The 144179-nt window shown below is 36.7% G+C and overlaps 8 protein-coding genes across 10 annotated transcripts in view; 2 read left to right on the forward strand and 6 right to left on the reverse strand.

Annotated features, from left to right (window-relative positions):
* LOC763813 (WD repeat-containing protein 11) overlaps window positions 1-11096 on the reverse strand; it is a 31522-nt gene extending 20426 nt beyond the window's left edge. Inside the window, exons 1-7 of the mRNA XM_030985285.1 lie at window positions 10902-11096; window positions 6774-6843; window positions 5281-5476; window positions 4031-4204; window positions 3175-3391; window positions 1922-2131; window positions 1007-1134 (exon numbers count right to left, since the gene is read on the reverse strand). Coding sequence (XP_030841145.1) covers window positions 1007-1134; window positions 1922-2131; window positions 3175-3391; window positions 4031-4204; window positions 5281-5476; window positions 6774-6843; window positions 10902-10966 — 1060 coding nt within the window. The 5' untranslated portion in view covers window positions 10967-11096. The remainder of the gene's footprint in view (window positions 1-1006; window positions 1135-1921; window positions 2132-3174; window positions 3392-4030; window positions 4205-5280; window positions 5477-6773; window positions 6844-10901) is intronic.
* Window positions 11097-13766: 2670 nt separating this feature from the next.
* LOC584262 lies at window positions 13767-48118 on the reverse strand. 2 transcript variants are annotated; one of them, XM_030985284.1, is made up of 17 exons: window positions 47644-48118; window positions 42080-42141; window positions 37668-37854; window positions 34036-37053; window positions 32830-33288; window positions 32108-32258; window positions 30131-31583; window positions 29367-29605; window positions 28893-29015; window positions 26156-26266; window positions 23038-23191; window positions 22513-22653; window positions 21290-21496; window positions 20488-20748; window positions 18779-18901; window positions 17491-17702; window positions 13767-17315 (listed from the first exon to the last, which is right to left on the reverse strand). In XM_030985284.1, the coding sequence occupies exons 1-17, from the start codon at window positions 47891-47893 to the stop codon at window positions 17087-17089; spliced, it is 7380 nt and encodes a 2459-aa protein (XP_030841144.1). In that variant the 5' UTR covers window positions 47894-48118; the 3' UTR covers window positions 13767-17086. The 2 variants fall into 2 exon arrangements, with proteins under 2 accessions (XP_030841144.1, XP_030841143.1); XM_030985283.1 differs by having other exon boundaries at window positions 21290-21499.
* A 4832-nt stretch (window positions 48119-52950) lies between these two features.
* Window positions 52951-75369, reverse strand: LOC584303 (poly [ADP-ribose] polymerase tankyrase-2). Its single transcript, XM_784167.5, has 22 exons — window positions 75100-75369; window positions 73550-73774; window positions 72891-73099; window positions 72165-72259; window positions 71345-71482; window positions 70893-71008; window positions 67619-67740; window positions 67308-67399; window positions 66726-66804; window positions 66043-66214; window positions 65307-65389; window positions 64987-65138; window positions 63110-63275; window positions 62434-62653; window positions 61803-61912; window positions 60069-60191; window positions 59013-59561; window positions 58547-58762; window positions 58056-58236; window positions 57278-57464; window positions 56565-56721; window positions 52951-56043 (listed from the first exon to the last, which is right to left on the reverse strand). The coding sequence occupies exons 1-22, from the start codon at window positions 75317-75319 to the stop codon at window positions 55984-55986; spliced, it is 3672 nt and encodes a 1223-aa protein (XP_789260.4). The 5' UTR covers window positions 75320-75369; the 3' UTR covers window positions 52951-55983.
* A 4928-nt stretch (window positions 75370-80297) lies between these two features.
* LOC593397 lies at window positions 80298-86945 on the forward strand. The gene is made up of 2 exons (XM_792873.5): window positions 80298-81806; window positions 85072-86945. Exons 1-2 carry the CDS (start codon window positions 80402-80404, stop codon window positions 85995-85997), a joined length of 2331 nt encoding a protein of 776 aa, XP_797966.3. The 5' UTR covers window positions 80298-80401; the 3' UTR covers window positions 85998-86945.
* A 4059-nt stretch (window positions 86946-91004) lies between these two features.
* Window positions 91005-103037, reverse strand: LOC105437646. The gene is made up of 8 exons (XM_011664486.2): window positions 102763-103037; window positions 100849-101039; window positions 100328-100438; window positions 99891-100040; window positions 98192-98795; window positions 97589-97809; window positions 96933-97108; window positions 91005-92058 (listed from the first exon to the last, which is right to left on the reverse strand). The coding sequence occupies exons 1-8, from the start codon at window positions 102878-102880 to the stop codon at window positions 91452-91454; spliced, it is 2178 nt and encodes a 725-aa protein (XP_011662788.2). The 5' UTR covers window positions 102881-103037; the 3' UTR covers window positions 91005-91451.
* Window positions 103038-103999: 962 nt separating this feature from the next.
* LOC577815 (max-interacting protein 1) lies at window positions 104000-115344 on the reverse strand. 2 transcript variants are annotated; one of them, XM_011664478.2, is made up of 6 exons: window positions 115085-115344; window positions 114551-114629; window positions 113691-113723; window positions 109472-109586; window positions 108416-108575; window positions 104000-107860 (listed from the first exon to the last, which is right to left on the reverse strand). In XM_011664478.2, exons 1-6 carry the CDS (start codon window positions 115155-115157, stop codon window positions 107745-107747), a joined length of 576 nt encoding a protein of 191 aa, XP_011662780.1. In that variant the 5' UTR covers window positions 115158-115344; the 3' UTR covers window positions 104000-107744. The 2 variants fall into 2 exon arrangements, with proteins under 2 accessions (XP_011662780.1, XP_783115.3); XM_778022.5 differs by having other exon boundaries at window positions 113691-113726; window positions 115085-115342.
* A 12768-nt stretch (window positions 115345-128112) lies between these two features.
* LOC577750 (sepiapterin reductase) lies at window positions 128113-129692 on the forward strand. The gene is made up of 2 exons (XM_777963.4): window positions 128113-128723; window positions 129054-129692. Exons 1-2 carry the CDS (start codon window positions 128209-128211, stop codon window positions 129364-129366), a joined length of 828 nt encoding a protein of 275 aa, XP_783056.1. The 5' UTR covers window positions 128113-128208; the 3' UTR covers window positions 129367-129692.
* Window positions 129693-131804: 2112 nt separating this feature from the next.
* Window positions 131805-144179, reverse strand: part of LOC577684 (probable E3 ubiquitin-protein ligase HECTD2) — a 22996-nt gene continuing 10621 nt past the window's right edge. The window contains exons 6-18 of the mRNA XM_777899.5: window positions 143320-143429; window positions 142555-142703; window positions 141983-142109; window positions 141507-141603; window positions 139751-139858; window positions 139206-139338; window positions 138681-138769; window positions 137469-137630; window positions 136963-137037; window positions 136472-136559; window positions 135772-135994; window positions 135196-135339; window positions 131805-134817 (exon numbers count right to left, since the gene is read on the reverse strand). Coding sequence (XP_782992.2) covers window positions 134697-134817; window positions 135196-135339; window positions 135772-135994; window positions 136472-136559; window positions 136963-137037; window positions 137469-137630; window positions 138681-138769; window positions 139206-139338; window positions 139751-139858; window positions 141507-141603; window positions 141983-142109; window positions 142555-142703; window positions 143320-143429 — 1626 coding nt within the window. The 3' untranslated portion in view covers window positions 131805-134696. The remainder of the gene's footprint in view (window positions 134818-135195; window positions 135340-135771; window positions 135995-136471; window positions 136560-136962; window positions 137038-137468; window positions 137631-138680; window positions 138770-139205; window positions 139339-139750; window positions 139859-141506; window positions 141604-141982; window positions 142110-142554; window positions 142704-143319; window positions 143430-144179) is intronic.

Consider the following 144179-nt stretch of genomic DNA (forward strand, 5'->3'; position numbering starts at 1 on the left):
ATACAACTAAATCGTACTGGTTGGCAGGTCTGTACCAGTATATTAATTTCCTCTCTTTGATTAAGAACTTTGAAATTTGTATTAAGGTACACCGCAAGTTGCATTTCAAGTTTTTAGATCAATTGACTTTTTATTAGTTGATACAATCATAATGTTGGGATAATGTACATTTGTTACAAATGAGGTATAACAGAAGGATTCCCAACTACCTATAATGAATGCAAACTACCGGTACCTTTCATAAATGCAAACTAACTATAACAAATGTTTTTATTCTTTGATGTCGGGGGTTCTTAGTCACCAAGATAGGGCATTTGCTAGGTCGAAGACCGGTGTCTTTGTATGCTTGTTCAATTTGCGTGTGGCGCTAATCAGTATGTATTACTAACCTGATGGTGTACCATGATACTGATCTGACGGTGTGGTAGGTGCCCTATGTATTTAGTACTAACCTGATGGTGTACCATGATACTGATTTGATGGAGTGGTATGTATTACTAACCTGATGGTGTACCATGATACTGATCTGATGGTGTGGTAGCTGCCCTATGTATGTATTACTAACCTGTTGGTGTACCATGATACTGATCTGATGGTGTGGTAGGTGCCCTATGTATGTATTTCTAACCTGATGGTGTACCATGATACTGATCTGACGGTGTGGTAGGTGCCCTATGTATGTAGTACTAACCTGATGGTGTACCATGATACTGATCTGATGGTGTGGTAGGTGCCCTATGTATGTATTACTAACCTGATGGTATACCATCATACTGATCTGACGGTGTGGTAGGTGCCCTATGTATGTAGTACTAACCTGATGGTGTACCATGATACTGATCTGATGGTGTGGTAGGTGCCCTATGTATGTATTACTAACCTGACGGTGTACCATGATACTGATCTGACGGTGTGGTAGGTGCCCTATGTATGTATTACTAACCTGATAGCGTACCATGATACTGATCTGATGGTGTGATCGGTGCCCTATGTATGTATTACTAACCTGATAGTGTACCATGATACTGATCTGATGGTGTGGTAGGTGCCCCTGGAGATGTGGTTACCAGTCTTCTCCGTATTCTCACACTAATACTTCCGTTGTCATGTAAACACATCAGTACATCTCTTTGCCTGTCATAATGAAATCACAGTACAAGCGAAAATGGAATAAAATCATATAATTTCATAACCAAACTACACCCAACATGTTCAAAACAATATACACATGATGCTGCTTATAAGTATCAGCTTGCACGGTGATGTAGATATACAGTAGGCTTGCGGTTGCACCATGTGAGAGAGATAATCATCAACGACATCAACAAGTACACTAACCCTAGCCTCCATCACCGTCTCCAGAAACCACAAAGCAGCCGCCAGCCTCACATCTGCAATGCATAGCAGACGACAGCACACAGCACCTTGCCTACATAACAACGCCACTTACGTCGGCGACACATACAGCAACCCGGAGACTCCAGCCAAGACGGACAAGTAGCTCACCCATGTCCACACCTCGGTGACTCAAGCCCACGCGGTCATGTATAGTACCCCCACGTCCGCAACCTTAGGCTCACGCACGCCAGCTATTCCCCATTCCTGACGAGGGATATTCAACTTGCTTGAAACGTTGATCCACTCCTACTACCCATCCTCTCCAACTGGCGCTATAGTTCTCCTTAGAACTATAAGCTTAGATAAATAACTATCAGACTTTTTCAAGACTACTAACAGTCCTTTGCAGAAAGAAAGATTACCGAGAGTCCTTTCCAGGTCTCCCCAATCCTCCCCCCCCCCCCCCCTCACATGGAGCAACCGTAAGTATACTGTATGATATACACATGGTGATAATATTCATAATTTTCTGACTGGGAAAACATAAACATACAAGGAAAGACCTTGTAGGTCTGCCACTTACCTACAAGGAAAGACCTGCTGAAAGGGAGACCCACTTCTCTCCATGGGAATGACACTAACTGTCTGATAGATTGCCAGATCTAGGATCAGAATCTCTCTTGCATACAGGAGAAGTAGGTGATTGCGTCTAGATCTCATGTAAGATAGCTGAAGACATTCGCTCACACCCTGACTTTCAGGGTCATCCAGGGATGTATTCACTGATTTTTGTCTGGAATCAATTAAACACATAATTTAATTAATAGATATGTATCAGAGAATTTAAATACACATTAAATATTCAATAATTCTCTATAGTTTATAAAGATGTCACTCTTTCTATTTTGTCATCGTTTCTTGCAAGATCCAATACAATATTTCTCCAAGAGCAGTAAAACACAAAGTAACTTTTATTAAGTTCTTTAAAACAATACATTATTATATTAGCACTACACCAAGATATATGTAACTATTTATCATTAAGCAGAATTGTTATTGATTTATATAACATATAAATCACAATTACAAATCAATAGAGAAGAATTTAATTACACAGAAAAACATAAAATGTACATTTTAAATTTGATTTTACGTTCAGAACAAATGTTTATCATGTTTTCATTCATTCCCCACTTTTATCAAAGTTTGAATACCTCTTATTTGGACAGCAAGGTATCTGATACACATATGTTCTTTTATCTGGAGGAAGGTGCCCAACTTTTCTATATAATATATACTTTGTAATAAAAATAATGCCTATATTCCTTATCCCCAGAAACTAGCCCACCAGGAACATTGATTTAGAAACCTCAACTAACATCCCAAATATACCTACACCAAACAACTATTTTAACTCAAGGTAAGTGGAGTTGGACCTCAGGCTCAATAGGTAGTTATCCTTGGGGCCATTAGTTTGTGAAGTGGAGGTGTTGTCTATGGGTTATTTCCTAGGTGGATAAATGTTGGTGTCATAGGGGTAGTTCTTCAGGAGGTAGTCTTGGTTGACTGTGCAGATTGCTACAAAACTATTGCACAGTCTTTCTAAATTTATTAATTTACTGTACCCAGTTTTTCTTGTCAACACTAAGCCTTATAAGCCTAAAGCCAATAAATAGTTGTAAAAAGCACAATGGAAAAAAATATGCTGATACCTGACAAAAGAAAAGAAACTAAATGTTCTAAACTGCGAAGGTGGCAGCAACTCCCATCCTTAAACGTCTTTTGTGGTATGACGCGGCCGGGGTTCGAACCCACGACCAGGTACAAGAAACTCACCTTGTTTTGTTATCCCCTACCAGAAGACGAACCCTCTTGAGTGCAGTTCTTGCTCCACTTGCGCTACTCCCTCTACGATCACTGGCCATACCACCAGTCAGCTGCTGATTGGTTGTTTGTGGACTAGGTGTGGTGATGAAAAACTTCTTGCCATTACTAGAAGGTGGTTTAGCTGCACTGAAGTCATTGATGAACAAGATGCAATCATTCCCAAGTACTGAAATCACAAAAAGGATTCTAATCACACACATAATGCCAGAATGATATTTTCATGCTCACTTCTTATTATAACATACATGGTCCATGTTCATGAATGCACATGTGTGGAACTTTTATGCAAACTTTGAATTCAATGCAGTGCTGGTAATATGTCTCTAAATACATGTAACTTATAACATAGCAAACACCATGCTTTGTCTTGCCTCAGTTGCCTGCAACCAATTCTGCATTAATAGCTAAATATTGCCTATCACAGTTTCAAGTCTAGTATCAAACAACCATTTGTTAATTATTATAGAAAAAACTGTAACTTAAATATTGAAACCAATAGTAGCCCTTCTCAAGATTTGGCATCCTCTCACTACAACAAAGGAATCAATGCTTAAGTAGGTATTTGTCTAAAAAAGCAGCAGCTCAAAAATATCAGATGGGATTGATATTCTATTTTCCATAGTACTTTAGATATTTCTTATAAACTCTATTTTGAAAACCCCACAAGAGCATGCATTATAAACAGGTACATATTCAAAATCTATTCATCGTTATCAATATGGCGTGATCTCATCATATCAATTTTATTAGTTGGTTGAATAAGCATTAGCTTTTAGAATTTCTGTGTGATTTTAGATATAATTACAAGTCAGATTTGCAGAGTCGAATGGATCAAATGAGAAGCAGTGAAGGACATCTGTGAAAGTCTTCTTCCATAGTTTAGTGCCAGTGTCAGCATTCCATAACACAATGCTATAAGGAGGATGTAGAGCTACTAGTAAATCATGTGATGCATCCTGGGTAGCTAGCCACTGTAAATCTGGTGGAAACAAAAACACAATATGAAATGAACAACTTGTTCAAACTCAATCAATTTAACATGAATGTGGCAGGAAGTAAACAGGCAGCTTTAGGACATCTATTTTACATTTCATCGAGTCCCCTATCAACATATCATTCAGTCATGTAAAGGAAGTAATGATGTGTTTAAAGATAGTGTTATGTAGTAGTTGTATCACTCCCCACTCCCTTCAGTCATTCACCTTTCATTCACCTTTCTCCCACCTGCTCCATGACAAAACAGAACCCACTATCCCATTACTTTTATTATAAACAATTGACCATTAATGACCACCCAAGATTTAGATTCAAGGATCGAACCACATTCCAATAACTATGACTCATATGCCCAAACCCCAGTCACTTGCACTCTCCATAGCCACTCCCCATAATACCATGACAACCCTGACCATTGACCAATCATAATCATGTTTAAATCACCCATCCCAACATTGTTTCTCTCCCCAAACTTTCCTGAATGTAAAGTTGAATAATGATAGGACTTTGGTTTCAGCCATCACCCGCTGAACAAGGGTTTTGAGATAGACTAGCTACAGGGATAGGGAGAGATAATATTGTGTATCCTGGATTTGAGAGTCGTCTACTAGAGATTCATTGTGTTAATATGTACTTAAGCAAAAAGATTGAATAAATGCTGCTGAAACTGTAAACATGAAACAAGCTCCTTGCCTTATCCTTAATGATCCTCGCCTCATCCCCGATCTCAACACGACATGGTGGAGAACCCGGTTTGTAGAAAATTGATTTCTACTTGATTTCTGTGATGTGAGGAGAACCCAGCTTCCTTAAAAAGGATCGATACTCATTCACCATCAGAATGAGTATCAAGACTGACAAGTCATTCAACGACGACGACAAGGACAACAACATGACAATAATGATGACTTAAACCCAATTATAACTTCCATCAAAATATATTTATTCCATTTTCCTCGTCTTCTTCTTGTGTATTTTTATTGGGGTTCATTTTATTTAGTGAGAACACTTTCCCGGTAGCCCAAACTGGCTAACTAACAAAAGAAAGTGTTTGATTACCTTGGACTGGCTTAGTTCCATCTGAGAAGCTTGCTCTCTCTGTAGCTGCACATACATCCCAGATGATGATCTGACCTGAAGAATCAGCAGAGGCAAGTCTCAGGGTATATGGTGCATCTATCGTATGATGGTAATTCTCTCGAGCCCACTGCACTTGTACTACAGGACTACGATGCTTTTCAAGCGTTTGGATGGTCTGGATAGAAGTGAAATTTAATTAATCATGTTTATTATTAAATTTAACAACAGTTTACTTTGGAGAGGCCCCATCTGGCCCAGTAGATACAATGTACATGTGTTTTGTACATACATATGTAGATATGAAGGTTCAAATGTTGCAGAGCTTGCCAATTACAATAATGAGACTGCCAGGAGGCAAAGTTCATTAGTACGATCAATAATGGAAGGAACAGAAATCAAAGCTTTATTTTAAGCTAAATGATTTGAAGTGGGTCAGGGATTAAACACTTTTGTTAAATGGGATACTTTGACAATCAGTATTATGTGTGTGTCATTGATGTATCTGAAGTAGAGATCATCTGAGAAGGGATCCTGCAATGAATATATGATTTCCTCAAAACAGCAGGATTTTGTATCTCACAAGATCACTTCTCTAAAATAAAAAAATAGTCATGTGGTGATCTCCAAGACAATATTTTTGTTTTTCAGCTTTTCAGGGATAAAAATCACCCAATCATCTCTTCTCGGTTGGGCAAAACAAATCATTCTTATGCACTTGTCATTTGTAAGACGCACCTCTTGACCCCCGGGAATGGTGCGTCATTGTACCGATGTGAGTCGTACATTTTGATACCATGACGCACCTTCCGTCACAGAAAGTGACACACCATTACATTCCATCGACGCACATTTGAGTCAAACACATGACACACCATTTCATGAAAATGACTAGCCAATGACGCACATTTGAGAAACACTTCTGCTTGGAGAAAGTGACGGTCCCATTGACACACCAAATGACGCAACGTGGTAAAGTGACTTACTATGACGCACATATGGATCAGTATTGTGACGGACATTTTGCGGCCATGACGGTACTGTGCGTCGCGATTTTGGGGAACATGACGCAACCATGACGCACCATCCCCGGGGGTCAAAAGGTGCGTCTTACAAATGACACCTGCATTAGTTGCTTTATTGTGCATTGCCTAGCTCCAGTTTTGCTCTTTTGTTTAATGATACATGTTTATCTTAATTCAGCAAGTTAAAGTCATCACTCACTACCCCTCTATGAGTTTTTGTAAACCTTTGGTAGACTGGGGAAAAAATAATTAATGAAAAACTAACAAATGCCACAAATTCATTTTCAGAATCTACAGGACTTCCTCGACTCACTTTACACATGAACAAGGAGCAGTATATTTAAGCAAACAGAGCAACCAAAATAACAAGTCAGATGTGCCAAGAGAAATATCTCCTGAATTTGGAAACATTGTGAGTCCCCCTACTGTAAGAAAGACTACATACTGTACCTGAATGCCTTTTGTTTCTATGACAACCACTGAAGTGTGACAGCCATATGCAAACAAATTTTGCCATCCCCTGCAAAATAAAATCAAATGGGAAGAGTGAAGATTCTAATGAAATAAAATTGCATATTGATGTAGTTTTACTGTGTGTTAATTCTGTCAATAATACTTGAATGAACCAGTAAATGTTGATGATGGACTCCACTTTATAAATATGTTCATCCATCCATAGAAACAGGTGGAATATGCAGATAAATAGACTTGGTCTCAAGGACAGTGGAAATTCTTACTTTGAAATTGGACTATGGAAAGTTTGTCTAACTTGAAATACACCATCAGTTGTTTAAATGAAAGAAGTGACATCATGGATCCTTGGCAATACACTGATCTAATTTGGATATGTTGAATTTAACAAAAGCTACGACCATCAACTGGAAAAGGTAGCAGTAACTTCTGCTAGCCTTCTACGATACTATAGAACTCTACTTTCATGATTTACCAGTATAATGTCTTCTAAGAAAACTAATTAAAAACACAATTGGATGCTTCAAATACCACATACGACTACAACAGACGGTCAAATAACATGATAATTTAAGTTATATCTAGATGGGAGTGATGGCTTACACATACACTACATTCATGTACCAGTAGTCTATATTGAGACAACACAAATGTTGCACCTTGGCACCTTCATTGGCACATATGACATGATTAACATCCCGGTATAGCTTTTAATGAGCTGCTGTTTAGGATTACTGCAACAAGTAAGCAGAAGCGGATCCACAGAAGGGGGGCGACGGGCCTGACCTGGTCCCACCCCCCCCCCCCCCCGCCAAAAAAACAGGTAAAAAAAAGATGGTAATGTCAATTTTACCTTTTTTAAACAAAAAATGAACATGGGCCTCCCCCGCCCCCCACCCCCTGGCCAAATCAGGAAAAAAAGTTTTAAATGTTTGTTTTTTCTTTTTTTTCTCAAGATTAAAAAAAAGGAGTGTTCGCTCGTTTTTCCAAGTGTGAGTGTGTGCAAGGACCAAGGTATGTATGTGCGAGAAGAGATTTATGCTGAATATGAATGTAGCTGCCTCATGAATTATGCATATTGTAGCTGCTAGGGGCATCAATGCGGAACTATTATATTAGACTGTACACGGGGCATGCAAAGGAAACCGTTGTGCCGCGGACGCGCGGATTGTCACGTGTCGTGGTACACACAAATTATATATCACCGATTATACTCCACACAGCTACAGGATAATGTATGCCAAGTAAAGGCTATGGGTTATCCTATACTTTAGGGTGTTTTATTATTTTCGGTTGCTAACTTCAGTCAACAGCTCTACATGGAGTCGGGCTAACTCGGACCAGGTACAAAAACAGTCAGTTTTTGCATGTTTAGGTTTAGGGTTAGGGTTAGGGTTGGGTTAGGGATAGGGTTAGGGTTAGGGTTAGGGTTAGGGTTAACTCCGGGAAGCTCCAACACCGGCGCCGCAGGCGTCGGAGCTTCGGGTGGTTTCGTTGGTTTCTCATGGGGGCTAGTAAAACAGCCGATTGGGTGATATTATCGTTAAATCTGCAAAGGGAGTACTTACAATTTTTACATCATAGGGTGCACGACTCCTCAGGGCTCAACTCCAATCACTTGAATGTATAATTTGAAGAAGTCTTCGATGGGAAAAAAAAGGTTAATTCGGGGTACCGTTTTAGTAACTAAGATGATAAATATGGGTGTCAATCAATCTATCATTTCCGTTGTGTGTGACTTCCTGAGTAACAGATCCCAAACTGTCCGCCTTGGTGGCATTACCTCTCAAGTTCAATCCATAACATGTGGTGTCCCACAGGGCACCAAGCTTGGCCCAATCCTATTTCTGATCATGATCAATGATGCTGCAGATTTCACCCCAAATAGATGGAAATATGTTGACGACCTTACCCTAGCAGAATTCAGAAAACATACTCAGCAATCACAATTGCAAGATCAGGTCTCCCAGCTAACCCAATGGTCCAGCACAAATCACATGACGCCTAAACCGTCAAAATGTAAGATCCTTAATATATGCTTCATGCGAAACCCTCCACCTTTCCCTGAAATCAAGATCGGCGATTCTGTTCTTCAGGAAGTCACACACCTGTCACTGTTAGGAGTTACCTTGCAATGTAATATGAAGTGGGGTCAACAAATTGATCTCGTCGTTCAAAAAGCTTCGAGACGATTGTTTATGTTGTGTATCTTGAAGAAATACAATGCATCCTGTAGTGATCTAGTTACCATTTACGCATCCCACATCCGTCCCATTCTAGAGTATGCCTCACCTGTCTGGTCTTCTTCAATCACTTGTCAACAGTCTGAGAAAGTTGAGAGAGTTCAGAGACGTGTGACCAAGATCATTCTCGGTTTCACCCCTCTCACCTATGATGAAAGGCTAGAGAGTCTAAATCTGCCCTCCCTTCAAGCAAGAAGATTAGAGCTTGATGCTAAGTTTGCCCACTCGTTACTGACGTCCCGACACAGAGACTTACTTCCACCATCTAAAGATTCCTTGCCCAATTTTCGCCCCCTCCGTAATAATCATGGTTTGGTCATTCCTAGGTGCAGGACTAGCCGATATCAAAATTCTGCTGTTCCTTCTCTTGTTCGTGCAATTAATAAGCCTTGATCCTCTCTCTCTCTCTCTCTCTATCTCTATCTCTATCATCTTTATCTCTCTCTCTCTCTCTCTCTCTATCTCTCTCTCCCTCTTGCCTTATTCCTCAGAATCTTTTAATTGACACATTCACAATTTGGTGTACGTTATATTTTAATAATGGCATTGTATAACTAATTTCTGTGTGGTTATCTTGTCAACTCAAACGTAATTATGTTAATTCAGGTTTTAAGGCTTTTATCGTTGCCTATCTTCAAAATATTTTCTCCCCTTTTTTCTTTGATTGTTTGGTTGCTCAACATTATTTTTGTCTGTTTATCTGCTACCATTACCATATATCAGTTTAGTAATTTTATGATCTTGACCCTACTCTCTCTTAGTTTATTTTGGTATTGTATTGATGGAATTGTATTATTGTTGTCATCTTTATTTCGTATTGTACTTGTCATACCTTTCGTTTGGCTCACTATTGTATATTTACTGTATTTATAACCGTATTGTATAATTTGTAAACATGAACAGTTTTGGTCCTTGGACCTTTGAATCATGTATATTTATATGTATTTTTAAACCGAAATAAATAAAATAAATAAAAGTACTACACAAACGATTCTTCCATGTCGCAGCGTTGATTCAAAATAGCAATGAGAAGGTACGCATGCGCGGCAGTGGCGAAGAAAATATGAATATTCATGCTATCGAGTGCCGATTGCTCGAAATCGCTGAATACGCACGAGGTTGAGAAGGGATTTGTCTGTTCGAGTCGTGCATATTCAGCGATTTTGAGCAATCGGCGCTCGATAGCATGAATATTCATATTTTCTTCGCCACTGCCGCGCATGCGTACCTTCTCATCGCTATTTTGAATCAACAGATTTAACGATAATATCACCCAATCGGCTGTTTTACTAGCCCCCACGAGAAACCAACGAAACCACCCGAAGCTCCGACGCCTGCAGCGCCGGTGTTGGAGCTTCCCGGAGTTAGGTTAGGGTTAGAGTTAGGGTTAGAGCTAGGGTAAAATGACAAAAAATGACCATTTTTGTTAGCCCGACTCCATTTAGATCTAGAGGCCTGGGGCGGGTTCCTAGAAACCGTCATAAGTCTAACTTCTTGACTATACCATTGAAACCCGTGTTAATTCTAGACTATAACACATGTTTCAATTATGGGATAGTCAAGAAGTTAGACTTACGACGGTTTCTAGGAACTCGCCCCTGTAGACTAGTGTTGACTGAAGTTAGGAACCGAAAATAATAAAACACCCTAAAGTATAGGATAACCAGGCTTTGTGATATCTTCATCAAGATCGTATTTCATAAATCACGAAGCCTCCTAGATTATAAAACATGCACCACTGTGACTGTGCCACTGATGGTAGTGACCAGCGCCAGTGCAGCTGCAGTGCTACGCTACGCCTACTCTACGCACCGAGTGCAGCTCGAACTCGTCAGCTCAGACCGGTAAAATAAAGTCTACTTACCAATCACACGCCCCTTTGTTGAGAGGATGCAAACCTCCCGTGATTGTCCGAGGAGAAATGTTCATCCTCACTCTAAAACCTAAGGCTTTAGGCTAGCTGATGTTCCATAGGTTTCAAAAATTGTAATTTCTCTTCAATCATCGGTGTCGATGGTCCATTCACAGTCCGCATTGATTGTGTACACAAAGTCATATCTACGGCGTACGAAAACAGATCATGAATATGCATATTGACGTCATATCATGGCGGACTAATTTACGCACTCATGAATATGCATGAATCAATCTTGAGAAAACGAGATTCCAGGCAGAAAAGGGCAAGAAAGCTAACAAGCAAAAAAAATATGTACATAATAATTATATAAATATATACAAGTAAACATGTTTTTGAAAGAATGGAAAAATTCAATACGGGTGCGCGCATGAACACAGCTAGGAGGGGCTCAATCAGTACATCATATGGTATGAAATATTAAATTTGTCTTCTCTTTCTTTGTGTCCGTTGTTTTTAGTTGATCATTCGTTTTTATATTATATAATTATCTCTTTTCACACTGCTATACAACATTTTACATTTAACACAAGAGATTTCTGTTTATACTTTTTGTATTATACCTTTGATTAAAAAAAGAATTAATCTGTCGCATGCTTTATTTCCTTAGCATATTTCATCATACCGATAACAATTAAAGGGAAAGTCCACCCCCAAAATCAGTTTGTTTCGATAGAGGCAGAATAATAAGAAAATCAGGTGAGTGAAAGTTTGAGCAAATTCTGAATGAAAATAAGAAAGTTATGAATTATTGAAGTTGTGATCAATCAAATACAAATTGGCAACTCTGTGACTTATCATACGAGCTCTCCTTCATTTGCTTTGTGCATAATATTCCATAAAATCATGTTTTCTTCGTTATCGATGACAGAATATATATTTGTTCCTTGCAGGGGGAGTATAGAAACATATTTGCAATTATTATATTTAGGGTGCATGTATGGTTGAAATTTTTCTTGAGGGAAAATGAAAATTTTAGATTTTTTTAGTACTGAGCAAATGGAAGTTGAGCTCGCATGATACATCATAGAGTTGCCAATTTGTGTTTGATTGATCACAACTTCAAAAATCCTAACTTCCTTATTTTTAATCGGAATTTGCTCAAACTTTCACTGACTTGTTTCTCTCATTTTTCTACTCCTATTAAAACTAACTTATTTGGGGGGTGGACTTTCCCTTTAACAATCCATATTAAATGTAAGCCTTCATCAGAATAGCCGATTTCAATATAAAACTTGTACACTTTGTTTTGATTTTGACAGTGGAACTACATTAAATTTGTTTCTAAATAACATATACTTGTTGTTTCTTTAAAAATTGCACAAAATTGGTTAATACCCACTTTCTTTGCATGCATACATTTTTATTAATTGAGTGTATGTGATATGAATTTCCCTCATATGTGTTCAATGAGAAGACAGAATATATCCCGCCACCCATCCTCTCCAAGCGCTATAGTTCTCCTTAGAACTATAAGTTAAGAAAAATAACCAACAGTCTTTTTCAAAACAACAACAGTCCTTTTCAGGCCTATACACACCCTTAAAGTAGACACACGAAGAATCAAAAGTGTTCTGAATTGATGCAAAACTCATATCATTGCGAAGGGGAAGCCTTACTGATCAAATACAACAACTCTCCTCTTCAAAATATGTTTGGGGCCCGCAGTAATTAATCAACTCTCAAAATGTTAGTTTCGAGATCCAGATTTTCTGCCTTCAGCGGTCCTTTGTAGAGCGTCAATATTTGTGACGTCACGCACGGGACACGGCTGGCTAGCTGCAAACTAATACACGCGCGACTCCGGTAAGCGGTCGGTACTGAGCTGTTTGTCCAATGTGTGACGTCACTATTCAGAGCTCGCTAAGCTCGTGTGTTTGGTTTACGTTCAAGGGGTTCGGGGGTCTAAGAAGGGTCTTGAAAAATTGCTTTTTACGCCTTTCCATGATATCTATATGATTTATCAGCAAATTATTCATGTTTTTCAAGAGAAAATCTTTCCATCCATATGTAATTTGTTTTAATTATCAGTTGTAGTGAATTTTTCTTTGTGTAGCTCCTTTAAGAAAGACTACTGAGAGTCATTTTCAGGACTCCCCAATCCTCCCTCTCTCTCACATGGTGCACCCGCAAGCCTACTGTATAGTTAATATATATATCATAAAAATAAGACAACACACATATCACATCAAGAGAATATTTTTTTAATAAAAAATATATATCCATATTAAATACATAAATTATGTACAAGTAAAAAACTTAATATTGAACATTATTCTGGGCTGTATTGTACAACACAGACATCAATATAAAGTATACAATATATCAAAGGTACCCAAAAGTACAATGCACATCACACTATATTTACAAAGCACAAATAATCCAACTGTTGGAATTATGCAAAGCAATCTTATGAAGAACATCATTTACCTCATGAATAGAAAGTACATTAAATATTAAATTTCAATAAGTGGATTGTTTGCATAATGTATCGTAGCAAATAGAACACTTTTAGACAATCTTTGCATATGGAATGACAAGAAACGGAATGCACACAAGTTACATATTTTCAAGGTGATATTAACAAAGTAATTGTCACATAAAATATAAGTTATTTATCTTCAAGGTGATATAAGCCCGGCCCCCCACTCCGGGGTCGGAATGACCGCATGCGTGTTACCAAAATGTCCGGTAAAGGGGTAGTTTTCACGCACCAAAGTCCGGCTCGTACATACACAAAATTGACTTTACACACCAGACTTAGGGGGTGTTTTCAAAAGGAGGGAACACGCATATGCGTACCCTAAATAACACTGAGTGGGGGGGGGGGGCTGGGATATAAGTTATAGATCTTCAAGGTGACATAAACAAATAAATTATCACATAAAACATCATTTACTCATCAAAAACAAAAAAGGATAAACTATGCACATAAATGTCATAAATGTTTCAATGAACATGTGCATAATATCACACACTGAAACATCCATGTCCTGCATTCTTTACTCTCATTTGACTTCAATGTCAAGAAGGGAAATCTAATAATGGGTACAAAGTGTAATTCTCTTGGCGCACAGAGCTTCATGCATTCACTGAATAGTATGTTTGATTTTGTTTGATTAATAAATCCTTTCCTTGTACTCATTGAATTTGGTTAATTATATTCCGATGATTGGACAGAAAGCTCAAAAGATCGGTGTATCAGCAAAATCATGTACACTGTATTGGACATCATGAGGGTCGTTTGGTATATTCTTTGTAGACCACAGCATTCAGGAGTGTTTCATGTACCACTGAGCAACGAGGAGGTTTCAGTCCAACTAGAGTTAGGGTTTGATTGGACTTGTTTTTATTTTGTATAGATCTACAGCCAAAAACCCCATTCAGCTCTACATCTTGAGTCATTGTGCCTTTTTGGTAGGGCCTGTCCTGACATACCCCCTCCCCCCCCCCCCCCCCTTTACCAGACTATGACAATGAGTACTTCCATGGCCCCCTCCCCATCAGTGACAACAAATTTTGCACACACCTGATTTATTATGTTAGGATCAACAAGGCCACATCATACATTTCATTGAAAATAACTCTTTGCTTCAAACATTATAATGCATACAAATCGTTATTAATGTCAGAACAAAGAAATCAAAAGATCAGTATTTAGATAAAACAGAATCATCCTTGATTTTGGAAATAATACCTCATACAAAGAAAACAGTCAAATAGGTTTTTCTATACCTTTGTTAATAAAGTCTATACATTCTTTGTGTTCAGGCTGGCATGAGGTTACTAAATGTCAACATTAACTCCATCACAGTAAGAAACACTTTCATAGACTTGATGTAACAATATTCATCAGAATTAAAAAGCACAAATCAAGTGAAACCCTCAAAATATTTGTTTCAAAGTCATCATGAAACTCACAGAGATTTGGTGGGTGCAAACTGCCAACCCCACATGACGACATGACATAAGGGGGCATATTATCATTACCATACTTCCATCCCACAAAGTTTTGGATGCTCCATCTTTCTTAGAATAATAATTTATGCCATGTATTAATCACACAGTATATGACCTTTTAACTAGGATAATCTAAAAATATTTCATCCACAGTTCATTTTACACAATTTACATGTCACCTCCAGATGAACAAGTGTATATCAACACATTGCGCCGTGTAAATCACCCAAAACACGACAATCACATTAATATAACAGATCATCAACCACTGACCTCAAGATGTCATTTACTTTATAACAATGTACAATGGTTCCAATTTCTATACTTGTTTGAAATAGCATCCTACAACCAGACTACACATTCACAGATTGAGGTAGCTTACTGCCAATCGGGCGTCATTTTCATTTTATTTGCCATTTTGTTTGCATGCATGCTCACACCACATCAATTGTCGATTGGTCATTCAAAAGAAGCCCAGAGAATAAGATGATGATTACCTTGTGGTCGAGCAAGCCTGTTTAGATTAGCTCCCAAATAGCATAGTCCATATGAATGAATTCATAAACAATTATCATGTAAACAGGATAATAGAAACAACTTGATTATAACACTGCCAATAAACCTGTTAAGTAGCAAGCTGTTAAATATAAATAGAGGTAGGGAACGTTTTTGTCAAAGCAAGTTAAACTACCTCAATTGGTGGTTTAGCATCAGACCTGTCCTGGGGCTGTTGTGCTGTTTACTTGATATGACACTGTATCTTACATTCAAATACAATGTGACTTCTCCTCCTGCATATACTAGGGGCGGATCTAGGGGGCGCGCGCACCCCCCCCCCCCCCCTTCTTCCTCCGAGAAAAAAAATAGTAGGAAAAATCCTTAGAAATATTCACATAAATGTTTAGTTTATGCATTCAGAATGTACTATAGAGCACCTTAAGGTCCATTTTTTCCTGGGCCTTTAAGTGGGCCCAGGCCTCGCGCTTGCAATTTCGTACATTTCACTTCCCCCCCCCCCCCCTTTGGGAAATCCAGTGGATCCGCCCCTGTATACTGCACTTCATTTTTTTTAAACAATTTGTTAGGGTTAGTTTACGATTTGTTTACAGAGAATTTACAGATTATTACGAGTGCTTATGTGTTGTTTACGATTTAATTTGGGTCGTGTTATGATGGCTTTACAGATTGTTGTGGGTTGTTACAAGCATTTTACGTATAGTTACGAGTACTTTATGAATAGACACATATACTTTACGTGTTGGGAGGAGGTATGAAAGCTGCAAATTCGAACACATCATTTTCAGATGTTATTTTTTTGCTAAAAATCTTAAGGATTCGTGAATACTCGTAGCTAACTCGTAACTATTTGCAACAACACGTAAACAGGTCGTAATAACTCGTAATAATACGTAATAAACCGTTAATAACTCGTTGCAACTCTTAAATTGATCGCAAAAGTGGCCAAATCGTAAGGATCTGTGAAAGATTCGTGAATTTGTGCGATCCGTAAGGACTCGTAAGAAAAAGGCGTGTATGTGAACGGAATATTAGGGAACACTTTGATAGTATCTATAATAGGGGACCTTTGCTTTTCAAACATTTAAAGTCCTGTAAAAAATAGTGTTTATGAAACTTGAGTACACTTTACACACCAAATGTAAACATATATCTTAAAGTCATTATAATATCAACATGGTGTTTTACACTTAATAATCAGATACAAATCAGAAATAATGGACCAGCAGTCTAACTTATCTGATAAGATCTAAAAGACGACATTCATTGAAAATTACAAGTATGGGCAATAATTAATTGATCACTAGAAAGCAGGAAGCTTGTATAAGTTTGAAGTCAACTGCGTATCAGTCAATAAACAAATTAACTTAGATGAAAGCACCTCTCAGGATCTGGGTCATGCTATTTGCATGATTTTGGAAGGTTAATAACGGCTTCCTTGTTACCGACTCACTGTATTAAGACCTTCTGCATGTTTATATTTCTTCAAATGGTTTATTGATGAGAAGTCATTCACGTCCAGGATTCTTGAGAATAATGGATATAAAGTAAGATGGTGAGCCAACTATCTGCAGGTGTTGCTATTTCCAAAGTGTTCTATCTTAATTAATCATAGGCTAGATGTAGATGCTGAGTGTTATGTCTTTTTGATTGCTTGCCTAGTGAAGACCAGCTCTCATCTTCTGAAATGTGGAGGTAAACTTGCGACCCTTATCTGATGAGAGTTGATGATAATTGGAGCTATGACGTGCAGCTAAGACATGAATATCCTGACTACTGAACTCTTCTATCCGTTGTTTGAGTTGTCCTGGTAAGCTTGAATCTACATCAAAGGAATAGGAAGTCTCTTGGAAGATCCGAATCCCATCTACCAGCTTGGCTATTGATCTAGAAAATTCAAGAAAAAAAGCAAGGAATTATTAATGATTCATTTCTGTGGTTGTTGATTAATGGCAATCTTTTATAAAGCGTTGGCATACTCATTGTTATCACATCATTGTATGACATATATGTGAGATCATAGTTCAACAAATATTGGAATCTCAGAACCAAAATTACTTACCTAAGTTTGGTCCACTTGAACATGCCATTAGTAAGCTGGAAGCCACCGATCTCTAGCTGCTGCACATGAAGCAAGAAGAGAAGTGTAGCAGGGAGAGTAGGACTGGTCTTGTCCCCCTTCATCAGATATTCACTATCACCTTGTAGAAGAACCCTACAAGCATTTAGATCCTCATAGATCCCCACTACCTTAGAAGGCAGGTCTCGCCATGCCTAAAATAAGAATGAAAATTAAACAGTGAGACTCCCTTGACATGTAGTGGAGAATTATCACATATATAAAACGAGACTTTCTGAAGAAAAATAAAATAATTATGAATATACTCCTGCAAAAGGTGCATATTTTAAAAGAAGAAATATACTCAAATTTCGACTCAAATCTAATTATGAGAATGTTTGAGAATATGATTTGATGTATTGGGTGTGACCTAAATCTGAATCAACTTGTTTATCAACATTTAATGCTGATTTAATATCCTTTACAAAATTTTCTTATATATTTTAATTAGGAGGGAAGAAACAAATGTAAGGAATAAAATAAAATGAAAATTAAAGATAACAATAGTTCTTCACGTGAAAAACTTTGAATAGATTCCTTACACATATTTCTCATAGGATTTTTCAAAGGAGTATAATGATAACAAAGTATTTGATTGATACAGCCTCTTATCTTAACATGTCTTTCACAAAACTTTCTAACAAAGGAGGCATGCTCTGTTTAGAGCCAGATGGAACGGGGTTAACTATGTGTATGTGTAAACGTACTTCTGGCTCCAAACAGCTAGATGACATTGTCTTTCTTTATTCAAATCATGACTACAGCAAGCCTAGGCATGAATGCATCATATGCTGCTACTGCTAGCAGAATCTCAGATATCCCCTTTCATGAATTCAATACAGGCATGATTTAAAGCAGAGGTATACAAACCATAACCAGTTATATTAGAATACTTATATGCACAGTACCCATTTTACTATGACTTTGTTAATTCATATTGATTAAAATAAAAACAGATACCCGTAATATGAGGCTGAACATTAATACAGAGATAAATAGGAGCAAATGTTAAAAAAGCTTCAGAACATTAATTTGTTTCAGATAAATGATACAGTCCTTTCTCATCCCTTTTACTAGTGAAAAATAATGTTTCTGTCTAATAATTTTCTAATTGTCTATCAAATATGATATTTTTTACCTAAACATTGTTTACATTACTAAAGCAAAATATATTACTTATTAATACTTTCTTTTTACTATAAGGTAATATTTGGTTATGTACAATACTTACCGGTACTTGTCTTACTAGGACATTGTCTAAACCATCCAGGATCTGAACACAAGATGCAAAGTTGCGAAGTTCAAGGCAGGTCTTGGCAGTAGAAACAAACTTACTCAAGAGGGCAACTTGAGTCTTTAAAATAAAATGAAACAAAAATCATAGAATTAATTCCCTAAGCCATAATAATGTTTATGAAACTCACACCATACCTCCCATATAAATGTTCCTCTCCAAATATGAGGGTCAGAATTCATTTTAATCTTCATAGACAAACATGATATACCACATCCTACAACATTGGTATATAAATATCCAGTGCTTGTAAAGTGCATATAACAAATTTAACAATGCCTCTAAAGCTTGATTTCTACCCCTGTGCATTCAATAAATCTCATCCTGCTGTACGATCCTAATTTTCCTTATAGGTCGGCCTATTTTGTATTTTGCTTTTCATACTCTATGATGTACATTTTATTTGCATCTTATTACCATTTGAACTCCTGACCTCCATTCTACATTTTACCTTCACACACCACATTGCATGCATTAATTGCCATACCTTGTTCCATTTCCATTCCATTTCCGGTTCCATTGTTTAGTTCTCATTTATATTCACTTCTATTGGTTCTCCCCCCCCCCCCCCTTGAGTTCTTTCATTATGATGTACTATTCCATTTTTATATTTCTGATTGGTTCCTCATTTATGATGTCCCTTGTGTTTTGATCTTTTGATCTGTTGTAATTGAGCTTTCTGTTAAAATAATCAGTGTACCTCAAGTCTTTAAATGAGTAGGCCCTAAATTCTGCTGTGTGTTCTACACTACATTTAACCCATTAGGTCACCTGAGTCAAGAGAATATAACCCTCCACTATGCTGATGGACATTCATGCTTAAACCTGTGATATAACACAAGCATGTACTGTAAAACAGGTTGAATAGGGGGGAATGGTATGTAAATGATATGTAAAAAAAAATCTCTACTTTTCATTCCTATTCTCTCTGTCGTACCTTACATTTTCATGCACGTATGCTTACAATGTGTACACATTTGAACAGTATTATAATATGATGCCTGCATGCTTGTGATCCTTTGCAATCAAATTGGTTCACAATCCACAGCGCCATCTAGCATTACCAGTGTTCAGTTGATTTCACATGATGAATTACGGGAAAAAGTCAACAAAAATATCAGCTGGTTATAGCATCCTTATACCGGTATACCCTATGAGATAATGGGATTTCATCATGATTTTTGGTGGGAAAGGTTTGAATAGCTTTTATATGCAGGGTAAAGTTTTGCGCTAATTCCTCATATATGACTCTTATTATTGGCCCTACTCACAATATTTGGGTCATTTTGGCCACTTTTGACCCCCAAAATTACCATTTATATAGATTTTTGTCTAAAATCAGGCCAAATTTTCAGTCAGAATCAATTGGTGGGTGGGTTTTGACATCCAAATTCAGTGTGAAATGTGCGGTGGTATCAAAACAACCAATCTCATCGAATTAATTTACTCATTTCAGACCACTTTCGTAATTTCAGTGGCTATTGTTTTGCTGCCGTGCCTCACTGGTTAAAAGATGTCGACCCGCAAGCAGAAAATTGACCTGTCACGGCTTGCCGGTGGGGGCACTGTTAATTGTGAATCCATCCTATTGGAATGTTATCTTTATAATTATGCTGGAGATACCAAAGATAAGATGTGTGGCTTACCTTAGCTGAAGAGGACGTCACCACTTCTGCTGAGACCCAATGAGAAACAACCTGACCTAAGTCTAAGAGGTCTCGAATCTCCTTCCCTTCAAACACCTTCTGAGTAAAGAGACTCTTCGTCTCACTTCCTTCACCCTCATTCCTTGATGAAGGTGATGGTTGGAGCTGTATAGAGTAAGGAGACTTGGCTGTGTCCTTGACGCTTATGCTATAGCAGCGAGAATTCAGAAAGTGGATTGGATGCACTTCAATGAATAAGGCCTAAACAGCATAGGACAGAAAAATAAGAAAAAAGATATTGTCAAATGTGGACACACATACACATTCATCAATTCAGTAATACTCTTAGAAAAATTATACTGACTGTCGAGTTCATTAGTTCAAATTAGGGTATGCTGTAAATTTTTAAATTGTCTGAAGCATGTTGCATAATTCTGTAAATGTTGGTCAATTTATCACACGCAATCATATTGACTTATGTGCATGCTCAATAAACTTTACTAACATACACTATTTAGTAAAAAAAAAAAAAAAAAACATGCAGGGCCAACTTGATAGTAAGAATAGTAAAGAACACACAACCAGCTTTCAGCAAATTGAAATTTCATTTTTTGTTTTCCTAATGGTTTTTATAAAACTCTAGTCTACTGGGGAAAATGAGTATGGTAAAAATCGGTCACTCAAAGATTTTTACTTTTTTGAGGCACTTCATGATCATTTTGAAGTGCAATTTTTGTAGGGCTTCAATATTATACCATATCACAGACACTGGTAACACATATGGCCATGCATCTAATGTTACCTGTTGGTTGAGAGTAAGGATATGAGCTATCGTTTGTGAGGTATAGTCACTCATATGGAAGCCTTCTCTAGGTGCATGAGGTGCTTGGGTGTAGGCCGAAGATTCCTGTTGTTTGCTGGGTTTGCGTATAAAGCAACCCATAAGACTTGCCTTGAAACCACTGGTCTTCTCACTTTGTGAGCTGTTAGGTACCTGCCATGGTAAGGGCTGCTGTCAAAAGGGATAGTAATAATAATTGTTAACATGATCACCATCATTCATGGGATCTACATAGCACCTTTTTCATAGGATCCAAGGCATTGCACATGTACCTTATTCAATATACATAGCACATAGAATGATATAACCAGAGGGCTTCTGGACTGAGACCTACTAATCTTTCTCTTTCTATCAAATAGTCTCTAGACTCTAAAGCACTTTTGAGACTGTATAACACATATCATGCACATTGTAAACCCATTATCATCATTTCTATCTTGATAGGTTTCCATACTTAAGCTATCACCCTATAACCAAACTATCTGTAAAGAGCTTTGTCATCTGACTACATGTATTATGCTATATATTTATTCACTTCACTGTTATTTTTAACTTTTTTTAATTTTCTTATCATTATCATCATAATCATCGTTGTCGTCATTGCGTCGTCATCATCATCTAGTATTCCAATATTTCTAAGGACTTGTCTACTTAACCCATCTTTTCATGTCTCTAATTCATCTCACTTGAAGGGAGAATCATTCATGTTTAATGGGTATGTGGAGATCGAGGTACCATTATATTGGTCACTTCTTGCAGGAAGGCTCTTAAAAGTTGTGAAGTAATTACTGGAGGCAAATTATAATGAATTACTCAAATCAAGGTACCCCTCGATTTGAGTAATTCATTCGAATCCCGACACGGCACTAATATCCTTTGGCAAGATATTAACCTGCACTTGCTACTCTCCACCCAGGTGTCAAATGGGTACCCGGTAGGATGCGACCGTCATTGTTGGTCAAACAGTTTTTGAGCATCATGTAACGCCTGGCTGGAATGCTCCCCAGGGAGTGGAGATTGTGCACACATTGTGTGCGGGTAAGCACTGAATCCAATTACCGGGGTAATAATATATTTGTAAAGCGCTTATAGACATTTGTATTAAGCGCTATATAAAAATTAATTATTATTATTAAATTATTATTACCCCCCCCCCCAACCTTCCGCCAAGATAACGAACTTACCATAGGTTTACTGATTGTAGGAAGGCTATCATTTGAATTCTGAACTCTCGCAGCAACTGATGTTAGCCCATTCACTGCGTCCTGTTGCCTACGCTCTAGTAGATGAAGCAAAAACCTACTCTGATATTCAACAGGAACCATCTGGACAGAAGGATACAAATCTCATTATACTCACAACTGTAACAGATATCACCTATTTAAGAAGAAAGCTAAAACTAAATATTCTTGAACTGACTGGGTAAATCAGAAGTCATTACAATATACTAATAACTGATTGCATTGATCAATATACCTTTAATTTTGTGATCTCTTTTTAGGAAGTATTCAATTTGTAGTCTATTTTCCAGTATTTATTAGAGTCCTTCCTGAAACAAAACATTCCATTAAGTCTGACAGCCAGAGGCAGGAAGATTTTACAAGATTATAAGGTTATCTGGACATATAAATCTAAAAAAATATATCACTCTTTAGCTCTTAAAAAATCACCTATTCATATTTATCAGAAGTTGATTTAATTGTCCATACCTGATCAGACACAAATGTTAACAGTTCTTGTAGAAACTGTGGATAAGGCTTGAAGTCCACATCAAAGAACCCTTCTACCCATACATGTAGAATGTCTATAGTCCTAGCAATGATTGACATCGTCACATCATCCTCTCCATTTAGCAGCTTTTGCCTGAAATAATAATTTGTTTTAACACAACTTGAAAATTAGACACAGCTCTGAGCATAAAGTTACAAGCATGGTAAGGTTTTTGTTAACATCTCATTGGGATATTTTTTAATATTATAATACTTCCAAAATCATATATTGAAAACAAGTTTTAGCTTTAAAAAAAATGATGTGCATTTTCATCACCTCCCATTATATTGTGCACCATGATGAACACGTTAAGGAGTAATAGATTTTGATACAGGAGAGAACAGAGCTTTTTGGGATGTGGATTAGTAGAAAAGATTTTCTCATACAACTATGATTAATCTTAAACAGCTATCACTGAATAGTAGTGTATCATATCAGTTACTGTCTACCAGATTACCTACTGAGCTGGCCTTTCAACATGGTTTTGAGGCTAGCATATTGAATTGAATTGAATTGAATTGATATCTTTATTTATACACGGTTAAAAAAGCCCAAACAGTTACAAGACTGATTTCCATTGGGGCCGTGTGAAACAATGTAAATACATCGAATGAACATAGAAATGATAATGGTGCATCAAATGACATATTTAAAACAAACAAGAAATAATCAAGATAAATATCTAAAGAGATAACGATAGAATAGTACTGCCGAAAACGTATATTAATATGAATAACAATAATCATGAGTGTCCAAACAAAAGTACTGTACATATACTTCAAATTAAAATAGGTAATACGAATTGTTACTAGTGCATATAAACTGCCAGAAATGATATATACAGAATATAAAAAAGTAAAATGTGGCTGGCCAAGATACTGCATTATTACAATTGTGGATATGATTACAATTTTATTTTATTTAAGTCAGTAAAAGAACACTTGAAAGTGAATTGAAATAACAAGCACAGCAGATAAAACTCTATTATTTAATCATTTTCGGATAAAATGAAATGAAACTATATTACATCATATGGAAATTAAAAAATACCCGAGCAGATATATACACAACAATTTAAATTCAAACAACACACAAATGGACACATCAAAAATAAGAAGGAAACATTCGAAAGTTCATAGACATATTTGAGCATAGTATACTGTATATGATTATAAATTGATTATTCTTTTAAGTCCTGTTGTGAAACTGTACTTGGTTTGTGCAGCTTGCAATTCGTGTGGTAGTGAGTTCCATAGGCAAGCGCCTCTGTACACAAATGTGCGTTTGGTACTATCCGTTTTAGGCTGGATTGTCTTAACACATAGATTGCCACTTCTCGTATTATATGGTCTTTCTCTGAATGAAAATTTATCAATTAGATAAGAAGGGGCTTTTTTATTAAGTATTTTGAAAGTCATTAAAGCAATTATTTCTTTCCTTTTCTGTTCAAGCGTATCCCATCCAACTTTATTAAGGTTGTAGCTTCCCGATGAATCCCAAGGGGTATCATTTATTATTCGAGCTGCCCGATTTTGAATTTTTTGGAGATCATTTTGTAGGCACATTCCACAGTTTCCCCATATTACATCACAATAGGAGAGGTGGGATAAAATCAATGCATTATATACTAATTTCAATGTATCTTTACCAACAATATTACGTATTGATTTTAACATAAACAATCCACTACTACATTTCTTTTGTACAGATTTAATATGGTCTGTCCATGATAGAGTTTCATCCACAATCACTCCTAAATGCTTGCAGGTAGTAACTCTTTTCAGAGGGGTTCCATCTATGTTAATATTCAAATTTGTAATACTAGCTAGTTTTAGACGATTTTTTGTTCCTAGTACAATGTATTCTGTTTTATTTATATTTAAACTTAACTTATTGACATCAAGCCATTTTTTCACATTTACTAAATCTTCGTTTACCTTGTTTTCCAGTTCAGAAAAGTCATCACTAGCATAATATAAAATAGTGTCATCAGCATACATATTTATTTTGCAATTTTTTAGTATCAAGGGTAAATCGTTGATGTGCATAATAAAGAGAAGAGGTCCAAGGATGGACCCTTGTCGAATTCCAGATTGAATAGGTTAAAACTCAGATGATATACCATGGACTGTGGTTTTTTGGTATCTCTCATACAGATAACTTGTAAACCAATTAAGTGTGTGTTGTCCAATACCATAATATTTTAATTTTTCAATTAGTGAATCAAAATCAACTGTGTCGAAGGCTTTCTTCAAATCTATCATTACAGAGCACACCACTTTGCCTTGTTCAAAGCTTTTCAGCCATTCATCTGTCGAATTCAGCAATGCAGTGGCTGTTGAGTGCAGTGGCCGGAAGCCAGATTGATATACATTGATTAGATTATTACTGTTTAGATAGTCATATAACTGATCAAACACTATACGTTCTAGTACTTTCGAAAGTATTGGCAATATTGATATCGGTCTAAAATTTGTGGGTTCATTTGTTCCACCTTTATGTAGAGCACTTACTCTTGCCTTTTTCCATACAATAGGGACACATCCAGTACTAATAGAGGTATTTATAACATGTGTTAAAGGTTCATTAATACTGGAAATTGCCAGCTTAATCAGTTTCATCGGTATTATATCACATCCCATTGCTTTGTCATTTGACAGTTTCAACAATTGTTTTTTCACTTCATCTATGCATGGTTACTGGGATAATTTGAAAGTTATTGGTCAGCGTATGCGGTAAGAATTGCATAACATTGGTATGTATAGGCTCTAAATACTTTGATAAGTTGGTTTATAATCATTGGGGGGAGTTAAACCTTAACAACTGACAGCAGAAAGGACATTTATCAAATGCGCATATCAATCTAAAGCATCTATCTACAAAGTTTCAAATAAGTAGCAGTTTTGTATTAATTCCTTTAAGGCTTTGGTTCATATCGGAACGCAGATATCAAATAATGCACATGCCTCTAATATGAATTCAGTATAAAATGCCTAACAACAACAGTACTGTTAAATGATTTAGTGCCATAAATGATCAAACTTAATTCAAACTTACTTGCAAGCAAGCATAAAGCGACTGGTGATGAAGTCCAGGAGTTGTTGGGATGTAGCAAAGTAGTGATAGGTGTAGAAGAAATGAGGCAAGTAGCCATCTAGCAGTGCTTGTCTGAAAATTTAAAGAAAAAGATATGTCACAAAACCTGTTATCATAAGTAGTGAAAATACAACTCACAATGTTGCTGAGTCTTAACACTAAAATCAGTAAAACTTTGTTGAGACTTCCTTATCAGGTAAACAAGATGATTGCCATTTCATCTGGTTGACACTTTTAATAAGCCACTTTTAAGAAGCACTTGTACAAATGATGATGATGATGATCCACAGCACTTGTATGGCGCCATTTATCTGTTTCAAACATTCAAAGGCGTCCACTCCTTCAATAGTTATGGACTACACATTTGCTTAAATAGATGGGTTTTGAGGCCTGGTTTAAAGCTTTCTAGCTTGTCGGTGTTGCGAAAAACAGGAAGGAGTTCCAGAGGCATGGAGCAACTGAAGAGAAGGCACAATCCCCATACATTTGCAGTCGTGTACATGGAACTTTGAGAAGAAGTAGTCACATATCATTATCCGTGGGCCTGATCATTGACAGCATTTAACTTTCAACAGTAAGACCTTAAACTTTATCCTGTACTCAACCTGTAGCCAGTGTAATTCTTCCTGTGAGTAAGCATGCAGCTGCTTGAAGTTTACTGATTCATGAAGCTGGAAGGCCAACAAGCAGGCTGTTGCAGAATTCCAATCTCGATGCTATAAGCGAATGGATAAGGCTCTCTGCTGCAGCATGGGTAAGGGGTGGTCTTATCGCAGCAATCCTACAAAGTTGGAATTAGGCGGTTTGACAAACATGAGAGATATGTCTATCCATGTTCATATGCTGGTCAAAGCAGACACCAAGATTGCATTCACTTTCACTAGGGGGTCAGAAACCTTGACCGACTGACACATCCATGGAAGATATCTTACTTCTCATTGGAGGAGAGCGTAAAATGAGATATTCTGTCTTATCGCTATTCAACTTCATGAAATTTCTCACCATCCACAGTCTAATTTCAATGATAGCAGAATTTATGACAATGGCAAAATTCTGTTCACAATCTCTGCTTTTCCGATCAAAGCTCAGATACAGTTGTGTATCGTCAGTATGGAAGTGTGCTCCCAACCTTTGGCGACAAACAAAGGCACTGAGAGGGGCAGTGTATAACATGAAAAGTAGTGGTCCAAGGACTGATCCCTAAGGAACACCATATTGTAGGGAGGCTTCTTCAGATAGGGTACCATCGATGTTGACAGCTTGCCTTCATGAACCGAGATAGGAGCGAAACTACTAGAGAGCTATTTCCTCTGCTCCACAATCATCCTTCAACCTCTGAAGCAGTACATCATGAAATAGTGTCAAAAGCAGCCGACAGGTCAAGTAGGATTAGCATGACGGCATTCTTGTTATCAATTGATCTAATGATCGATGTCATCACATATAAATGACCCCCAGATATCCACTGATCCTCTAAATATTTATAAGTCCCACTTTGTGCATTTAAGAATTATCACTGCCAAAGTGATGCAGTTGCTATGACTTGACTTTGACTTCACTTGACTTGACTTAGGTGCATAGAACGGTGTGTCCCCTTGCTCCCCTGCGAGAAATCATGCTCCAGTCTGATCTGTCCTGGGCTCGTTGCTCTGCCTCTTGTGTGGATACTCCCACATCGCATTGAACCTGGTCCTTCCATCTCTTTGGAGGGCGTCCCCGTGGTCTGCGTCCATTAAAGTCATTTTGGAATGCTTGGTATGGTAGGCGGTGATGCGGCATGCGTAAAACATGGCCAAACCATTTCAAGCCATGTTTGGTTATTTCCTCGCATATGGTGCTTGGGACATTCAGTCTCTGCCTGATCGCATCGTTCCTTATTTTGTCCATTAGGTGAACTCCAAGGATGGTCCGGAGACACCTCATTTCAAATACCTCAAACTTATTTCTATCAGACTTTCGGAGAGTCCAGGATTCTTCTCCATATGTGGCAATAGGGAGGATAAGTGCTCTGTAGATCCTGACTTTGAGTCTCCTAGAAATATCTTGGTTGGACCAGATGGCCCTTTTCAGTCTTCCGAATGCCCAAGCAGCCAGTCTTGTACGTCTCTTCACGTCCTCTTCTATGGATGGAACTGTGCTGCCGAAAGGCAAATTTTTCCACTTTCTCAATGTTGGTGTTGTTAAGTGAAATATCTTGTTGATCCTCTGTCATGACTTTGCATTTTGTTGCATTGATTTTCATACCCCATCTTCTACATGCTTTCTCCAATTCATTTGTTGAGATTTCGAGGTTTTCAAATACGAGTTCCATAAGGGTGGTGTCATCTGCATATCTGATGTTGTTGATACGCATGTCACCCATCTGTATTCCACTATCTAGTTGTTGGATGTCCTTCATCACATATTCCAGGAATAGGTTGAAGAGGCTTGGAGAGAGGAGGCAGCCTTGTCTTACCCCAGTTATGACATCAAACCATTCAGTTATCTTTCCATTCACCATAACAGAGCATTTGGTTTGTTTGTACATGCTCTCTATGAGGTCAACTAAGGACTTGTCCACTCCAATGGAACGCAGACATTTCCAGAGAGCTTGGTATTACGTACACCTAAGAATGTTTATTACCTTGCATATAGATACGAGAAGAGCCCCTTTGGTTCCCCTGCCTGTTGGTTGGTATTACCAAAGAATGTTTCTTACCTTGCATAGAGGTACGAGAAGAGCCCCTTTGGTTCCCCTGCCTGTAGAGTAGTGATGGTCCTCATTGTGTGCATTGTCAGTAATGGATTCTCTGCTTGCCTGACTAGTTTTTCATCACCAGAGCTGTGACCAAATACAAAGAATGTTTGTGATCCCATCTCCATGTATCTTATAGGTTTATAAATATACATTACTCATTGTAATAATCTTATGCATAACTATTCTTCAACACTTTGGTAACCAAACAATAAATATAACAGAGTAATACAATACAAATATGGATATTAAATTGTTTAGATATATGTCTACATGTTTTTCATAGCAATATGAAGTCTAAATCTCTAGTATAATAATCTCAGAAGAAAAAGACTAAAAACTAAAGCTGAATTCCCTTTTATTTAATACATCATTCACATGGTAACAAAAGAATGAAGCAAGTTGAACTTTACTATTAATGACATGTATGTTACTCACATGATAGCAAATGAATAGAGCAAGCTGAAGTCAAGGCCCCATTGTTCAGCATATAATATCTCTAGATGTCTCTTAGCTGATTCTAAGAACTCAATCTTTTGGTTGGTTTCTGCAAGCTCCTGCTTAACCTTGGATGCAATACCCTTGTTTTCGGATGAAACCTTCTCCTGAAGTTTGCGGTAGAACTTCGCTGTCTTTTTCTGTGACCTTTTCTCTAGAGTTAGCTGTTGATCCACCTCCTGCCAGGTAAGAAACACAAACAAAATGTACTGAAAAAATCTCCCCTTATGGCAAAAAATGTTGACTATCACTTTAATTTTTTGAGAAAAAATATCCAAGAGAAAATGCAACATGTAAACAATTACTTGTGAAGTCTTGAGGTCTATTTCATCACTCTATCATTCAAAAGTTCATTTTTGTTATCTGAAATTTTAGTTCCCTTCAGTTCCTGAAACCAACCTTCAAAATATATCAAAGATAAAGTTGAATACTGTTCGTGTGATGACATTGTCATAGAAGTCAGGAATCCTTCTCTAAGTACATTTCATGAATAGTCTTCCAAACTGACATACAAAGACTTTTTTCTATTACAATCATTTATAGCCCGAAATCTTACAAACAATGCATAATGTCATAACCCTAACCCTAAACCCTACCTAAGCTCCTACGAGTTTCACCAAAATTAAAAGGATTAGGAAGATAGTCTATCTACTTTAATGTAAACAATGTTCTCTTATCCTAAATAATGATAGATACAAACTTACAGATATTTTGCTCTCAATAGAGTTCTGTGTTTCTCCACATCCAGTGAGGTTCCGAGCATACTCTGCAACAGATGGGTCGACTTTATCTCCACTAAACAGGACCCCACTAGGTATGACTAGTCTGCTCTCCTCAATAGAACCATCTATCGTAGAGTCAAATAAGGAGCTGGTTGCAAAGCTCTGATGCGTACGTGAAGATGTCCCTGATGATGTGCTACTAAATGAAACCATGCTATCACGACGAGAAGCACTCAGGAGTCGATGGGTACTATGAGGAGAGTTTCTTTCTGCCGGTGGCAGTCTGGCTTGTATCACTTCAGATTTTGTCATAGGAAGTGTTCTATTAAGTACTGGTGTTGATTGTTGATTTGGCAAGGGTAAGCTAGAGGAAAGATCACTGGTACTAGAGAGATACAAGCTATCATTGAACTGATCTATCAAAGAGTCACGGCTGCTGTGATCGACATAAGAAGAGTCTTTCGATGATGATAGTAGAGACTCCTGAGATTTCATATTTCCATTCTCATCATTTCTTTCTTCTGACTTTCTTGTTTGCTGGTTCACATTGGTATTGGTCTTTTTCAAAGATGAAGGCTTGTGCATATCCTCTTCTTCCACATGGACCAAATTGTCTGTACTTCCAGATTTTCTGCTCTGTGTTCTATCTTCTCTCCTTTCCTTGTCTGCACTTCCAGAGTTTCTGCTCTGTGTTCTATCTTCTCTCCTTTCCTGACTTCCCTTTCCACCTCTTCTTTCCCTACCATCCCTACTGTTTCTACTCGCTCTTCCATCCTTACTATCAACACTAACTTTACAAGTCCTTCCCGCTGCAGCCTCTTCACTCCTAATTATCTTGCTTTCCCTTTCATTCTCACTGACTTTGTGGATATGTCCTCCAATGTTTTCTTGTTTTCTTCCCTCCGTTTCATCTTTCTGGCTAATCCTTGTCTCCTTCTGTTCTCCATCATATGTTTTATCTCTGGCTTGTCTCTGCCTTGAGATCCTCCTTGAGTCTGCCTTAGCATCATCTGTACACTTATCAAGTCTTTCTCCAGGTGCCTCTACGCTACTCTGTTTTCGCTGACTAACCTTCTCCTTGTCTCTTTCACCAATTAGCTTCTTTGATGAAGATGGTCTTGGTTGTTCTGCAGATGATGTTTTCTTTTCTCTGCTTCCCTCTATCCTTACACCTGCCCTATGGCTCTTGGCATCCTTACTTGCTGTAGATCTTCTTTGGGCTACCTTTTCCTTACTTTTATCTTCTCCCTCTCCATGTTTTGTTTTATTCTCTTGGGATTTGGGATCCATCTTTCTTGCAGCATCACTAGATATTTGCTTTCCTTCGTTCCTTCCTCTTGAATTCTCTCTTCCTGCCTTCATATCCTTCACTTGGGAAATGGTCTCTTTTGACTGCCTACGAACCTCACTGGATTTCTGAGACATTGGGACACTTCTGCATAAAAGTGAAGTAATACAAAAATGAAATGCATTACACAATGTACAAAACAATCTACTATCGGCACAATACATGTAAATACAAACTCTTCAAGCACTTATCCATTGATAACATATGTTATGAGATTTGAGCAGTTCGATCAACAATTTTTGTATCCAAGTTATCAATTTCCTTTAAACTTGAATTGGTAAATACCCCTCCAGTCTAGACAGTTTTCAAGCGATTTATGTACTGCCTGTAGGATTTCACATTTGATGTAAATATTTAAATAACCCATTGAAATGAAGTCATTCTCTCAAAGATGCTAACCAGTAAGTTTGAATCGATACAAGATTTCTATATAAACTGATTGTAGTGATCTTTGATAGTATGCCTACTTCTATTCTTGAGATGTCAAAGTGATATAGGACAGCATGAACCTGGTACCATCTCAAACGACACTACATTACAGACTACATTTCTACAATCAGTTCTACACATAAAGCATGGCAATGAAAATGAAAATAGTGATGATTAATTACTTGTTAGTCAGCTTGGTAGGTTCCTTTCCATTGACTGCTTCATACAATCCTTCAAGAAGTTCCTCCTCCCAATAAAGATCACAAAACTTTTCCGTTACAGCACCGGAGAAGGTTGTGAATGTAACGCTGGCTAGGGAAGAGATGTATTCAGCTGAAACACAAACAAAATATAATAGTGGGCGTAATAAAATAAAAATTATCTAGATGATATAAACAATATTCAGTTGTGGAAATGATAACAAATAAATCATAACAAAATAAAACACAATTATCACAAACTATTTATACAATATATAAATAAAGAGCAATTGCCAAAAGATTTTAACCGATTAGTTACTGAATAATTAGCAAAAAAGCAATCCACAAAATGTTTGGACTATGTATAGGCGACGTACATGCAAGCTGATTCCTTGCGACTGTCACCCCTGCATATGCTTGTATTGGCGAGCATCAGATATTGTGGTTTTCAGCAGGATTTGGACTTTGTATATAATGGCCAATCTTAACTATACTACAACTCATTGTGATAATATGATGACAATTCATAAACAATTTTGAAAATGGAATTAATCTTCACTGTATGTACTTTCATGAATACACTTAAAATGTAATCTCTATTTCCAATCATAAATATCTTGATAATTAGACAGACGATTGGCTTGTAAAAGTCATGGGATTCCTGACTGACCTAAAGGTTTATAATAAGAAGACCTAAGACTCACCCATATGGAGATCCTCTACACCATTCTCTAGATAGCCATCAAAGGCAAAGGCTTGTCTGATCTGCTTGATGACTTTCTTCAGATGAGAATTACTTTGAAGAGCATCTACTAGATGTGCTTCTTGAATCATAGGTAGGTCTTCACCACTTGATGTCGTATATCGTAGATGAACACCACTATCCCGTGAAGGTGATGACATTGATACTGACAATGGTGATCTGGGCATTAAGGTATGATCTACAGGTTTTGTATCGTCTGTGTCATCTTTTGAACGAAGGGCTTGTGCTGAGTGGGTACGGTTTAGATGAGATGATTTGATATGATGAGATTTATGATCACCTGTTGGAGTAGTTCTGGGGGTTGGTGGTGTGTGAGAACCCTTCTCTTTTGATTTGCTCTGAGGGCGATGGGTATGCTCCTGGTATAGCTTCTCAATTTGGGGAGATCTTGAGGCATTCACTGCATTAAGAAAATAGGAATGTGCTTCAAAACATATATATATAGAAAATGAGGAAAATGTCACTTTATGAAAATTGAAATCAAATGCTTAACAGAACATGTCAAATGTCAAACTCAAACAAATGCTGAGATTGTGAACAATTCCATTCATCAAGGTGCAGGACTTGACACTGAACTGTGAGCTTGAAAATGATATATCAGCAGATTTATATAAGTGTCATTATCAGCAAAAATCGTTTCTCGTCTTTTTTTTAAATCAAAACACACTCCTCTCGTGTAATCTGATGCAGCTCGAGCTATGTTTTGATAAAGGTATGTAATGGCACATTATACTAGTGTAACAACTGTAATTTTCACAAGATTGATTTTCTGCAATAAGCACTACAAATCCAAAAGTCATATGCAAATATTTCAATTTGTTTATGGTTTTGTTTTCCATTGGCCCACAAAATAACACTGCTAAATTGTTACTATAGGCAATTTACAGAGAAAATTGCCACTATCAAAATACTTAAGTTCAGGCTTAGCTCTAAACAAGCTGGTTTGAACTTTAAAAGTAATTTCTAACAGTAGCTGTATCAAATAAATGTAATAATAATCAAGGATTAAAAACACACATCTACAGAATCAACATCCTAAAGATTTATCAATTTTGTAGCCATTGATCACTGATATACTGCTTTGATCCCAGTCCCGTTAAAACTACCTCTATTATATTAAGTACATGTAGAGGATTAAAAAACTCACACTGATCTCTGTGCCTCTCCTTTCTATGATCAGAGTCACCATGAGAAGAAGCTGGTGACTTGGTGGGTTTCCTACGGTGTGGACGGACATGGATCTGACCTTTCTCATGACCCAGACTAAGCGCAGGACTGGAGAAAGACGACTCACTGCTCTCAGAGTCTGTGATCAAATTTGACATTGGCAGTTTATTCAATGACTTCTTATGAGGAGACACAGTGTACTTTGTACGTTCAGTTCTCTTCTTTGTGTGTTCTTTCTTGCGGTCTGCCAGATGTCTATGGTGATGCCGATAAGAAAGAGAAGAAGAGTCTGGATCACTACTTGTTTCCACAAACTTTTTCTTTCTTGGAATGGACTTGTTAATGTCAACAGAAGGTGATACCAGAGAATTTGGGCTGTAAGTATGTGTCTGAACTGGAGAAACCATTGCTGCATTGCTGTTGGTAACCAATTGCACAGGAGACGTTGGAGTAGAAGAAGTTGAAGTAATATGTACTGGTAGCCCCTGTAAGGGGCTGCCCATGGGTAGAACCCTATAAAGCCCTGTCTCTGGATCTTGTTGTAGATGTACCTGGATTGGAATGTTCTTCATGGCAAGTTGGTTTGGGATATCTTGATCCTTGGATGCATGTAAAGTCACTGCAGTTAAATATGATGCTGATGAAGCAGACAAGACAGATCCTGTTTGAACCAATTGTATGTTTGGTTTCTCTTGAACACTTGATTCATTAGATATGATTTCCATCTGTACCTTTGAAATCTTCATTGTAGATGCTGAATCTTTTTCTCCCATTTTGAAATCTGTTGTTCTTTCAGCAGTAGCTGTGTTTGATTTCACTGCTTCCATATCTATTACTGGATGTGTTGTTGTATGCTTGGCTTCCTCTACACCTCTTCTTTCATCTACTATTCCATGTTTAGGAAAAGTTCTTACACCATCACACATTGTAGAGGTCTTCTGTGGCACAACATTTTCCAAGGTAGATTTATCTTTGGTTTTCAAAAGACTCTTACTAGCCGGGGATGGGTCTTCTGACAAACTACCCAATAAGTCATCTGTTTTATCATTGGGTTTGGATATGGGAGCAAAACCCATTTCCATATTCAATGGAGAATTCTGAACCAAAGTGACAGGCTCTATTTTGATGATTGGAGAAGAACAATTTTCACTACCTGATATCTTCCTCTTTACTGTAAGATCTGCTATTGGATTGTTTTCTAGTTTTATTTCATGTTTATCAGTGGTATCTTCTATGACTTTTGCAGAATTGTGTACTGGTGTTACTGCTGCATTACTGGAGTTCTTCTCATTCATTTCTTGGTGTGGTGTTGTTCCTGAAGGTATTGATGCTATTCCTGGATTGGGTGAAGATCTTGGAGATGGATTAGGAGATCCCAGGCCGTGTTTTTCAAACAATATCTTTAGTTTCTGATCAGTAGTAAGTTCTGGTTTTGACTGGTCTTCAGAACTTTCAGAATTTTGTTTTTCAATTCTTTTGTCACCCATTTGTGTCTGTTCAGCCATTTTGTTGACATGTTGCACATTGTTTCCCTGATCTACTGGAACAAAATCAGTTGCATCATTTTCAAGGTCTTGTAGCATTGTTGGTGGTGGCTTATCTCTTCTTGGGGCCTTAAGGTCTAATTTGATGAGCTCCATAGCTTTTTTTGCTTTCACTTTGGCTTTATCCATTACAGGTGACCCGATAGATCCTTCAGAATTTGTAGCACTTAGTACAATTGGAGTGAAATGTGTAGTACTGGATAAAAGATCACTTGATTTCGGAGCATGGATGTTACTTGCTCTTTTATTACGAAGCATTGCAAGATCTTTGATGTTTGAATAAGCTGAACTTGCATTCTCTACCGTATGAGACATGTCAGCTGATGAAGCCTTGCTTTCCTCCTCTTGAATTTCAGTTAAATTTGAAAGACTTTGCTTTCTGATAATTTTAGACTGGGTTACTCTAAAGGCTGATGACTTTGAGTTGAATGTATTGCAAGTCGCAATACTATTAGAACGCACCCTATTGGAATAAGCACTCTCCCCCTCTGACTCTGTTTCCGTAAAAGGATCATCCAACATATACAAATCAGCATCTGTTTGGTGTCCACTGGAATGTTCATCATCCGTTCCTCCATAGGAACTGGAGTTGTCCACACTTTCTCTACGGTGACTCTCCTGTACTCTTTGTGTATCCTGCACATCTATTGATTTCTCCTGAGGTTTATTTCCACCACTTATTTTCCTAGAATTGATAAACTTTGTAAAGGCATTAGACACCTGAGTCGTTACAGCAGATTGCATAGAATCAACTCTGTGTCTGTTCTCTGCCATGATAGGAGGAGGTGTTTCAGAAGAAGGTCTTGATACTGTGATGATAGGCACAGGTGATGCATTGGGTGATGGTGATGCACCTCCATTATTCATACACAATGTTTTGGAACTAGTTTCCCCTACACTGTATCTTCTTGAAAGATTTTGATCCTTTGGACTTACACGCTGCGGATGTAGGAAAGAATCCGTGGTTGACCCTATTGAGTTTCGTTTTGAAAGTGGATTTGAAATACCCAACCTTCCTTTACTATCAGCTGTGAAATACTTGGCTTCATTGTTAAGAGTGGAGAGATTAGAATCAGATCCTCCTTTGGGTGTTCCAGTAGTTTCAGGTTTGTATGAATTCTCTGATGAGTAGATCTTTCTCAGGATTTCTTGAGCCCTTGGAGATAAATTTCCAAAAGTTTCTAGGCTTGGTGGACCCAGATGACCACCTGCTGCCATCTTGTCTGGTAATGGTACGTCTCTCAATGCAGCTTGTAGTACAGGTTTGATAAGAGAACTCACTCTCTGAGATGGCTTTGAGTGCCGGCTCAAGGAGGAATTCGACTGGAGATCAGATGAGTCTGAAATGTTATCTTTGGTTGACTGGTTTATGGGCTTCTCTTTGGATGTTTCTCTGCTACAGTTACTATTGGCATCCTGGATGTTTGGTACAATGCTCCACCCATTCTGTTCATCTGCATAAATAAACAAAATTAAAAAACTCATCTATTGTATTAAATTTGTCTAAACAGTACTACTATACAATATATCAATAAGCCTTCCAAGTACTCTTAGATGTTCATGAAGTGTGTTTTATCATTTTGATATAAAGATGACTTAACACATAAATCTGTAGGACATATATATCATTCAAGTTCCATAATTATCTTGGAGAGCTGAAAGATTTAGAAGCCGAGAGCCCAGCCTCATAATCTTACAATAACCTAATACATGCATGAGATCTATCAATATTGATACTAATCCATAGCCTTATAGCATAAGACTGCATGGTAACCAAACATAGACCTATAGTATGAGAAAATATTCAATTATATTATGTATTATTTATATTTGTGACTAATCAATATCTGTTACATTTTGTGAAAAGAGCCATAACGAGACTAAGCATTTTTGAATTATTTAATTACTGAATAATTAGCAAAAAGGCATTTCACATAATGTTTGGACCATGTACAGGCCATTCACTGTCTATAACTAGTAATATATATCTCTCATTTTCTCATCTATTGTTTCTTTATGTTGCACAAAGGTTTAAATTTTTAGAAATATCAAAATTCATAGTACAAACCTCCTTCCTTGTAGTGTCCTGAAAGTTTTTGAAGCGAGAGTTGAGAGAGTTGTGCAACCTCTGTCAATGTAAGTCTATTACATGTATCAGTTGATATTAGGTTGTGAAGCAGATCATGTAGGGCACTGTCTACAGGCCAGTCATTCTTCACACTCAGTAGTGTCTTTCCAAGAGAATATGTAAGTGACTGGAAGAAATAAAAAAAGATTCAAACAAAATCAAATTGTATTAATTTTTTAAAGTATACTGATGCACATACAGTATAACCAACACAAAAGTATATTCCCATTTTTTCAAATATAAGTCAAAAGTCTGTATCGTCACGTGAGTTGTTGTGTTTATTTTCTAAAACCTTTTACTATTCATACTAAAACACCAAATTATGCAATCCATTCTTACCAGTATAAAATGCACAAAACAATTTATGAATAGTTAAGTCAGCCCAAAGACATGACTCAGTTGCCATTTTGTCTAACGGATATGTTCACATAAGTTTTATAACTTTCTGACAAGACAATTATTTTTTCCTCACAGTTATTTATCAGTCTCTGTTTTATCTGTGTAACATTTTGAAAATATATATTTATCTAAAGCAGTAGTTGAAGAGCTAGAGTCTGCTAGACCATTCTAAATTGGCTAAAGACTCAATTTCTACTAGATTACAATGACAATGATCTACCGGTAATCGGCTGATTGGCATATTACATGAATGTAGTCAGGTTATGCACAATACATAACAACATGACTTCCCAAATGTGTAAATAAGTTAATGACATAATATTTTAAATGTACAAATTTGCTAGTATGTCGCATTATAAAACAGGGGTCATAGTGTTCCGAGCACTTTACTGCAAATGCAAAGGTCACAGGTTCGATCTCTGACATGGTACTAAATTCCACTGGCAAGTCATTGATCTCTATGGTGAATACTGTTCAGAAGTTGGTCATCTCATTGAGAATTTCACAACTTAACATGTAATAAAATGCTAAACTGAAGTATATATTCATACTCTTACTAGAGCACACTGGTACTTGTACCTGTAAGTATACACATAACCCTCACCCACACACCCTCATTCACACATGCACATACAAATGTGGACATAGCATTTTGCATCATTTCTTTCTAATGAGCCAGACTAATTTTATTGTCAAGAATCCAGTAAATAAATAGTATTAGTAAGTGTGTAAATCATTTCTGGAGATTTAGATAAACATAACTACTTTTCACATGTTTGTTTTACATGTACTCACAACAATTGATGACCATAAGCTTGCTACTCACCTCACTCTACTGTCTTTTCCAAGATATATTTATCCACATAAATTTACTGGCACTTCATTGCAACATGTAATATGATTCCTAGGCTAAATATCAAAGAAACACATTGCTAGTATTCTGACATAATGCTTCATATAACTTTCCCATGTTGTTTAGTTAATCACCAACTGGAAAGATAAGAAATCCACCTATAATTGTAACAGCAATACCAATCCATATTTCATCAAAGTGCCTTGTAAGTGTAACAATGGTTGTAGTACGCTCCCACAGAGAGTGGTCTATTTGTGTACTGATCTGTTCTTCCCTTGTGATAAAATCCATTTGAAAGGATGAAGATGGGACACTCAGATGGATTACTGATGCATGAAGCAGCGTTTACCTGCTGGGAATAATACCATTGTGTGTTTGCTCGTCTCATTTGCATAACTGTGACACTCATAACCTCTGCTTAATACATGCTTCCTGTATGTGTCCATTTTGAGGTCAAACAATCATTCTTAAAACTAATTGCTTGCTCTACTTAAAGCTGAAAACACAGCTGTAACAAAAAAATATATCAATGGTATGGAGTGAATACATTTATATCAGGAGGCCTATAGTCCCATCATGAACACGGTATCACAAACAGTAAAACTCTACTCACTGTTTAAGGTAGGCCCTAATATTGACATTCACCTTATTTGTTAAAAAAATGAAAGTGAGATTCATTTAATTGCTTTAAAATAAATGCTTGTTGAAAATGTTTGGTCCCAAAATTCATCTTTTAACTTGTTTTTAAAGATTTCCTCCTTCTTCCTCTCTATTTGATGAGTGTGTATTGTAAGTTATGCACTAAGAGGACATATAAAAAGTCACCATCACAATTTTTTAGGAGAAATATATCACTCACTGTTTCCAACTCATGATCTTCGCATCCAAAACACTTCAGATTAACATTTCAACACATGCAGTTACAATACTGAGGACTTTCAATAATAGAAATAGTAATCATTATTATTGAATATGAGAGACCAGGGGGGTGTTTCACAAAGATCCTAAGTAGAACTTAACTCTAAGTTGGACTTAAAAATTATGGAAAGCCATTAGCATCTTTGAAAATATTTTGTAAAAGTTATTTTGAAAGGCATTAGTTGTTTATTCAAATCATTCATATTTTCTATCATCAAGGAGATTTCATGTTCTGGATGTGGAATTTATAAAAAGTCTAAAATATTTGAATTTCTGCTTTTGAATATATTTCATTTTAAGACTCCAATGGCTGTCCATAAGTTTTAAGTCCAACTTAGAGATAAGTTCAACTTAGAATCTTTGTGAAACACCCCCAGGGCTTAACTTATTCACGGAAAATGCCTGCATATAGTTTAGCTCCATAACTTTCAATTCAAATCCCTGAAAACTACACCTCATATACAGTAAAAAGGGAGCAACACTCTCCATACAGTGTACATCCAAAACAAATTATCTTGTCAACATGATGACAAATTCAAAATCACTGTGTGTTCCATACTGACTGGCAATTTTTTTAATTTTCCAACACAATACTGTGCTCCACAATTTCAATTTTCACGTTGGTCCCATACCGAACTTCAAACCTAGACTCAACAATACACATTGCCTTAAGGCTTAAACCTTGAATCGAAACCCCAAAACAACCAAAATCCCAACCCGATATATTTGTCAACGTAAAGCCTACAGCAAGTGTTGAAAGAGTACAAGTAGTAGCAACATCTGGAGCAAGATACAACTAGAAAGGGGGTTACAGAAGAGAAGCAACAGATTGGGAATGAAGAGGAGGGTGAAAAGAGAGATTTGGGGAAAAGTTGACAGAGATGGGGGGGGAGGTAGAACAATGGAGAAAAAAATGTGGGAGAGAGAGAGAAAGATAGAGAGAAGAGAGAAAACTGATGAATGGTAGGTAGAGAAAAAAGAGAAAATAAAAAGAGGATAGAGGAAAAGAAAGAAAAGATAATAACAGATGTTTCTCATTTGTTTCTCATTACTCTTCAAGATCAGTCAGAAAGATATAATATTTGGTCTGTCTACTGTACCTTCTGTCTCCTGCAGCTTTTCTTTACTGTACATACTGCATGTACCTTAAATCTCAGGGACCTTTCTATCTCACAGACCTCCTGTCTACTGTACCTTAAATGTCTCCTGTGAATACTGTCTCATGTGCCTTAAATCTCATGGACCATTCTATCTTGTGTACCTTCTGTCTTGTGGACCTTCTGTCCCATGCACTTTCTGTCTCCTGCAACTTCTGTCTCCTGGACCTCTTGTCTCCTGGACATTCTGTCCGATGTACCTTCTGTCTCCTACCTACTGTCTTATGGACCTTCTATCCCATGTACCTTCTGTCTCCTGCACCTCCTGTCTCCTGGACTTTCTGTCTCCTGTAAATACTGTCTTATGGACCTACTATCCAATGGACATTTCTGTCTAATGTACCTTCTGTCCAATTTACCTTCTGTTTCATGAACCTTCTCTCTCCAGTACCTTATGTTGCCAGTAGAACATGTCATAGAACATGTATTTAAGCTGCTTCTTATTTTTGGCTTCCATCAATGGCTGCTAGCTCAACAGTAAGCAAAGTTCCATACATGTTCTCTTTGATATCTAACAGAAAAGAGGCTGTGATAACTATCCTGCTGTAATTATAGTTTTTCATTCAGGTTATTTGCAAAATTTATGATTAGATAAGACATTAGGTTTGAGATCAATTTTGAATATAACACAACCTTACCTTAGACCTTGGACCTTGACTTTCTTCTACACGTGACACTGGATACTCGATAAGCCATGGTACAATCCAGGTCTTTGGAAGTTTGGACATGTAATTCTTAAAATGCTGATGCCATCACCAGTGGAAAAGCAGTGCTCATATCTTGCTCCTGATACACAGGCAAGACACAAATCAAATTTGATAAATATTACATAGGATCCCCTAGCATTATCTGTAATTGACCAATGTGTCAATTACAGATTCTGTTACTTGATGAATTTCACAATATCTAGAATTCATAACTTCTTTATGAGTACCGGTATCTTGAATTATACTGAGCCTCCACATCTATGTTTCTCTAAAAGTCTTCTACCTTTAAGTGTGTATTTTTCATGATTGAATACTCACCTTTTCAGAAACACCCAAAGTTGTAACCTCAGGAGCTTGAAACTCAGCTCCAACATGACCTTCTGTATGAATGGAATAAAACAAATGTATATATCAGCATTTTCTTTACAAAGCTAATACCCCTTTCTAACTGGCCTGATTTTCATTGGATGCATCCAGACGCATCCGATGAAACGGCCAGTATGAATGCTACCGAGGAGAAAAGGGCGATTAAATAGCCGATGAAAAGAAGAGAAATAGGCGATTAAATTCTCCTGCTCAAGAGCTGGAGAAATTCTCATTCTATCAGTGTGACAACGATGAAACAGCCACTGTGAAAGCGTTCGGGAGAAAACAGCGATTAAAACAGTGATTAAAATGGTCAAAGGTCGCAGTTACGCGTGCTTTATCGTAACCAGCTGTGTTTGTTGACTTATGGTTGAACATGCTGCATGCTAGCTAGATGGAGCACAGGCTTAATAATTACGCAATAATTCTTCACTTCTGGCAAGGACTCGCCAAAGCGAGTGAATTTCACCTGCAGTATGAAAGCGACAGGGGGAAAACGGCGGTTTCATCTTTGTTTACATAAGGAAAATTAAATCTGTATTTTCATTGGTATGACTCCGATAGAAGCCAGTTTGAAAGCAGTAAAATTCATTAATCTATGATTTGAATTCCATATTTGTCTAATGTATGATAGAAACATTGAATGAGTTTTTTTTTCTTGGTGGATAGAGAAAGAATGCCAATAGTAACATTCTGGTTAAAGAGAAGACAGGAAGTGTATGTTTTATACAAATGTTCATGTTTTATTTTCATGTACAAATAATGCAAATTTATCATGATTTATCATAATCCTCATTTCTATTTTAACTACATGCAATTTATGCAAATTGAATTGCAAAGGCCTACTTCTATAATCTAACTTCATTTAAATGGGGGGGGGGTCAATGATGAGTCTATCTACAGAGTCTAAAAGTAACCGTACACAAGTTAGTACAAAAGCAAGACCAGGTATTATGAAAACGTTTAAACTTGAATAGATGACTGGGGGTTAATCAACAAACTAAATACCTCATTTGGTCTATTCACATGAATGGTAATATAACGTGATAAATGAATCTATACCAAAGTGTATCTTCAGAAGGCAGATTCAATTCTTGTGCAAAACACCTTAAAGGGAAATCCAACCCAAATAGATAACTACCCTAAAAGAAATCAGAAAAATCAGAGCAGCAAACTGATGAAAGTTTCAATTAAATCTAACTCAATATAAGAAAGTTATGAATTTTTGAAAATTGTAATCACATACGTATATGGGCACTTCAAATTGGCTGAAGTGGTAATGTTAATGTGATGTAGTGCCTGACTACTTTCCTGTCTGTTCTGACATATAATATTACTAAAATGTATTGCTAAGGAGGGTCTATTCTTTTTAGAGGACCTATAATAATATGATATTTATAATATATTTTGAGTAGTGGCCCAAGGGAGAAGGAACTTACGAGAAAAACAGAAATTAGTGATATTTTTGTACCCGGTAAATGGGAAAAGAACGTCCTACGTCACAATCCACTGACCAAACTACCAATTTGAGATTTGCATAGACTTAGTGATCTCACATTTCAAACATTCATATCTTCCTTACTTTTGGTCCAATTCATTTCAAACTCTTGCCATTCTCTTTCTGTTATTTTTCTGCTTTCATACAACTGATTAGGGGTGGATTGTCCTTTAATTATACTCTATAGGATACCAAAGCATGAATAACATTCAGCCTTTTCACACACAGCTAAAATTCATCGTATCTAGAGCTGATTAGTTTAAAGCTGTTTAACTCAACAGTTTTAAACAGCTTTAAAGAAAATTTAATGTGTGAACGACATTTATACGATGTTCGGATAGATACGAAATCGCGATTCATGTGCTGTTCAAAGCAGGCTGCAGATACGAAGTCCGTATCTAGAGAGTTTGACATTTTGTGTGTGAACAGTTATACATGTTTAAACTGGATGGAGCGCGGGCTTCGTTTGATATGACTTGACCTTCAATGCGCATTGGCACTACTGCACATTTTAAGAGCAATTAATTACGAAACTATCACACCGAAATTTCTGTGTGTGAATGATGTTGTACGTAGAGCAGATTAGTTTAAAGCTCTTTAAACTAATCAGCTTTAAAGAATTTTAGTCGTGTGTGAAAAGGCTGATTATTATTCCTGCCAGTGTGATTTGAGTGTCTGCAATTCAACACTGCTTCTCTCCTGACAAACCATCAATGCTTTCTGCATCAAACTTTTTTTAAATCTGTCTATAATTAGACCATGAAAAAGACTTTGGAGAAATCAACTCACTCAACAGTCATTTAAATACCCTATTATATATAAATAATATAATTAATATAAATCATGTTCAGATACTGTTATACATTGTTGTAATGTTCACACGTTGCAATAAGTCATGGACAAAGCTATTTAAATTGCCTTTCAGGTACATGTATGTTGATTTTTGAAAGTCTTTGATATTGTGTTTTTGTTTGTTTGTGGTTTTTAGTGCTCAAATATTTATGTTGATTGTATCAATCACATCCAAAAATATCAGCATAAAAATAATTATGCATAAAATAACATAAGACCCCCATTCTCACTCACTTCATGGACTGATCCAGGCTAGACCGAACGTGATAGAAGAAAAAACAAAGGAGAATATAAGGAATGACATAGAGGTGTGATAGAATTATAAAAACAAAGAATTACATAAGAAAAGGTGATAGAATGAAGAAACAAAGAATAACGTGAGGAAAGTTAAAAAGAAAAAATCATATAATGATAATAACAAACAATAACATAAGAAATTAGAGAAGAAAACAACAAAGAATAACGTAAATAAAGACAGAAAGAGACAGAAAATATTTAATAAAGAAAAGATAGAAGAGGAGATGAAAGATGGAAAAACAAAGAATAACATAGGTAATTAAAACAGAATAAGAAAATGATTGAAGGAAAACAAAGAATAACATAAGAAGTGAAAGAAGGAATTTAAACAAAGACTAACATAAGGAAAGACAGACAGAAAAAGATTGAAGGAAAACAAAAAATAATATGAGGAAAGATAGAAAGAAAAAATGATAGAATAAAAAAACAAGATTAACATAAAGAAAGACAGAAAGAGAAAATGATAAATAATAGAGAATTTCGCACAAAACATTTGACCTGCTGCCTTTGATTCCACAGCAACGCTAGTCTATTTTGTTTGCGCTACCATAGCAACAAGAGTATTCTAGCTTGTGAAAATAAATGAACCATACTACTGGAGCGATCTAGTGGATCGGTCTAGCCTAGATCGGTCCATGAAGTGAGTAAGAATGGGGTCTAAGAGGACCCTCTATGATGTAATGTGTTGAATATTGGTCATAGTTCTCTTCATTATATTTCTAAGGAAGGGGAAATTGTTCTGAACATTTATCAACACCTGAAAGCATGCTTATCAAAGCATGTCAATAAAAGACAAATGTTTTGTTTCTCATTTAATAGGCATCTCTTTGAATAATTTCAATTAATTTTTGCTGGAATGACACTTCTGGACTATATGCAAGATATTTAATCCAGTCATGTGTGTAGTACAGGAAACAAAGTAGCCAACATTCACTAAATTAATTGAACTTGTTTAAAATCCATTATGCTGGATTGAAAATATGTTACTTATACTTTTCCCTTTGACATGATATGAAATTTATAAATCCAAATATATATCATTGGATATATATATTATAGAACTTCTTACATTGCTGAAAGTTTGACACATTTCAAAAGTATGCTTGCTGTAAGTTAAATAATTAGTTTTCAATGTAGATATTTCTTTTTTGCATTCATTTCTTTTTGTCTTGTAAACTGTATTTGCAGGTCAAATCTTCATGTAGTGGATTTTATACACAAGCTGACTTCAAAACAATGCTTAACACTCTACCAATTTAGTGTACTCCAGAAATACTTCCACCTCATTAGTTCTGTACTGTGGGCCTTGTGCATGTACATGTACCTATCAATATTGAACCCTTGGCTATAGAGTGTGCTGTAGTAAGCTTGTTATAAAGACTCCAATCATGCAGAAAGAACACGCATGCATGGCTAACCAGTCTGTGATTTGACCCTTTTCTTCTTTGATGAATAGCCACCAGTTAATATCTTCTACATACAAACTATACAAAGTAGGCCACAAGAGACCATTCAAATCCCATCTATGTCTACACATCAAGCATTCACTCTGCTACACTATTCACTATTTAGCAAAAGTACCCACTCATTTGTAGAAAATACGATTTCAATCCAACTAACCCCCCTCCCCTTCCAAAGTTTAATACAAAAACAAGGAATTTAATGGTGAATGAACCACCTTTACAGGTATGAAAGTTCTTATAAACAGGGTAAATATTTTAAAAACTAGATTGTCTCTCGACCACAGGATGTAGTCAAACTCTTTCCCATCAGAACAAACATTCAATGGAAAACATATTGAAGATAATCTTAATCTAAAACAGATTTGTTATTTTGGTTTCCTTGACAACAGCATGGTAGTGTGGTAAAGAGTACTATACTGTTTTTTAATCAATTCTAACAAAAGAATAGAGAGTAGACATGATCTTTAGAGTAGACATGGTCTTTAGAATAGAGAGGAGACCTAAATCAATATGAGTATACTGTGAATGAATTTGAAAATGCACCTGATCAATACTTTTCCGTTCAAGCTTAGCAGATTGAGGTTTAATTCTATTCTTTATCAAGTAAAATATTGGAATATACATGTACTGTGAGTTGGAATTTAAGCATAAGAGTTTGATTTATCATCATTTGAATGGTTAATAATGACTTTGCCTACTGACCACTTCATTAGCACAATAATTATGCACACTTTTATTAAATATTTATCATCTTCTTCTTCTTCTCCCTCCTTCCTTGTCCAATGAGTATCGAAAATCAACAACACACAGCTGCTTGTTAAACAATATTCACTTTGCAAAATATATGTTTTTAATTCCAGAACTTATCTTCACTTGTGTTAAATGTTTGGCATTGATCCATGAAATACACTGGAGTTCACAGAGATATGTAGGGTTGGATAGGGGTAAAGGGGAAAAGGGATCATGCAGCCATTCAAATATTGGTTCCCCCCCCCCCCTCCTCTAACAAATAAAACACTCTATTGCTGTCGCCATCTTTCAAAACTGGGGTACCTACCGTACTCTAAATACCCTAAATAAATGGTTTTATTCCCTTTGAGTTAAATTGTTTCACTTCACACCCAATTAGTATGAGACAAAAGTAGTTGATTTAGTCTTTCATCATATTCCTCTAACATATGCATGTCTTATAATTGATATTGGCTTCGTTTGGAATTAAGCAGAAATCTGTCAAAAAGTTTAAAAAGTTATCTTTACAAATAGCAATGAAATGAAATTTACAACGTTTCATGAAGACATTGTCAACTTGTTAGTTCAAGACCTACAGATTATGTAAATCATACGTCTATAGCTATACCAACGATCATGTATACATGATGTAATTTACAAAAAAAAATAACATGTACCTGAATTGATAACTGTAATATTTCCATCTGGGTTGAGTATGAGAGATTGTGGACAGAGCCTCAAGTCATCTACACTCCTTGATTCCACAATAGACTGAAGAGCCGAACAACACTCCTTACAAATAGCCCAAAGCTCTCTCTCACTCACTGCATTGTGCAGGTGTTCACCGTTCCGAAACGCCGTGATTTCAGCTAGCGAAAGTGGAAGAACTGTCGTTTCTTCAGCTTCGCCGGCAGCTTCGTCACCCATATTCGTAATTTTCAAAGAATCACCAAAGAAGTGGCGAGAAGACTACCAAGCGTCATGTTTCAGTTATATTCGAATATTCCTCAAGGAGCAAATGATTCATAAAGAATCAAACACCGGCGGCGTATTATACCATCCATCAATGAAAGTTTACGCAGCGGGAATATAACACAAGGACAACAAGCTGTTTCAAAACGTCAGGCGATCCGATTGTTGACTTATTGCTAGCGTTATCAGATCCGATCTGGTGGTGGTGGTGGTGTTCAGAAGGGAGGGGCGGGGGCGCGACGCGACGCGGCGGGGACGGGATATAATAATAATTATAATAATAAGAAGAAGAATAATAATAATAATGATGATGATGATGATGATGATGATGATGATATTGATAATAATAATTATATTAATAGTAATATTAGTAATAGAGTTAACACGTTTAAAAGCGAGTTTTAAATCGCCCTGTAGACACGTGTGTTACAAATTTCATATGCATTTTTTTTTTAATGTGTTACTATTATCTTACTTGGTTTTGGCACGTACAAGATTCCACAGTTGCTCAATTATTAAAATAAAATGAAGTAAAATCTTTCTCCAGCCTGTTGGATAACAGCCGAGGATTAGTAAAGTTCTAACTATTTTGGGGCAGCGATAGAGGTGGCCAGATTGAATATGATTTTATTTTATTTTACCCTGCATTTTTTCAAATATAATATCTGAATAACAAAGAACATATAAACGTAAGGTACAGGGGCGGCGATTTCTGTTAATGACTGGGGGGATGAAATGCGAATTTTTTTACAAGGATGTTATGCGAGGGAGCGTAGCGACCGAGCGAGATTTTATTTTCAATTTTATTAGCCTAAACGCTGCACTCTTGGGCCTTCCGGAGCCTAAAAGTGTGTTGCAGTCATTATTCAGTATATGCTATACAATTTGTTTTGCACTTTTTCAAATTTCCAGAGGGGGACGATCCCCCCCCCCCTAAAAAATTGAGGGGGGACGTGTCCGTCCCCCCCCCCCCCGGGATCGCCGCCCCTGGTAAGGTATGATACAAAATATACAAACAATAATAACCTCATGTCAAAATGTGTTGTGTTTTTTTAAACATGATAACGAAATTCATTATTTCTATAACATAATTATAAATTTAAACTTAAGAGTATTATCCGAAATATCTGTTGAAAAAGTGCAGAAGACCGCAATCATAAGCGGTGCTTGACTAGGATGGCGGCCTCAAAAAAAAAATGTTAAGGTAAAAAAAACTTTAAATGTCTTTAAATGTTATATATGTCTAACTACCATTTTTGCCATAATAAATGTTGTAATAATTTATTTGATCACTCGCTCATGACATTTATAATCAAGATGGTTAATATTCAGCCACCAGGCCTCCCCCATCCCCTCCCCCCCCCCCCCCCCTCCATGAACGTTGTTTTCATTTTGTTTTGCTTGCTCGCTCGTCAATTTGTCAGGATGGTTGATACTCAGCCCCCCCCCCCCCCCCCCCTCCATGAAAATATACTTTCGATAGTAGTGCTCCTATGTGAATTTTTATATGGGTAAATGCATGAGAAATGTGAAATAAGAATTGTATTGGGTTAAAGAATTGGCAATAAATTTAAATAAACCGCAATTTCATTGTTTTAGCCATGTGCCATTATAATATTGCTTGATATACCACAGTAATGTTGCCACTGTTATTTCTGTAAACGACGTTGAGAGAATAACCACAGTAAAAGCACGTTTCCATTTACATTTTTTAAATTCTAAACAATAAAATACGTTTAAAATAATAGAAACACGTTTGTTTTAAAAACAAAAATATGTATTTTGTCACAACCCTGATAGTTAGAATAATAATAATAATAGTATCAAGTATCAAGTATCAAGTTTATTTGTCTTACAGAAACACATGTGACAAAATATAATAGAGTATAATCATAACAGTACAATGTAGAATAAAGAAAGACAAGGAGACCTTGGTTGAAGCACAGCTTGTTAATATGTTAAGACCCCCTCATGTGATGTGACAAAGATAACTTATTCATGAATACAACAACAAATATGAAATATATAAAACTATTTACAAAATACTCTCAGAAAACTACTACCCAACGATGCATCGACGACAGCATGGATGACCACAACAAGTATACGCGAAGATGCGCACATCCCCATCACACTGGGTGAGCTAACAAACTATGATAGCAATAACAATGATGATGATGATGATGATAATAAAGGCAATTAGAACATTGCAAACAAAACAAATTTAAAGACTTGTAAAAATCTACAAACAAGGTCATATACGAAAGATATATTTAATCTCATATCATCAGTAACTCATCGACAACTATTATAGACACCATGTGAAATCAAACACCTCGGTAAGAGGACAAGAAAAAAAAATAGCATTATAAGTACAAGTTGCATTCTGATGAGTAGGCCCTATTATTCATTAAACGGAAAACTTCAGGGGGGATTAAAGAAAACGAAGACAAATTTGGAATTTTCGAGAAAAAAAATACATTTCACGATACGTCGTTTAAGAAAATTGGCCTATACAGTCAATCCTGCTTTGTTACCACTTATCTACAAAAACACTTTTTCTGTTTCCTTCAAAAACGGGTTTCTCATTTAAGGGACCTGTCTACAAAGACCACTTGTTGTGTTCCCTTGGGCGGTCGCTTTAAACAGGTGTGACTGTATATATAAACCTTAAAAAAATGATAGTTTTGCATGATTTCACAGATCGTGAATAGACCTGTTGATCAAATTATGAGAATCACGAGGTGGCGATTTATTGGTATAACGGAACGGGTGGGGCCGGGGGGGGGGGGGACATTCGAGGAAGTTTGACCACAAAACCCCGCCCCGGCTTACATACAAATTGTGTTCTCTTCTTTTTTGTTCGATATAGCAACAAACTATTAATGAGGTCGCGAAGCCAAAGAACGAGAAAGATGTGCATTTTGACAACATTTCAGAACACATTTATTTTTTGGTCACACACTCAGGCAAATCACGTTTTATTTCCTCATTGCGTGTTAAGGCAAAGTTAAGTCAGCATTTGTTGGACAATTTCGAAAAACGATTTTCTGAATTTCGTGACGGGGAAGAGAAATTGTGTAACTTTGGAATGCCTTCGCCTCCATCCATCGCTGGAATCGCCACCCGAGTTGTATATTGAAACTCTTAAATCATTATCAATCTTATCCTTTATTATTTCTTAAAGCTTTCACCAATCGGTTTACTTCCATGCAGGGGCGGCGATTTCTGTTAATGACCGGGGGGGACGAAATGCGAATTTTTTTACAAGGATGTTATGCGAGGGAGCGTAGCGACCGAGCGAGATTTTTTTTTGCAATTTTATTAGTCTAAACGCTGCACTCTTGGGCCTTCCAGAGCCTAAAAGTGTGTTGCAGTCATTATTCAGTATATGCTATACAATTTGTTTTGCACTTTTTCAAATTTCCAGGGGGGACAATCCCCCCCTAAAAAAAATTGAGGGGGACGTGTCCCCCCCCCCCCCGTCCCCCCGGGATCGCCGCCCCTGCTTCCATGTCTTTAATTTTTATGTTTTTTTTTTATAGTAAGTCTAACTGTCCGCGTGAGCCTGCGCTACTATGATTTTAGATTTAATTAAGTTTATTATCATAGTCCAGGAGGGCGTTTCACAAAGCCTTTTTTCAATGCCAGGTGACATAAATCAGTGACAAATCTGCTGATAACCAATCAGAAGCAAGGATTTCAGTAGCTAATAACAAAACCTGTCATTTGTCACTGATGAAAAGTTTTGTGAAATACCTACCTGATTTATTGAAATATCAATTTTTCATCAATTTTTTTAAAAATTGGTTTCATAACCTATTCTCAATAAATTATCGCCGTTTTGTGAAATCTCTTTATGACTTATCAAAACTATTTGATAAAACTTTTGACCATACTTAACGCTTAAAGACTTTGGTGGTAAGCACTGTATAAGTACCGTTTTTATCGTTATTATTATTATTATACTTTTTGTATTAGGTAATTCTTTATGGATTGTTGGAAAATTTATAACATGTTGTTGGCATACTTAATAACCGTGTGTGACTTTTGTTCAGAAAATCTGTCTGTATGTCCGTCTCTCTCGTCACCCACCCCCCCCCCCCCATGTATATTCCTCTCCCTCTCTCTCTCTCTCTCTCTCCTCCCTCTCCCTCTATTTCTCTCTCTCTCTCTCTCTCTCTCTCTCTCTCTCTCTCTCTTCCCTCTCCCTCTATTCCTCTCTCTCTCTCTCTCCTCCCTCTATTTCGCTTTCTCTCTCCCCCCTCTTCCTCTATTTTTCTCTCTCTCTCCTCTATTTCTCTCTCTCTCTCTCTCCTCCCTCTCCCTCTATTTCTTTCTCTCTCTCTCTCTCTCTCTCTCTCTCTCTCTCCTCCCTCTCCCTCTATTTCTCTCTCTCTCCTCCCTCTCCCTCTATTTCTCTCTCTCTCTCTCTCTCTCTCTCTCTCCTCCCTCTCCCTCTATTTCTTTCTCTCTCTCTCTCTCCTCCCTCTCCCTCTATTTCTTTCTCTCTCTCTCTCCTCCCTCTCCCTCTATTTCTCTCTCTCTCTCTCTCTCCTCCCTCTCCCTCTATTTCTCTCTCTCTCTCTCTCCTCCCTCTCTCCCTCTATTTCTCTCTCTCTCTCCTCCCTCTCCCTCTATTTCTCTCTCTCTCTCTCCTCCCTCTCCCTCTATTTCTCTCTCTCTCTCTCTCTCCTCCCTCTCCCTCTCCCTCTATTTCTCTCTCTCTCTCTCTCCTTCCTCTCCCTCTATTTCTCTCTCTCTCTCTCTCTCCTCCCTCTCCCTCTATTTCTTTCTCTCCCTCTCTCTCTCTCCTCCCTCTCCCTTTATTTCGCTTTCTCTCTCCTCCCTCTCCCTCTATTTTTCTCTCTCTCTCTCTCTCTCTCTATTTATGTACTGTGGAGTTTGGATATATGCCCTTTAAATTTCCCTTTTACTCATAAAATCATATAATTCTCACATTATACAACTGTGTATAGCTGAAAAAATTTGATGAGCATGGGACCACCGTATACATTTTGAATGAGATTTTACTTTTAATAGAATAAGATGGTCAGGCAAACCAACCATAATCATCTTGCTGTAGAGTCAATTCATTTGATTTAATACTGTAAAATCTGACCCCATACATCAAGATGGTAGTCTGATACATATAAATAATTACCTTTAATATGGTAACAATAAGTTTCTTTCATCTTATGGTAGTGAATTCATATAAGATGAACTTGCAGAGAAACCACATTACAATTAATAAATTCATGAATTGTTTCTTTACAATAAAAATCATTAAAATCAGTGTTATTAAAATGTTAGCTCAGCCAAGCAAACATGTTTGATCATTTCTTGGTGCTATACATGTATGTACTCAATTTTGCTTTGCTAACATTCTCTTTAAATACAGATTTTATTTACAACTTGATGAATATAGAATGGCAAGGATTGAGTAAACCATTTCAAGACACTTTGCTGATGAGGTTACAAGTACACATGTACAAATAGGAGTTGTCATTATAATCCACTGCTTTCTTTCAAAGATTCTTGATTTGTATGACTGCTTCAAAGAGGTGAATAGAAATTACATTCAATTACTTTCTGTAAAACCTTAAACTAATACTGTACTACCGATTTTTTTTGTGAAACATGAAGTCACTGAATTTTGGTATGCTATGAATTACCAGATCAAAATGCAAATAACAGTTACAAACGTGTGCAGAGTTTCCATAGACCAGAAAATGGCCTTCATGTCATGCTTTCACACATGTGCAAGCATCCATCCAAAATACATTGATTGAGCAAAGAACCTCTAGAAAGAGACACATTAAAAAGGTCTTGCCAAATCCAAACATTGCATTTCCCCTATAAATTAAGTGCAAAATTGTAAAATACAAGAATTACATAAGAACATTGTATGTCATAATCTTCAAGGACAATTCAGATAATGTTCTTTCACATAGGATATTTTTTTTAATGCAAGAAATCTAGAGGCTTATGCCCCGCCCAATCTACACAATCATCCTGCAATCTGATTTTCAAAGAATGGTTGGTTATATTAGATATGGAAATCAAAACAAACATCATCTACCTGAGTTACGTTATACATATTGATGAGAATACTAACAGCTGGAATTTTCAGTGCAGCCTTTATACTCTTTTCAGTCAGAATAACAGCTGAATCAGCTTCAAATTGTAGAACATTGTACTACTGGTCTGATGTTAGTTGGATTCTGAGCTGATTGAGCTTTTCCAAGGAAGCTTGACATCTCTTAAAACTGATTTTAAGAATTACATGTCTATTCAGATCCTCTATCGTTAAGATGTTACAACTTTGAATGTTCATATCACGTTCTATTACAAATTCTTCCAAAATCAGATCGTAGTCAGATCGTATAGTGTGCGGTGGGCTTTACATGTATTTAACAGTACTCAACATTTACATAAAAAAGAAACACAACATTGAAGGCATGTTGTGCTGGAGGAGAGCAGATAACATGATTGGTGGAAGCTTGAACAAAATCTCATAAACGATGAGAAACTTGTGAGTTTTCTTATAAGTAGGATTTCTATACATGTGGGCTTTCAAATTTAAACAGTTTGCAAATTCACAATGATATATTGATGGAAAACTATCCCAGTTGCTCCTACACACAGACATGAATAAAGAAAATTGCCAAAATCACATGGATGTAGTGATCTCAAATATAAAAAATATCTTATTTTTCTTATCCTTTGTACAATTTCTTACAAATTTCATCCACCCGTTTCTCTGTTTTTTCTGCCCTAGCACAACCCTACTTGTTCCAAAGATTGGATTACGATCTAATGTCTATTTTTTCCAATCAATAAAAAAATTGAAAGTGAAAATGATTGGTTTGTGATGATTAAGTATCTGTAAACTCATTCTCATCATTTAGCCTCAAATTGTAAACATTTCTTAAGTAGTAGATACAGTAGGATCAACATCAAACCAAAATAGCATTTCAAATTATTCTAAATATTCTACCGGTAGTTCCATCGACACCGGAAAGCTAGGAGTACCATGAAAACAGATAATTTCTTTTCTTTGCCTATATATTTTTTATGTAGCAGATTGTATGATAATGAGAGAGTTGTGGTAATGAAGAGGATAAGCTACTTGATTTCACATGATCTTACCATGTACCATGCACATTAAAACATACAATGCAGAAAGTATTCATTCATTGTGATCGTATTGTGTCTTCCCCAAATGCAAGTTTTAATTCTGCAACAAGTATCTTAGTTCTTATAGAATACTGGCACTAAAGCCACAATTACAATATAATCATTGAATGCCATACATAACTTGGTATAAACATATACCCCTATGAAGCTTTTCTTTCCTTCTTTCGTTCCCCAGAACACAAACATCTAAATCCATCTCTGATGTACAGGACTATTGTAGTAGTTAAAGATAATATTCAGTACCGCCAGCAAAACATAAAACTGCAATGAATGTGTTGCATATGATGGCAAACTGTTCTCTGTGTATCAAAGGTCTGTACACTAGACTTTGATGTTCTGTCCATTATTTCCAATAATATAAATGTGACTATCTGAATGTATTCCAATCAATGCTTGTATCCGTCTTCCATATAGCTAACCTGATGCAATCTCACAGAGGTTTATGTCGATTTAGAGTATAAACCTTCTATAATCATATCAATTGCATGTTGGTAATTCTAATCTGGTCAGGCTATCAAGTATTTGTTTATTCTTTGTTTAATAGTCAACTAAAAGAAGAATAGAAAAAACATCTAAGCATCCTAGAACTGCTAGTATCTTGCTATTATCAAATAATATCAAAGAAATCTTAAGAAAACTTGTTGGGCTTACTAAACTATACAAAGGCTTTTAACATGCGTACTATGAACAAGTAGGTACAACTTGTCTTGTACAAACTACACAGTATGCCGGTAGTGAACACTTCAACAGTATAGAGCAAACAATGCAATGCATCATATCAGGTGTATGTAAAATGCTGAACATCTTGGCCGAATCTGTGCTGTCCTCTATCAGTAGTTTGAGAATCATTTCTCAGTGCTGTCTGGTTTGACAATTTGGAATGTGATAAGGTACTCTGGAAATGCCTGTAATGACACAAACACAAAGAATGGTATCAATGTTATGCATGTATTCATAAAAGGAACCCAATCAGCTTCAATATTATCATACAATTTGAGAAAAATACACATCTCATGCACATAGATAAAGATGTGGTCAATATCAAAGACATTTAATGTTGGCTTATAACCTGCTGAGCCCTTGGGCTAAATCTTTTAGATGGAGTCACATAAATATCTTCAAGATATCAAGGTTTTAAGGATTCCTCATGTAATACATGTATATCTTTATTTACCTAGGACTACTATCATTATTATGAAAAGTTATTGTCACAAATGTAGGTACCATAACTTTACACCAAGGTGTTCCTTTGGTGAGAACCCATTTGTTCAAAGGTATTATGTGACTTTTTTTAATATCCGCCATTGGTTAAATAATACTTATTAGATTTTTGATATCCTCCCCCCCCCCCCCCCCCCCCTCACTATATTAGATTGAGAATGAGGGTTATAAGGGAGATCAAAAGGCAAAGATAAGTCTAATATACCTGTTCTCCTCTGTAGATGACATACTCTGCATAGGCTAGACCTCCTACACTAGGTCTACCAATCACAGAATGGTGACCAGGTGGTGCATGAGCCATCTTCATCGCTGAGAATTGAAGAAAAGCCTTCCCTAATGTCACTCTACAAAATACCAATTGCCTGGGGAAGAAAAGAGAAGACATGAAAACATTTAATGCAAATAAACTAAGAATCTACTGTACAGATTGAACTACAACGTATTCACTTTTCATGTCATAACAGTAGAGAGAAGCATGTAGGAAGTCATACATATTGTTTGCAATCACATGTATTCATGAAGGGAATTTTTAGAATATATGGTTAATACACAAATATTTTTATGGAGGGCATGGTTTCCTGGAAGGCGTTTAAATAGTCCAGTAGAGAAAGGATAGTTAGATATGAAGGTTAAGATTAATGCTCCATATAACATTCATTGTAACCCCCACAACTACCAGCATGCAACCTTATAGTCATGTTATCAGATATCATCTTTATACACATGATGGACTGCATACTTCAGATGACAAAGAATCTATTTCATGGAGTGAGTGCTTGGTTGCAATGAAACTAAATTGAACAATAATATTTTGTGTTTTAATAAAAAAATTACACTAAATGATGTTGCTTGCTTCAATTACAGTGAAATAATATGGCATCAAGTCAGATAGGTATGAAACAATATGGATCAACTCACCTGTGGCAGATGTAGCAAGATCTATCTTTGTGAGCAGGGCAGCCTGTTCCACCTCCGATCCCATATACATACTGATTGCTCTTAGAAGAATCTTCAGCAAAGTAGATACCAGCACCAAACATACCACCAATGTAGGCATGACGTTCATCAAATCCTTTATTCACAATAGCATTGATGAAAGGTGATCCTGGAAACATAACCAAATTCATATTAGTTAGGCAAAATTATGCAAATACTGATGAGCTAATAAATGAAAATGTTGTACTACCCATTTCTTACTTTTGCTCATATTTTTAAACACAAGAGGATAACACCCTTCTGACTTTGAACAAGTGGTGCTTCATGTGCTTTATTGCATTATCCTTTGGTAAACACACAAAGAGGGATTGATCAGGCATTATCTGTAACCACCGCCCTGTATTGTGACATTGCTATTTCAATAGTAAATGTTTGTCCTTTGTCTTGACCAATGAGAGCTCTAGAATCTTAAAATGTAGTATTTATTCTTTCATTGTCATGGTAGATTTCTCTTATTGTAACAGTCATAGTCTTACTTTTGAATACCCAAATGTTTGTTTGACAGGATTAGAAAAAAACATCTATATCATCAGAGATTAAATGGGCACCTACAGGGATACTACTTAAGGTAATTGTTTTAAACAGATTTGAAGGTACTGCTTGCAAATCCACAGCGTTGTCCATTTTGTGAGAACAATAGCAGCAAAAATTAATTTTGGACGGACTACATGGCTTAACTATTAAACTTATCCAATCTTACCATGGAAGAGCATCCTCTCATTATCATGGTTATGGTTCTCATCTGCAACTTCTTTTCTGCGATGTTCGTATCTTTCCCATAGCTTTTTATTTCTCACTTTCTCAATCTTGATGATGTTATACCGATTGAAGATGCCACCAGCTTGCCCATTATCACGATGCTCACGAATTGTTGACTGCATCTAGTCAACAAAAACAAACAATGTTCGCAATCATTTTCACAAACACTGAAATAAATGAATCATTTTAATCATATCACATATAATATAATTCCAAACTAAATACTGATAGGAGAGTAATACTTGTATGATTAAACCAAGCTTCATTAATGACAGGAACATTGGAATAATCAATTTCTTGCCTACTTTTTTTAATAATCCATTATTGCATATTCACACAATTTGAAAGGTGTGTACCTTTACGAGAACAATTTTATCTTGCATGCGCAATGCCGATGCAAACCTAGTGATTGTATATATCAAAAAGCCTTACCTCATCAGCCACTGATTGGTATTCCTTGGCCTCAGGAAGCATATCAATAAGATTTGAACCTTGGTTATTATGAATACTGAGATGTAGACTAGGAGTCCCCTGACCACTGATCAATCTCTCCAATCCTTTGATGATCTTATGACGATGTCCAAACGCATTAATACCAATCTCCTTGAGCTCCTCATGTCCCATCTCTACTAACACATCCATCGTGATCTAGTAAGATACAAGATAACATCATGAAAGGTTAATCAACAAACCCCATACAATCTCATTGAACATAAACAGTAAAATGATAACTTTGTTAACACATTTCTTTGTGAGCTGGTTCAATATAGATGATGGAATAAGAAGATTAACCATCACATTTGTTAATTTTTTATTATTTTTGTGGTAAGGGAAATTGCAAAGAAAAGTCAGGATAATCAGATTATCATCAGTACATGAACATTACATGAAAACTTACTTGTTCTTTTTCAAAGATATCTCGAAGGTGATCTAACTGGAGATTGCTGAGGAATGAGCAAACGCTAATGTCCATAGGATTGTTGCCTTCTACTGCTAATCGTTCAAACTGTATTGCACCATCTACCTGTACCGGTTGTCCAATGGGTGTAATACCACCTACAGCACCACTAATTCCTTTGACACCACTGATTGTACCGCTTGCACCTGTCACTTTGCTGCCTGTACCACCGGTCATTGCACTACTACCACCTGTTAGAGCTGGAAGGCCACCAATGGAAGCACTCCCTACAGCCGGTGCTGATGTAGGCCTAAAGTTTGATGTCGGTGGGGCACTCACACCCATACCAGCTGTTCTGATTCCAGGGTTCATTGTTTGTGGAGTAGGTGTGGTGGGGGTGGTGGTAGGACCAGGCAGACCTGATGGTGATTTAATTGCAGTAGGAGGAAGGGCATCTAGGAGTAACGATCTAACATCATCAGCTGTGGAAAGGTCTAAAGGTGTCTGGCCTTCTTGATTCTTCATTGTAGGATCAGCTCCATGGGCAAGCTAAAATAAACAGAGATATAAAGTGAAGATTATATTAGCATGATAAATCTTATAATTAGCCAATTGGGAAGAAAAACTGAAGAATCAATCAACCAAGATTTGGTAGGTTTTATTAATAGATAACCCTGTAATGCAATTGAAAGCCAGTCCATCCTTTCTTTGTACAAGGCCAGTATCACTTTCCTGTAACATGCTGCATGACCAGAGTAGCCCGACTTGATCAAAACAACGTAAGAGAAGTTGGGCCATTTTTTATAGTCATCGTTTGGTTAAATCCCATCGTTTTACTGGACAAAGTAAAATATTCTTTCTATTTTACTGTAAGGAGCCCCTGGCCTGTCTCTCTTTGGATCCAGAATATTTCTCTCTTTTTTTTTACTCAGCCCACGACTGATTCCTAATCCCACAAAAGGCTTGTAGTAAACAAAATTTTAACCTAATATCATACTGATATCAAACAATATAAACCCACTTGAATCTCAAATGTAAGGAATGAAAGACACTTACCAGGAGTGCACAAAGCTGAGTTCTGCCTTTTTGGGCAGCTTCATGAAGCGGAGTAAAGTTCCACCGATCAACAGCATTTACACAGGTTTTATGCTTGATCAACAAGGCTGCTATATCCAGATGCTGTGAACAAAATGAAAGAACCATATTTTACTTCAATAAAATTATTTTTCTTTGTGAGTTGGTTAATTAAGTTATAAAAGAGCATACGTAATTGGGAAACCTTCATCAAACAACTCATTAACCCTATTTAGCCCGGGAGGGGGGGGGGCTTTAGAAGCCCCCCTCGACATTTTTCGCGATAATTTTTTAACGCACGAGAATCTTGCACTGAAATTTTGTGACTTTTTTTCTTTCGAGTCTTGCGCATCTTTTGAAAGAAATTTTTCGAAAATCGGACCTACCATTACAAAGTCACGTGTCCTTTTATCTTTGTATGTCAGCCCAAAAATCGCTCATTTTTGTGATTTGCATACAAAACATATGGAAATCTCATTTTTTCAATTAAAGAGATAAAACATTGGTTATTTGGTCTTGTTTATAGTTAAGGTGTTTATTTTGGGGTCAAAATAGTTGAATTATAGTTGGAAATGAAATAAAACAACAAAAACAATAAAATACATAAGTTAAAAAAACAGGGAAATACATAAGAAATTATCAAAACAATAGATAACATAAAGAATAACCCTTGTTTTTCAATTTTTTGTGTTGTATTATTATTTCAAATGGTCTAACAAATATATGTAGTGAGAAAGAATGCTTAAATATGAATAATGTCTGATTTATAGGCAAAAATGTGAATTTGATGACCTCATTTGCATAAATTACCATAAATATGCAAATGCGTGAATTTTTCAAAAAATTGAAATTACCATAGTATTCTATACTTGACTTGACATGTATGCAAATTTTCGCGGCGATCGGTCGTTTCACGGCCGAGATCATAGGGGGGGGGGGGGGCCTTAGAAGCCCCCCCCCCCCCCCCCCCCCCCCCCCGGGCTATGCAGTTTCAAAATAGCCCGGGCTAAATAGGGTTAAGACACAGTGGTCCACGCTTGTGGAATAATCTCTCATAGGAAATAAAGAGTTCAACAAATATAACTTCATTTAAAGCAAAGTTGAAAAGGGTATATATTGATGATTATTCACACACACACACAAAAAAAATCTTCATTAAATGTACAATTACTATGAACCCCCCCCCCCCCCCCCCACCCCCACCCTCCCTGTATGATTGCTGGTGTTTGTTGGTGTAGTGTGTTACTGATTAATCTGCATAATCTTGTATTTTGTTATTGCAATTGTTTATACCATGTATTTTTTCCCCTTTACTGGGAATTACTCCATACTCCATTACTCCTATAGTTTTTATAAACTTTTTTGTAGTTTCCGTTTTTTCTCTTACTGTGTATATTTGCTATTTTTTGTATATATTATAATATTGTTTTTATGCTTGAGAAAAATTAATAAACTGAACTGAACTGAACTGAAGCCAAAAGCTACGAATGGTATTGCTAAATCCTATGGAACTAACAAGATGTAAGAAATCATTGTCAGCAGACAAATGGATTCTTAACATTTGAATCTAATGCAAACATAACATGTGACCACCTGTCAGAAAATCATAGAGTAAGAATGTTAAGGCAAAATGAAAACGTCAGTCGCAATATAATTTCTATAAGAAAGTACATAACTAATTATCTTATAAGTGAGGCATTATAAAAGCATACTTACCCCATATGAGGAGGCATTGTGAAGAGGAATAAGGCCACCCTTATCTCTGGCATTCACATCAGCACCATGCTCCAACAAATATTCAGCTACCTCCACATTGTTATAGCCAGCTATTTAAAGAAAATGACAAAGGTTTGAGAACTGCTACACATCTATATGTTGTTATGTGATGACATAACAAGGGTTACAGATATCTTTGTAAAACATTCTTTTATAATCATGTGAACTCAGATTGAAAGAAATGAAAGTAACACTATAAACCTAACAAAGGCCTCTGATATCTTTAATACAGAATAATTCTCAAACAAAGAGCCCAAGTCTTTGGTTCTAGTTACAGATTTATTTGTGAAACAAATACTTTGAGTCACCATTTCAACAAGTTACATGGCTTTCTATGGACGAAAATGGAAACTCCTTCTAGCATATGTCAATGAGAGGTAGTGAACAATTGAGAATGCAAACAAAAGATAGATATAGATTGAGATGGAGGAAGAATATTGACTTTTTGGAGACAATGGCCAAAATCCTTGAAAGCAAATCAACTTCAGACCAAGTTTAAAACCTGATGAAATGGTTTGAGAGAGAGAGAGAGAGAGAGAGAGAGAGAGAACTTCTCCGAAGATGAACTTACCAGCCAGGTGTAGAGGTGTAGAATTCCTTCCCTGTGAATCTCTACAATTAATATTATCTGTTGACACCAGCTTCTGAACTCTTGCTAAACATCCTTTCTTAGCAGCATCTAAGAGAGCAGCATCACCCTTGAGTAGATCTTGTATATCTTGATCACTATCTTTCACTAGGTTCAGTGGGGTATGACCGTCACGATTCTTCTTGTTCACATCGCCTCCATGCTGTAAAACAAGTATAAATCTGTCTTCATTGTTTTGCATCACTTATATCTAATGCCAGGGTAGTAAACATTTATCCATATTTTCAAGTCTTTATGCTAACACTATAAAACATGAAAATGGCTAATGAATTTAGTGAATTCTTCTGCTATCAGGAAACCCAACATCATTTACTTTTCTCTCTCCATCTCAAGATTTTATTCTGTTTCACTTTACAAGAAGTGGTATTAGGCATAAAAACTGGAAAAGTCTAATAATCAAGCTATCTACAAGGAATGTAATACAAAGAGCATGGGAGATATCAGAGATTTTAAAATGTAAAATTTTCTTTAAATGTAATTATAAATGTATCTTCTTTATCATTTATGAGAACTTATGAGATAGATGGCTTAGATTTAGCATGTTTATAACATATTCGATATATATATATTATAAAATAAAATAAAAGAAAAGTTTTACCTGAAGGAGAAGTTTGCAGATGTCATACTTTCCCTTAGCAGCAGCTTCATGAAGAGGAGTAAACTTCCAAAGATCAGCAGCATTGACCAGAGCTCCTCTCTTAAGTAGTAGCTCAGTTACCTCATAATGGCCAAATGAACAAGCATTATGCAGAGGAACCAATCCCCTGTACAAACCAAGAAATCATCATACAGCCTTGAATTAAAATGAACTTTATTTCATTCATCATAAAAACATCATAACAAACATATAAAATACAAAACATAGCGTACATATTAAAGAGAAACATTTACAATACAAATACAACAACAAAAATATAAATGAATGTGGAGACAGCTAGAAAAGCCAAAGGCTTTATTGGTGCTGCCACCTTTGTTATGTTTGTAGCATGATAGCAGAGTATGTAAAGATGGCATAATGTAGGGACACTGATTTTCCGTGATCACGGAAAACGGACGGAATTCACGGAATTGACCATTTGAAACGGAAAATGTAATTTTGAACGGAAAATCGCGGAAAACCCCTTTTACCTCAAAACTTTTCATTTTTCAAGAAGAAAATCGTAAAACTTACACTATTTTTGTGACTCGTTATGCAGTGAAAAAATATCAGGCCTCAAATCATGGTTAATAATTTCGAATATTTAGCGATATTCGTCAGATTCTTAGGAGACCGGGCGCTGCCATTAAATTTCGCTGGACCAATAGAGATTGTGACACAAAACACGGTACAAATAGCAGAGAAACGATCCTATTATGTCAGCTAGGGGCCTAGTATAACGTAGACGTAATACTTGGCACACACACGCCAGCAGCGGGTGCTACGTGCGGCGAGATTGTACACACGCTGTTGTACAGTTCGAAAAGGGGGCTGGCATGTGCGCCTAAAATCGATCGATCGCGGACATGACAGCCAAGACTGAAATGTTTTTGTCGACGTCGGTACTACTCAGCCTTTCCGCCAGGAATATGTCATGTTCTGACACATTCCGCTGACTTTAGTCTGATTGTCTAAGTTCGAATTTTAAGTTGGTAAATCTAAACATTTGATAATTTTTTCGTAGGTCTAACCTAGACCCTAGGCGCCGTAGGGGTCTATATTTTTACTAGTATTTTGCATCAAGTTTATACAGTCCCGTCCGTATGTTTTTGAGTGGTTATCAGTGGCTTGTCAAAGGTGGCGGCTTTAATAGAACATTTGTACCCTACAAGTTCATGTTTTAATGAAAATCTTATGTAAACGGAATTTTAGTTTTTTCATGTGTACAAAGTCTTTGGCAAAACGGAATTTCCGTTTTTCAGCCCATCTGAAACGGAATTCCAGATTTTCTGAAACAGAAAAGGCTTTTTTTTTTAAACGGAAAATCAGTGTCCCTAGGCATATCATTCATCATTTATTACATAGATAGATAGAGATGAAGACTGGTATGATGATATACACAGCAATGTCACTCTGCCTGTAAGTAACTTCAATGCTATAATGTATACTGGGTTCCAGTATTTCAATTAGTGGTTGAGTTTGGACAAGACAGGCCTGCCCAATTTCACAAAACTTGTCATCAGTGACAAATGACAGTTTTTGTTAAAAGCTAGTGAAATCCTTGCTTCTGATTGGTTATCAGAAGATTTGTCACTGATCTTTGTCTTTTGTCATTGAAAAAAGGCTTGTTGAAACGGGTCCCTGGTTTAATAGTAGAATAATATATCTTCTGTGTACAGGTACTGTGAGCATATCACCTGCACTCTAAATAGGACTTTTCAAATTTACCCGAACCTTGTGGCAATCATCTACAAAACTCTTCAAAAACAGCTCAACTTTGAATTCAAATTAACTTTCTCATCATCATTTCACTCTTACAGATACCATAATCTACATACCCTTTGTCTTTGGCATGAACATAAGCACCATTACTAAGCAGATACTCAACGACTGCTACTCTGTTATATCCTGCTGCAAAATGAAGTGGAGTGGAGTGCCTGCCTTCTTTATCACAGCAGTTAACTAGATGTTTACTGCCTTCCACCATAGCCTACATCAAAACAAAATGAAATGAAATAATGGCCTTATGTGTGTACATACATACATACATATGTTATGTGTTATACAATGATATATCATTATTATTACTACTTTTATCATTATTATCATTATCATTGTTATTATTATTATTTTACTAACTCATTGTGACGAATCCTACCTTCATTTTATCTAGATCACCAGCTTTAGAGGCTTCTAAGAATTGCATAGTTTCATCAGTCATAGACATCCTCTGATCCTCCGCTGAAAAACAAACAAACAAACACAATTCAAAGTCCAATAGTCCATCCAATATTTTAGAAACTTACAAATCTGCATTGTAAAAGCTAACAAGAATTGTTGTTTATATAGTAGTAGGAAACATTACCAGTTAGCCAAGAAGAAATCAGAAACATAATTTCTTATCAAAAATTATTTAATTCCTTTTTTTACCTCTTCTCTCTCTCCCCCCCCCCCTATTATTTTGCTATCTAAGTACTACAAGACCTTTTGTCTCATTAGAATATTACTTGTCTATTATTTAGCAAATGCCAGGGCAGTGTTTCATGAATCTGTCATAAGTAAAAGTTTGCCAACAACCCATTGAAACATGTGTATTAAATCTAAAACATGTTTTAAAGATGCGCGGTGAACTTGTACTTATGACGGTTCTGTGAAACAAGGCCTACATGGTAAGTTATAAAGGTGTATGATAAAGGAATTGACATTACTTGGCAATCACAATGTGTGTGTACATTTGTCTGGTGCAAGAGAACCAATCATGTAAGAAAAAAAATGATAGTGATAATGCATTATTGCAATAAAATAAATAATGTAAAAAAGGAATAGACTAACCAATATTTCAACACAATTTTTCATTATCAAAAACAGATTTTCAGGCATCATTTTTAACTTACCTTGCAGAATTTTTTGGATGTTTTCTGAAGCCAGCTGACTTGGTGTGAGTCCTTGCCTACACATTGCACCAGTATCAGCTCCATATGATAGGAGTAGTTTACAGGCTTCTATCAGATTATCACGAGCAGCATGATGAAGAGGTGTCTGACCAAGGTTATCGGTTGAATTCACCTGAAACAACAAGACCAAGATGATCATTGCTCAAACATACTCTAACCTTAGATACATATGGCCGTACATTATAAGTAAGAAGTTCTCCAATAGTCCTTAAAACACTGATGAATAGAAAACATAAGTTCAATCCTTCCACTGATGTTTCTTTGGGTCTTCTTTTTGAGGCCTTCACCTGAACTTAATTCAAATTGAATATAAGTGATGAACAACATTTTTATTCAATAAAGTAACTTCAGGAAACAAAAGGAAAACATTCAATTTCACTTCCCTTGTTAATTTATTTTACCAAGGAAGTGAGATAAGTACTGAGAATGCACAGATGACCTAACAATTCGTAAGTCATTAAGTTCTTAAGATTTTACTGGCAGAAAATTTGATCAACTATCATAAATTGTTAACTGTCTTGTACTCTATCGAGCTACGATTTTTCATTAGAAACCAGAGTGAACATTCTTAGATTCTTACACAGCTTAGCTGTCAACAACAAGCTAGTCTATGAAGAACTTACCTTAGCATCATGCTTTAATAAGATCTCCATCACATCTAGGTGTGATTTAGAAGTAGCCATGTGAAGAGGTGCTAAACCACTGAGGACAGACAGGAAATCAAAGACAAGAAATTAATGCTACATTCATATATGTTACTGGTCTAAATAAAAACTTATTTGCATTATGGAAACGAAACCTTGATCTCTCTATTACCCTATAATCATCATCATGGTTCACCTACTAAACAACGCACATCTTTCTAATTTCCCATCCTAATTTCTACAATTTCCAGTAAAATAACTACATATGGAAAAACAAATTGTACACAAATTATTCACTTTTGTGACCCACACACATTTGACCTTTCAACTCACATCTGACTGGTACATTCTTCACTGCATACAAAAAGAATAATCACCCAAATTGACCCAACATTGCTTAACAGTTTTAGTAAAAGTGCAAAAATGATAAACAAAAGAGAAACTACCTTAACTCTATGCATCTCACACAAACAAATAGTACAGTCAATATTTACTGACTAGAATTTACACTTTCTTGAATTAGAGTGCAAACAGAGTAGCATTAAATGTTCATAAACTCACTCATTATTCTTATCCAGAAGATTTGCTCCTTTCCTGATGAGAAGATCAACGACTTGTCTTCGTTTAGGAAACGCTGATCCAGATGCACAATGCTGTCAAGGAAAAGAATGCCAGAATAACAAAAATTTCATTTTAAAGAATTCAAGGACCATATAGGGTAGCATATAAGAAACGTGAAGAGTACTTAATTATGAATAAGTGGGATAAAGAAATATTCAAAGATTGTCCATTATACCATGGCAACTGTAATACCTACATACAAACTGTCAAAAAACTGTCCAAGTCATATAAAGCACAAGTGATAAACTTACCAGAGGTCGATCCATGGTATGTGGATGCATGAAGTTAACCACATCAGCAGTTAATTGTTTCTTAACCTTGGCAAGATCAGCCTGTCTACATGCTTCAAGCACTTGATGTCCACGAAACTCATCTGAATGAACAAGTTAAAATAGTTTCAATTATTATACACAAAATAAAAATGAACTAATTTAACATAACATAATAATATAATAATAATAATATTCATTTGTAAAGCGCAATAACTATGTGGATATATTCTATTGCGCTGCAAGAGCTCGTAAATGCTGTGCTATACACACTATATGAACAAGTGAGTTTTCAATTTTGATTTAAAATTATCTAGTGATGGGGCTTTCCTTATTTCTAGTGGTAATTTATTCCATAATCTAGGGGCAGCACAGAGAAATGACCGGTCCCCAAGGGTTACTTTGGTTTTATATGGGGGTATTTGCAACATAAATGTGTCTTGTGTACTACGAAGGTTACGACCATGGGTTTGAGACTTGATGTGCAACAATTCAGTAACGTAACTAGGAGTTTGACCATTTAGAGCTTTGTAGACTATCATTAATATTTTAAATGTAATTCTCTGGCGAATTGGCAACCAATGTAGTTCCTTTAGAAGTGGGGTTATTCGAGAGAATTTTGGGAGGCTGCAAATTAGTCGTGCACATGTATTTTGGACCCGCTGCAACTTGGAAATTTGTGAGTCTGGCAATCCATACAATAAACTATTACAGTAATCTAGTTTACCAGTAACACATGCATGCATGATAGTTTTCATGCTGTCCTGATCAAAGTATTTTCGAATGCGTCTCAAATTATAAATCATGAAATAGGCTGATTTGCATATTTTAGTGATATGTGAATCCATATTCAGGTGGGTATCAAAAGACACACCCAAGTTTCTAACAGTATCAGATGGGGTTATGGTTGAGTCACCAACTAATACACTACGCGACCTAAATTTAGAAACCTGGCGTGGAGTACCAATGACCAAAAGTTCTGTTTTGTTATCATTTAACATCAACTTGTTTTGCAACATCCAAATCTTAATATAAACAACACATGATTCTAATTCAGAAATACAATGATCTTCAGCCGGTGTGTTAGGACAGAAAGATAGGTATAGTTGGGTGTCGTCTGCGTAGCAGTGACAACTAATACTAGGAAACTCTGTATGGATATTTGTAAGGAGTCTGCTTGTATACAAGGTAAACAACAGAGGGCCTAATCGCGACCCTTGAGGAACGCCAAAAGGCACATTGAATACATCAGAGACAACGTTATCAATTACAATTTTCTGTTTTCTATCTGACAAGTAAGATTCAATCCATTCGATAACCTTGCCATCAACCCTAAAGTGGCTTCTTAGAGTTTTTAGTAAAAATGAGTGATCTATTGTGTCGAAACTCGAAAGCACTGCTCATATCAAGGAGAAGCAGCAGACTTATTTTCTGGTTGTCCATTGACATAAGAAGATCACTTTTTATCCTAAGAAGTGCTGTTTCAGTACTGTGAAATTTTCGGTATGCTGATTGATTGAGCGGCAACAGTGAATGATGTTCAATGTGCTCAAGAATCTGTTGGGTAGCAGCACCTTCTACCAACTTAGAAATATACTGAAGATTACTAATGGGCCTTAAATTACTCAATTCTGTTTCGAGGCCTGGCTTTTTCAATAGTGGTTTCACTAGAGCGACCTTCCACAATGCAGGGAATTGCCCTGCTGATAGAGATAAGTTCAACATAGAAGTAATAACAGGTATCAATTCATCGAGACATTGCAGCAATATTTTTGTGGGCATTGGGTCCAATGGACAGGACTTCTTACTGAGCTTCATTATCAATTTTCCGACGTCTTGTTCGGACAGTGATTTAAAACTTGTCAGCGTCACTATCTGCGAATCGACTGGAACGTCATCATTGATCAGTTTGTCTATGTGTACATTGCCAAGTTTTAAATCTATATCGTTATGAATTTTCTGAACTTTATCCAAGAAAAACTTGCCCAAGTTGTTGACAAATGATTTTGAATCAACGTTACAAGGTACAATGGGTTGTTTATTTGACATGTTTAGCAAACCCTTTACAATATTGAACAACGCTTTTGTGTTTTCTTTATGTTCAGACACTAAATCTTTATGGTGACTCTTCCGTGCCTCATACAATGAAAAGGAGTAAGAGTTACGAATTGACTTAAATGCTTTCCAGTCTTTGTCTGTTTTTGATTTCATCCAAATTTTTTCAGCTTTCCTCTTTTTTCTCTTTTCTTCTAATATATATCAGTCAACCATGGCGCCTTAGGTCGCAAAACAAAAGTTTTTGTTGCCTTTGGCGCATGCTTGTCTAAGAGGTCATTGAGAGTTGTGTCATATAACATCGCTAATTCAGTGACATCACTGGGTGTTCCATCACAAAGACGACTTTCAGTTAAGTCTTTTCTAAGTAACTCAGTATTGATTGCAGATAGTCTGCGAAATGAAACCTCTTTAACAGGAAGGCGAGGTTTACTTGAATTAAGGTAACACATTACAGGGATGTGATCAGAGATTAAAGATGAATGTGCCTGAGGTTTTCCAATGAAAATGTTATCATCAGATTGCCGTCTTATTAACAGATCAAGAGTGTGGCCGTGTATGTGGGTACAAAAATCAACTAGCTGTGTACAACACAGAGACTCAAGAAGATTTAGGAAAGACTGTGAGTCTCCACTAGAACTATCGACATGTATGTTGAAATCTCCAACTATTAATAAAGGAACATTGGAAAATAAATGACTTTGAATATAATCATTGAATTCTGATAGAAAACATGATACAGATACAGGATGTAATGCAGAGTAAGGCGGTAACATGAACTACAATCATTACAAAATAGGCATTAGAAATCTAAAATTTTCTAGCAAGAATCTCTCTTCTCCTTACCTTTCGTTTTCATTGTATCCTCAAATCAACTAAGTACATGTACATGTACATGAACTATAACATTTGATGATAGAGGGTTTGCTAAAAGGATAATAATTAATAGTCCCTGCACAGAAACGTTCACTATTCTATGAAATACAAATGCTGTACGAGACTGAACAAGGCATTAAGCCGTGATATGATTATCTAACCACCTTTAGTGTCTGTTAAATAATAAACTGTCATCCAATAATTTTGCCCAAAATGTGTCCATTCACAAAATCTTGTCTACAAATACTATTGATTTATTTATTACCAATATAATATAAGATATAAGTTGAAATATGATATGATAGTGATGATGAATATAACTTACATTGTAGGGTATCCTTGAGTTCTCTAGTAGGAGCCGCATCTACAGCACTCTTTGAATGACAGTTCATTAAGAATGGATCTGCTCCCTTACTCATCAAGAAGGAACAAACCTCAACCCTGTAATAACCAATCAGCGGAGAAACGGTCAAATCAGTAGGCTGACACCATACAATGTCGTCTGAATCATGTACTGAAGGTTTAATTCAATTTAGAATTCATTGATCATACAATGATGGCTGTGGTTAGGTGGACATCCTTTCTATGAATGAAATGGATTATCTAAGTATAAGTGGTCAGACATTATGAGATTAACACTCGCTTGGTCTATCATATGAATAAACACATGTAGGAGGGGGGAGTAAATTAAGAAAGATCCGCTTTGGAAACCTCTGACTTTCACTAGAACTGTTCTTTACTTTCAATACATGTATGGTGATTAAAAAGGAAACTCACCTTGATTTTGATGCTGCTTCATGGAGCGGACTGAACTGCCACAAGTCTACTGCATTCACACTGGCACCATGTTTGATCAGCAGCTGGGTCACTTCAAAATGTCCATAAGAACAGGCATTGTGTAATGGAACCAAACCACTGCAACAGAACAGAATGGAAATAACAATGCATGATGATGATGTTGATGATTCCAGCATTTATATGGTGAAACTTCCACATGCAAAAGCTCCTCCATTGTATTCAGTATATACAAATTTGTTGAAAAAGACAAGTTTTGAGGCATGATTTAAAGTGAATGGATTATTGATATCAGCAAGGAAGAGAGAGATACGACACGGAAATAACTTTCAAGCTAATGCTTACAAACATGATATATAAACAGAAACTGTAAAAGTTGTAATGACAAGGTGATTTTCTTGCTTGTTTTAATGGACATGGGCAGACCTAGAGTATGTGTGGCACACTAACTGAATAACCAAATAATTCAGTCAGTGTGACGCCCTACTTTGAAAAGAAGTAACATCTTTTTCCTTCATTAATCAGAGAAACGAGAAACAAGAAAAGAGCCGTTGTTGGCCGATGGCTGATACTTAAAAGAAAATATCCACATTCCTTCATTTTCACATCCATGCATATTCATGTGATTTATGGTCTAAAAGTTTACTTTGGGACTGTTTGTTTTGAGCTGTTTTAAATGTTTCTTACAAACAAACCAGTGTGACAATGTTTGAAAATAATAGTTCTCTAGCATAGGTCAAAATATGCATTCAAAATTACTTGCCAAGGTGAATCTAAAATATAGTTATTAAGATGTACTTACCCTTTGTCTTTGGCATGTACATCAGCACCCTGTTGAAGTAACATCTGAACAATGGAGATTCTATTATACCCAGCTGCTAGATGTAAAGGTGTAGACTACAAACAAAACAAAATACATTATTTCAAGTTTAGTTCACCACAATTAAAACACAACAGAATCATCATATCAATATGTTGGAATGGAATGTGAAATTGCTGAAATACAAACCTTCATGGTCATAATATCACTTGTTACATACAAACTCTGCTATAATCGTGAGTGATAACATTTGGTTTTCCAGATATTTTTCATACGTAATAATCAAATTTTCACCTCAAAGTTCATAAAGTTTCACTCTTTGAAGCGTCTTTACCAAGATATACATGTGCAAATACATATCTGTATTAATTAAAACCAAAACTGAGATAGTAGTAAAATGCATATTATAAGACATGATAATAAGAAAACTATCAAATTACTATTCAAGCATTTCATATGATCATTGAAATAGTAGGTTTATCAATGTCTTTAAATGTATCACACAATGTCCATCATGCACATTTAAGCCTTTAACAAGGGAATGTTATCAAAAAGATTAGAGTAATTTTAAAGACATTTCATATCATTTCCATCATTACATATCCTTGCTTCGTGAACAGCTGTGAATGTGTATTACTCAAGATTTTCAAGTGCATTTTCAATCCTGAAATAGAAGCATGGATATATAGAGCAAATGATAGTCCTTACCCTCCTCCCATCACAAGCATGACTATTGACATTCAACGGTGTTAGAAGTGACATCAGTTTGTCTTCATTTCCACTTCGTGCTCCTTCCAAAAGCTCATCTTTCTTGTAGTCTCCAGTTAACACAGCTCTCGCGGGTGGATCAGCTAAATCTAAAGGTGTCTTTCCATCTGTGTTGCGTATATTAGGATCAGCACCATGTTGTAGCAAGACTGATGAAAGCAATCACAAACAAACACAAATTTAACAAAAGTTAGCAGGGTTTGTCCATTTCATTTGAGCAAATGGTTTTTTGAGTGAATTTCAATTGCTCTTAAATACACTAATATCAATAGATTCTAAGATTTGCAAAGTAACATTGGTGATTTCTTCACAAGTTCATTTTCGTTTTTACAAGGTTTGGTGCGAGAGGAAGAAGAGACTTAAAAAAAAAAAATAAGGGGCCCTTTCCCAGGGCTCCAATTTCAGGACAGCCTCTTGGCCTATAAGGTTGAGGAAAGATATTGATAGTCAAAATAATGCAATTATTGAAGTCATGGTTATGATCATACATTTCTACCGTCAAATCTTGCAATCATGTGATGTACTTTCTTGCTGTATTATGAAACATCTTTGCTTTGAATCTGTTTATTATCATTTGTTTTAGGAATGAGAATACTAACCAATGCACACATCAATTTTTCCTTTAATGGCAGCTTCATGGAGAGGTGTATAATTCCAGTTATCCCTGGCATTAGCATCTCCACCGCTTCTTAGGAGGATTACTACAACCTCTGCATGTCCAAAAGAGCATGCATTGTGAAGAGGTATTAACCCTCCATCATCTCTGGAATGAACGTTAGCACCATTCTGTAATAGGTGCTCCACAACATCCTTACGTCCAAATCCTACACAAAGAAGAAATCAGTATTACAATCATACTGGCAAGAAAGTGTAGGGCTTACTGTGACTTAATAATAAACAAGAAATTAACCATTAAAATGGAATTTTAATCAATCATAGAAATTCAAATTGATAAGGATATTCTTTTATTTAGAATTTAGAAATATTGCTGAATACAAGATTAAAGTCATTTGCAAACTTTGGTCACATGCAAAATATAAACTATAAAATCTATCCTAATAACAAAAAAATGAAAGAACAAATGCATGAAGGCCTATTCTCTAGACAACAAATACATTTCAATGAAGCCTGCTTCCCTTACTGTAACAATATAATGGGCCAATTCAAATGACATACCGGTACATGTATGCTAGTTACCATCAACCAGAGAGCTTACACAGATATTTTTTTTTACATGAGAGGTCACATCTTACACAAGACTAGACTACTGGGTAAAGACTATAATAAGGCCACAGCATAAATTTTCACAACTGAATGATACGCCCAGTTAAACTAAAACAATAACAAATAGGAAAAATGTACATGTTGGCCGAGGTACATCTGTAAGTTGTGCACCGTGCATTTACACGCATGATAAACAATTAGTTTTTGTTCTCTTAATTATCATTCCAAATCCAGATTTGCATTCATTTTAGATGTGCTGCCTGAAGTTCATGAAGTAAGAACACATTCAAATTTGACATGGATCACGTCACAGCCACATGCATTGATAATGATCAGTAGGGACGCTGGTCAGAGAAAATAAGGATCGTCCGCATCAACGAGGATATCTCCGTAAACGCGGACAAATCGCGTCCTAAAAAATAAGAATCGTCCGCATTTTTGCAATACAATGATGCTGATGCTGATGAAGTAACCCCAGTTCACTATCTACTTTCAGGAGTTGTCCGTCTTCCCGAGGATTTATCAATCATAACGTGAAATAGTTTTATTACTTGTTTGTGACACTTTGTTTTATGAGATATAAACTTAAAAGGCCCAAATTCACAAAGGAGGTTGGTCAATTGGACAATTTTCGTGCGTCATATCATATGACGCGTTTTGACACGTTTTTAAAAACGTTTGTAAAAATGCGAAGCACGAAAACCAGGGTTTGTCGACAAACCTCCTTTGTGAATTCGGGCCAAAGAGTATTTAAAACCAATATAGCATAGGGCCTATACCAAAACTATAGCCGTGATTAGCTGCTGAAAACAAAGTGCGTTATAGTCCTAGTCCTAGTCCTCTCCCTCTCCCACCCCCCCCCCCCCCCCCCGCATTATTGAATGCATCTTCATTTCTTGTGTGGGTAAAAAAAAACGTTAGTTACCTGCTGCAAAATGAAGGGGAGAACTTTTTCTCCCTGCCGTATCTCTTGCATTTATGTTACTTGACGACACAAACTTTTTTACTCTTGTCAGGTCTCCGTTTCTACACGCCTCAAACAGCTCACGATTCGGTTCACTAAGGGCGTGTTGGTTGCTATTACCAGGCAAAAATGACGACAAAGGTATTCGTCGTGTCGCCATTTTGTCAATAACTGGCCGCATATATTATGTGCGCAATCTGCATGCGCTTTATGCACGCATTAAGTTGTGTACATTTTGTACATACAAGAAAAAGAAGTAAGACAGTGTTTCCTGATTTATTATAGTTGTCAATTTGAAGAGGAGATCGGTAACTCTACCATTGGCCTCACGTATGCGCCGCATCCATGTGTAAAGGGGTAGGCAAAAGCCTAGGCAGGGGATGGGGAACTGAGGCAGTGGCGTAGCTAGGGGAACGGGGGCAGCGCGGATCCACGGGGGGGGGGGGGGGGGGGGGGCGACGAGCCCGCCGCCCCCCCCCCTGTCACAAAAAAGTTTTAAAAACAAATTTAAAAAAAATTCTCACGAATTGGACCAACAATTTTTAAAAAAAGTGCTCCCCCCCCCCCTGCTGTTTCACCGGCTGGTTGAATCGCCGCTAAATCGATAAAACATGTAGGATGATTCCTGGCAACGAGGTGATCGAATACATAATTTTGCATTTATCTAGTATATATTGATGACTAAATAACATTTATGCCACAATAAAAGTGCAATTGTTTTCGCTCGCTCGGAATATTTGTGATCCAGATAGTACATTTTGGGGTAAGATGCTCTCACGGCCCGATCATGGCCCTCACGCGAAAATGTGCCCGTATGTTTACGTATGCGAGGGATAGGAAACGAATTCTCGTTGATGAGTTTTGGATTGAGGTGACGCGTAATATTATTGTATAACTCCTAAAGGGGTGCAGTGACTATAAGTGAAAAACGCTGATTTAGTAGAATAAACACTGGTCCCCCCCCCCTCCATAACTGAGCCTACGCTACACCATTGAACTGAGGAATGCTAAGATCGAGGGTCAATGGTGAGAACAACAATGGGTTTTAGGAAGCTCCTGCCCCCCCCCCCCTCTCGCCATCTCTCCCACCGTTATACCCTCTTTCCCCGCCTTTGCTGCGCCCCCATTGTTGCTAATGTCTGTCTTTCTGTTCTCTAATAACCTCTCTCTCTCTCTCTCGTCCTTCCATTCAACATTTTCTTCACTCCCATCTTTTTTCTGCATCTTGAATACTCCTTATGACATTATTGTAGGCCTACTATAGGAAGACTGGACACTCGTATTTCCTCGGTTTCCTTTTTGTAAAGGTTCGTAATTTCGAAAATATGGCAAAAACTAATGTATGCAGTTCACACTGTGATTATTTAAGAATACAACTATTTATCAAACAGAATGTAAATAAGATAAGTTTTATCGAGGCACTTCACAAAGTTGTATGCATTATAAACTTGGTTACATTACGAAACTGATTTGTCACCGGAGTAATCAAAATGTCCGTTCAAAGTGCCGAACATTTGGAGCGTTACTCCGAAAGTTCATAATATTCCACAAAGATTGCACAAAATATATTCCAAAGGTTCCTAATGCCGAAAATGAGATACTTGCAATTTAAGATTCATAATTCTGAAAGAAAAATAATGAAAATGAGGTTAAAGGGCAATCCAACCCTAGTGATAAGTTCATTTGAATGAAAGCAGAAAAATATAAGAAACAGAATGGCGAAAGTTTGAAATAAGTCGATCGGACCAATACAAAAGTTATGACTTGTAAAAAATATGATATCACTAGAGCTATTTGAATATCTCATATTGGTTATTTTGTCTGTGGATTGCCACGTATTAAAAAATATCACTAATTTCTGTGTTTTTTCAACTGAGGTGCATTCACTCTTGGGGCACTACTCAAATTATATTATGGAGAGTAGAGGTCTTTTAAAATAAAGAGACCATCCCGAGTCATACATTTTTTATATTTTAGTAATTTTCTGTGTTAAAACAAATGGGAAAGTTGTCAGCCACTATACATCACAGACACATTACCGATTCAACCAATATAATATGAAGAGCCCAACAATTCAGTGACTGCAACCAGGGGCGTCTCCAAAAGTGAGGGGGGTGTGGGGTGCGACACCCCCCACACCTGTCAGGATATTGTCGCTGAAATTGCGCTGCCGTCGGGAAAAAGGGAGAAAAGGGGGAAAGAGGGAAAGGGAAAGAAAAGAAAAAAAAGAAAGGAAAGGAAAGAAAGAAAGGAAAGAAGAGAGCAGAAAGAAAGAGAAAAAAGAAAAGAGGGAGGAGAGGAAAGAAAGGGAAAGACAAAAAAAGAAAAGGAGAAAAGGAAAAAAGAGGAGAAAAGGGAGAAAAGGAGAGGGGTAGGAGCCCGAAACAGGAGGGATGAGAGTAAAAAAGATAGGGGTGCTGCTGGGTGGAGTCGTCTCGTCGAGGGAGCAAAAGGGAAAGGCACAAATATGTTGCTGTTTTGGGTCAACTGTAAAGGTATTCTTGCTAGAACCCCGTGAACTATATCAATGCAGAAGTTTGAAGTCGATGAGATGTAATGTAGGTAGGCCGACAAGTTTTTTTTTCTACGAACTGTGACCTTTTATCCGCTGTGACGACTTCAAGAGAGACTTATTATCAGGCATGGTATTTTTTATGTGTGTATTTTTGATGAAACCCCCCCCCCTTTGGTATTTTTTTCTTCTTACCCCCCCCCCCCCCCACCCCCGCTTATTCACCGGCTGGCTGAGTCGTTGCGATTTTTTGGGGGGACCAAAAAAAAAAAAAAGTGTCCTCTTACCCCCCCCCCCCCCCCCCCCCCCCCCGCTTATTCACCGGCTGGCTGAGTCGTTGCGATTTTTGGGACCAAAAAAAACAGGAAAATTGTCCTCTTACCCCCCCCCCCCCCCCCCCACCCTGCTTATTCAGCGGCTGGCTGAGTCGTTGCGAAATTTTCGGCCCGATTTAAAAATATTAAACCCCCCCCCCCCCCCTTGAAAAAATCCTGCGTACGCCACTGCTTATTATAATACTTGTATTTTCTCGAAGATTCACTTTCCTATAATATCAGCTAAAGAAATCAGAGGTTTAAAATTGTTGGGGAAACTAAATTCAATAAGGATTAAGAGTCAAGAACGTTACAACGAATAGTCTTTTTTCTCTAATAATTTAAGGAAACGTCTAAGATTTCGCGCTTCACGCGGAAGGGAGAAAATTTCATTCAGACAAAGATGAAGAGTTGAGAACAGTAATTTGTACTAATCGTTTTTTTTCTCTCATAATTTACGAAAACGTCTATACAAGCGCGTAGCCAGGATTTCATTTTAGGGGGGCGGTAGTGAGCACGCAAAGCGTGCGAATCACTTAAAGAGCGCGCGTAGCGCGCTCCCTAGGGGGGTGGGTGCAGGGAGGGGGGAATTTGAAAGAAGACGATTCGTTGTGCCTTTCTTGACTCATAATCCTTGTCTGAATTCAGTCCGCCCCTCCTGCGCATAGCGCGGAAGCTTTGACGTTTCATTAAATTAGTAGAGAAAGAAAACGATTCGTTGTACCTTTCTCGACTCCTTTCCCTTTTTCTTCCTACGTCCTCTTACTTTTTTTTTTCTCTTTCTCTCTCTCTTTTTTTTTGGCCGGCGTTTTTTTTTGGGGGGGCGACCGCCCCCACCGCCCCCCCCCCCCCCGTTGCTATACTTCCGCGCTTCGCGCTGGAGGGAGGAAACTTCATACAGACAAGGATTTAGAGTCGAGAAAGGTACAACAAATCGTCTTCTTTCTCTAAAAAATTTAAGGAAACGTCTAAGCTTTCGCGCTTCGCGCGGGAGGGGGAAAATTTCATTTAGACAAGGATTAAGAGTTGAGAACAGTAATTTGTACGAATCGTCTGCTTTCTCTAATGATTTAATGAAACGTCTAAGCTTCCGCGCTACGCGGGGGAGGGGGGACTGAATTCAGATAAGTATTAAGAGTCGAGAACAATACAGCAAATCGTCTGCTTCGCGCGGGGGGGGGGGGGACTATATTCAGACAATAATATTAGTGAACACTAATTTATTTATTTGCTCCCGAAAATTTTTCCCTTTTTCGTTGGTGCCCCCCCCCCCCCCCCCCCTTGGAAGTCGCTCGACCGCCCGTTTGGATTGTTGACATTTTGGAATTACGGCTAAGCTTCCGCGCTTCGCGGGGGAGGGGAGAACTGAATTCAGTATTAAGAGTCGAGAACAGTACAACGAATCGTCTGCTGTGGTCTGCTTCGCGCGGGGGGGGGGGACTAAATTAAGACAATTAGTGAACACTAGTTTTTCTTTGCTCCCGAAAAAAGTTCCCTTTTTCGTTGGTGCCCCCCCCCCCCCTTCCTTTGGAAGTCGCTCGACCGCCCCTGTTCGGATTGTTGACATTTCGGAATTATAAACCTTTGAAAAATCGACTTGTAACCTTCAGCACATCCCCTCCCCGCTCAACTGCATTATTGGGTCTTCAGACCAACTCATCCCTATAAGACACTTGCCAAAAAGCCTCCCTCGAACTAACAAACAAACAAACTACAGTAAGATCAATGCATGTCTCCCAGAAAGCAAATAATAGACAAGGTTGTAAAATTAGAATGGTATCAATAAACGACTCAAAACCTATTCATATAGAATTCTATAGTTTTGTACACCAAATCACGTGGGGAGAGATTGCCAGAAACCATTAATCTCACAAATTTAACATAAACTTAATCCGAATGTAATTATAATCAACAATATGTGTATCCATTCAAATAATTATATCTGAACAACAGTACCGATTTTTTTTTGCATTTGTTCAAATATCTAGATGTAGTTTTTCAGTCAAAACAGGTCATGCAAGACTCTAAACTACCGCCTATAAAACCGACTGTCGCCACGCTTTCTTCACAATTACTCTGTTAGAAAGCTGTTTTTAAAGTTTTTAAAATGAAAGTATTGCTGGTTAATCAGGATTGTATTGGTAAAGGCCACTGCGTTACCCATCCTATTGTTAATTCCTACTTTCTATTATGATTGTCCAGCGTGTCAAAGGCTCTTAAAGGAGTCTTATCCAGACTATAAAATCAATGGATTGGACGACTCCGCCACCAAGCGCTATTCAAAGGATTTAGAAGACAAGGATTCTCTATTTTGAGACCGCTATTCAGTTTAGCAGTTGATGTTTGAAGGTTTGCTCTCTTATGAAAAATGGCAGATTGAAAAGAGGTTGTACATCTCATATGGCAGCGTTTGGCAGGTTGGTAATCAAACTTAAGAATGGCTGACTTGACTGAAACAAACGATGTCATCTCATCAGATAATATTCTGGATCACCGTGCTGACACCATACCTACCCTCGAAGAATCCATCAATATTTTCGCTGGATACAATGTATTATTAACTGGTGATGATTGTGACTTAGCGAACAACGATTATGACTTTGCATCTGATGGAAAGCCATTCGACTGTGTAATTGACAATAGCAATGATGTCGGTAAAGACCTTGAAGATAATCTCCTAGAAGAAAAGGATTTACACGATCCCAACTATAATCTAGTAAACACATGCGTATCAAGCTATGTGCCATCGTGGATAAAGTCTACCTCTGGTTACAAACCCGCTATCACAGTAATAGTTGAAGACACGTCCACAAAGCAAGACGTTCAACAAGACGTGAGGCTGGATCATACGATGAGAGACAAAGGAACTACTGAGACTAAGTCCACATCGGATTCACATCTTGTTAAAATCGTTGATCTTTATAAAAGTGAAACACCTACAACCAACAGTGTCACTTCATTAGATGAGGACGGATTAGATGAGGAAACAATTGGATTGAAGCAACAAATGGAATTTAAAGGAAGAAGGCATTCAATGAAAATCGTCAAGACCGAAGATTCATTTGATATTAAATCAAATAAAGATTATTCGGCAGATGATGAATTACATACTTTTAAACCCAAAGAGAATAACAGTCACAGTGTTGAGAAAAACAACAACCAGGATGTTCTCTTAGATTTGATGTCGACTCATTCTAGAGAACCGAAAACTACGGCATTTTCTCTTCCTAACACACCTCGTCAATTGGCTCCACCATGCCCTTCAACTGGCAAATCTCGCCGACCACGCCGTTACTCGTTAGCAAATGTAAGCAACATGAGTTTAAGTGTACATGAAGATAAATCCTTTTCCCGAGAGATTCGTCAGCATCAGATTTCTTTACGGAATAGGAACATTGGGGGTCCTATCATCGAAGCAAATAATGAAGTCAGTGATGACAGTCACGATGGTGACAAAATAAAAACGTCATCATCAGTAGATCTAACATCTCCTCTCGAACGAGCCAGGTATCTTCAACGAAGACGAGCTTCACATGGAACCATTGCACCTATTCTACCAAGTCTTCATCTCCCTCGTTCTCCTAGGAGCAGTGTTGTTTATACTCCAGCATCCACATCAGAACCTGATATCGCAAACAATGATGAAGAACATGACAAGGAAGTTTCCTCATCAATATCTGAGGCAAAAGATGACTTGAAATTGCTTGAAACTGAAAACACAGAGGGACTGCATGTTTACAGGCGGAACAAGAGACGATCATCCTGGGCTTGTACTGGGACTCATACCAACATCAAACCCATCTCCACCATGGATCTTCTGAGACAGAGTAACACACATCAAGGTAATATTAACATTAACCTTCCTCGATCTTTGCAGAATAGATAGGAGAAGAGAGTTAAGGGAGAGGGAGTAGATCGGGAATGGGATCGAGGAGTCGTTTGGGAATGAGAATGGAGGAGAAGGGAATCGGTAAGAAATAAGTGTCGCAAAAGGAGGGTTAAGAGGAAGGGGTAAGAAACAGAATGAGAGTGGTGATGATTGGAGTAGATGGTAGTATAGGAGGAAGTCGATTGAGAATCGGACTGAGGGGAGGATGGGTCGACTAGGAGCCATGATATGGGCGAGGGCGGGCAGTGGCGGATCCAGGGGGGGGGGCCCGGGGGGCCCGGGCCCCCCCCCCCCCTTGAGAAAAAATCATGTAAAATCACGTGATTTTTACCTTTTTGGGGGGTTGGGCCCCCCCCCCTGGCGCTCAAGGGGGGGGGGGGGGGTGCAAATTGATTTTTTTTTGAGGATCAAAAAAAAAAATGTGCTCACTACCCCCCCCCCCCCCCCCCCCCCCCCCCCCCCCCCACTGAGCGAATTTTTGGCCGGCGCGTTTTTCAAATTTTCGGGAGCAAAAAAAAAAAAAGTTGGGCCCCCTCCCCTAAGAAATCCTGGATCCGCGCCTGAGGGCGGGGTCAAGTGAGAATAAGGATGAGCGAAATTTGAGCCATTCCACCAAGTAATTAGGGAAAAGGTTCCAACATTTAGACAAGGACGAAAATTGGCGGGCACACTTTTAAATTTTGCCGAAAGGGGGTTCCACAAAATGTTGCACCCGAGGTTTTAATGTTAGTTAGGATTTTTAAACTAAACAACCAATGATCGCGATGAAAAATAAAACAGACTTCTTGTGATAATCTAAACTAAAGTACAGTAATCCTAAAACCCGAGTTCTTAATATTTTGGCAAATGCACTTTCTTCCAATAAAGACATATTAGTGAGTATCGTGGCTATAGAAGCCTATGATTTGATGTCACATGTTCGCACACTGTTGAACATGCTGCCTTCATGAGATCATTCCGATTTATTTGTTTTTAGAACACCAGTACATAAGGCTGGCAAAAATCCACACAATTTAACTTATTCTTACGCGATAAGATTCTGAACCAGTAAAAGGGAATCCCAATTAGGAAAATATATCGTAAACATGATTTGACTTCAAAAAGTAAAACATGTGAGCTAACATAAAGAGCAACAAAAAAGTTTCTTTATTTAGCAATGTGTAATAAATTACAAGGCTTCAAAATCCTGTGAACTATCCACTACATAAGGATAATGTCCGTATTCTAGTTAGGATAAAAAATTTAAATTGCTGCTGGGTTAAGCCTGGTCTAAAGCTAAGTTTTACAAGATAGACCATGGTCAACGTTCTGCTTTTGTTCAATAAAACTTAGGCCCAAGCAGTACCAGGTTTATATTGAGTCATACCTATACTGACCAAAGAATTATGACTGTTATCATGGTTGCAAAACATGTACAGTCATAGCTATTGCAGTATAAAAGAAAGAATAAGACTAGGCTTTAGCCCTGAAAGAAATTCAGAAAACATAAAAATAGATCGCAAAGGTAAATGTAACGTTTCCAAAATTTGTCTCTATAGAGATTTCCAGGTTGGAGCAAATTTTGTCTAGAATATAAAAAATGAAATAAGAAAGCAGTCAATACAGTCTGCAGGGTCTTCTTGTTTGTGTCTTTGTCCTTTCGCTTGAAGTTTGTCTGGAATTCTCCCAGGGCATACGGGGGTGTGCCGCTCTTAAAGGCCACTTTTTTTAACAAAAAATCCCTAAACATGGATCCCACTTTTAACAAAATTACTATAAAAAATGGGCTAGTTTTTTTCAAAATTTCAAAAATGTTTAGGTTCTTTTTCGAGAAAAATGCCCCCAAATTACCACTAATAGTAGATGGGGGTTTCGAGGTTTGAGCGGCACACCCCCGGCCAAACCAAATCTGAGCCCCCCCCCCCCCCCCCCCCCACCGGGAATAATCTACGTGACTGTGTGTGATTTATATAAACAGGGGATAGAAGCCTATAATTATGTATAGCACCGTTTCCATCCTTTAATTTTACTTCCAAATAGACTATTGTTAGAAAATGGATTTGAGTCTAGCCAAAGCGGTAGGCTATTGTGTGGATAGCTGATAATAAAAATTACTAACGCTTTGATCACTTTCTAAAAAGACATTTATTGCGATGGTACTACTGACAGTATAGTCTCTCACTTGAGACCTGAGTCAAACTGTTCCATCTGCATAATGCGCTCAATAAATGGCGACAGTTGACTGCAAAGAATAGTTCAGTAGATTTATAAGAGCAGTGATATTATTCCCCAAAACAGTATATGATCCTATGTCCCACTCGCTTTATTTGACTTGTATACAAGAAATTGACACTGGTCAAAGGACGAAAGGGTTTGCAACACCTAGGCTAGTAGAATCGATGGTCATTCCTGCCATCTTTCCAGTCCATTAGCAGTTCAACAAGTCAGTCGTTACCTTTTCGATCAATATACTTCTGACATATGTTGTTCGGATTCATCAACTGTTATCGACTGAAGTCGTAACATCGATCTGAACAACTATGGATTAAGTTGTTGAAAGAAAGATTGAAACCCACGATTTATCGCCAAGCATATTGTAGGAGAAATCGATGCCGTTAATATGTAAAGATGACACACCAAGGTCGCGATCTAAGCTCTTAAATCTCTTGGAATTGTTCGATTCTTAATTTAATAGAGTAACATTCACTCCTCAATAAATGGATTAATGAACTCTTTCATAATGCGTTGGTTTAGTCAGATCAGGGAGGGGTAAATGTCATTTTCAATCATGTGTTCTTCTCTCTCTCTCTCACTCTCTCTCTCTATCTCTCTCGAGACCAACTCTTCTAACACCAATTATCCTTTAATTCATAATCATTTTTTCCTTTTTTATTTGATTTTTTCCCACTAGATTTTAACTTTGCTTATTTTTATGTTAACAATACATCATATATAAATTACTTAGCGACAGTTATTGTGCATGTTATAGGGTGTGGGTGTAGGGTACTGAGGTAATCAACAATTTATGATCTTTTTTCCCTTTCATTCTCTTAGTCCCATAAGTAAGAGATCATAGCAGTATATGAAAAAGAAATATTCTTAAAATGCTCTTATTTAAATGTGAGTCTTAGGATCAAGCTTGTTGCCACAGGTTTGTAAAATCTCGTAAACCCAAATCTGAGTCCAGTGCATTTACTATTCTCAATTCATTTTGTTCCATTTCATTTTTCTTTCTATAGAGAGCCAATGGGGAACACCTGCCTCACGTGATCCATACCATGTAACAGTGCATTTCATCACAGACCCAGGCCAAGCAGATGGGCTACGGAACTTCTTACGGCCAATCACATCAGCTATTGTACCTCAGTTTGCAATCTTCAACTATGCTGAACGAAGTGCCAATGTTCATCTGCCTGAACTTGAAGATGACGATCATACTAAGATTCCAGCTCTAGCTATCGTTGTGTTCATACAAGAAGAATTAGGAGCAGAACGATTGGAAAATGCACAAGGATTCTTAAAGAAAGAACCCTGGGCCCTCCACCACCGATCAGAGTTAGGACCCAATGCAGTGCCCTATCCAATGAACAATCAGGACTATTATGCTCATGCTAACAACACACCATTATGGGCTGTTCGTCAGGTCCACTGCGGATCAGATAGACTACGTTGTCAGCTCTTTGTATCTGATGAGCATTGGTCTAGCTCCATCCAACTATACTCTACAATTCTAGGACATGGTGTGCAGTATCAGAAAGAAGATTTCTGCTTCTTCAACATCTACTCCGATCCGACTCGGAATCTAGAGATACAGCTGTCCTTGAAGCGGCTACCGACCCAGTACACTCCCCTTCCTATGGAGGACGTCATCTTACAGTTCAAGATTGCTGATATGGGGAGTCTTGTTCCTCTTCTACCTCATGTATGCAGTCCAATCAGTGAGAAGAGATGGCAAACAATCGACTTTGATGGCAATAAGATCCTTCTCTTACGAGGAAGTGAGAAGGCTGGGAAGTATAATACTCCTCGGATGGAGCACACAGGAGTGGCAAACAAGAGGAGTACTGAATCATCAACAGGTCCATCAGATAATGAACGATCATGCACTAAACAGAGAGGAAGACGTCATAAACATGGCCCACAGAATTTAACAACCAGTGTTTAAGGACATTCACCAGGAGCATCGTAACAGAGATGGTGACATCCTATTCATACTTTCTGTTGGCAGATTTCTCCTCAGCAAATTAACTAAATTTCGACCTAAAAATATTTCAAACGAGCCCTGCTCACCAAGATTATAACACTGGCCCTAAATATGTATTTTGAATTACCAATAATGGTAGATTTACATGTAGTAAGTTTGCACTCTTAAAGCAAAGTTTGAAAAAAGTTGTACACTCAAAATGTACATTCCAGGCACCTTGATATTGGTATGGATACAGAATCCTATTCCCCAAGTATCTTGCATTGTTCTGAGATATATTGGAAAGAATGATTGCTGAGGGGGCGGGGGGAGGGGGGTGGTAGTATCTTGATTTGTACTTTTTCTTTTTTCTTCTTCATATTTATGTTCTTTGTTTGTTTTTAATATTTCTATGGTAGGATGTTTTATCTTGTAAATGTACATCTATCATGCGAAACACATAATTCACTGAGTCACAAAGTTCTGTTCTATAAACGCAATACTCTTAGTGATCCACTACTGATTTAACTGAAACCATGAACCTGTGAAACATTACATATACAAATATTTCTTTAAATTATTAAATATTCCTCAGTCAATGATAAATAACACCCTCAGATGAAAAGTATGTATATATATCCAGTAATTTATTTTTGATAATCCTCCGTCACGGTGATGTACAAATAATAATTAAAACAATTGAAATAAAAATCCTTGACCGGTTTCTGAAGAAATCAAATTGAAACAGTCATAGTGAAGAAAAGAACTCTCAAGGATTTTATTTCAATTGTTTTAATCATTGTTATTTATATATATATATAGATTTATATAGAAGAAAGTAAAAATATTTTGATGCATAACAATTATATTTTCAAAGTCAAATAAACTCATTACTTGACAAAGCCCTAAGGGAGAAAATTGGTGAAAATATTTCTTCGTCTACGGAGCATCATTATTTCTTGTATTTTTGTGTTGATATCTGTATATCCATTTAATATTTATTGCAACCATACACAAGTAAAATTTGGATTTCAGAAATGATTGCATAGATGAAACAGCTGTCAAAGACAACATGTAATCAAAAGACTTAAAGACAAGTAACCTAAATGGTTGACACACGGTGACACATTGTTTACCATAATATTAATATATGACTTGTAATTATTACATTCACCTCTACAAAGAACATATCTACTCTTTGTAAGAGTATGGTATGTAAGATTATACATCTCTTGAAAAAATCGGTTAAGTAATGTAAATAGAAACTAGCTCTTGTTTCTTAATTGTACTGAAAGACAAGATATATCAATATCATTTGAAGCACTTGTGTATACAGAGAATATTTGTTACATTTACAGACTAAGATCATCAACATGTACATGCAAATGTATATATTTTGTGACAGAAAAACCAACCAGAGAGGATAGTATATGAAATGTGAATTGAGAAAGAGAAAGATTTGTCAGAAAGGATGGTATATCAAAGGTGGATTTGGAAGAAAAATGTTTAAGAGAGCAGTTTATAAAATGTGATTTGGGAAAGATTTAGAAATTGAAACTTCCAATACTTTCATGATGACAGCAAGTCAGTATAGATATTCTGCATCACTCAGCTGATTTGAGAATATATACACATCACTCATTTTATCATTGATGGAAGCAGATAGTGAACCAACCATACAGAATCATAATCTGTTATGAGTATCATTACCCGTATTTAAGTAATATTGACTGCCTTCTGGGCAATACGACATATATCGCCAGAACCGTAGGTGAGGGTGATATATGACAAGTCGTATTGCCCTGAATTAGGCAGTCAATATTACTATTATTAACCACATCAGACATCTAGAGCAAACAAGAAACTCTTACTGTCTTATACTCTTAAACTAGCAGGACCCGCGGAAATCCGCGGGATTCTAGAGGGGGGCGGGGGGTGTAAATAGATATATAGAGACTGTCTAAATTAAAACCACCAAGAACTTTATTTGCCATTCAGGCCATTAAAAAAATATACATGTTTAGCGTCCCCGCCCGCTTCCTTTTTGGGGGCCGCCTCCTATTTATTTATTTTTTGAATTTTTTTTGATTTTTTTTTTTATTTTAAAAAAAAAAATTTTTAAAGAAAATAAAACGGCGTCCCCATCCGCTTCCTTTTTGGGGGCCGCCCCCTATTTTTTTTATTTTTTTGAATTTTTTTTTATTTTTTGAAAAGAAAAAAAAAACATCAAAAGCACTGCTAAAATTTATTTCCGATTTAAAAAAAAAAAAAAAAAAAAATGTCAGCCGCCATCTTGAAAAATAGCCCGAATGTCAGGGAAAATGTACGGAGCGGCCATTTTGAAAGAAAAAAAAAAAAAAAGGGTCTCCTCCTTCCCATTTTTCAAAAAAACAGGACGCTAAACATGTTTTTTTTTAAAATTTGGCCTTATATAAAAAAATAAAAAAAACGATCCAACTGTACCGGTAGTTATTCTTTAAGCCACTGGAACTGCGTAGAGTTCCGTAGTGTGGCGTACCGACTATGCAGAAATTAGGCTGCGTATTAATGGGAAAATAGTCCCTGCGTAGGTTATGCGTAGGCTGGCGTACAGGTTTGCTTATGGTTGCTTACTGTGTGGAAAGCTTTTACTGCTTTGTCGATCTGGCGTAGGGTAGCGTACTGTTGCGTAGGCATGTAGCGTAGTGTTGCGTAAAAAGGCGTACTTTCTGCGTCGAGTTTCTACGCCGAATGTACGCGAAAAAAATTAAACATGTTGAATTTTTTTCGTTCATCTTGCGTACCCCTTTCCGTCCCTCAGTATATAGTAACGTAGGCCGGCGTAGTTGGTACGCAACACTACTCAACTCTACGTATTGACCCCACGCCAATTAGTAACCCGCAAGTGTCACAAATAAAGTATTAAAAATATGCTCATCTGACCCTAATTAAACGCCTAAAACCCCTGAGCTTTCGGGGGTTTATGGCCCCTTGAAACCCGTGGACCCCACGCCTATATACTCTCAACCCGCTGCGATCTAACTGACCCCCCCCCCCCCCCCCCCCCCCACTTTGAAAAATGTTTCTTGAAGCCTTCATGTAACATGCAAGAATGGTGCATGGTGATGTCGATTTTTTTTCTGCACCCCCCCCCCCCCCCCCCCAAAAAAAACAATTTTACTCATTACGCAACTGATTGTTTTGCAATGCATGAAGTCACATGCTTCTGTCTGGTTGATATTGAACTATTAATATGCAAATGTACAATTCATAACCTTATTCAATGCTTTCTTGTAATTTACTGTAAAGATAAGAAACAAATTTTTGGCACTTCGGCCCGCACGCTGTTGTGTTGACGGGTTCTTCGATGGATGGATAGACGTATGTGTAGTTATATAGTTGTACGAATATTGGCCTGCTTGGCCCCCCAAACTCTTCGACTCTAGCGCAGCTCAATCTTGGTCAAAGCGCCCCAGCCGCAGCACCGTGTATACTGTATGTGTTGACTGAAGTTAGCTTGCGACTGAACTGTCAGTCCAATGGTTTTCTTGTGAAAACTTTCCTTTAGAAAATGATAATCAAAATTCAGTATAAATGGCCGTAATAATCACAAAATAAGCTTTGATTTCATACCTCCATTCACGAAAACTATATAAAAATCGCGGCAATCCTGATGGAAATAGGTCTCTAAGTTTGGACGTCGACGGGAATTAGCCCCGTGTATCTCTCTGGCTTGTGCAGCGAGTACAAAGCACACCCTATGGTAAGATGTCTTACTCGGGGGTTATCCCGCCCTTTGCATAGAGCATTTAATACGTAACATAATGTGAGTTGATGGTCATCTGTTGTGTGTCTGTTTGATACAGCTACTACAAAGCACATCCTAGCTGCAACAAAGCACATCCTATAGCAAGACGCTTTACTCTGGGTAATCCCGACCCTGTCCATCGTGCATTTAATACGCAACTTAATGTGAGTGGATAGTCATCGGTCGTGTGTCTACGGATGTAATGTTGAATATCCATGAGGTATCTCTGTCGTCACGCATATCCTGCATAATGCATGTCGCGTCTGTTTTCGCCCTGGACGTCGACACGGAGGAGGACCTCGGGCGGAGTATAGCCAATTCCACAGAGTAGACTCTCCCGCGGACGATGGCACCGGGCACGGGTACCCCGAGGGGAGGGTTCAGGAGGAGATAGCCGCACCAACTTGGGTCGGCGATCTCATTAAAAAACAATAGAATACAAAGGCTCGCCGAGACGTCGCGCCCCCCGCGGAGCCTTAGCGTATTACTTATATAGATTATGTAGGCTACACAGGGTTTCCTAGCATTAGAAGTTGCAAAAACATTGTCAAACCAGCACTGTTCATCCAGTGTTTGACAGATTTTCGATACACTGCAAACAGTTTGCCTAGGGTGCGATTGTTACGTCACAATGGAGTTTGCGCAAAGTGCGCATTTTCTTATACGCGTTGCGCGATGTAAATTACATTAGCTGATGTGCGATGTAAATTACAACTGAATCTCCCGGCCCCCCCACTCAGTGTTATTTAGGGTACGCATATGCGTGTTCCAACCGACCCCCCCTTTTCAGCAAAAGTCCGGTGTGTAAAGTCAATACGGCTCGACCTTTTTCTTTTGTATACGAGCCTTTTCAGCAAAAGTCCGGTGTGTAAAGTCAATACGGGTCGACCTTTTTCTTTTGTTACGAAAAGGACTTTTTGGCAACACGCATGCGGTCATTTCGAAACCTGAGTGGGGGGCCGGGCTGAATCTACATTAATGCTCACTAGTTTAACACACATTTTGCCATTGACTTTTCTGAGCGGGCTAAAATATTTGTCCATTGGTTTACTGTATAACCTATATTGCCCGCCAAATTACACACAAATCCCATTGACTGTTCTGAGCGGGCTAAAATATTTGTTCATTGGTTTACTGTATAACCTATATTGCCCGCCAAATCACACACAAAATCCCATTGACTTTGCTGAGCGGACTAACTTATTGTAATTTTGTTGACTTATCCATCAAACCTTGAGGGCAATAACATTTAAAAATTGCCCTGCTCAGATGTCTGATACGGTTAATAATAGAATATATTGAGATGTGTTGTGGTCTAGCAGATACATCGCTGGACTGTGGATCACAAGGTACGCAGCTCGAGTCCTGCCAGGGCACTAATGTTCTTTGGCAAGACATTTATCTACATTCGCCACACTCGACCCAGGCGAGGTGAATAGGTACCTGGCAGGAATTAATTCCTTGAAAGGGTGGAGCACAATAATGGCAGCCATGCTAATGCCAAGGTAATAATTATGGAGCGCCGGGAGTGTCAAGTTTGACAAGCTTGACAGACACAAGCACTATACAAGAACCCACTATTATTATCATCATTATTCTTACAAGAGCTCTCTTGTTTAGAGTGTAGTGAAGAGATGATCCAACATGATTCAATTTCCTGCATGGTCCACATCACTGGATTGATCAAGACTCGATGATTGAATGTCTTCTAATAGACTCCTAAGCTTCTTATTAACACTCATAATATGAGATGTATCCTGTAATCTCTTTACAGCTGCATTGATAGCCTTAGTAGTATCCATACATTCCTGTAATGCTTGCTTCCTCCTTGTATCCTTAGCTCCTCCTCCTGACTCCTCAAGTGGATGGGTATCCATGGTAACAATGAATGCATCATCCAGGGCAAAGATAGGATTGTTGTGATACACAGCGCTCAGATTCTCCCACTGCCATGATGGAAAGTGGATAAAAACTGCACAGAAATGCTTACAAGGAAGAAGATGGATTTGCCAGTCACGACATGTACAGTGTGGCATGATATTTTCCTCACCAAATCGTAGAGTGTTGCATGCATTGGCTTGTTGTATCACAAATATTCCATTCCCATGATCCATGATGCTCTCTTTAGAAATATCATTCTGCATGCGATCTTCGATGTGACGTACTATTGGTCTTGGTCGATTTAGCAAGAACTTTGGTATTTGAGCATTGCTATGGCTGTAGCCTGCAGATGATCTGGCATTGCGTTCGAGGTATCTATGTGTAATAGACAATAAAAATAACAAGGGTAATTTAATGGAAGTCAAATGAAATGCATTGCCTGAATATCAGCTTATTAAGTGCGTACCAACGATCAGCCAAACAGAAAATAGTGATGATTCCAAACTGGTAAAATATGAAACAACTGACCCCTGACCATTGGACAAAATTCTAATCTGCATGTAGCCATGTCAGGAGAAACAAAATGAATGAAAATATGATAAAGCATTCAGACAAGAAGACATGAATAAAGCATATGACATGTTTTACAAGTTATATCAAGAGATATGTGATAAAAATGCACCAATCGTAACACTAGGACCAACCAGAAATAAAAACACTGCCAAAAATCCATGGATAACTAAAGGTATACTGAAGTCAATACGCAAAAAACAGAATTTGTATTGTAAGTATCAAAGATCAAATTTTAATTCACTATCTGGAGATAGATATAAAAAATTTAGGAATATTCTTACTTTAGTTATAAAAAATGCAAAGCGTAATTATTATAGTGATATTTTAAAACAAAACCGGCAGGACACCAGAAAAACATGGCAGACTATAAATCAGTTATTGTGTGGTAAAAAAGTGTCAGGAAAGGGTACCGACATTGAAAAATTTACTATTCATAAAAACGGAGGGAGTAGGGTGATAACAGATTATCATGAGATTGCTTCTGAATTTAATAAGTTCTTTGTTGATATTGGAAAAAACCTGACAGATAAAATACCACAGAATGATGCAGATTACACTGCATAGTTAGGACCTAAGCTGAGTAAAACTCTCTTTTGGAAACCAGTGACTGAAAAAGAAATTGAGAATCACATTTCTGCCTTTGATGTTAACAAGTCATGTGGGTATGATAACATATCAGCGCGACTGCTTAGTTTACCATTATCTCACATATTTAATTTGTCTTTACAGGAAGGTAAATTTCCTGATGCCTTAAAAATAGCAAAAGTAACACCAATTTACAAGAAAGGGCCAAAAGACATCCCAGGAAACTACAGGCCAATTTCTGTATTACCAATACTTGGAAAAATCTTTGAAAAAATAGTAAATAGTCGTTGATGGATTTCTTAGATGTGAACAATGTGTTGCAGCAACATCAGTATGGCTTCCGTAAAGTTATCTGTTGTTAATTTGTCAAATGCATTATTGAAATCAATAAATGAGGGAAAACTAACTACTGGTGTGTTCATTGATTTTCAGAAGGCATTTGATACTATAAACCATGACATTCTAATTAGTAAATTATCTCTTTACGGAAAACGTGGCATTGCGCTCCAGTGGTTCGCAGATTACCTCAGCAATAGATTTCAGTTTGTGAAATACCGGGAAACAATGTCTCAATATTTTAAAACATCATGCGGTGTTCCACAGGGACCTGTTCTTGGCCCAACTCTTTTTCTCATTTATATAAATGATTTGCCAAACTCTACAAAATTTTTCAACTTCAGGTTATTTGCTGATGATTCAAACTTGTTCCATACCTTTAAGACTGGTCAGAAAGATATTGATATGAATGAGGTGAATACAGATTTGAATAAGGTCCAGCAGTGGTGTTATGCCAACAAAGTCACAATTAATCTAAGCAAATCAAATTATATGATAATAAAGGGCAAAAGGAGATCTGTCCAAGTAAAAGGTGCTCTTGAAATATCTGGATCTAAATTACTTGAAGTAGGACTACAAATTGATAAGCATCTCACATGGATCGAACATATAACTAGATGGAATTTTGACTGCGCGCAGTCGAAAATGATGCCTCCGCCATAGAGCAATTTAAACAAGTTTGGAGTTTAAATCTCCAGTGGTTCTTGAGATATCATGATAACAATCTCAATGTATGGAATTTCATAAGTTGACCTCTGTGACCCTTGACCTTTGACCTACGTGCTCCAAAATCTAATCAGATTGTCTTCCTATGGTGATACACACTATCATTAAGTTTGAAGTTTAAATCTCCAGTGGTTCTTGAGATATTATGATATGGTGATACATACTATCATTAAGTTTGAAGTGAAAATTCTCCAGTGGTTCTTGAGATATCGCGATAACGATCTCAATGTATGGAATTTCATAAGTTGACCTCTGTGACCCTTGACCTTTGACCTACGTGCTCCAAAATCTAATCAGATTGTCTTCCTATGGTGATACACACTATCATTAAGTTTGAAGTTTAAATCTCCAGTGGTTCTTGAGATATTATGATAACAATCTCAATGTATGGAATTTCATAAGTTGACCTCTGTGACCCTTGACCTTTGACCTACGTGCTCCAAAATCTAATCAGATCGTCTTCCTAAGGTGATACATACTATCCTTAAGTTTGAAGTTTTTACATCTCCAGTGGTTCTTGAGATATCATGATAACAATCTCAATGTATGGAATTTCATAAGTTGACCTCTATGACCCTTGACCTTTGACCTACGTGCTCCAAAATGTAATCAGATTGTTTCCTATAGTGATACACACTATCACTAAGTTTGAAGTTTAAATCTCCAGTGGTTCTTGAGATATCATGATAACAATCTCAATGTATGGAATTTCATAAGTTGACCTCTGTGACCCTTGACCTTTGACATACGTGCTCCAAAATCTAATCAGATCGTCTTCCTATGGTGATACATACTATCCTTAAGTTTGAAGTTTAAATCTCAAATGGTTCTTGAGATATCGCGGTAACAAACTCAATACAAGGAATTTCATAAGTTGACCTCTGTGACCTGTGACCTTTGACCTACGTACTCCAAAATCTAATCAGATCGTCTTCCTATGGTGATAAACACTATTCCCGAGTCTTAAGTTTAAATCTTAAATGGTTCTTGAGATATTGTGATAACGGTCAAACGGGATGGAGGTACGGACGGACGTACGGACGGACAACCCGAAAACATGATGCCTCCGGCACCACCTTCGGTGGCGGAGGCATAAAAATGGTGAATCAAAATATTCGTTCAAAAGTCGGAATTTTGTTTAGAATAAGGCATTATGTCCCACAGAACATTTTAGTGCTATTATACAAAGCGTTAATCCAGCCACATATTTTGTATGGAATTGAAGTATGGGGAACCACATACAAAACCAACTTGACTTGTATTTTCCTTACCCAGAAAATGGCAATGAGAGCGTCAGAGCGATAACTTTTAGCCCAAGAGGTACCCATTCGGAACCCTTGTTCCAAAAGATAAACATTTTAAATAAAAATATTTACAACCTTCATTTCCTATCTGTCTCAACCTTCATCTATGACTTATTAAATGGCAATCTTCCTCATTCCTTAATTGAATACTGTCAGGTAATAGAACACAGATATGGCACAAGGGGCAAAGAACAAGGACAACTATATCTGCCTAAATACAAAACCACACAAGGTCAATTTTCAATATCATTTATGGGCGTGAAAATATGGAATAGTGGAATAGTATACCATATGCTTTTCGAAAGGGGTTAACAAAACATCTAAATACTTTGAGTTAAACAAAAGTTAAAACTTCTTAAAATGGCAAAAGGAAATCTCAGATTAGAGAATTTATAAAAAGACCACTAGATAATGATATATTTTTTATTTACTGTATGTTTGGTATTGATACGGAAGTCGACACACATTTGACTTCCATATATATTAAGTAAGGAATATTTCTAAAGGACTATTCTATTTCTTTGTTTACTTATATAGTTTATGTTACATGTATATAATGTAGTTAGTAAAAAAAAAAATAGTTTTAAAATTCTTGCCAAAGACAGGGAACCAGACTTGACTAGCACTTCTGCTAACTTCTGGTACCCCCTTTAACAACAAAAGTGTACACATAATATTTGTTATTCCATTTGTATACGACATACTTGTAAAACAATATTTATATTATTCATGTGTAATGTTATCGATCTTGTGTTATATTGTTATATTTTATGTAATCATGCTTGATACATTATGTTTTACTTGTTATTATTTTTGTTGTTAATAAACTCAAACTCAAACTCAAATATTTAGGAAGGAATGCCTTGTGTGTCCATAACATATATATGACCTTTGTGTAACTCTTTGATTTTGACTAATAACCAATAACTGTTGTTATGCATACTGAAATTAGAAATGAAATAAATACCAGGAATATTGTAGTAGCAAACAAGCTTGGCTCAAATAAAAGTGAACATCATGTTTTCATAGTAAGAGGCACAAGTGACCATTGAAATCAACAGTTGTTTTCTCTTATAAAACATTAAATGTCAATCTTTTCCAGGCCTTTTACAACAGAACATTTCTCAGTTCAATTAACGAGGAGGCTGATATTTGTCTGCTGGTGATGACGATATTACTGATATCTCAAACAGCTACAATTTATCACAAATTTTCTTCTTACAAGGTCTTGTTGAGTACCCCTAGCTCAAGTAATTCATTGCTAGAATTGTTATATTATGTTTAAGAGGTTCATTTAAGTGATATTCTTGACTCGAGCAGCAGAGAGCTTGCACAGGTGTTTAACATGTGAGGAAGTGTTTATTAAAAGGCATGAGTGCGCCCTCTAACTGAATATACATTATAGTCTCATTTAGTCTGTCAGTTGATTAAATCACATAAACAGGACACTGTTACAAGAATAAGATACATTACAGAGTAATGAAAAGGACTGTGATGGACATTCAACATAAGAATGTAGTTTTCCAGTGCTACTATGAACCAAACAGAGTAGGCTATTGGAAAAAAACTGGTCTAGGCTCTTCTTTTAAAGAAAATAATGCAGTCCTAGACTGCAGAATGACACTTTGATAACATCTTTTTTTAATTTATCTTGTTTAATCATAACCAAACTAAAACATACAAACAGATATATATTATGAATACAAGCAGACAAAAAATACTTACTTTCGGTAAGATTCTGGGAAGAAATTATTAATAAGTCCTGCTACCAAGTCTTTGATTGAACCATTGGAGTAGGGCTTGATGATATCATACTTGAGAACTTCATTCTGTTTATCAAATCCTCCTGCAGCATGGACAGTCAGATAAAAACTCTCCTCTTGGAAGCATCGAACCCATCTCTAAACAAAACAAGAACATAATCACATCAATTTAATCAGGATTACAAGAACTAACGTTTATAACCCATGATTAACTCAAATATGATAACATCAACATTGTACCTCTTCCTATATTTACACAAATTTAGATAACATTACTTTTTTTAATAAATTCATCGTTCAAAAATTAGTAGTCACATACAATGTATGAACAAGTTATCGCAAGTCTATTCAAGTCAGCTACCTGTTGCATGAGTATGAAGTTTGAAACATCTTTTACCAAGTTTGATTTGATTTGATTTGATTTCTGCCATTCAAAGTGGAAATTCACTTCTACTTATTTTTCTGACTAAAATAAGGCCCAACTAATGAGGTATAACCTCTGACTGAAATGATTTCCGTTTAACTTTAGTATGGCTACTACAACTGCCTTGATTTCTATAGATTCATTGTGAGAGATAATAAATTATGAGAGATAATAAATTGGTATTGTTTCCATACCTTAGCTTGAGGCTGCCAATAACTTGATAAGACAGAGCTTTCCTTCATGTCAGTATTGTTAAGTAGTTGGCTCATCAATTCTTCATACTTTCCAATAGTCTCTGCATGTGCTATGCGGCGAAGCAATGGTAGAACGATCTCCTTCTTCAGCTGTGGATTTTTAGAGATAAGTTCTCCCCATGCCCTCTCACAATGAACATGGGAAAGACTCACAGTACAATCTAAAAGATAAATAAAAGTGAATGCAAACTATGAGCACAATGTGGTCTGTAAAATTTACGTTTATACATTCAATCTTAGGTATGTAACGCTACTGTTCTCACAATACTGAAAGATAGATTTTAACTTAGAATTATTGACTATTCTATCAATAGTAATATCAGTAATGGAAATACTGTTGGCAACAAGCGATGAGATAAGAATCCTCGGACCCCTTGCTAATTCCTTGAAAATCAATTTCCAAACTTTGTCAAACTTGGTGAGTAAACAAATAATAAATATCGTCTTTATAAAAATGAAAATAAAGTACATTTTTTTAAATTTATCATTCTTTTATAAAAACCATTAAACATATTTCTCTTTTTATGTGTAAGATATACTAACCTTGAAAGCATGATTGTACAGCTTGGACGTCTGCTACATCCACTGCAAAGTTAGATGGTATCCAGTTAGGGTTCCACTTTGCAAATATATCCAAAGCCTCTTGGATCTTAGCAGATTCTTCTGCTTCTATAATAAAGGCACCAACTGCGACGTATGCAACATTAGTTCTCACATATAGAAGAAAAAGATACTTTGACCCTCCAACTACACGATGAGTGGCATCAAGGAGACAGAATTGGTTGCCATAACGATTCAAGAGTCTGCTCTGCCATGTAGACTGGTAGCAGAAGAGTAGTGGATGTTTAGAAGAATTTGGTCTATAGAGAAGAAGATCACTAGGATATCTTTTCCTCATCATATTAATGAACTCAGTCATACTGTCTGGATCCTGATTAGCTTTACGTTTCACAGAAGCCATGATATTACTGATGTCAGTGTTTGTTGGCATGTATCTACGACGAAGCGTGTCTGTTACATGTAACTCTTTGTGAAGGAAGTTCACAATGTGTTGCTTCATCTCACTGACTTTAACAATCCCTCCTCGAGTTAATGATCTCACCCTCTCTACTACTTCTGGAATGGTTGGTTCTCGGAGACCAGCAGCCTGTATAAATCAAGTTAAAGCATACTATGTGTTGATAGAGCTGAATGAAAACAATTCATCAGAAAAGCATGTGTTCAATGCAAAAATTCATGGAAAATTGAACAGAATATCATTATTATTACCAACTGGAAAATTCCATACTTTTTAGTTTTAAAGGGCAAGTCCACCTTGATATTCAGTTGGTTTAATAAAAATAGAAAATTGAGAGAAGCAGGTCAGTGAAGGTTTGAGTTTTAAAAAATGATTGAAAATAAGAAAGTTATCGAATTTTAAAGTTTTCATCAATCAAACACAAATTAGCAAATCTACGTCCTTGCGAGGCTCCCTTTATTTGCCCTGTACTAAAGACTTTAAAATAATTATATTTTTCCTTTAAAAAATTACAATCATACATTCACCTTAAATATAATTATTGCAAATATGTTTTATAAAACCCCTGTATGAAGCAACTCTATTCTCATCATCAATAACCAAGAAGATGAAAGATTATGGAATTTTCAGTACAGAGCAAATTGGGGAGGAGCTCGCAAGATACTGCAGTTGCCAATTTGTGTTTCACTGATGTCAAATTCAAAATTCACAACTTTCCTATTTTTAATCGGATATATTGCTCAAACTTTCATTTATTTGTTTCTCTCATTTTTCTGCTTTAATTAAAACCAACTTGATATCTGGGTGGACTTCTCCTTTAATAAAATTCATGCAAAGTTGATGCCTTTTTCACATTTTTTGTATTTTATTGCTTTAATAATTTCTTATATATTTTATTGTTTTAAATAATTTGGATGTGAATTTTTGAGCAGCATGTGCATCCACTTTCCTTCCAAGTCCCCAATTTTTGGAATTTTGATAGCTCTGAAAACTTGACACGGAGGCAACAGCATGAATGTAATTAAGTGGGATAAGTAAGAAGGAGCACGGAAAATACCTTTAATGTGAATAACAAATTTATTCTTCTTCAAAAGAGAATTTTTAGTAATATATTTTGTACTTCTGAACTGCGGAGCATGAATATCTATGAATATACATGTATACCGGTATATACATATAACTGATATAAGATTTTCATAAGTATAATTAATAGACCTACTGTACCTCATTTCTGATGGGATGTCCTTTATGATCTTGATCCTTTGGAAATAAAGCATAAAACTCTGATCTCTGCTGAGGTTTGTGGCCCTTAGATAACATTTTTCTAAATTCTGCAGCAGCCATCCTTTTGGTCCATTCCTTGTTTTCTTTCACCTGAGGAGGAAAACAAAACCTTAACATTCATAGATAGCCCTTTATGATGACAACGCTTACAAAAGTATGTGAAGTCTCTTCAACAGTCTTGAATTTGTATTTAAAAAAAATATTCTTTCGACCACTTAAATGCAAATATCAATAAATTTACCTCTTAGAAGAATTGTACGGTTTTCATTTTGAAAATTACTTTTTTTTTCTCTTTTTTTTTTTTTTGCTTTGAAAGGTTATGCCATAGGCAAATAACATAAGCTTGAGGCTGAAATCAACTGAAGCACTGTACATACCTTGATGTCTTGCAGTCTTGTAATCTGTATAATGATGATAGCTGCTGGACAGCTGACTTTCTTTGTCCGTTGTGAAACCATTTGCTTCTTTCTTTTCTTAGAGTTTGAATCCTGAATAAGTGACAGTCACAGAAATCAATCAAAATCATTTAGTTTTCACCAATTCATCACATGGCTTAAAAATAAAATACATCTTGATTTTCTTAACTTTCAACTTGGAAATCTTCAATGTGCATGGAATAGCCTAGCATTGAACCTTTAAAACAGAGAAAAAAGAGTTGCGATAGAATAGAAAATGACAGGAATTACAGTGTAACAAGTATTATCATCACAGCTCAGAAAAGTTACCCTACTGTAAATAATTTTGTTCTAAAACAGTAAAATGGAAACTATATAAATCAATGACTTTGTGTTATAGCCCCTCTTCTTTCCCTCTAATTACCCTTTCTGGCTACATGTAAAGGAAGGTACATTATATCTCTTTCAATTTCTGTCTGAAGTGTCTGATATTCCTGTCTTACCCTTGACTTTTCTGCTTGAATGGCATATTTTTCTTTCTGTCTGATATTCCTGTCCTTTCCTTGATGACATTCCATAGTCTTACGGCCCACCGCAATGAAGGGAACACCTGTAAATGGAATCTTGCACGGGTGCTGGTCTTCATCATACTCCCAACGAAGCCGGAAAGAAGATTTTTCTGCAAAGTTATAACCTGTCAAAAGAACCATCAAAGTGAGATATCCCATACCAGTTTGTCAAAGATGTTATTTCTTCAAAACGTTTCATGCATACCGGTATGTAAGGTTGTCAAGATTTCTGTCACATAAAAGTGGAGCTGTTGCCCACTCAGCCCTTACCTTCCAACATGTGCCTATGGTTGATTAAGTCACATATCAGTCCAAAAGGAGTAGTACAAATTTCAGCAAAACTGTAAACAGCCAGTTTTGACAGATTAACAAGTCAAACTTCACTGACATTACCGGTATGGGTGTAAAGTTTTGAAGAACAAAATACACCTTAGCATCATGGACCATCTTGAAGATCATAACATAGACCTACTCTCTTTCTTTCTTCTTCTTTTTTTTTTCTTTTTTTTTTCTTCCTTTTGAGTACAGACCTCTTTATAGAGTATTATCGTACTATACTGGGGGTTTCAGTCATCCGCTTGGGTGGGAGTCGAACCCGGGATCTTTGATGCCTATTACAATTTAACAAGAACAATCTTGTCTTTGCCAATCAATATCTTGCTAGGGGCATAGACATAATAAGCAACAATCCATATTCACTGACCAAACTGCCAATTTGAAATTTTCATAGACTAGCTTAGATCTCATATTTAAAACATTCATAACTTTCTAATTATTGGTCCAATTTAATTCAACCTTTGGGCATCTTGTTTATCTTATGTTTCTACATTCATAGAAATCAACTCATTATGAGGGCTGGATCTCCCATTTCTAACATCAACTTAGTAACAGCAGGCACACTGGCACAGCAATATCATTTTCATTTTTCCTAGATTGGATTTGGAAATTGGAGTTGGACTTCTCCTTGAGGTTTGGATTCAGGTTTTTCAGCTACATGTCAAACTTCAAAAGAGGGTAAAGGTGCTGACATGTAGACCTAACGTTTGTGGTATTCTGTATTTTATCCTCTGGGCCCTGTCTTATAAACAGCTCATATTAATCTACATCTACATCTAAGGTGGTACTGGACAGGACCAATTGGTATATACGTCCAGATTTCCGTGGCATCGCAAACTGTCAACAAACATCACAACTAATCGCAACTTACATCATGTATTTGCGATTGTATGGATCTAGCTTGCCTTGCAAATAATGACATTACCTTAGTTTTAATGGATTGCATAAATTGGCTGGAAACCCCTGTGCGCAAAGTGTTGTCTCGTTTTTAGAATGAGTTTTTTAGTTGCAGCGCAATTTTTAGATCACGATATCTCCAGAATCCTTTGACTTTGATGATAAATTTTCTAGTCACTGTCTAGTGGAATCAATTTGTAGTAAAATTACTTAGCCGTCCATTTGGTAATAATTGAAATAAATAATATTTGTGTCGAATATCCGCGAACTTTGGTCACCCATTGCCATTGGCCTTGCGGAGACCACAAACTTGCGATTGATTGGAGAACTTGCAATTGATTTGGATCAATCGCAACTGTTTATAAGATGGGCCCTGATATGGTGACGTTAGACTTTGAAGGTCGGTCCCCAGATGTACCTGCCTGCATGTACGTCGTCTAGCTAGTCTGTAAAAACCCAATTACACACAAGTACAACAAGCACACAATATTGCTCGCCTGGCCTGGCCCACTGGGCCACATTACATTAGTGCTGGAGCTCGGCTTGGCCTGACAGCAGAGCAGAGGCGATCGCGATAATTAACTTAGAAACCAGATCGAAATAGTCCATGCTTACCCTTTCCAAATGCTTTGTCCTTGTTTAATACTACGAATTTCACGCGAGAGGATTCCTCCAGTTCCTCTATTCCTTGTTTCAGTGTTTCCAAATCTGGAAAGAAGACGGGATTTGCCATTTTTAAAGTTCCTAAATCAGCCGGCAAATGTAATGAACATAGCCCAACAAATCGTCACATCGTGATTGCCAATTTAGATGCAAATCTGTAAAGATCACCAGTCACTGATCTCTATGTACATTGACATCGATGAACTTACACCCGATTAGCCTTTTGTGCCCAAAATAATTTATTAGGATACCCCCCCCCCCCCCAAACACCTTTGTAAACAAACAAAAACCATTTTTTATTTCTTGAATAACAAGCTAGTCTGTGGGTCTATCCCTTCTTTTTTTTCTTTCTGTACGGTGAAGGTTTTAATAATAATAATACAATATTTACAGAGAAAATAATAAACAAAAGTTCCTCTATGCACTTTATTCACTACACGTTGCATATGAACCAAGTTTTTTTTTCATCATTAGGGGCACCGGTCTTAGCTGGATTGTATTGTAAAGTGTGATTTTGACACTGTAACCTAATATGGGAAAATGTAGGAGTATCTCTTTTCTGTTCCTTTTTCAAGCCCCTCCCCCCCCCCCTTTCTCTCTCTCTCTCTCTCCCTCTCTCTCTCTCCTTTTCTCTACCCTTATTTATTTCCACCTTTTGATGGGGGCACATGCCCTATGACCCCTATAGCCAAGCCACTAGTCTATGGAATATGACGAAAAATTGGTGCTTTCATAGTTTGTATTAAAAAAAAAGAAGACAAGGCAAAATACACTACAATGCTCGGAATCTGAGCCAACCTTATCCCTCTGAAATAAAAAGAACAAAATTTAACTTCGTCCTTAAAGGGGGGAGGGGATTTTCAGATACATGTTAATAGAAACAGGGCCACTCCCCGTATTTGCCATAATTTGCTTCAGGACAAAATCATTTGATAAATTTTAAAGATGGCGACTGTAAAGAAATCCTAAATTGGAAAAAGGTCGTTTTGTTTCATTGCGAAATGTATTCATAGGAGTTGAAAATTGACAAAATTTAATCTTTACAGATGGATATATTATTGAAGAGCAACCATTTAAAATGTCATCGTAATTGCCATGCTCATGATAAGGCTCATTACATCGTGCACAAGCAGGAGAGATATAGCATACACATCAATCTAGTAGAAAGCATATACGTTCACACAATTTATTCTCTTATTTGGAAATAGAACTTTTTATTTCATTTATCGTAGTTTACACACAATACAAGCAGAGATCTACAAATAGTTTCTACAGTTATATATATTGTAGACATATACAATTTTGATAATTATTTTCAACATACAGAAAAAGGCAGTATTTACAAAACTTTAAAAAAAGAATAATAATCATTGTAATGAGTTAACACTGAAAACATCTCAGACTTTAAAAGGGAAAAATCTGTTTATAATTTAAGCTCACACTTTGTACAGTTTCAGAAAGGAAAAAAAAAAAAAAAAAGTGAAATAAATATTGTGTTGATGGTGGCTGCTTCTTGAGTTTGATTTCCATTATCATGGAGGAAGATAAACCAGAGTATTAGTATAGAGTGGATAGGCTAGCAACAAGCCAATCTTTCAAAGGCAAGAAGGCTGTACGTATGTACAGCAAATACATTCTTTAATTAACAAGTGAAAACAGCTAGTGCAAGCGAGGAGTCGAGATTTCATTCAGTTGAACTTCATACATGTAATACGTTTTCTCTTGGACATCATTTACTTGATTCCTACCAATCATGAAGATAACACTAAGGAAGAGAAAATGAAATACAAGAATAATTATCAAGAGGAAATAAACTTAATTTGCATATGAATGCACAGAAATTGACTCCTAAAAAGAATTATTTATTATAGTGTCCCTTGTACATGTGTATCATGTGCTACACAATGTGTATGTAATATTTACATGTTAGGGGACCGTAGGTGATTGTGGGCCTTTGAGACATATACTAGTGAAATCTGACACAGACCTTCTATCATGCTCTCTCATAAGAAAACAAGACTTGGTTGCCGTATCATCCATATTACACATGGTTGATGAATCCATATTGGTATTATTCTTCAAAATATGAAAGGCCCACTTTAAAAAAAAATCAATTCACGTAAATGATATCCATTTATTTTTGAGGAATGGAAGAAACTCATGTATTGAATAAGAATCTATTGGATAGCAATGGGGCTATGTTCAAAGTACTATGTGACATTCCTGCAGGCATCAGAGAGTACGAAGGAAGGAAGCTGACTTGTGAACATGAGAGCATGTATGCATTGTCCCCCATCTCATTCGGTCTTCTATGGAGTCACATTCATCATTATACATGTCATGTAGAGTGCACTCATTTAAGAGAAAAATATCTCCCATATTGTCTACATCGAGGAACCTTCATTGTGCCTTTGATTCTTGCCTGAAACTCCTCAGATCAATATTGAACCTTTACTATCAATTCACAACATTCCCATCAAATAACCTGAAATTATGAGGGAAAATAGCAGATTGCTTGCAAATATGCAAACTGCATCACATACGGATTGCTATTGTATTTTATTAAAATTTCAGAAGTTGCAGAGCACCCTGTATTTACATGAAATGTTCTACTTTAAATAGTGTTTACATGCTATTTTTAAAAAATTGCTTTTAGCAAAGTAGCAAGAAAGTTATATATTAACCATATAAAAGTTACTTCAATTTGACAACAAAAAGCAGTTCTCATTCTCCGTAGAATACACTCCATATTTTACACAATACATGTAGATAAAATCAGCAGAAATGCTGTCAGATATAAACCAATACACGTACAAGACAGACAAACAAACAAACAAAGAATATGCAAGAAACACCCACTACAAATTCCTCAACAGCAGAATGCAGCATACATTGGCATGTAGCTGCAAAACTTACACAACCTAGTTCACATTTAAAACTGAAGCACAACCATGCTATATACCTACCTCTATTACTTCTCAACCTCTCTACTCAGAGGAATGTTAAACTTGATGCTTACATGTTATTTGTTGAGGATCTTAAGTCATGTTTCCCTTTCTTTCACCAACTCTACCTCCTACATAACATACACCCGATTTAAAATTAGAGTTTTATCCCCTCTTTAATTGCTATTTACCCCTCTTCTCACGATCACCTGTATTTCACAAGATATTTCAAAACCTTAACATTACAGAGCATTACGCAGGGAACTTATTTCATATCAATTCCTGCTTAAATGTTAACTTAACTTTTTGCAATGCACTTTATATGTGCTCTTCATTTGCATGTCTCTGAAGAAGTACATGCAATATAAAAACATGGTACATATTTAACCCTAACATACAGAGAAAAATAATTTCTGATGATTGAATCCATTGACATTAGGCATGAACAGTTGAGTTTCCAATGTATCAATGGAAGTAAGATTTAAAATATTATACTTTCATTATTTATGATTTCAAAGATGGTGTTGCAAAAGTTTGTGATGTGCAGAGTCAGTTATCTTGGACCATACATGTTACTATCATCACTCCAGATTCCATGTTTAACGGATCTAAGATGTCAATTTATCACACTAATGCTCCAGATCAGTGGCTCAGTAATGAAACCAAAATGAAACTTCCTCTGAACTAGACCTTATCATTATGTCGGGCAATCCTGAACTGAACCCACTAGATTAGCTAGTGATCTAAAATTTTACTTTTAAAGATGGTCCTAAGCTGTGTATCAAATGAGTACATGCAGAAACAGGGATTCCACAATTGAAATACACATAGGATGCACAGGTCTAGGCTAGTATGCTGAAAGAGACACATGTAAAGTTACATCATTCTTCCAGTAGGCCAACATTGTCATCCATTCACCTGTCCTCTTGAGGAGTTGAACCTGCATGATGTATTTGTTCCCACTTTAAACTGACTTACATTAAGTTTTGCTCTCCCAATGCAGAGATGAAGCACCATGTTAGGGGTAGAGGGTGGTTGAGGTGTACATGAGTGTATGTACGTATGCATGAAGGCAGTTAGACTGACTGACTGCAGCATAGAGTGGTGGTAGAAACTTGGCTCTTTTACATTGCAGCAATTGAGGATGTCAACAGAAGGTACTACATAAGAATCAATGAATGAGAGGTATCCAACCCTCCCAATAAGTTAATACTGAAACATTTCTCACACACATCATAATTAGTAAACATTCAGTGTATGACAGACAGACAGACCTTGGCTCGATCCACAGGAAAACATTTCTAGTTTAACTGCTATGGACATTAATACACAAGGACTTCAATATGCCCGGAAGGTTGAACTCAAGTGTTTAAAACAACATGAGATAATAATAACGTAAAACACATGTAATTTCAAATTTGTGGGTGTTTCGTGCACTTGAAAAATTCAAAATTCCATGAATGCAATACCACTTTTTGTTTTGTTATAAACAGACTTCTATCAATGTACATGTATGCATGATGCATGATGGGAAAATATTCCAAGAGTGAAAGCTCTACATAGTATGAATGACAGATATTCCTCAACAAGAGAAAGAAATATTATAGTCGATCGAGGTACTGATTGGAATTCACAATTATTCTCTCCTTATACTCACTGGTCAACAAGTTCTGTCCATACATTTACTAGTGACATAAAATCTTACCCAAATACTATTCCATAAATAGTCGTCATTCAAAATGACCTAACTTTTCTTCTATTCTTAAATCTGAAAATTTCTCCATTTCCTGAATGTGATATATTTATTGGCACTTGAATATTTCAAATTTTCTTTACTGGTACTTCTCAATTGATATCAGCAGACCAGCCAGCGAATGTGGCCAAGGTTTTCTCTATCAGGTGTACATAGAAAGTCTTTCTTTAACTCCTTAAACACAGCAGCAAGTAAAGAAGATTGATAACTTTTAATATAAACTTCTTTTTTTAAAGCTATAAGTCAGTGATGATAATCTCTTTGGTTGCAACTGCAAGATCTCCGTCACTGCTATTCATATCTGATTCAATGCTGCGGTTGTCACTATCGTACCCAATAACATCCACATCATCTGAAAAGAGAAGAAAAATAATTGAAATGAATTAATTACTCTACTTGTGACAAGCAGTATAGGGTTTCAACAAATTCACAATTTATTTTCACTCAGTGAAATGATCAAGAAACTGTTCCATATTTCATTGAGCATTTTAATTTCTCTAAAAGGTGAAATAAAAACTTAGACCCACAATTAAAATAGGTTTAAATACAAGATTGTAACACTTTCCAAATACCTTACTGCAACTCTGCACCAACCCTTCAACTAACCCTAACCTTAAACCCAACTGTAACCATAACCCCTTAACTAAATCTTTGAATATAACATAGCCAAAAATAAAGTCGCCAGAGCATAGTTTCAAATCCCCACTTTACAAAAAAAATGTGTAGAAACATCCTGAGCTTCAATTGAATTCCTTCTATTTTCTGATAAGAGATCAATTCCAATCCAAATTGTTCTCTTCTAGAACACAGAACATTTTTTAAAGAACAAAATAAATATATTTATCATGTGCTCTTGATTTTGTTTTTTTTAAGAATAGATTGTGCGTTGGTTGTGGTGTAGGTATACCTTTCTCTGAATCATCTGAGGCCAAGGAACTTCCTGTACTATCCTGACGTTGTCTGTGCAAGGTAGACTGTAAGTAATCCAATCTCCTTCTGAGGAAGCGCTGTTCTCTGCATAGCTGGTCTTTGTGCGAGGTAAAACCTTCAGATTTCTCTTCAAGATCCTGTCACATACAAAGAAAAAAAGAATATTTAGAATGCATGCCATGAACAAGATGGCGAGACATGGCGATATTAACTGGCCATCATACTCCTTTTGAATGTTTACTATCACTATCTTATTCTAGCCCTTGGGGAATTGTAATCGTGGACTTTCATATTATTCAATTTCTTCATATTTCCAGAACTCTACATTAGCTCATGCAGGCTTGTAATTGCTATGGCCACATGCAGTACATGTAAATCTAAAATTGTAGACTCATGCTTTCCACTCAATATTTCCAGTTCTTCTAATGACCTACATTAGAGTATCAATGATTCTATGAGGTCAGCAGTAGATTAGAGTCATAGGCTAAGATTAGATTATAAAATGCCACTAATCTCACACTTCCAGCTAAATCTATCTGAGCATTAACTATATCAGTACATCACTATGCCAAAAGTATTTAACTATAAAACTTATCGGTTGTTATAATCTCCAAATAAGTGTGCCAAATATATGAACATGTCCCAATAACTTTACTTTGCATGGTGACTTCAGAGCTTATAATAAATCATAATATAGTGAATCTAACCCCTTTCTCCACTGCCTCAATCATAAGGATATTGGGCGATGTGGTGAGTTTGTGCATAAAGCAATTTCAAAACTATATACAGAACAATACATGTACTTTATTTTCATGGTTTATGCCTTGCAATTTAAAGCGCAGTAACCTTATCAAGTCATCAATGACCAACATTGAGCACACATACTGTACATGTAGGTCTATATAACATTACATGTGAATCATCGTCAAGCCGTTAGAGTCCTGTCACTGTGTATACATGCATGCACACATCTATGTCTGTACTGTATAACACAGGATCTCTTTTGTTATGTTTGATTGATAAGTTATCTTACCACTATAAAATCTTTTGCATTAGTAAGGAGACCAAGTGTTGTGTGGCGAGGCATATCTCCATCGAGTGGTACCATTTCTTTCAGTCTTTCCAAGCATGTTCTTAAATGTGCACGCCTGTTAAAATATAAGAAAACAAGACAATTGAATTTAATGAACAACTGTACATGTTAATGACCTTTGAAGTGCAATCAAATTCACAGATATTGGAGACTTCAACACGCACCACAAAAAATGACAAATCATAATTTACATGTGGTACTTCAACATGTTAACAAAAATCAGTGCTTACGATGACAAGAATGATTTAAAAGCATGTTAATATCACAATGTGTGCTGCATTTTAGGTGCATCTTTGAAAGTAAATGTAAAAGCCAATTAGTATTTATCAATATATGTGTCATCTTGTGTTTTAAGTCTTAGACAAAGAAAAATTCATTCAGAGAGAGAGAGAACGATTCATTAATTTGCTTCCTAGCTTTGGCTGACCATTGAATCAGTAGGTTATATCATTCCAAAATCATTCTACACAGGAAATTGATTTTAATTAGATTATGAGACGATTAAGACTTAGACTGCCTTGTTCACATATGCAGTAAACTGCCCAAAGAAAAATTATTAAATATAACGGCTTCAGAACAATCAGAATGATAGATTACATACATACACGTAGCACTTTAAAGGGATAGTTGAGTTTTGGTATCTATACAGTGCACTACACAAAATAATTTTGATTTGAGATACCGGAAATGAAAACGGAGAGTCAAATTTGAAAGAGTATACAATTTAAATGACAAAATCATCTTTGTTTGATCAAAATCGGTTCAGAGATGGCTGAAATATGATCCATAAATATAACCATTTCTAATATTTGTGGGGCACCACAAATATTCCATAATTTTAAACCAGCTGTTGAAAAAAACAAGATAGCGCCTTATACGCTTTTTCCAGCCAGTACCAATGTTGGCTCTTTGTGTTGGTTATACCAGCCAGCCCGTGTATTGTTATTATTATGATTATATTATAATTAAATTATTAAATTAATGGTCACCATGTTTTTTGAAAGTGGAGCTTAATTGCTAAGATCAGTTTTAATCTAAATTTCTTATATTTTGGAGTCTAAAATTACCTTTAAAGCAATTTTAGGTCCTGAAATGAAAGCAATATTCATGCACTCTGAAGGCATTTAATTGCGGTCTAAAATAAGAACTCAACACAACTGTCCCTTTAAATTAAAAATGAGATTTCCTGTGCCATTTTAGAGAATGAAAGGTTAGTCTAATAGTACTATTACATGTGCATGTAGGTGGTAAATTCAGTTTTAATACAATGGTACTCTTCATACTCTCACTTGCCAACATTTTACATACAATCAATACAATGCACTTCCTTCACTAATCACTATACATGCAAGCACCTCTATATTACACACACACTTCATGTTTGCACCAGTCACGTACACGCAGACAGGCAGTCGTTCACACTCACATGATCATTGTGTACAAAGGTAGCTAGGCTGTATCTAGCTCTTGATCCCATGACCAAAGCTTCCTGTTCATTCCTTGCCAGTAAAATCATTCTCATTATTGTGAAATATGAATCATGTACCCCCTCCAAAATAAAATCAGGCAATTTGGAATATATGAAAAGGTGATTCTAATTTTCCCTGACAATGCCACTGTTGAACGGGTAGGGGAAAATGACACACCCTGTTTTGTTGCTTATTTTTCTTCTTTTTAATCTTGAAAAACTTGAGGGGGGGTGAATATTACATCTTTAATCCTTTAACATACATGAGTCAAAATTGTTTGCAAATATCCTTAGGGGGCATTTGGGGATTTTAACTTCTTTTTCTTTTGTCTTTACAATCTTTCTTGTTACTTGTAAATTGCTGCATTAATCCCAATGGCAGATCTTTGGAAGCTATACCAGAATGTCAATCATGTCAGGTGCCAATGATGAAGGTGCCGCTTCATAACACACTTTTTTAACAGGCCTTGAAAATATTTCATCACTTTGTTTATCTTAGCACTAAAGAGAGAGAGAGTGCCTGGCAAATAACTGCATATACTATAGTAAAATGAAAACAACCGAGAATGAGAAAGAAACTCAAAGAATGGTTTCACTGGAGCTAGCTTGGATAGCTGCCAAGTGCACCATGAATAGTGTATTGGTTGTTGATGGCTGAACTCTAGTGCCTGGGTGCCTCAGCTGTGACCATCTATTGTGTGCAACAAGTGAGCCATTGCTGTCATTTGCATAATAGTCTACAAGCACAGGCCTTCTATTCATAAGAAATCTATGAAGTACACCTACATGTTACAGGCATTAGATAAATTTAAGACAACTGTTCCACCCAGCAGAATCCCATCTCACACAACTATTGCTATAACATGCTCAAATAAAATCATAAGTTTATTTTTTGCCACAAGATCTAGATAGCTTGTACTGGTGTGAAACTGGTCAAAAACATTTGGATTAAACTTCCAACAAGAGAAAAAAAATATCATACATTTTAAATGAAATGTAATGTGTTAGTATACATGTACTTCCAGTCAAGAATCTTCAGATGTATAATAGAGTAAAAATATAATAAATAATAGGACTTATCCAGCCCCCCTTTGTCTAAAATTTCTGACATTAAAAATAAAATCCATATTTTTATACATTAGAAGGCTCAATGGATAGACAAAATTGGGAATTTAAAAACCAACTCAATACAGATAATTATAAGTTTACTGCTTTAAGAAAAGAGAACCAGCTGTATTAACATTTTGGGAAGGTAAACTGAACCTTGTCATTGATTTTGATTGGAGAATGGAGAGATACATTAAAATTTAAGTTTAAGACATTGAAAAACAATAAAATAAAACAACTCAACTTTAAGACATTTCATAGGATTTTACCCTTTAGATACAATCTGTGCAAATGGAAAATTGTAAATGAAAACCTTTGCATTTTTTGTAAAACAGCAGAATCTTTCGTTCATGTTCTTTTAGAGTGCCCGAGCGTAAAGCTTTTCTGGAAACGTATTGTGGAATTGATTGAATTGAACTTTAAAGAAAAAATTATATTAAACGAAGAATTATTAATTGCTGGTTTTGATTTCAAACATGCAAATGGAGCAGATATAAATACAATCGTTGCATATGCTCAATACGCAATCTATTTGATGTATATGTTAAATTATTTTCAAGGTAAACCATACAACAGCTTTTTCATATGGCATGTTTTTAAATACGAGTTACTCTTGGATAACATCTCGGATGTTGTTTCAGGGGCTCTCGGGACATAGTATTTTTTTTTGGAGAGTTTTTGAGAGCTTTTGAAATAGCATCTGGGAACTAAGGAAAATCTTCGGGGATATTTTATATCACTGAAGATTTTCTCTCAATAGTTTAAGAAAATACTTAAAGTGAATGTAAAATTTTGTTATGATGTAATGATTTGTGTGTTGGTTATTTTTGTAAATGAATAAAGTACCTCTGACAAGAGGAAAATAAAAAATAAAAAAAAGTTTACTGCATTCATTTAATAAACTATATTCTAGATGGGTTTTGAATGTTCAATGTTACAAAATCCACTAGATCTAGATCTACAGTACAATGTACACTTTTATTTCCAATATAATATAGATGATCCCTAGATCTATATAGATATAGAATCTAGACCTAGAGTCTATATATTTTTACGGAAAATTTTATGTTTTACTTTTACTTCAATGTGATCTGACTATATACTTGGCTTGATAAATGATTAATCTTTCTTTCCTTGTCCTATTTTCCTTCATGAACAAAAGAGTGGTTGATTTCACTGTCCTGTATTGATTGACTGCTGCCATGTAATCAACATCCCTCCATTCCACACGAACAGGGCGTACACGTCACAAAACCTACAATCACAAAATTGGAGGGAAGCCCACAACAACTATAACGGACATCAGTCAACAAACACACCCGGTACCCGGTAATCTACATACAATACACACAACCAGCCGTGCATGCAGGGCAAGGCAGGGCCAAATCCTACTACACACCGACACCGGCTGTGCAGTAGTAGTATACACAATCCACACACACACAAACTCAGTGCACTCATACACACAATCCACGGAGCCGTACACACCCTTGCACACGTGTACACACAAATAGAGGACGAATGGCGAGAGGTCACAGAGTACGTGTGGTGGGCAGGGCCGTTTGTAAACAACAAATATCTTACCTATTTTTCTCCAATTCGTTGTGCGTTGATCGACTACTGTAAGAGTAACCACAGAAATGAAACATTAATAATTTCACTGATAACTAGGGATGCTTTATATTTTACAATAAGTACAGTAAAAACTATGTTTTAAAATGGAATATTGGAGAGAACAGCTGATTTTGTGATGTGACGTGCCCGTGCCCGTTGATCTACAAAATTATACCAGCGCGCGGACAACAGCTGATCAAATGGGCGCCAGAGAAATGGCAACGTAACTGTAACTGTTTATGGCTGCTGAAAGTGAAACCATTTATGCCATTAACGATGTGATTCCAATATATTTGGAATGGTCTATGATTACTTATGATAGCTCGAATTTAATATAAATATTCTTTTTTTAAATACAAGATCAGTCAAGTACATTTTATTAAACCAAAGTCGATCTGTCGCGCCTTTTCGGGCGAAGACCCAAACCGTCGGACATGACGGCATCTACAGTCTACTGACTGTATTCCTGTAACTGACTCTACTGAGGCCTGGGCGAGGACTAATTTTCGATTGTCATTGACTTGACTGAGCTGAAATATCATGATCGGAATTCAGATGGTTCAAAGTAGTGCTAGATTAGAGACATGTTGTAAGAACAGATCTATCAACAAACAGGACATGAAGAGACATGTCAGAGACTGAAGTGAAGCCCATTCAACCTTAACCAGTCTTAGATCTACCTATACTGAGTTAATATTCTGTAAAACTGTAGAGTCTCTAGGCCTAGGCCTATTTGTAACTTGTATTAAAGTTGTAAATTATATTACTTGTTAGTGTTAGTGCATAGTCTAGTCAGTGTTAGCAAATATCATTTCAAATTCACATCCTACCTATTGGAATTCAGCCTCTTCACACGGTGTTTCCTCTTATTATTAGCTTCGTGTGAGTATGGTGATGCATATCCATGTTCTGCAAATATAATATATTATATGGGCTCTTTGTTAGTCGAGAAGTGGGATAAGATAGTTAGTAAATTTATCAAAATACTTCATTACTCTCTCTCTCTCTCGTCACAATCAACTAGCACTTTTAATTTCAACTCAAGTTTAAGTTTAGCAGTAGAATTTTCCAAATTTAATTTCGAAGTTCTACAAGATATATTAAATACTTCAAGTTAAAATTAAATGACAACTCGATCCCTGTGATCATTGATCATGACATGTTGTTGATCAAAATAACATCCACGTAGGACGAGGAGTCTCTACTGAACACAACAAACGACACATAACTGTCAAAATACCCAACCCCGCACGACCAACTCATTACATTTGCAGGGCATTTGCAGTGTAGCATTTTGCAGCTGCACTGACTCTGACTCATCACTTCACTGAAACTTGAAAGTTGATGTAGAAACGAAATCTTACCTCTTTCTCTTCTTTCCAAAAATTCTGCAGCTTGAAGTAACTGCTCAATGTTGAGTATTGATACATCTTCCATAATTCTGATGCTGTATTCACTACAAACCAGTACAAATGCCCTTTCCAGTCACAAATTTGTAGGATGTTTCAGTTCTCGTCAATGCCTCCACAGGTTTGTGTACATTTCATGCGAATAGCGAAGATCGCGAGCGCTGTAAATACGCTAGCTAGATACGTGGAAAGCGAGCGCAGCGATCGTTTTGACATGACAGGACTAGAATGCAAACAAACCAGTCACGTGCTGCTCTGCATTCTTTCATTGGTCAAATCAACCCAGGTTACGAAAGATATTTTTAGCCAGCCAATCACGAGCTCGCAGTTTGCTATGGCAAAAGTCCATGTGTAACACACGTGGGTACACCACGCCCAGTTTTACTCAAAACATCAACAAACCCAACGTGCGTGCAAGCAAAATGTGCAAGCCTGTACCTACTTGCAGGACAACAGCCAAGGAGATATCCGTATTGACGAAATTTGCACTGATTTTGTATTGTGTATTTGAAAGTAAATTGTGTCAAAGCTAGTTATGAGTTATGGGAGACACTGACTATTCTTGATTCTAGATTTTATACCACAAATAAGACGGGGAATAACATGAACTAGCAATAATGCAATCAGACTAAACGAAGTCAGCTCCCTTTATTCATAATATATATTGTGTGTGTCGTTCGGGTGTGTCGGGACGATAACTCGAATTTATCTATTTTCGCTCATCTCACGAAGCTAGCATAAATTTCCAGCCCAGTATGTGTGGTAGATCAGCCTTGAACATTTTAGTCTGATTCCTAGGTATTATATTGATTAGTATCCAAGATTACCAGCATTAAATACGTTCATGAAACAGAACTTCACTTGACATGAAATTAAAAACTAAGCTTATTTCTGAAATAATATCCAAGAGAACTGATACCCTTTATTTTATTATAAGCACTATTGTTATTATCATCATTATTTTTATTTTTATTGTTATGATTATTATTATTATTATAAATGCTATGATATTCGATATGGCAAGCGGGGAACCAAATTTTACACAACAGTTCTGTAACATCAAAGAAATAACATGGAATTGTGTTTCTCATCCTGACATATATTTTGGACAAAACAATAAAGCCACCTTCAAACTAAATCTTTCCTCTTTTTTTTTTGGGGGGGGGGGTCATTTTCCTCATTTTTCTGTTATTCTTACTTGTGTATTGTTTACACTAAGGATTACAAGACATCTGATTCTTTTAATTATATTTATTATGGAGTGAGATTGATCGACTTGACCCCCCCCCCCCCCCCTCCTTCATAGATCCGGACTGTGGAAGAGTGGATACACGGTGTGCCCCTCCCCCTCCGTAAATAATATACCAGAGCCCATTAAAGGTACTACGTCCTATATTCAACCAACATCGAATTCTGTAGACTTTGTAGGAATTATGTCACGTATGTCCTATATGTGAAATTCAAACGTTAGCAGTGTCATATTATTCAAATTATGCAAGGAAAGTTAGGAAACCCGTTTACTTTCTGGACTCTCATGTCAGACACTATTGAGTGACTGACTGACCGTTTGTTTTTCTTCCTTTGGTAATAACAGGGAAATGAGAGTTAAAACACCTCGCTGGTAATAACATACACTGTCGCTCAGTTGGAATATTTTTGTTTTACCCCAATTTATGGAATTATTTTAAAAATAATTAAAAAATAATAGATCTAGATAATAGTATACATTCTCAGATTTTATTGAATAATAATTTGACAATGTGTGTTTTGCGTGACTGCTAAAGCATGTGTATGCTACTATGCTTATGAAATAGGGGACCTACGCCCTTAAGTCATAAATGACAGTAATGAGGATTAATGCCCCACAAAAGGGCACTAACATAGCACATCGACACGGTTTTGATCCTGGGGCCTCACAGTTACGAGGCCATTGCTTTTTCACTGAACCATGACTGTACGCAGCGGGGGCTAGGGTAGGGGGCAATTTCCATAAATTAAAAAAAAAACAGAAAATGAAATAAATTTTCAATAATGTATTGCATTTTACCCCGGTTCCTAACATAAAAAAAATCCTCTGTGTGTCCATGCCTTGAGCCATAATGCATGGCCGTCCATAGGATTTTGTTCCCCCCACTTGTTTAGTTACCCCCACCCCCCCCCCCCCCCTAAAAAAAAAAAAAAAAAACTTTTACAGAGGACAATTGTTCCTTTTCTTTTCTAATATCTGTCCTTTTCCTCTCTTTTCATCTCTGGTGAGTACGTCTTTTCACTTGCGAGAAATTCCCCTTAGTTTACACCTCTGATACTTTTGCCCTTTTTTCACTTTGACCCGTCCTTTTCCCCACATAATAAGTGAAATTTTTGTATTGATAAGAACCCCCTTCACTTTCTCTTAAATGCCACTTTTCACTGGCACCTCTGAGAACTGCCCCCTTTTATTTCGAGACGGCCCCTTTTCCTTTCTAATAAGTACCATATTTCTTTCAGATAAGTGCCCCTTTTCCCTTGTTATTATAAGCCCCTCCCCCTTTTCAAAATGCCCCTTTCAACATCTGATAAATGCCCCTATTAAAATCTGATAGGTGCCATTCTCCTTCAACAGATTCCCCATTTCCATTCTCACAAGTGCCTTTTTTCATTTCTGTTGAGTGTCCCTTTCCCGGTGCAAGAAGTGACATTTTCACCTCTGAAGGTTCTGTTAATTGCCCTTTTTACTTTGACACGAGCACCTTTTCTTTTCTAATAAATGTCCCTTTTACCCTTTGATAAGTGCCTATTTTTCCTTTCTCCATACCATGTACCCCTAATTCAAGATGACTTAGAGCCCCCTTTTCTTTAATTTTCCCTAGAGCTCGCTCGCATTTATAGATGTTATAATTATGTTACTTATAAAAGAACTTTTTAGTCTTTCTTCATTAGATTGTGCTTAATACTCATCAGGTTTTTTTTTTTATCTTCTTTATAAGATGTTATTTTCCGCACTGGGACCTCACAAATCTTAGAATTTTCGCTCGCTTGCTTCGCTTGCTCAAAAATTAATATTCAGACCATCACACCCAACTGCAATGTATGCTTCTTAAATAAGCAGTATCTTGTACCACGTAAAGAAAGAAACAAATATTGATATCATCCCTGGTAGTGTAATCACAATCATAAAGATGTGGGGGTACATACCAATGTCTAAAAATGATGTAGGTTTCGTTGATGTTTCCCTTTGTAGGTGCCCCTTTTTTCCAGAAAGTGCCCTTTTTGTTGGTGCCCCCTCCCTATTTTGGAAGACGCTCCGCCGCCCCTGCATTATGCTACTTGGTGGTGATAAGGACGGTTCTGACCAAAAAAAAGTTTTTGCTCATTACGCCACTGATTAGGAAAAGGGTCTGAAAATCAGACTATTACTAAAATGATTGCAATCACTTAAGTCGATTCGACAGCTAATGCTTGTCATTTCCCACTATTATAAAAGACATTTCCAGCCCTTTCGTTTTGATGGAAGTTCTAAATTAGTATTATCTTTCAAATGCCGTTGGAATTTAACCTTTTCAATTTTTGGCCTGCATTGAGACATAGCGCCTTTAATGTTAGGCCTATTATGTGACATAATAGGTTATTTGTAGCCTTCATTATATGCTAGTTTTTTATGCAAAAAGAAAAGTAGACCCTCAAATTTATCTTTGGCCGTTGGACGGTGAGAATTGGGACATATACCTCCGTGTGTCAAAGGGGGGGGGGCGAATTTGTAAAAAAAAATATGAATTGTAAATTTACCATGTTTACAGGTAAATGCTAAATAATTCGAAGGTAATCAAATTATATACAAGTCATATAAAACGATACTTGTTTATATCAAAGTTGATTTGAAGTTTCACGAGCACGTCAAAGTTTGTCGCAATCGATTGAAAGGTTAATTAGAACACTGCCTGATTTTGAGAAATCACATGATTTCCTTTTTTGAAACTTTGGTTTCCGTCATTACTATCAAATGTATACTGCATGTAGCTAATGATACTGTAATGTATGTTTTTACCGTCAGGTTAATTTCAAAATAACAAAACTGACTTGACAGTATTGAAGGTCAGTGTATTCCAAGGGGAAAACACATTTTTCTGAACAGATAAATAACTTCCTATTACAGGCTTAGTTGCTTTTAAAGCTTAATTAATTACTCTTTTTTTAAAGAGAGAGAGAGAGAGATTGTTAATACGAAGAGATAACAAGTGAGATGGAGAGAGAGAGAGAGAGAGAGAGAGATGACCGAGGGAGTGAGAGGGAGAGGACGACCTATATCTTTTTGAGGTCGTGATTTATGTTGCTGATACCATGGACCTACCGAGCTGATACTGAGTTTATCGTAACATACATAATTCACCGACCACTAAGTATAATGGTCCTTCATCATAGCTCCAAAATTATCATTTTCTTCAGCGACCTCAATGTTATAATTAATGTTTTATTAACTATATAATTTTGACATGAGATTCATTTGATGCCTTACATCATGTGACCTTGTTTCGTCCATAACTGTATCACATCGTCTTGTATAGGCCTGTTGTATATAGATGCTGCACGAGAGAGAGAGAGAGAGAGAAAGAGATGCCCGGATAAGTAGATCACAAAGACCTTGGCGTATATGCCCTTTAGCTCGTTGAAACGTTTATGCAGGTCTACTATTGCGCCTGCGTCAATATTCATTCATTGACTGCAGTCCTGTGTATGGCTATCTGCCAATAATAAGTATCGACCTTATATAGTTGAAGCCCTGTCAAACGTGTCGAAACTGTCGATTTTATTCTCTTGTTCCTTTTACTTTAAACAAAAATACTGAAAGTGGTTCAAGAAATTGAATATATTTTGACATCTGCAGTTTATTTCCGGTATTTTCTGCATGAACATCTACGCGTTATAATGTATACAGTATATCATGACTGCAAAAAAAGACGGTAAAGATTAATAGAATATTCTCAATAAAATTTATAAAAATTAAAACCAGTATAGAAATAGAAGTACATGAAGAAGTTGTATTAGAAGTAGTAGACTAGTAGTATTTTTAGTAGTACATGTAGTAGTAGTAGTAGTAGTAGTAGTATTTAATACTAGTAGTAGTAGTAGTAGTAGTAGTAGTAATTAAAGTAGAGTAGTAAAGTATAGAGTAGTAGTATAGGAAAAGTAGTAGTAGTAGTATAGTAGTAAAGTAGAGTAGTAGTATGAGAAGTAGTAACCATTTTGCTGTTGTTGTTTTCACCAGCATTGTCGTTTCATCGTTCGTCATTCGCAGGTAATTTCGAAAACAAAATTTAATATGATTAATTCTTTGTATGTTCTGCATATTTTCGAATTTTATCAAATTCTCAATAACTTTTGCCTTGTGTGATCTGAAAGGATTAAAAGGGATTAAAGCAGCCCGAGAAAATCATCATATCAGAAAATTTGGTCATAGAATCAAGGGGCCATTTACAGCGATGACCTTCATATAAATAGGCCATTTTTATCAAGCACGATGCGAGACACACACATACACACACACAAACATACATGTAGAGAGAGAGGGGGAGATACAGCTTACAACCTAGCATAGTCGACTATGCTTTAAATTCAAAAAGGCATATCAGCTATATTATAGCATAGCTCAGTATTACAGATGCACTTTCTCTTTTTTCTATTTTAAATGGCTATTTATGAAGAGATAGAGAGAAGGGGATAGAGAGAAAGAGAGAGAGAGGGGGAGGGGAGGGGTGGGGAGGGGTGCATGTGATAGAGGGAGTGGTCAACCCCGCACTAGATTAACTGACGTGTGAGCTTTTTTTCTACTGCAGTCTGCATGGTCAAGGTTGGTTACCCACAGAGTACATGAAGCTACTCGATAAAAGGGAGTGCTAAAAATAAATGTAACAGAAATAACACAGACTATATAGGAAGTTCAAACTTCCTCTCAACTCTGCATGCAGGCCGAACTCTAGCACTCTCTGGACAAGTGCATCATGTCCATGGCCCAATACAGAATAGAGAAAAGCTAGATCAGCTCGGTGGGGGACTCGTAAACAGCCTTATACTTACGGGCCTGAATGTGTTACAAAGGCAGAAGTCGAGTGTAAGTAAGTGGAGAAAAGTAATTATGGATCTAAAGATAAACGGACAGACAAACAAACAAAATGATGAAAAAAGAGAGAGATAAATAGATAGATGAATGAATGAATAAATAAATTATGATTGTATATAGATTAGAATGAACCGAATCAAAAGAAAAATGAGACCTACAGGGAAAAATAGATAAAAAATAAAATGTCAAGCATTGCTAAAAAGATGATGCTGTATTTTTGGACTCCACATGTAAGTGTTTTTGTGTTTGTATAGGTGTTTTATTTATTTATTTATTTATTTCTGATATTTAGACAGGGTGACTCATTATCACCAATAATTGTGTTCTTCAATGAGGCCCTATGGTTAGGGTTAGGGTTAATGAGGTACATTATAGTTCAACAAATATATATATATATATATAATAATATTAATAACAAAATCTTGAACCTAAATTAATAACAGCAATAAACAATAAGTAAGAAATGTATAAACATATACAAAGTATTTCGTATCCTCGTAATAAAAGAATGATTTGTTTGTTTTGTTTTGTTTTGCTTTTTCGTTCAAGAAAACGTTGTTGCATAATTATAATATATAATTTAACATTATAGCATAAACAGTAATTAGTTTTTAAATCCGATGAAATGTAACTATTTAGCATATTTCGGTAAGTATTATATCTTGAAAAAAGGCAACATATACTTTGAGAGAGAGAGAGATAAAGATAAAACAGAACAAAAAAACAATTAACAAAAAAACAAACAAAAAATCATAAAGCAAAGAAAGACTGCTGGGATAGAGGGCAAGGAAGCATGATTTATTGAATAAAGAACAGATGTATAAGTTGTGTGTTTATTATAAGTTTTGGTAAATAATTGTTAAGTCAGAATATGGTGCGCTTAGAGACATCAGTATTAAGCGCCTTATAAATATTGTTTATTATTATTATTATTATTCTTTATTCATATCACACAAAACCTTCCAAGACCTCCCATTCTTTTTAAGTGAATTGAAAGAGTATCCCTTTCCATTGCAATTTTTTTTTCTTCTCTCTTTCCTATTTTCGAGAAACTTATTCTTTTACTTCATTTACATTAATTTTTGGAGGCTCCCCCTTCTCTCTGCTATTAAAAATCATTTCAAGTTATGAAAAGCTGAGTTTATTTCTGCATTCTTCTTGATTTGACTTCTATACCCCATCTTTGCAGTTATTTCTTCAAATTCAAAACTTTCTTTGCTAAAATGTAATTCTAAACTAAGGTCACATTCTGTTCCAACTGTGAGGAATTATTGAATAGATGTTGTTAACTTTTGTTATTTCTTCCAATGGCAATAAAATATGCATCTTTTTTTGATAACCCTCGTTCATCGCAGATAATTATGGTGAAGTCGATATATATTTTTCAAAAACAAGTTTTCATCAAACAGAGTTTGACCCTCCAGTTGAATAAACTAATTATTATACAAGATTTCATTTCCTCTATATACCTCTCTTCTATACTTTAACATAAGTTGTTCCGCTGAGTTATCGTTTTGACCTATCGTTTGAAACCTGCACGGGAAATGGATGAAGTAGAACTAGAATGTTACGAAATTAAATCTCTTTAATAAGGACAAGCCTTCATTGTTTTTTATATTAATACTATTTTCAAGAAGAAGAAGAAGAAGAAGAAGAAGAAGAAGAAGAAGAAGTAGCTGAAAAGAAGAAACCTGTTGTGCTTGGCAGGATGAGATATACAATTAAAAAAATTACATTGCAGAAACAGATCAAATTAGAGAATTTTCTATGAATGGATTTTTAGCAATGTATTAATAATCGTAATTAGAAGGAAAAAATACCATTTTGTAGACAATGCTTTGTAGATTGAATTTAATGTTAATTTTTGTCTTGAGTATATACATATGCAATTCACCTTATTGCTGCAAAAGATGTTGTCTAATGAATTAACCATTTTTGTTAATTGAATTGAACTGAATTAATACGTTTGCTCCCTTCCCCTTGATTGTCTGTGGCAGTTGTGGGATACATGCATAATTTATTTGTTACATTTTATTTTTCTCCGTATTTCTCTTATTGTTAAACCACATGAGAATAAAAATGAAGAAAAAAAAGAACAAATCTCATGAAATAATTCTTGTCGGTACCCCCCCCCGCCCCCCCCCCCCCCCCCTCTCTCTCTCTCTCTCTCTCTCTCTCTCTCTCTCTTCGAGGCTCTCTCTCGCTCTCTCTCCCTCTCTCTCTCTCTCTCTCTCTTTCTCTCTCACTCTCTTGAGAATTTTTTTTCTCTACCATTTTTCTTTTTTTCTAGATCACTATGACGGTCCCTTTATACAAGCTTCTCTCACTCCATTTGAAAGTAGAGCTCCCTGTAGGCCTATGTGCCCTGGGCCTATAATGGGAAATTCAATTAGCTATAAGCAGTGGGAAGTCATGACTTTGTGATTCATTATAGAAAACTCTTCGAATTTATGTGCACAACACATTTTTGGACATGGTAATAATATTTGAATAACGCTCAGCTATACGTCTCATATACAGAGAGGCATATAAGAGAGGCCTAATATCGTTCCCCAGTTGTTGGATGAAATAGCTATACCCCCACCCCCTCATTCACTTTATGCTTGATAATGTACTTTCATATTTTGTATGTTAATACTGATAAGCTATACTGATATTTGGAATTAATTACCATGTCATACGCACATAGTGTGCAACATCTGCACTCCACTAACGTAAAGATAACAAATAAGCGGGTATACCCATCTATTCACATGTATAGAGAGAGGCAACGTAAAGTATTTTGCTTATAGAGAATGCCTCCCCCCCCCCCCCCCCCCATTTCCTATGACATAAGATAATTGTGTGTTTTTTGTGTAAAGAGACACCATCCGAATAGGTGCATATTATTTCGCTGCATAATACATTGCAGCGATGTTAAATACACTAGAAAATGTTATTGTTTTTAGATTGCTTAAAATCGTAAAAAGGTTGCGTAAACATGACATCAAGCCATTTCTGCCGGACAACCTTTTATGTTCCAATTTGAAATGCCCGCTAAAATAGCGAAAAAGCTAGTAATAGGGTGGAAAGAAATGATAAGAAATAAAGATGGTAAATGCAGTGTTAAAAGGTAACCCCCCCCCCCCCCCATATTATCCGTTCACTCTTGCCCCCCCCCCCCCCCCCACCCCCTCCTCTTCAGATTCCTTTTGGGTTTGGGGTCTGAAAAGGAGCATGCATGTGCCATTTGACGCAACCTTTAGATCTTTTCAGACCCCAAAATGCATCTGCAAAAAGTTAATGAGTATATTTTGAACTAAAATAGTATGAGGCACTTTTACAACAGTTGAAGTTTCCTTTCCACCATTCATCAAATCTTTGGCGAAGCTTTGTCAGTACATGACCAAAAAATATGTTCTTTGTCATTTCGTTACAAACCACAAACCTAATAGAAATTCTATATTTCATTGTATAAAGTAACATTTGCTATATAGGAACCCGATAGGACACAACATGGTGTGAAATTAGGCCATAGTTACATTCGGTATTGACCAGAAGTGATTAGTGATATTAATGACACCCTTTGTAATATTGAATTGGGGTGTAATTTGCCCCACGTTGAATCCAGCCTACACAGTCATGCCTACGATCACAATAGCGATCAAGATGATAACATATTTCAATGACTAATATATACGTACTTCCTTATACATCATGTCACGGGAAAACAAACGATTGTCATTGCGGACATGACGCTTTAATAATCGACACAACAAAAGTGCAACGAACTTTCCTAGTATACATTGCATAATATTGAAGAGACTAAAGTATAGTTGTGTTATTTAATAGGGCTACAATTTAGTGTCTTTGATTAAATCGTGGCACCGGAATGTGTTCGCCCCCCCCCCCCCCCCCTTTAAAAAATGGTTTGAAAAAAGGGGCAAATAGCTAATCGAGGTTTTATGTCTTTTCTTTTTCGGGGGCTGTTTTGTTTGCTTTTGCTTTTCAGAGACTTATGCCCATCCCCTGTTTAGTATAAATCTGGCTCCGCCAAACCACAGGAAAGAATGGTGATAGGTGCGGATTGTGACGTGCATGTAGACGGGTTATCACGAGGTTGCGGGGAGAATCAAAAACAACACGTGGGAGACTATCATTAGTCACGTTTTACGCTGGTTTCAAGATCATCATATCAATACGAAATCGATGAACAAAATAGGCCTACGTGCCTTTATCGGTTTCAATCAAACCGCAACCAGCAAAGTCGTAGAATATTATGATAATTTTTCCTATATTCCAGAAAAAATAATTTGCGTAATGTGATGTCACTCACATGCAGACTCGTATTTCAGATCGTACTGCACATTCCTGGAAAAGCTATGAGACCAAGATGCTGATGTAAGGATATGGTCCCGGATATGGTCATATACAGTGTATTGGGCTACTCAATAATACTAACACAACTAACAAACTCGACTTTCATTCTTTATCCATGAATTAATACCGTATTAAACCAGTATTGTGTGCCCATTGTGTGCTGCTATATTTCACATAGGCTAACAAAAAATTGCACCCACCCCTTTTAGGTTAAACATAATCGATGCAATTTGATTGCATGATGAAGCATAATAATAGCCGGCAATCATAAATATAGGAATACTGGAAATTTGTATAACTGGACTGACGTGTATACGCCGAGTATAGATTTTTCCAGGGCCAACTTTTAAGTGCTAACAAAGCGAGCAAGTAAAAATATTGGCATGTACTATTATTTTGAAATACAATTTCAAAATAATCCTTAACCGAACCCCTGCCTTGTAGGCGTGTGTAATAAGAACGGAATTATACTGAAATGGGTTAACGCCAACGGATACGAAAAAGATTAAGATCTTGCCCTCAAATTTCTTGAAATATTCCTATAGTAAGAGTGTGCGTTTTAAATGTACACTGATATTAATCATGGTATTGTGTAGCCTTTAGCTCTCTTTTTCTCATCATGTGAAAAGTGTACTAATTATAAAAGAATGTCAGTGTTTACCCCCTTAAAGCCCCGCCCCGGCCTCCTCGATCCTCAAACCGTTTTACTGCAGATCGGGGGTGGAAGGTTTATAACATCACCATAATTAAAGAATTGGCTACCCACAGCCTATTTTCCTGCCAAGCATCTATTTATAAATACTAGTCTTCTGTGCTGCCATTAATGGTTCATTGGGTACATGTCACTAATATTTGCAAAGGTTAGGTTAGTCATAATCATTATATTGGCGTGTGCAATGTTACACCCGGAAAACCCCATTTTATATCTTTATTCCCAACATGTTTTTCCTTTCAATGAAAAAGCTTTCGGTCGTAAGATGGCGCTGTTGCAAACATGAATTTATGCCGAAACAACGACCACAGATTACTGAAAAATACGTTTTGTGGTACCGACACCGGACGATTTGTACGAGACTGACAATTGCAGGCCCGTAGCCAGAGTTTGATGTTTGGGAGGGGGGGGGGGGGCACATACATGTAATTGATCGACGTCCTGGGGAGGAGTCTAAAAAAGTTCAACCGAACTTGGAAAAAAATTGGAGGGGGCGAGGGGCACGTGCCCCCAGTGCACCCCCACCCCCGTGGCTAGTGCCTGGACAATTGAACAGTTCATCGGTTTCGCTCGCTTGATTGAAGGGGGAAATAAACGATTAATGAACATAATTATTATTTTGTGTTACTTTATTTGTTTGGTAAAAACGAAATGTATGCTTTTAATTCAAATGTACTATTTACCATGAAATGGGAGTGATTTATCATATAGTAATTATTGAATGATTGGTCTTAAGTGTAAATAGGTAAGCACCCCGAAAGCACCTCTCTGATCTCTAGAAACTTAGACTAAGATATTTAGGTAGACCTTTAAACTCAAGCCTCATTTTCTTCAATATACAAGTGCCATTACTGTAAATTTAGGGAGTAGCTTGTCTGAACATTTGTATCAATGTCTTCGTCCTGCAATCACTCCATCTGTGTCGATATTTATGCAGCTTATAGCCGGTATATGCCGGTATAAAGCTGTCCCACTGATATACCCTTAACTCTTAAAATTTAGGTATAGGCCTACGTGTAAAAACACCAATGTATAATATCACAAACCTATATTTATGGAAATAATTGATTAAGAAAATCAAAATTGCCCATCATGGTTTCGAACCTTTTAGCTTTCATGGAAATCGCACCCGGACCGTCAAGAAAAAAATGCGAACACCTGCTCTGTGCGTATCAAAAAAGTTCAAGTAGACAGCTATTTTGTATAGATCGAGTCGTCGTCGTCGTCGTCGGATGGGCTCAACATCCATATTCCTAACATCCCATCACTGTTCCACGCGTCCAGCGTATGATCGAATCTCTTTGGCGTCCAGGTTGAAGAGCGCCATCTGACGTCGACCACAACAGTCCAGAGAGTATACTGTTAGAGATGGGTTACTCTATTTTGGTAGTACATTCTGGATAAAATTGAGCGAGCGTGGAGAAGAAGAAGGGCCGCCCGAAAGGCCCATTTTTCTTGGTAATATCTCATGATTCAGCCCTTTTGTTTTGCCTGACAGCAAGGGTGTATATTTCATTAATTTTTTTTTGTTGATCTTGCTTTTCTAGAAATACCAGAGATCTTCCAACTCGAGGAAGCGCTTTCAGGAGTCGGCTGACATTCACTTGAATTGAACCCCGCTTTGAACTGATATTGAGATGAATTTCTAAAAGAAAAAAAGTATAGTAATCGCGGCTCCATAAGATGTTGTTGTTGAACATGCTTTTGAAGAAAAGGAAAACAAATAATTTCAATTGAAACAAAACAATCTCATCTACATTGGTTCAGCCGGGTTAATAATAACTTATGCTACTACTCAAGTATGCCTTAATTCTCTGTCTTGTCTATGTAAGCTCTGTGCGTGTGGTCAACAAACCTGCTAAGCTAGCTAGCTGAAATCTTCCCGGGTCTGCGAGTGATTCAAACAGATAAAATATGGCAACTGCACAAGTATTCGACTCCAAAACATTTTGTATAATCACAGGAGGAAGTCGAGGTATAGGTCGTGCCATAGCAGTAACATTATCTGCGAAATTTGGTCCAGGTTCAGTCCTAGTATTGACGGGACGTTCAGCAGCGGATCTCAACGAGACGCAGCGTCAAGTCCAGGCCACTGCGCCTGGCGTAAGCGTGAATGTAATTACCGCTGATCTTTCTAAAGCTGAAACCCTGTCCGATTCATTTTCTAGCCTGACTAAAGCTGTGAACCCGTCGGATTTTCAGCATGTGTTACTTGTTAATAACGCAGGAAGCATCAATGACATGTCGAGATATATGAGACAGATTACTACTTTAGATGTGGATAACCTGCAGCAATATTTCATGCTGAATTTAACATCAGCACTATTGTTAACCACTCACTTCTTGCGAACCTTCCCACACCGAGAGGGACTGCGGAGAACTATTATCAACATCACATCTCTCGCTGCTATCAAGCCGATGAAGACATGGTAAATTCAATTTAATCAATTTCATTTGGTTAGAATACAAGGAGCTACAGAATTTGTGAAACAAATTAGACGAATACTTATAATACCAATAACATGTCATGTATAGATCTATGATCATACTCATACTCATAGCTAGTCGATTGATTCTCCATTCACTTCACAGGTCCAGCTCCCCACCCCCATCAATATGTTTTACATAAAGATGTATTTGCATGTGTTTATGTTCATCCTTGTGATTGTAGTTTACAACTTTACAGAGTACATAATAGAAGAATTCCTCATATTATTAATGATATCTAATAGCATTGCATCTTTCTGATTTCTTTGTAGTGGTCTGTATTGTATGGTAAAGGCGGCCAGAGACATGATGATGATGACCTTAGCAGCTGAAGAACCAGACGTACGCTTCCTGAACTATGCCCCTGGTCCAGTAGATACAGACATGTATAGAGAAATCTGTAATGAGAGCATTGATCAGGAGTTGAGAGAGATGATGATTGGTGTAGAAACCAACAATGTGCTCCTCAAACCTCATCAAACTGCTGAGAAGTTAGCTCTTTTTCTGGAGGGAGATGGATACGAGTCTGGGGCGCATGTTGATTACTTTGATGTCCCAGAGAAGCAGGAGAATTCATCATCTTGAATCACATACATTAATCATCTATTAAATATATTTTTTGTCAATGCATGTCTACTGTCAATAGGCTGCTTCAAAAGTAATACATGAACCCAGTGATTTTTGGTGTTTCATGAGATTGCCAAAGATTGTACAAGGTTATGTGAGGTGTCCAGGTATGTAGCCTAAGGGTTTTATCAGGATTCATTTAATTTCAAGATTCGCTTGGTAATGCTTATATTGAGATCGTCCATGGTTAAAGATAAACTTTAGTACTGGTAATGCGATTGCATTGTGAAAGAAAAGGTGTGGAAAAGATCAGAAACAGTTGATCATGTAGCATGTAAGTATTGGTGTGCACTGCAAGGTTCCGGAGTCGTCAAAATCATAATAAATTTGACCGAGTCTTGGTAAAGTAACAAGCACTGTACACCGAAAGCTATATATGGGACAACACACATGGTGTCGGGGCTAGTACTACCTTGATTTCCTTGTCTTTCTATGCTCATTACTCAGCCAGTATACATTTTCTTCCAAAATTGTTTGGCACATGTCATTTATTTGTAATCTTGAACATTCACTGTAAGTTTCATTTGATTCTGTAAGAATTTTTTTTTTTTTTTTTTACCAGAACTGGAGTTTATCTTTAACCTAAACTAATGGACTTTCCAGGGTTTTGTAAGGATTCCTATGATCGCCAGGGTTGTATGGTAGAGCATTCTCTATTTTCCTCCATTCATAACACAAATACATGTACTTAAGTTGCAACATGTATTAAAAAACTATTGTGTTTATGGAATGACAATAGATGTATCTAAAGGTTTTGTATGTGTTACTCTGTACATTCCACATCAGAATAATTTATATTCACCACAAAATGTATGTGACATGGAGGTTGTTTTCTTTTGTTTAAATGAATTCAATTCCACTTAATTTATGCACAAAAATAATAATAACTTGTATAATAATAATAACAGTGGGTTCTTGTATAGCGCTCATGTCAGTCAGATTTGACCCTCCTGGCTTTAGCACGGCTGTCATACGGCACTCTAGCATTTCAAGGAATAAATTCCTACCAGTATAAGTAGAAATTTAATTTAGACAGATGCATACAAAAAACTATCAGGCTTTTGCACATTGCTAACATTGTGTCAAACATATGGGTTTAATTAAAGACATCATTTCACATAATAATCATGCATTAGAAAAGAAGTGCAGATCTCTGAAATGGCAATTGATGATTTGCTCTTATTTCACCAATTTCTATGATGTTTTCATGTCGGTAGTTGACGTACCACAGAGTTTCAACTTAATTAATTATACGATGTACAATGATTATATTCGTGTTTCCTTAATCAAATGAACTGTGAATTGGGTCGCATTTATTGGTGTCATACTACGATATGTCAAAACTGCTTTTGGGATTTACCGATGAGTTTTAGTTTTTAGTTTAGCATTCAATTTATGTTCAGGCAAAAAGACAAATTGTTAACTGCTGATCATCTTGTAACCAATTATATATTTCAACATTCTTTCATGCAGAATAAATTTGTGAGAAAGTAAACCAAAATTCTAAACCTCAATCTTATTCTTATACATTTATTTATTTTACTGTATTACGTCCACGTGACTCTGATATTAAGTTGATTTTATTAGGAGCAGGACAATGAGAGGAACAATGAGGTCAGTTAAAGTTTAAGCAAAATCCGATGAGACATAAGAAAGGTTATGAATTGTTGAAGTTGCGATGAACCAAACATTTAATGGCAACTCTTTGACTGACATATCTTGTGAGGTCACCTCCTATTTGCTCTGTATTAAACAAATATCGGAAATTTCTATTTTTGCCCCAAAGAAAATCTCCAATCCTACATGCACTCTAAATATTATTATTGCAAATATGTATTTATACAATCCCCTTTTAAAACAAATCCATTCCGTCACCAATAACTAAGAAAATGAAGATACGTCAAAGTGTTGCTAATTTGTGTTTTTACTGACGCCAACTTCAAATATTCATAACTTTCCAAGTCTTAATCTTAATATTGCTCAAACTGTCACTAATATGTATTTCTCGTTTTTCTGCTTTTATTAATATCAGCTAGTTATCAGGGTGGAATCTCCCATTTAGCTTTTTGTTATTAATGTATATAAGCGGAATTATATGTATGAAAGTTGAAAAGAGATGGGAAAAGACTAACGGCAGAACCCTTTTTGTGATCATTGGAATTAGTATCATTATAAAAGGCAAAATATGGGTACATAATGAGTACATGCGAATATTGTAATGAGAGAAGAGAACATGTGACAATAACTATAAGGAGAGTGCATTAGAGACTGGGTATGAGGAGAGGACAGTATGATAGGCTGAATAGGGAGGAAATAAGCATTCGCCACAAAAATATATATAACTGGTCAAGTAGACCTGAAAAATAAATAATACAACGTAAGACTACACCAAGTGCTCGTTTTTTCAAAATATTCTATTTTATTTACAAGGCGAACACATAGTTTAAGCATTTCTATTAATATATTTCAATACATTTTGTCCAATATAAATCATTGCAATTTGATTTCGGACATGCAAACAGTCTACTGTAAATTTCAATACTACTTAAATTGGTTCTATAATTGGCGACTTTGCAGTCTCCCGTCATTATAATTTAAAGCACACTGCTTATGAATGTTTCAAAAATCTTATATCGATCAGTAATGGAATCGAAGGGATTTTGAACATTTTTAAACAAGCATCTAATCGCCGGACGGAGTGCATTGGCATGCTTGGTGTTAATTGACACTAAACCAGGACACGTGACCCCCCCCCCCCCGAATCTCCACTGTAAATCCTTATAAACATACCATGTCGCTAATAAGATCGAGACTAATTTTATAGTGGGTACATGGACTTCTATATACCCTTTATCTTAAATTTATAAATTAACAATTGAACGTAATGGATTACAAACAGATTTCAATCATCAAATCAGATAGTATTATGAAAAATATACATTGAATTTATTACAAATGGATTGTATCGAAGCTAAGAAAGCGATTGGAATTTGTATTTAAAGTTAAGTGATGACATTGTACAGTCTGAAGCCATAATGGCAACAGAATTTTAAAAAAAAAATGATCAGGAAGCGAGTAAGGTCGGCATCTATATACCTATGATGATTAATATGCATGTACAATGTAGTTATGTTTTTATCACAATGCAGGGGCGTAGACAACGGAAAGGGGGGGGGGGGTCTCAACAACATTTGAACCGCGTTTTGACAATTAACATTATTCTCAAATTTGAGCTCCTGATTTGCCTGTTCACAAAGAAATTGATTACATATTCCTTTTAAAATAATGGTTCTTGTTTTTTTTTCAAAGGTGAAAATGCCACCAAAATTAGATTGAGATCATGAGAAAGAGCTTGGATTCAGTGGTGTAGGTATAGGCCTACCATCTTACATGGCGGATGGCATGTATAATAACTCTTCGAAAGAGACGATGTTCTCAGTGTCCAATAATGATAAACTACCAGATTCTATTCACTGAGTGTCTGTAGAGGGCAAAATACATTTTCTAGGATATAAAACGCATATTACGTTAACAAACAACAACAACAACACATCAGATGCCCCTGCACTGTTCAAGACCTGTGTACGCCCCTGCTGATATACATGGCACGACTTTGATTGTATGGCTTACATCATTGTATTGTATTTGCATAAGTACATAATACACTAATAATACTTCTTTACAAATTTGATTCGATGCATAAGATGATGATGATGTTCAGTGTACATCAAAGAAGTTTATTTGTTTTTCTTGTGTGGCACTCGCACTCGAAAACTGCATGGCAGTTCCGAAAGGAACAACATCGTTTATTCTATACCATCATTATTCATGAAACCGATTATTGTGAAATTATTTAGACTAGTCACACGTATCAATGTACGTCTAGACGTATAATATTGTGGAACATTACCATTGTTTCAGGCTTCACAATAAATTACACTTAAATGACATTAATAACATACATTTCATTCATGACAATTGGTCCCTTTTTAACTGATCAGAATGATGATTGGACTAATGCAATCAATTATCATTATATAGCGAAGCCAAAGTTTCAGGGGGCGGGGACAATAATCGAGCCAAGAGAATTTTGGAGGAAGGGGGCTCTTAGTGGAAGGGGGCTAATACGTAAGAAGGCCTATGTGCCAAGAAAAATTCAGAGAAAGAGAAATGAGGGGCTCACATTTACCTATAGAATGTGAGTGTGTATCACAAAATATACGAGTCATTTTCAAATCAAGTACATGATTGTCTATATTTTCCTGCATAATCAGTATAGATTGATGGTTTCTTGAATTAACTACTAGAACTCAGATACCTCTCACAATCATTACAATACACTGTGTAGCTGTCAAAGATTGGTGATATATCCAAAGCTGAGGGACCACAGCTGTTGCGTTCAGTTTCATTAAAAATTACAGAGCATCAAAATAAATACGTAAAATGATATAACATATTCGATGAAACATTTGTACTTTGATTTTTCGTCATTGCAGTTGAATAATGATAATATATCATTTCATCTAACATGAATTTTCTCTACGTATTGATAGTACACAATCCATTATGTAAAGCAACAGTTATACAGTCTCCAATATCATTGTATCAGCTGAATTAGTCTTCATCAATATATTCTCTTCAAAACACTGACGCTCTCCCGGACGCTCTCCTAAAAGTCTTCAATTTGCCAACATGACATGGAAAACAATTTTAGCGATTCATCTCATTTTTCATAATTTGTGACATCATGAATAATTATACAAAATGTCTTTTCTGTTGAATACCACTTTATATCATGCTTATTCCAGGTTAGCTACTCTAAGGCCAAGTAGAGAGACGGTTAGAATCAGTATGCGTCGATGGTTTCTACTACAAAATGGCGCAAAAATGAAAAATTCAGCGCCGAGGCAATCTCAAAGATCAGCGTCTTTAGTGCCTTTCACAAGACGGCGCTGTTCACTTCTATAAAGACTAATCTTTATTTGAAAAAGTAGTATTTTCCATAAATCGGCGCTATTGTCATGTCGGGAATGTAAGTACTAAGATTAGCGCTAATGATGATGTCATTCTATGTCATCCCTGATGCCATCTACTTATCGAAAGGCCCCGATAGTAAACGTCCACGTAGATTTTAACAGACGGCACCGGTTTGTTGGCGCCTACTACTATATTCCCATTTCCCAACTTTGACGTCCCTGACGTCCAGGCACAGTCTTGACGTCTTAGCAGCGCCATCGACGCTATGGGAATTCAAAGGGTACGACCCTGTAGTTGTCTTGTGTCCGTGGCTACTCTAAACCAAACCCTTCAGCGTTGGAGATAGCGATGGTAAGCTTCTGTTTCAACTGTCGTTTGCTTTTATATGGAGGCAAGATAAGCTGATTGAAGCATGTATGGGACATGGGAAGCCTGATACAAAGAGAAATAAAAAACAATTAACAAACATCAACAAAGTTTAATTAATTCGTGTTTCGACTTCAATTATAACTTCAGAATAAATCATTAATTTGACAAAGACTGACACCATAATAATGAGTCAGTTAAAAACCTTTGGAAGTTGGAACAAATTCGCCGAGATCATTGAATAATGAAGACTACCCGCCCAATGCCAGATATCATTGTATATCCCTTCTAACATGATTGGTTTAAAGTTCATGACACATGCAAGTGATGTTGAAAGCAAATTCCATTTCTTAATCTGTGACACTAATTATGCCTCCATAATAAGGTACTTTTCGAAGCGAACTGTCAAAATACATTGTAAAGAAAACGAATGATTATACTCACATGTTAGAAGATGTATCAACCCTGATGATCTTGAATGACATCTCACCCATACCACCTATCGGGACGCGATCACTACCAGTCGCAAACAAGAGTAACTTCTTTTGTAGTGGTAGTGGGTAACCCTTGGCAACCTCCCAGAAGTATCTAAGTGAGAGGAAGAGGAAGAGACATACACTCGCTTGACTTCATCTATAAAATTCCGGTATCACCTTTTATCAGTTTGTATAAGTAAAACATTATGAGATATTGAATGTTTATGTTTTGTCTTAAACATGATGATTTATTTCAGTGACCTTTCATCAAAGATGGCGGTCATATTACTACTTGCAAGGTAAATAATAGATGACGACATTCATAAAACTACTTAGAAAGTAAGGAAGAGATGGTGAAATAAGGCATTAACCTCCATTACCAGGTCCCTCGGAGAGGACCTAAAGCCGTCGGCCGTCTGGTTGCTTACTTACAAGCATTTATGCTTTCTTAGCAGTCAGGTAAAATGACAACCACCACCAGATGTGAAATCTGATTTTCTTCATATGACTACATGAAATTAGGTAAAGATGATGAAAATCTTACTTGATTGTGACGTCATCCTTGTCAAAGCCATCATACAAGGTCACCTTCTCCAGTTCCTCATAGTCTACGACAGGTGAACCACAAACTAACATCTCTACCTCCTCTGGGCGGAGCATGATGAGGGCATTGGATGCACATACACTGTGGAACCCGTGGTAGAACGCAGCAAATTGTTCATACACTGAATTGTTCATGAGAAAGTTCACGTACAGCTCTACATATTCTACGGAGAAAGCAAAATATTTACATCAAACTTTTTACCCTTTGTACTTATTTATTTTATTTTAAACAGCACATTTAATATACCGTATTACCCCCCTAAGCCCACTACACAGTAATGTAGGTGTCATTTCTTTTGCGCCATTTATTCTATCATATAGATTGCATTATTGCACAGACCAGGTTCATGCTGACGCACTCTCGAGGCACAGACGCAACTCTTTGACGCAGGGGTGTCATGGCCGACCATAAATTTAAAATTTGTAATCAACAAAATCAACAGAATACTGATATACGGCAAAACGATAAATCTACAAAACTCAAAAAGTAGACATAACATTGGTGTCGCCTTTATATCTGTTCACTTTTATCGTAGTATGAATCATTTTGAAATTGTGATAATCATTGTGATAATGAGCGTGAATAATTTCTTTAAAGCCCTATTCAATTTATCCGTAACACCTGAGATGTATTTTATTACCTCTTCTGTTCTTATTTGTGACCAAGATGTCTCCTCCGTTTGGCTTGAGGTCATAGGTCATCACTGTTCCATAGACAGGTAACGAACACTGGAATGTAAAGTAATAATTATATAAATTCACTCGGATGTAAGGTAAAAAGAAGCCCTCACCAATCGTTTCATAGAGGGGATGGTTAATAAACACTCTGGTATTCGAAATTATGTAAATTACATGAAGTAAGTAAAGTAAGTGAGAAATTTGTCAACGTCCATTGTTGCCGTAATATGAAAACTAATCTACTCATCTTCATTACAATACTTCTACAAATTATGCTAACAGCGCCGATTATCATATGGATCGGCGCTGGGTTGAAAAAAGGGGAAAGGGAAAGAGAAAGAGAGAAAGAGAGAAAGAGAGAAAGAGAGAGATAGAGAGAAAGAGATAGAGCGAGAGAGAGAGAGAAACGGTAAGAGATAAATCTTAGGAGAGTGGGAGCATATCTTCTTTTCACCTGAAACGTCGTACACAAGTCTTCTTCTACATCTCCATCGTACTTTAAGAGCTCCTTCAAACCATGGCAAAGATCCTGGAAATATAGTTTCAACAAAATTACATTTCTGCAAGTGTGTATATAGTCCTCTAAAGTCATGTCATAGAATGTTTACTATGTCTGCGAAAATCAATATTAACATCCCTTGTGTTGTTAACCGTGGGTTATCTGAGGATAAATCTGATAAAAACTAAGTCGAATTATCACTGAGTCTAGACTAAAGAACCCCTCAAAGAATTTTTGGAATTGATCATCATTTGAAAATGCGAGTAGGGAAAAATGGTCACTTTCAGGATCAAAATCACAAAACAATTATATATCTTAATATCTGTTATTACAAGGATGTTTAGTTGTTATACGATGAATAAAGTTTCACTTCTCATTAACTTCATTATTACTCTTGTTCAATCAATACCATGATGCATCAATAGTGTTCTTAATCAGATTTTTGTATGTTGAATTCTTACCGGGTTAACTTGTTCCAGATCTTCCATCGTGACTTTACATCTTCCTACAGAAGCTTGTGGTTTGTTGTATGGAACGACTGCTGGACTCAGAAGCTTCTTGTATGTGATAGCTGGGAATCGGATGTCTAAGATGATGCTATTGTACACGGCAAGACCCATTAACTATACCAAACAATTATTGTCAAGGAAACAAACTATTCACAGGAGAAAACATGGACAAGAAGAAGATGAGCAGAATACTGTGGAAAGTATGTAAGACTTAACATTATTAAAGAGGTGGTGCAGTAAAGTGAGCAGTGAGTGCATTTTCTTAAATTAAAAAGGTGGGGTCGAATTTTAATACGAAGGTAATAATCTTATTTGTCCGTGGGCATAGGTTAATTAAGGAGGCAACTATGCCCCCTCCCCACTTTTTCAGGTAACCCCAAAGTGACCTTTTAACATGGGACAAGTGCCCTTCCCATTCTTATAAGTTTCCCTTTTCCTTTTGATAAGTGCACCCCATTTTTTTTCATAAGATCACCTTCACTTTCTCATAAGTGCCCCTTTTCCTTCGACAACCGCCTCTTTTCCTGTGCAAAAGTGTCCCTTTTTCCATTCTCATAGGTGCCCTTTTTCACCTCTAGTAAGCGCCCATTTTCAGGTTCGAGAAGTATCCCTTACCACCTCTGAGAAGTGCCCCCTTCACCTCTGATAATTGCCCCTATTCAAATCTGACAGGTATAAGTTTTAGTTTGACGAGTACGCGGCGTTGTGGCGTGCGCCTGTAATCCAGCTAACAATGGAAGTTACAAACTGATTCAGCCAAGGACGCAGGTTCGAAACCGAGTCACGTCTTTCGGATGGTGACGTTAAAAGTCGGTCCCCAAACGTAAATAATCATATCGGATTGATACACGTCTGTAAATCCCAATTACACACCCACACACACACACACACACACACACACACACACGTCCCTTGTCCATTGTATAGTTGCCCCTTCCCCTTCTGAGAAGCTTGATAACCACATGGACATGATAATTCCTTGAAAATTATTTTTGGTTGCACACCCTTGCCCTCCACTTCCCCACGTGTTCATTCTATATTGTTCCTCAACATATATATTTTGTTTCCTAAGATTATAAAAAGAAGATGACGACATCAAGTTACATACGCATGTGTTATGGTGTTATGAGCATTTATGGTGCTTTAAATTGTTTGAAAGGATACAACTCCGACCAGATTGAATTCTTGATTACAGTCGGTGCAGGCTGGATTAAACCAGAAACAATGGGTCTTCTTGAAGTAAGTGAACATTCCTGTCAAAATAAAAGACATGAATAGAATAAAATGTTGCGGGTGTACGTTAGCATCTGAAGATGCACAACAGCATCCTCCAGTTTCAACCAACATTAATTTGCCCACTGTAAAATACCGGTTGTCTTCTTTTGTGAATGATCATGTCAATGTATTTTTTTTCTTCATATGATTTAAATGTATCGTTATACTCGAAGAATAGAATAAAACAAAATAAAATACATTGCCCACTTTTACCTCCTTACTACAATAACAAGGAAGAAAACAGTAATCGGGGGATCGTCTTACAGATAGCAATGAGCTCCTTTGACATCAACAGTTGGTTTCTTAACAGTTTGTATATTATATTGGGGTCGGGGTTCAGTTAAGGCTAATACATTGTTCTTTACTTATGAAAGACAACCCATGAAATTGGAATATTATGAAGTAAATTCTTACCGTATTCTTCTCTGAAGACCTTCCTGAGAAGCAAGAGAAACCACTCCTTGGTAAGACCACCCATATCAAGACCAGGTTCACCAGCGAACGTTACCCGGAGTTTCTTCTTCAAATCTTGCTTCTTATTGGCAACCTGAAATTCACATAATTACATAATCATTATAGCTTGATTATCAAGTTAAAGATTCATTTCTTACAGATGCATTTTGAGCGAATAGTGTTGACGTTCGTATATTTATGATGTTATATCGACAAAACTCGTGGTTAGCCGTAAAATCGTCAAAGATTTGGAATTGAATCATTGACATTATTTACTAATAAACAACAAGATTTTGAAAGGGGCCGTGTAAGTATAGGTCTATCGAAAACAGACAAAGTCAAGGAGTGTTAGCCACATATACGCTCCTACATGATGCTCCTACAACTCAGTGCAGCTTGAGCAATAACAAAGGAATAAAATAATCCGTCCTTAAATCTGTATAATTCCAAACTAAAATTTCAAGATATCATATTAGTGTTTAGAAAGATGAATTATGAATATTTACCTCGTGAAGTGAGTCTGAGACTAGATGTGAACGGCGTACTTTGAGATTTAGGAAGAGCATGTTCATATTTGGCATCTCTCGTTGTTGAACTTTAGCTACCAGAGTTCTCTGAAGAAAAGAAATCAAATCAGGCGATGCATTAGTTTACGGTTCCTAAAAACATTTCAAAGCATAGCTTGAATACTGTAACTGATTGTTACAGTTGTATCTATACAAAAAAGAACCATTGTACCGAAATCAAGTTTAAATTGTGAGCGAATTTGCGACTACTCGTACAAGCGAGAACACGGCTCAACTTGGAAGACTCCTGCTTTGGGAACATACTATGAAAGGGAAAGAGGTATTGAACACTGTCTTGTGGTCTCGAGAACCGTTCATACAGGGGCGTCGCTAGACCTTTTTCAGTGGGGGGGGGGGGGGGGGGGAGGGTGGAGGCCGCCGATTGCCGACAAAACTCAGTAGCCACGAATTACCGACAGATATAATAATGCCAATGTCCCAATGTCTAAAAATTTAACCCGAAAATCCTGGGGCCAGGAGCTAATTTTTTTTCAGTCCCCCCCCCCCCCCCTTCGCGGAAGCTTCCGTGTTACTTTAAATTATTAGAAAAGAAGACGATTCGTTGTACCATTTTCGACACTTAATCCTAGTCTGAATTCAGTAGCCCCCACCCCCCTCCCTCCTGCGCGAAGCGAGGAAGCTTTAACGTTTCTCTAAATTATAATTTATCTCTTAATCCTTGTCAGAATTCATTTTCGCTCCTCTCACGCGAAGCTTTGACATTTCATTGAATTATTAGAGAAAGAAGACGATTCGTTGTACCGTTCTCGACTCTTAATCTTTGTTTGAATTCACTTCCCCCCACCCCTTCGCACGAAGCGCGGAAGCTTTGACATTTCATTAAATTATAAGAGAAAGAAGACGATTCGTTGCACTGTTTTCGACTCTTAATCCTTGTCTAATTTCAGTTTCCGCCTCTCCTGCGCGAAGCGCGGAGGCTTTGCCGTTTCATTTAATTATGAAAGAAAGAGGACGATTCGTTGAACCGTTCTATACTCTTAATCCTCGTCTGAATTCAGTTTCCCCCTTTTATTAATTTATTAGAGAAAGAAGACGATTCGTTGCACTGTTTTCGATTCTTAATCCTTGTCTGAATTCAGTCTCCCCTCCTGCTCGAAGCGTGGAAGCTTTGCCGTTTCTTTTAATTGTTAGAGAAAGAAGACGATTCGTTGTACCGTTCTCTACTCTTAATCCCTGTCTGAATTCAGCCCCCCCCCCCTCTGCGCGAAGCGCGGATGCTTTGACGTTTCATTAAATTATTAGAGGAAGAAGACGATTCGTTGTACCGACTTTTAATCATTGTCTGAATTTTTCTTTTTCTTTTCTTTTGTCTCCTTTATATCTTTTTTCTTCTTCCTTTTCTCCTTTTCTTTTTTTTCTTCTTTCCCTTTCCCTCTCATTTTCCAGACAGCAGTGCAATTTTACCGACAATATCCTGACAGGTGGGATGTCGCACCTCCCCCCCCCCCATACACACCCCTCTTTAGCGACGCCCCTGCATCCATACCATATTATAAGAAGGTTCACGAAAAATAATGTCCTAATTTTTTTTGGGTGAAAGATAATAACTGAATGAGTAAACTTGAAATAAAAAGAATCCAACAAGTCTGAGATATATCCATTGCATAGTCATGATACAGTAAAAAGATTATTTCTGAATAGATTTTTATTTTTTAATTAAAAGATGTTATCTTACCCTGGCAGTCATAATCATCTGTTGTTCTGAATCTTTCTGCATGATGTTCCGTTTAGCTTGCAGACTTAGAACAAACGGATACTGACAGAATGTGAAGCTTGAAGAAACGAATAAAAATAAAACAAGTTTTAAATTTCCTCAGTCCATTTAGCATGAGCTTTGTAGACAATTCACACTCAACGTCTTGATAATATTTTCTTTCAACAATGTCTACATAATATATTTATAAATTGTCAATATTAATTAAACATTTATTTTTAACCAGCATAATGCATAGTTTTATGTTTGTTAAAATATAAACCAGTCTGCTAATTGCTAACAAGTATCCAACGTTTATATATTTCGATGTTGAGGTTATTAGAGAAATACACCGATTATATCTAGATGTTAATTGTCAGCATGCAGGCCTAACATTCATATTTCGAATGTAAGGTATCAACCTCATTAAAATTGTTTTGTTATCAAATTCGACTTACATTTGTTGATTGCCAACCGGGTTTTGCCATGCATGGTATTCCTTCATTAGATCGATGTTATCCAGTGTGTTGTTATAGAAACACGTATAGGGAACCTTCAGAGGTTTACACATTGAGTTGGATGCATCTAATGGAAATAAGATTAAAAAACAATGTATTCACCCATTTCATATGTTCACATGCCATAAATAACATTTGTATTTTTTTCGAGGAAATGAACACATATCTATTCATCTTCAACTCTCTGTATCTACAAAAGCAACAATAAATATGTTGGTAAAATGATGATATTCAAAGGGAACAGTATGAAGATATGCCTATTTTATTACAACTATCTTATTGTTTTGATTTTATATCAGAAGACAATAATAAATCGTTACTAGGCAAGGGTGTATACATTTGAATACGAATGTAGTTAGATAATGACCAATCGATTTATTGTTAGATATCTATTCATAATATAAGAGCAGCCAATTAAAACAGTTCCACCTAGATCTATATTATTCCAATCTCCTATTTTGTGTCAAACAATCAAAAGCAGAGTTAATTAATTAAGAGGTTGTTTGACTCACTGAGTAAGGCGAGGACTTTGGTAGCACTAGGTATCCACCATGAACATTTACCTACAGGGGGTAGTTCATTACTCTTAGGCGGGAAAAGACGGACGGATGTGAACTGTTGCAATCGTTCTACGATCGACTTGAAGTTTGCAGCAGGTAACCTTTAGTATAAGGAAAAAAACATCAGTAAAAATAATCTCATTGTTTAAAGATCTGACATTGTTAAGTACAAATTGTAATTGAGATTGTGCATTTTATGGCCATAGATATATCAGCGGCGGGCCTAGGATTATGTGACCAGGTAGGGGATCGGGGGAGGGGGGGGGGGGGGCACAGATCATATTAATGCTGACTTTCAAGGGAAATCACATTGTGTCTGTTCAGAAGAGAAATATATGTACTCTTGATAAAAATATTAAATCAATGGAAATAATACACGTATCCTTTAAACTATTAAACCATAATAATAATAATAATAATAATGATGCTAAACCATATAGCACATGGCACATTGCATAATACTGTCCACATGCGCTTAGGAAGAAAAGCAAACATGAAATAGGATACTGAGTTTCTTTTAACTGTTCAACATTTAGAATAAGTGATTTGACAGCAGAATTTTTGTTCTGTGTTTTTTTTTCTAAAAGAGTATGGGAGGCTATTCCATAAAACTGGAGCAGCATATAAGTATACCGACGAGCGCTCTCATCAGTATACTGATAAAAGCGTTTGATATAAAACAATTATTATATTAAGTTATTAAATGTGCTTATGTACCCTTTAAACCAGTGAACCATATAATGGTGATCATTGTCTGCTAAGGTTGAAAGCTGACGAAGAAGATGAGCAAATATTACAAACGTCGAAGTCTTGTCAAATTGGGGATTCTGAAAAAGAAAACAAAAATGGCTGTGTCAGTTGATGATTATCAAATTAAGTAATTGCGGAAATTCTGCTAGAAGAAAAAAAAATCGAATGCTCTTGTAAATCCTAGAAGTCTGTGTACACATCGTATTATTTTGTTTATAATAATGATTCGTAACTTCACGTTTTGTAGCTGTCCATTTTAATAATTTATAATGCGAAGGTCACCGCGTCGCCCATTAATTGGTGAGAAAGTAATCGGATTCCTATCAACATCATCCTTGAATTTAGGATGAGTGAATTAATGACAATAAAACAAATTTCAGCAATATCCATATGGTCCAATTATGCATAGCGTTAATGGAAAATATATGCATCAGGTTAAAGCATGGGTAGTAGGCCTATAACAATCGGAATAGAACCTTCCTTATAATTATCCACACAAATATGAAGTGGAAGTAGCATGTTTATGAACAACACGCTCAATCCATTATCTGTATTTCATCAATATCAGGTGTTTAAGTCTATGTGTATCAAGGGTTGATTATAGTAATAAATATCCAATCTCTGTATTAATTGACAGCAGACTGGCTTTAGTTAGTTATCGGCATATACTCTGATCATATTAGGTGAAAGGCAACTCTAACGTTACTGGGCAACCAGCATCAACAAGCTAGCGCTCTCGCTCCCTCCATCTCTCTCTCTCTCCGTCTGTCTGTCTGTCTGTCTCTTTCTCTCTCTCTGTCTCTCTCTGTCTCTCTTTCTATGTACCT

Source organism: Strongylocentrotus purpuratus, unplaced genomic scaffold, assembly GCF_000002235.5.
Source record: "Strongylocentrotus purpuratus isolate Spur 01 unplaced genomic scaffold, Spur_5.0 spur5_scaffold_15, whole genome shotgun sequence".
Taxonomy (NCBI): domain Eukaryota; kingdom Metazoa; phylum Echinodermata; class Echinoidea; order Camarodonta; family Strongylocentrotidae; genus Strongylocentrotus; species Strongylocentrotus purpuratus.

Excerpts from the sequence above, each read along its gene's own strand:
- LOC584262 (XM_030985283.1), bottom strand. The coding sequence starts at position 47,893 with ATGGGTGACGAAGCTGCCGGCGAAGCTGAAGAAACGACAGTTCTTCCA. Across the intron at positions 37,054-37,667 it reads AGGACACTACAAGGAAGGAG|ATGAACAGAATGGGTGGAGC; the intron begins GTTTGTACTATG and ends TTATTTATGCAG. Across the intron at positions 17,703-18,778 it reads TCCTAGTAAGACAAGTACCG|GCATGGCGAGACCTGCCTTC; the intron begins GTAAGTATTGTA and ends TTCTTATTTTAG.
- LOC584303 (XM_784167.5), bottom strand. The coding sequence starts at position 75,319 with ATGCGGCCAGTTATTGACAAAATGGCGACACGACGAATACCTTTGTCG. Across the intron at positions 71,483-72,164 it reads GTACATGCCAAAGACAAAGG|TGGTTTGGTTCCATTACACA; the intron begins GTAAGTACATCT and ends GTTCTGTTGCAG. Across the intron at positions 62,654-63,109 it reads TCTGCAAACTTCTCCTTCAG|CATGGAGGCGATGTGAACAA; the intron begins GTAAAACTTTTC and ends CTTGTTTTACAG.
- LOC593397 (XM_792873.5), top strand. The coding sequence starts at position 80,402 with ATGGCTGACTTGACTGAAACAAACGATGTCATCTCATCAGATAATATT. Across the intron at positions 81,807-85,071 it reads ACAGAGTAACACACATCAAG|AGAGCCAATGGGGAACACCT; the intron begins GTAATATTAACA and ends TTCTTTCTATAG.
- LOC105437646 (XM_011664486.2), bottom strand. The coding sequence starts at position 102,880 with ATGGCAAATCCCGTCTTCTTTCCAGATTTGGAAACACTGAAACAAGGA. Across the intron at positions 100,439-100,848 it reads TTCAAGCAGAAAAGTCAAGG|GATTCAAACTCTAAGAAAAG; the intron begins GTAAGACAGGAA and ends TCACTTATTCAG. Across the intron at positions 97,109-97,588 it reads ATTGGCAGCCTCAAGCTAAG|AGATGGGTTCGATGCTTCCA; the intron begins GTATGGAAACAA and ends TGTTTTGTTTAG.
- LOC577815 (XM_778022.5), bottom strand. The coding sequence starts at position 115,157 with ATGGAAGATGTATCAATACTCAACATTGAGCAGTTACTTCAAGCTGCA. Across the intron at positions 114,630-115,084 it reads TTTGGAAAGAAGAGAAAGAG|AACATGGATATGCATCACCA; the intron begins GTAAGATTTCGT and ends TTATATTTGCAG. Across the intron at positions 109,587-113,690 it reads AACGAATTGGAGAAAAATAG|GCGTGCACATTTAAGAACAT; the intron begins GTAAGATATTTG and ends ATATTTTAACAG.
- LOC577750 (XM_777963.4), top strand. The coding sequence starts at position 128,209 with ATGGCAACTGCACAAGTATTCGACTCCAAAACATTTTGTATAATCACA. Across the intron at positions 128,724-129,053 it reads ATCAAGCCGATGAAGACATG|TGGTCTGTATTGTATGGTAA; the intron begins GTAAATTCAATT and ends ATTTCTTTGTAG.